This window comes from Prionailurus bengalensis, chromosome A1 (genome assembly GCF_016509475.1).
Source record: "Prionailurus bengalensis isolate Pbe53 chromosome A1, Fcat_Pben_1.1_paternal_pri, whole genome shotgun sequence".
Lineage (NCBI taxonomy): Eukaryota > Metazoa > Chordata > Mammalia > Carnivora > Felidae > Prionailurus > Prionailurus bengalensis.
In genome coordinates this window covers 221,309,891-221,454,069 of record NC_057343.1, presented here as the reverse complement: position 1 = coordinate 221,454,069, position 144,179 = coordinate 221,309,891, and positions in this window count along the sequence as shown.

The following is a 144,179-nucleotide window of genomic DNA, read 5'->3' as shown; positions in this document are numbered from 1 at the left end:
TAACCTGCTTGCTGCTGGCACTGACGTCACTGAGCACTGGTGGTAACGCGGCACAGAAAGCACTACAGAGACATCACAATGACAGCATCTACCTATAGACCTTCTGTTTCTCACTGCTTTATAATCTCCGTTCCTATTAGGTTATATTTTACTACTAAATTCTATATATTTGAAAGAGTCTTTAGGATGCCCATTGGGACAGATATTTTTGTGCTGCCATTGTTTTTTCAATGGTTATTGTCCACATGGTCATGATGCTCTTTGGTCTTGGAGGCATTTATGTTCCATGTAAACAACTGGAAAGTATATATTAAAAACAAGAAAAATTAAAATTCCCCGTAATTACACTACCCAGAAATAACTATTTTGTTTTATATTCTATGTCCAATATTGAAAATAGTTTCTTTTTTGAGAGAGAGAGAGAGAGAGAGACAGAGAGAGAGCGAGGGAGGAACAGAGAAAGAGGGAGACTCAGGATCCAAAGCAGGCTCCAGACTCTGAGCTGGCAGCACAGAGTCCAATGCGGAACTTGAACCCATGAACCGCGAGATCATGACCTGAGCCTAAGTCAGATGCTTAACCAACTAAATCCCCCAGGTGCCCTGAAAATCATTTCTTAATTTAATACATCTTGCTGTTTAAGTTAAAATTCTGCTGGTTTAATTTAACTGCTATTTGTAGCTTTGCAGATGAGTGATTGTTTGATTTAGTCATTTTCTAATAAAGTCTGTTTTATCTTTAATCTTTTAACTACTCACCCACATTCAAATATCTTATTATTGATAATCCTACAACAATGATCCAAGTTACTTAAGTGTTTGCTATTAACTACTCACCCACATTCAAATATCCTATTATTGATAACCCTACTTAAGTGTTTGCTATTACCCATATATTTGTTCAACCACACCATTTTTATGCTCTGCACCGGACTAAACACATGGAAAGATTGTTAGGTATAAAACTAAATAAAGATACTGTGTTTTTATTTGTTCAGAAAAATAAATTATTAGAGTGTGTGGTTATCTCAGGCCTGTTTTTACTCTTGCTTATGATTGTGTATCATCTACAATATAAACATCTTCTTTAAGTAGTTATACCAAATAGAACATGTTAAACAATTTTTGAGTTGGGTGTATTATGTAGATTTTTGGACAGTCCCATCTCTACATGTGCTAACATATTTTGAATTGTTGATCATTTAATTTATTTTTATATAATGCCACAGTTTTACTTGTATTTTTGGGACTTTATGCTCTATCTGTGAAATATTGACATCACAGTGTTAGATCATATTGTGGATTTTAGAGGTTTGCTGAGTAGAAAATGAAACGTGTACTTTTCTTCAAATATTTAAATTACGGATACATTCAAAAGCAATTGAAATTGCCATGAGGTAAAAAGTATCCACCTTATTCAAATATATGCACTACAATATTTTAAAGTTAGAATCAAATACTGGCATTTATATTTAAAATGATTGCAAAGTAGGCATGTTTTCAAACCACGTTCCCCCCCTAGGTTTTAACTGTTAACTCACTAGTCACTGCTATTTTTAATTATATTAAACAACATATGGTATTTGAAAAATAGATGTCTTAGCAAGGAATATATTAAATATTGTTTTAAAATACACTGAAGAGTATAATAGCCTTAATTAGGAATTGTAACCTGAAGTGTCTGTTACAAGCTGCTGGTTTTGCCCGATTTACTGTAAAAAACATAAAATTTTTATCATTAGATACATATATTAGAAGGAAGAAAAACTGATAACTAATGATCTATGCTCTACTTATTAAAAAGTTTGGGAGATAGAGACAATAAAATGCCTTAATATAATTGTAGAGGTAGGTGACTTTTGATGTTAATAGACACCTATTTTACTATCACCCATCTCAAGATATCTCTGCATATTTGAATTTTTTTGTTACATTTATTCATTTTTGAGATACAGAGACAGAACACAAGTGGTAAAGGGGCAGAAGGAGAAGGAGACACAGAATCTGAAGCAGGCTCTAGGCTCTGAGCTGTCAGAATAAAGCCCAACTAGGGGCTTGAATCCATGAACCTTGAGATCATGACCTGAGCTGAAGTCAGATGCTTAACCAACTGAGCCATCCAGACGCCCCAATATTTCCAGCATCTTTTAAGTTTTTCTCAGTCAATTGTCTCCCAACAAAGTAGGTTCTAACACTATGAATACATTTTGACTATTTTTTAATTTCTTATGAATGATATAGGGTATATATTATTTTGTGCTTACTTCTTTTTCAATGTTGTTTGTATAACAACAGTTCATTTTTTTGTTTCTTTGTTTTAGTGTCTTTGTAAGGTGTTGCATTGTATGAATCTATCATAATTTAATGACACATTATATCATTAATGGACAATTGGGTTGTTTTTGCTTTTTGACTATTATGAATAAGATACTATGAAAAAGTTTCACATTTGTTTTTGGTGGACACTGGCACTCATATTTTTGAGCACTTACCTACAAGTGTAAATGCTGGGTCATAAAATAGGCATATATTTAGTTTTAACAGAGTGTGTCAAAGAGTTTTCCAAAGCCATTGTATGAATTTTCACTTTCATCAAGAAAATTATAAGAGTTCCTGTGGCTTCATATTCTGTCCAATATGTGGTATTGCCACTGTTTAATTAGAATTCCAGTGTGTGTTTGTTCTTCTTTTTATCTGATATGTGCTTACTGAATAAGTACTGCTCTGGAATCACTTTTTCTTATTTTTGCATGCCATTTGACAACCTCATTGACTCATTTTATTTATATTAGGTTATTTGTTCAGTGTCTTATTAAGTTAGGAGATAAAATTCTAGATAAAAGATCTCACTCAGGTATTTGCATTGGAAACACTTTCTCTTTTTCTGCCTTGATCCTTGTCTTCATGCAATTTTTGCTCAACAAAAGTTACCCATTTTAGTGATGTGCTAAAATCCCATCTTTTCTTTTATGATTATTGCTTTCTTTTATAATTATTGCTTTCTATGTTCTGTTTAATAAATATTTGTCTACCCTGATTTCATAGTATTCTCCATTTTAAGAAATGCATTTTTAAGCTTTAATAATTGTTTCTTGAATATCAATCACCTCTGCTTGAAACACTCATACTTTGAAATACAGGGCACTACTCTCTTCTTTATCTATTCTCTTCCATCTCAGTTCAATCACTGTCTTTTCTGCATCTGCCTACTCTTCAGTGGAGGAAGAGTCCAGGATTTTTTCCTTAGTATTTCTTGTGTATTCCCTGTGTTTATTCTCTCAATATTCTCCTCTGTTACAGTGATTTTCCCAGGCACTTATATGTTGATGGCTCCTAAGTATGTTTCTTGAACTCATACCTTCCTTCCTAGATGCAAATAATATTTTCCACCGTTTAAAAGAAATACTTGTCCTATAGTCATCACTTGTAGCTTCACAGGGCATAGTGGTAAAAAGAAAAGTTGAAAAGTGAGGTAGTGATTGAGAAGAGATATTCAGAACTAGATAGCCTAGTTTAGATTCTAGCTAGAAAACTTACTAGCTGGATACGTTGGACAAGTCATTTAAGCGTTCTGCCCCTCAGACTTCTCTTGTGTAAAAGGAATAATAATAGGAAGAGGAGATACTGAGTTAGAAGGATGAGGAATGTTGTTTAGTCACCAGAGTGGAATATCCATTATGTGAACATACAATATTAGCAGGTTGAGAGAGTCATTAAATTGAGATACATACTGCTAAGAAGAGAAGGAGAATGGGAAAAAAGAGGCACTAAATTCATACTTCATACTTGTTTATCTATTCTTATAAAGCGTAGTCATAGAAGTCTAGTGGCAAGTCTCAGCTTTTCCATAAATAGCACTCACCTACTATGGTGCCTTTTATTGGTTTCTATTCCAATGCTGGACTCCACTCTTTTAATTGATTTTATATGAATAGAAACTACTATGGAAATATAGGTGAATCCTACTATTTCATTAGTTTACTCACTTATTCTCTGATCCATTCATTCTTACATTCACTCACGTATAAAACCTTCATTAGTTGTCTTCAATTTGGCAATCTTTAAATTTATGAGTAGGGAATTTTAAAAAATAGATTTGCATGATTAAGAAACAGAAGAATGAGGGGCACCTGGGTAGCTCAGCTGGTTAAGTGTGACTCTTGATTTCAGTTCAGGTCAGATCACATGGTTCATGAGTTCAAGCTCCATGTTGGGCCCTGTGCTGACAAGCCTGCCTGGGATTCTCTCTTCCTCTCTCTCTGCCCTTACCTGCCTCTCTCAAAATAAATAAATAAACTTAAAAAAAAAGGAAAAGAAGAATGAGAAATGTCATGGTAAATTGTCCACATATTCTGAATGAGCAGACGTAGTTAAGACATAGGCTAGGATCATTTGATATGAGAATAATAATAATATTTATGTTTTACTGACTTAAACAACATTTATATGTTCCTTCTAAGATCCATATACTTAGGGCACCAGTCCAATAACCATTAGTACTGGTTGCCTATAAATTCATTTTCAACAACAGTCACTGAATATTTTCTAGAGAGTCATGTTTTAATGTCTCATCTCATCCTTTGCAGCCACAGTGACTTTATGGCATAGTCCTGCAGAATAAAGCATAAGCCACATCTGCTAGAGATTTCTGAGAAATATGTTTGTTTTCTTGATACAGGTGTCATTGTGTGTTTTATCCCCCTCAATTCTTCTCCCCAATTCTCTCTGCCTCAAAAATGGATGCAGTATTTAGAGCTGCAGTATCCAACTAAAATCATGAGAAAAAAGCCACATGTTGAAATTTGAGACACTCTTAATCAGCTGTGCTGTTACATATGAACGAATACATTAAAAATTAATACAATTGATAGAGTAAAGAAATTATTCAGGGAATCTCAAATCTGAGCCTACCCTCACTATCTAGCATTTAAACAGAAGACTTTCACACTGAGGATCTAATTGCATAAAAACAATTATACGTAAAGAAAATGTGGGACAGCCATGACATCTTAGGTATGAAATAAAGTCTCAGTGGGATGGAGTTGGAAAGAAGGGAAAGAGTTAAAAAAGAAGAGAAGGAGGATGGAGAATAACAAATGTTGAACAAGGGGGTAAGAAATAGGATATGTCCCATTAATAGTCAGGAAAATATTGTATAACACCATTAGACAGAGGAATTCAACAATTTAAAGCACATATGACAGTAATTTAGGAAGGTAATAGTTTAAGTGAACCAGGAAAACTGAAGGGCACATGTACATAGAATGACATTTCCCCCAATATCTTGCTCACTGAGAGAGAGCATGAGGAATAAAAGTGATCAGACTGATCTCAGGAGCACAGAGTGTGAGACTCTGGAGACCGAATTGAGAATCTTGGATTTCATATTGTTTGATACAAACACGATGAGCATTTCTTGTATGCTTCCTTGAGCTCTTAAAGGACCTGTGACACGAAAGACATGCTTGAGTAAATTATTCATAGTGGTCATTTCAAGATGCAAATATTTTGTAAATAATGGAAAAGGAACACATAGATGCCCTGTTATCCAGGTTAACTGTTGTGCTGAAGCAATAAAAAGACTGAGTCCAATGTCATCCCCAGGTCAATTCTCATATGAACATTTTTATATTCTGGGTAAAGTGAAAGATCACAACGTTGTCTAGTGAACATTCAAGGTGATGACTCATTGGAGAAGAATATATCTTTCCCAGAGTGCCATATGTTCCAACAAGGTGCTGTTCCCATTACTAACATGACAGGAAAGCACTGAAAATAGAGAGACTTTTAGAGATAGACAATAAGAGGCCTACGAACATTAATGAAAACTAAACAATACCCTACAAAACAAACCAGTGTATCTCAAATAATCAGTTTTATGGCTCCTTGTTTTCCTGTGCTTATCTGTGGAAATATGATAGCATGCAGAAATTGCTTAACTAAAGAAATGCAACAGAATCTTAAACTAATGGGTATGTTGTGCTATGCTTTAACTTAATGATGTGGCACTTTTTGGACTATCCCACTTTATATGTAAATTTCTCTAACCCTTGTAAATGGAAAATCTCACATAGACTATGAAACATCATTGTGCTGCATAAAAATGATATCAAAATAGTTTTTCTTGATGACATGCATGCATTAGAAGGAGCCCATAAAAATGTTATAAACATATTTGGATATGCTAGGTGATGATTTTTCCTGACAAGCTAATGTGCTGTGCTATAAGTAGAAATGGAGTAATATTGTTGAAAAGAACAAAATGACTTTACTATCTTTTATGCCAAGAAAAATCTGAAGAAAAAAAAAAAACAGTACACTTCCCCCAATCCCTGCAGTTAAGATAGCCCTTGGAGAATCATGAATTTTCATGACTTTTTTGCACGTGCTATCTAGATTGATAGAAAGTATATTGATGGAGATAGAATTTTTTAATTTTCATTTAAGAAATACAAACTTGCCATGGTTGTCATGGCTTTTATGATAGACAATTTCCCTCTGAGTTTTCTGTAACTGGACTAATAGTTTTGCAGAACTAAAAAGAAAAATAAAATAAAATACATGTGTCAATTTTCTATGAATATCATCTTAACATTTCCTAAATTAACCTAATTTTTTAGAAGAAGACATATATGCAAGATTTAGTGTAGCATTTATAATTAAGGTAAGTTGTTTTAAGCATCCGACTTCAGCTCAGATCATGATCTCACAAGTCATGAATTGGAGTCCCATATCGGCTTCTAATCTTCTGTGTCCCTCTCTCTCTGTTCCTCCATCATGTGCACATGCTCTCTTGTCTCTCAAAAATAAATAAATATTTTCAAAAAAAGATAAATATTTGGAATCTTGACTAAATTCTTACACCCTGATAAAAAATTCAATAATCATTCATTTTTTGTCACTTAAAGATAATATTCAAATTTTAAGTATAGACTCAGCTATAACTGAAAACTGATAAGCTTTTAAACCAGACTGTGTAGAAAGTATTAAATACTTTTTAACAAAGAAACTTCCAATTCAGTTCAAAATTATGAACAGAAAAGTAAAAGACAAAAGTAATATCATATATAGCAAATTTAACCCACAGTATGGCAACGTTTAATTTACTGTTATTTTAGATTTTTAAAAAATATTTACATTGTAAAAATATACAGCAGTGTTTCCAATTTTGGAATAGTGAGAGTCTGAGCAAAATGATGTTCATTACCAATATGTAAAATATATAAATATACTAGCACATCAATTACTAACGTAATGATTAAATGCATTGCAAAATTAGTTTGGTGAAGAAGACAATATATCAAGAAACAGCAGGCCATGTTCCAATGTAGTGTGATGGTTTAGATTCTATTGGAATTTGAGATAGATAGGAAGTTAGGAGAATTTTCTTTAGCCCTGGGCAAGCTCAACGGTCAGGATTAAAACTAGAGTATAAAGTCAAGGCTCTGGAAGCTTTGTAGTAGTTGACAAAGAAACTGAAGATTAGTAAATAAATAAATAGATTAATTAGCATAGGTCTTTAAAAGCTAAAATAGTTGGTCATAACATTCAATAGACAGCAAAAAATTATCTCTCTCTCTCTTTCACATACACACACACACACACACACATATGTATTAAAAACTTGTTAAGAATTAACCAAAATATATATCACATATTGGCATGGAGTCCAAAAATATACTAAACCTAAAGATGAAGAATCCCAGGCTGAGTAATTATTTCAGCAGCAAGTTCAAGGTTGTTAAAACCTCAACTACACATAGCAGTTGGAAGAAAGAAAGAATGAGAAAATAAGAGAAAGAAAGAGAAATAAAATGAAAAGAAAATATCTTTATAAAAGTGTTTTAAATCTATTTTAATTCAGAATTGATTGTGTACCAATGTGTAGCAAAGTAAATTAAAAAGAGAAAGCAATCTGATATAAAATTAATTTCACACACAAAATACAGACCAAAAGAAATCGTTCTAACCTGTACAGAGTCAAAGGTACAAAAGGTAAGATTTGAAATTTTATAATCATTTTACATCAGTTCATTTAAAGCAGGTAACATATTTTGCTTCAATATGAAATAGTAAAACCTAAGATAGATATAGCCACATAACCAACTTAAAAATACTATTCAGCCAGTAGTCTAAGTGTTAATTAGCCATGTTGAAATGTCATTGGAAGTATATTTGAGGAAATCATTCAGAATACACCATGGAGATATAAATAGAATTTCTTTTCATGGTGAGATTATAGAGCATGATGATAAAATAAGAAAGTCCAATAAAGGTTGTTTAAGAGATTCAGGAAAAAAAATAAGAAAAATGGGAAGAAACAATATTTAAGTAGATAATGACTAAAATTTTCCTAAATAGACAAGTATCCTTGTTGAAACTTAACAATGAGAACAACAAAAATCCATGAAAATAAAATCACACATGCAAATAAATAGTGAAAATAGAAATCATTACTGACAAAGAGATAGCAAGATTTTAAAAGTAACCAAAGAGAGAGAAAAAGAAAAAACAAGATTACCTACAAAGGACAAAATATTAGAGTGAAAAAGCTTTTCATTAATAACAAAAAATCCAACACCAATAGAATTGTGTATTTTAAACATGAGATAAAATCAGTTTTGTATCTAGATCAACTATCTCCAATAGTATGGGGGAAAAATTTAAGACAGAGGAACTAAGAAAATTTGCTGACAGTTCCTCACCTGAAAAAAATAGCAAGGATAGATTTAAGAGAAAGAAATTAAAATGGAAACAAGAAATTATTGAGAAAATAAATGGTAAATAAATGGATAATCATTGAAAAATAACTGAATAATATATGTAGATGTTGGAAATGGTTGTTTTGGCAGCAACAATATGGCAAATGAAGATGAATGGAATTTAAGTTAAAATATTTATTTCTTAATATTCATTGTTGAGTAGATAGATATCGGCTTGAAAGTATGCTTAAGTTTTAAGGATACTGTTAAATGAATAAATTGAGATACAAATGTAGAAAATTAGATGAATAGCCATCAGGAATTGAGAAAAACATAAAAAATAAATGGAAAAAGGCATGCTATAAATAACTGAAAATAGTATTAAAAATAAACGTATTTATGTTAATAATGACAATTATATCAATAAATTAAACCAGTTAAATGATCCAGTGCATTCTGCAAATAGCATGTTTGTATGTGTTCCCTCTCAGCTGACTCTTGCTGTTTTGTGATGACAAACAAGAGTCAATGAAGCTCCATCTTTTGTCTGAAAAGTCTATTTACGTTGCTCTAACAACTATTAGGTTTTCCCCCCTTGAATTGAAGTTCATATTAAAAAAAAATTCATTGTGTGAAATTAGTCTGAAATTTGTAACTACAGGCTCTCTAAATTGTCTCTCTATACTTTGCCCCCCTTCTTGGAATTTGGCATTCCATCGTCATTGAATGCTGTTAGGAATTACAGATATCACTGTCATCAAAGTTGGGTTGCTTTCCATTCATATTTATTCTTTTTGCTTTGAATAGATGCTTGAGAAGAAAACAATGAAAGACAATTTACTTTGCATTCATAAAACTGGGTAGGTGTGAACAGTCTTAGGAACAGTGTATTCAATGCCATTAATATTTCAAAATTTTTTTAAAAATTTCTTTTAGTTCTTTATTGCTTTTATTAGAGCAATAAAAATTCAAATGCCTGGGTAGTTTCCCAAAGAAATTAATGTGCTGGAAAAGGAAGGCCACTATGTATAAATACAACTTGTTAATTAATACCTGTTTGTAGTTGGTTGGTTGATAAGAAAAGAAAAATAGGAACTATTTCAGAGTTTTCTGCCCTTCAGTATAATTAATTGCAATTCTGTGATATTAATCAGTTTTCCCGTGTTTACTATTAAGTCCTGATAGCATTGCTTCTTTATAGATTTGGATAATTAACATTTATTAACTTGAATTTCTTTTATATCATTGTCTTCTTACACTCTCTTTTCTCTGCTTGGTAGACAACCATCGTTAATATATCAATAAAATGTGTATTTTTTCAGATGCCAGCTCAAGTATCATATCTTTCTGAACACTTAGAGATGCACATTAAAAAAGTTTTCAAAGGAATTAATAAACCATTACTAACTGTTTAGGCTAACATCTACTTAGCTCCCACTTTCTAAGACACTTACAGTCTCTCTATGAAAAAATTTGATGGATGCAATCAGGAAGGGTATGCATTGTGTTAAAACATAAAAAAAAAGTTAGATAATAATACATATGGAAAATGTACCCTGTGAGAGCCTCTCTATATTGTCAGCAATGCTGGGGAATATTTTGTGTATGGCATATATACAGTGAAAAATAAGATGCTACAAACATGGGCATGCTGTATATAGCAGCACTATCGACAGTAGCCTAAGTATGGAAAGAGCCCAAATGTCCATCGGTGGATGAATGGATAAAGGAGATGTGGTGTGTGTATATATATATATATATATATATATATATATATGTGTGTGTGTGTGTGTGTGTACACACACACACAATGAAGTATTACTCAGCAATTAAAAAGAATAAAATCTTGCCAGTTGCAACTACATGGATGGAACTGGAGGGTATTATGCTGAGTGAAATTAGTCAGTCAGAGAAAGACAAATATCGTATGACTTCACTCATATGAGGACTTTAAGAGACAAAACAGATGAACATAAGGGAAGGGCAACAAAAATAATATAAAAACAAGGAGGGGGACAAAACAGAAGAGACTCATAAATATGGAGAACAAACAGAGGGTTACTGCAGGGGTTGTGGGAGAGGGGATGGGCTAAATGGGTAAGGGGCACTGAGGAATCTACTCCTGAAATCATTGTTGCACTATATACTAACAATGTGGATGTAAATTAAAAAAAAAAAAAAGAAATATGTAAAATAAAACTTATTAAAAAAATAAAATGATTCAGGGGTGTCTGGGTGGCTCAGTTGATAAAGTGTCTCTTGATTTCAGCTCAGGTCATGATCTCATGGTTCATGAGATGGAGGCCACACTGGGCTCTGTACTGACGCATGGAGCCTCCTTGGGATTCTCTCTCTCCCTCTCTCTGTCTTCTCTGCTCATGCTCCGTCTCCCTCTAAATAAATAAATAAATAAATAAATAAAAAGAATAAATAATAAAAATAAGATATATTTCCTATGGTCTACATGTTGGAAAATAAAATTTATTGAATATTACAGTTAATCAAAGCTTTAAAGCTTAAGAGATTATTTGGGAGCTGTATGGAAGAAAAAACTGTTTTCAACAAAAAGAGAAGCTGTTCATCAGCTTGAAGGGTCTTCTTTCAGGAAATGTAGCTGAGATCATACAGGAAAAGTTAAATTTATAGATGATATAGAATTTACACAGTCGTATACCTGAAATTGTGTCAGGCTTTGAACATGCCACATGCCTGGTCGTTTTCACATGAATGTGGCTTCAGTGGATATAAATAAAGTATGAAATTATCTCCTTTTTTGTCAGAGCAAATCATTAAATGGGAAGGAGCCTCTAGAGACAGTTGTCTACACTGCTGCCTTTGGGGTAATGGTGACTGAGCACTCAGAACCGTTACTGCTACCGCTCACCCAAAACATATTCCTGTTGCCATAATTCATGTAGGAATTAACACTCTACAATCCAATTCTGATCATGCCATTTTTCCACTGGGGATCTTTCTGTGGGTTCTTCTAGCCTTTAAAATAGAGGTCTATGTCCCTATATTAGCTTAACATGAACTGGCCTCTTACTAACTTTCCAAACTCATCCTAAGATTTTCTCCCCATTGCTTACCAATGTCCAAGTGAACTGATCAAATTTTGGATTGTGGAAGCAACTCAGCCCGCATACCTGTCCCAAAATACATATATTGTTATCACTGCTATAGACGTTCTTGTTATGGTCTAACTCCAGTTTGTCTCTCATACATCAAGTTGGAAATGAAGTCTTTTTGGACATACTAGGCTAGATTAGGTTCCTGTTAGATGCTTTCATGTCACTTTTACTTCTCCATCAGATAACTGACACGATCGTAATGAAATAATTAACCTTGTAAATTTTTAAATGCCTTTCCTCCTATAATAGGATATGAGCCATGATAAATATGATCATATTGCATTTGTTCGGTATTCAGCATAATCTCAGTCATAGGAAAAGTACAAATGCAATTTTATTTCTTTACTTTTCATAAAATAGCCTTAATGAGTTTTCACTCATGTAGAAGTTATGAGATTAAATAACAAAGTATAAACAGAACCCCCTAATAATTTGAATGAAACTTCAGATATGATCATGACATCATATAATTCAAGTCTCACAATAATTTAATAGGTCAGGCATTTACTCATTTTCTGCAGATCAAAAAAAATGTATCTCAGATGGTTTCAGAATTTTTTTCAAGGTCATAAAACAAGCATATTTCTATTTTAATCCGAAGTGTGTACTCTTTCTATCATTTATAATACATAGCACTGTGTCCATTCTTTCATTTTAGGAACATTTGTGATTTTTAAATATCATCCTCACTACTAGATTTTTTTTTCATCATAGTGACTATCAGAATTTAATTTTTCTCAATGACTAGCATAGTTGCTAAATGCTGGATTAATACGTTCTGTATTGTTGGCAAAGTAATTCATACAACTTTGCATAAATATCTCAAACTTGGAAAAATATAGCAAAGTAATAAAACAGTTCTCTTCCATGCCCTCCTTGTAACAATGGCACTAGATGTTTCTCCTTTTTACACTATCTGAGTATTATAACCTGAAACTTCATACTAATTGCATGAAGATATTTTGAACATATTAGTGTATTATGTATTACAGATCACTAGAGGTTTCAGTAAAATATTCAGCTTGGACTAGGTATAAAATAAGATGTCAGATTCATTAATGAGTCACACATACTTCTTTAGCTCAAGTCATGTATAATTAAAACAAAAATACTGCTTTCTTGCATGTCTGTCTTTATCAATTTTACTTTTTATTTTGCATCTTCTTTGTAGCTTACAGAGGTAGATTGAAAATTGCTTGACTATTTTTACAAAGTATTTATAAATATACAAATATATATTTATAATGGGAAAAATAACAAAGGCAAAGTTTTAGAAAAAAAATACCTTTAGTATTTAAATATTTTGGGACATCCGGGTGACTCAAAGCCTCAAAACTGTGAGATCATGTCCTGAGCTGAAACCAAGAATTGGGTAAAGCATCACAACTCTTGGTTTCAGCTCAGGGCATGATCTCACAGTTTATGAGTTCAAGCCCCACATTGGGCTCTGCAATCACAGTGTGGAACCTGCTTGGGATTCTCTTTCCCTCTCTGTTTGCCCCTCCCTTGCTTTCTCTCTCTCTCTCTCTCTCTGTCTCTCTCTCTCTCTCTCTCTGTCTCTCTCTCAAGAATAAATAAGTTGAAAAAATTAAAAAAAAATATTTAAAGATGATTAGCATGGCAAATAATTTTAGTCCATAATTTGAAAAAGAAACTCCAAAGATCAGAAACAACTCGGCTTTTAACTAAATACAAAAGAGAGTCAATATTCCTTAGGGATGAAAAGACTGAAAAATGGTTTCCATATTAAATGATGTATTGTTATTCTACCGACATAGTTATCTATGTTTACTACTAACTCAATGTGCTTTTCCATCACTTTATTGAATGAATGCAAGCCTCAAAATAATAAACAGGATAGAGAAACACATTTTGAAAAAAGTGGATTTATTAATATAAGTGAGTGGATGATGTAGAGGAAAGAATCTTGCACTTGGGAGCAAGAAGCTGGAGTCGTAAATTAGATGTATGATGCTGAAGAAAGCACTTACAACTTCTCTCTTAGTATGCACATTTATATTTATATGATGAGGTTCACGTGCCTAGTTTTTTTTTTTACAAAGTCTATTAAAACTGATGTTCTAGTATATAAATAAATCAAATTAACAAATATGTCTAAACACTCATTACAGAGTCTTCTTATATAATAGGGAGACTCAATAGTTTCAACTTAGTCTATTCAAATGTTGGAGTTAGAAGCATAACCTATTATGCTTGCAGTTCTACCTCAGACATGTAGAGAACCAGAAAGAGCATCTTTCCTGCCCTTACAACTAGGACCATAGGCTGGACAGCTGCAGATTTAAGGCTCTTGAACCCATCTAAGAGCTGATCTTATGTGATAAACAACTAAATCAAAATATAGAAGGAGATACACCTCTAGGCTTGTATGGCATATGCTCTAAAATAATAATAAGCTAGACACTTCAATGATTTGCTAAAGGCCAAGTATGAAATAGTGTGGGAGAAGGAGCCGCAGAGGGTTGCAGGCATATGCATGGCCCTCTTACAGGTTTTTCATCCAGGAAGTCATGCATTCTGATGAAGATTTTGGACAGGCTTTTTCGTGACTACAGGATCCTGAACTCCCTTTCCTTAGAACATTTACTTTAGAAAATTTGCAGGTATAATTTTTTTTTCTGTCCTTCAAGATATAAATTTTCTACAACCCAGGAATGTGTTTCTCAAGTAACTGGGAGCCGTATCATTGAAATATAATCATTAAAATAATAACAATGACAATAATAATAGTGCCCTTTCACTCCTTTTTTTTTCTAGTTTTTTTAAAATTTATTTTGAGAGGGAGAGAGAGGGAAAGAAAGAGAGAGAGAGACAGCATGCCTACAAACACTCATGCATGTGCACTAGTGGGGGGGGATGCAGAGAGAGAGGAAGAGAGACAGAATCCCAAGCGCAATGTGGAGCTCAGTGCAGGAGGGGGAGGGGGCTCCATGCAGAGCTCAAACTCACAAACCATGAGATCATGACCTGAGCTGAAGTTGGATGCTGAACCCACTGAGCTACTCAGGAGCGCCCCCCCCCCCACCTCCTTCACTCTTTATGGTAGCCTAGTTACCTAACTCTGATAGCAATTATTAGCAAACACCAATAACCTAATCAACTTGAGCATCCTTCCTCCTAATGTTCTTCAGTACTTTTTCTCTAGTCCAAATCAACATTTAAAATCTGCTTTTGTTTCAGTGAGGTTGAGTTTATCTTTTTCTCGTATTAAAATCGCATTGAATCAAATTTACTTTGCTGTTTCTAACAAATATCCGTTGAAATTTTTTCTTTAGCAACTCACAGGGAAGATCAGGGAGAATCCTTACAAAGCCTCCCCTAAGATACTGGCTGGAAATGGAACAGCTGCCACCACCAAAATGTCACCCACACTCAGCTGAAATTTCAGGGAGAAGTTCATTAATATCTACAGCTTTTGAGCACTGGTAGAAGTTACTGCAGGTTAGAGAGGAGGAGAAGTCACTATCAAAGCTCACAATTGCACATCTCCCTATCTCCCCTGAAGAACAAAAGCCTTGATCTTCAGATGAAAAGTGATCAAAATACCACCTGAAGTTATTGCAGCTGGAAATAGGGAAAATGTTCTACTCTCTTTTGTGGGCCAAGAATACATGCTATACCCATATTACCTCAGGATGAGTACTAATGAAGGCCATCCCTGAAACTCAGGTTATGAACATCAGAGAACATCCTTCTGTCCCAACTCTGTAAAATGAAAGAAGACAAGAAAGAAATGGGGAGAGGGAAGTAGGAAGGAAGGGGGGAAAGGAGGGAGGAAGGGGGTAAGGAAGAAAGAAAGAAGGAAGGAAGGAGGAAGTAAGGAAGGAAGGCAGGCAGGAAGGGGGAAGGAAAAAAGAAAGAAGGAATATAAAGACTGTGACTTAGTTGATAATTTGTGTTTCTCATAGGAATCTGGATTAACAATCATGAAACTACTTTATATGTATACTAGGGTTGAGCAAATAAATGAGTGAATTGTGGATAATGGCAGTCATATTTCCTACTTTCAAAAGAAGAGTTTATAAATAAGAGGGGCGGAGTATAATGAACTCTATGTACTGGATTCAAGTGGGAAATATCATTAGGAATTATTGTTTATTTTATATCAGGCACATAAATAAATACCAAAATCAGTATAGAATATATACTCTTCTGAAAGTAATTTAACTTTGTTTATTTTATATTTTTTATAAAATAATTTTATGCCATTTTTTTTTGAAAACAAAAGAAATATTGGAGGAGGGAAGGTTGAAAGAGCATGTATAGAGCTACTTTAAGAAACAAATCGTGGCGCACCTGTGTGGCTTGCGTAAGCATCTGACCCTGGATTTTGGCCCAGGTCGTGATCTCAAGGTTCCTGAGATAGAGATGTCGCGTCAGGCTCTGTACTGACAATGGGGAGCCTGCTTGTGTTCTCTCTCTCCCTCTCTCTCTGCCCCTCCTTTGCATGCTCACTCTCTCAAAATAAATAAATAAACATTAAAAAAAAGAAACAAATCTTCTTCTAGAAGAATTTTATTTTAATGTTTGGGAAAGAAAGAGAAGTCATTAAACAGAGTTTATCCACATCGAAATTCTTTACAACTTGTAAGAAGGAAAACAAAATACAGAGCGTAGGACTCTCTTTTTAAGAAACCTGGCATAAATTGTACACCTAAATGTTAGAGGTGCATTTAAGCTCGTTTGGAGGGTTAAATAAACTTACTAATGTTAATGAGGTAAGTTTTAAAGGTTTGGAATGCACTGCAATATATACTTACTTTGAAAACTGCTTTCCTACTCAGTGACTCTAGAGTAGTGACATAGAATAGATAGTAATAATCACTGCTATACTTGTAGCCCCTGAAAATTAAACCTATTATGGTATCTTGTTTGTATAAAACTTATACTTCCAAAAATTTTCTGCAATCAAAACTCCCTCTTAGGTAATTTGTTTTAAAATCATGGGGAAGGAAAAATCCAACATCTCTAACTATTCTGAAACATAATCTGATATCTTCATGTATGCCACTTGTTTGTTCCTGAAAACCATAGTTGATTTTGAGATGTTCATCCTGAAGTTTTTCAGGCATTTAATTTTTTAGAAAAAAAAGTAAACCCCATATTTCAAATATATTTTTGGCTTAGGGTGAAATTTACTGAACCTCATAATTATTTTTAAAGTTTAAAACTGGAATTATATTAAATCACATTAATACATTTAAAGGTCTCTGTGATATTCTCCTAGCCCATGAACAGAATGATTTCATCTTAACTATGCACTGTTAATTTCATTGCAGTGATTAATAAACCCTGTCACTATGCATTTATAAACCTGCTATTTCAGGGTTGCACATTTATTGCTTGCTTTTTTTTTTCAAAGTGCCGTTTCATAGGAGCAGTTTAACAAATGTTAAATTTCAAAGACAGATAATAGATAATTACAGGCATTTAAATGATGGATGTTAATTTGATCCTAATAAAACGTCAGGTAAATTAAGGTCATGTCTATAGAAGACAGTCATTTTAAACTAAATTTTATTGTTAGATAATAAATATGTCTCCCCTCTTACATCCTACCCATACAGTTATCTACCAGAATTTACTATAGTTTTTAAATAAGTGTTAGATATGACTAAATAGTTCTCATTACTCATCAACACAGATTGGAAACAAACCATTGAATAAACTGTTCTAAAGTAATAGAATGATATTGAATAACCTTACCACAACACACATAAGTAAATAAATCCTATTTTCTCCACTTTATTAACAATAAGAAAAGTTTGGCATAAACAAATTCAGCAATCCGGGGCACCTGGGTGGCTCAGTCACTTGAGCATCTGACTCATGATTTAGACTCAGGTCATGATCTCATGGTCATAAGATCAAGCTCCCTGCCAGGCTCTGCACTGAGTGTGGAGCCTCCTTGAGATTCTCTCTCTCTCTTTCCCTTTGTTCTTCTCCCCTGTTCACACACTCTCTCTCTAAAATAAAGAAAAAAGAAAAAAGAAAGAAATTCAGCAACTTGGTGGAAATGATGAAATAAGTCTTCTAACCAACTCCAAATTCTTCACACATAAACTGGAAAATTACACTACCGAAATAAGTTTGTATTAATTATATGTGAATATAATCTTACTGACATGCAAGTAAAGGAAGGTTTGTGGCTGTTTCTCAATAGAAGTTGTGTTTATAATTGCTCATCTGCCACCTCTGTGTAATGAATAATTTGTAACTACTCTCAGGTTTTCCATTCTCTTTTGGCTGAAATTAAAGCCAATAAAAATTGAAATATATGTTCCAGGACTAGGGACTAAAAATCTTACTAGCAAAATAAAATTTAAAAATATTTTGAAAATATTTAGGAAGAATAACTTCTAGTCATAGTCTGTAATACAGACATTTCATCTCAGTTCATATCAAAACAATTTTTTTTTTACATTATCAACAAAACAATTTTAGGCTGGAAGGAAAAAAAAGACATTATTAAAGAAAATGAATCAAACAATCATGGTACTAGATGAGAACACTCGTGTCTGGAGAAATTTCAAGAAAAAGGAGTGAACAGATGAAAGAAGAAATAAGTAACAGTAAGACCAAATTTCATTTAGTGACGATCTATGAATGTACTCCTAAGGAAAAATACAGTATTTTTCCTTAAATTATCCAAATAACAAATATTAAAAACATCTTGAGCTCTCTGCTCACTTTTATTACATGGTATTTAAAATATATACACTTTTGGGGCGCCTGGGTGGCGCAGTCAGTTAAGCGTCCGACTTCACTTCAGCCAGGTCATGATCTCGCGGTCCGTGAGTTCGAGCCCCGCATCAGGCTCTGGGCTGATGGCTCAGAGCCTGGAGCCTGTTTCCGATTGTGTGTCTCCCTCTCTCTCTGCCCCTCCCCCGTTCATGCTCTGTCTCTCTCTGTCCCAAAAAATAAATAAACGTTAATTTTTTTTTTTAAATATATACACTTTTGTAACTTAACAGGTCTTTGGATAACTTTTCTTCATATTAAAACCTAATGGGGAGGGGAGGTGCCTGGGTGGCTCAGTCAGTTGAGCGTCTGACTTCGGCTCAGGTCATGATCTCACATTGTGAGTTCGAGCCCCGCTTTGGGATCTATGCTGACAGCTGGAAGTCTGACAGCTTCGGATCCTGTGTCTCCCTCTCTCTCTCTGCCCCTCCCCCACTCATGCTCTGTTTCTCTTTCTGTCAAAAATAAACATTTAAAAAAAACACAAAAAACTAAAGAAATAATTTTATCATCACCTCCTAAATAGTACAAAAGCCAAAGCACTCACAAATGGATACTGTGGCTAATGCATGTGTTATGATTGCATGTTTGCACACATATTTTATCATGGGAAACTTGATTTTTTTAAATCATTGTGAGAAACTAAATCCATAAGGAAAATATAATTCTATAAATATGCTTTATGTTGTGTACTACACTTTCTGGAACACACTGATCACTAAAACTAGTTACTGTTTTTTCTGGTTAAGAAGCTATATTGCAAGGCTGAAAATTTATACTATTCATTGGAAATTCTAGTGTTTCAATATGCACGTTAAGAAGACTCTTATAAAACCACTTAAGTGGAATTTTGTTTGAATATAATCAATATGCCAAAACCAAGATATAATTTATAGTCAATAGAGTTAATTCATTAACTGTGTTTAAATTTAGAAAAAAGTATCATAATCAAATATAGTTTGTTCAATTTATCTCTCATCCATTTAGACCATCTAATAAGCCCATATTTTATTCTTAATTGTCAAATAGAATACCATAAGCATATTCTCAGTGTCAGGAAGCAGTATCCAAGGATATAACCATGCTCTTGGTTTAGGATGAGGCCTCATTCAGAGACAAAAATTGTTTTGCCTTATGCACTTGTCTCTCTGAATTTTTATTTATATTTACTTTATAGATGAATGCAACACACACTTCAAGTACTTGTAAAAAAGCTTTTATTGATATAAGTGATTGTTGTAATTTATTTTTAATGTTTCTTATGTATATATGGATATAATGTTCACATTAGTTGCTTTGTATAAATGGATCAATATCCTAATAGTCACAAGAGGTCTCATCTTCATTAAAATACTAGTATTGGAGCACCTGAGTGGCTCAGCTGGTTAAGAGTCCAACTCTTGATTTTGACTGAGGTCATGAGCTTATGAATTCTTGAGATCAAGTCCCATGTTGGGCTTTACGCTGACAGGGTGGAGCCTGCTTAGGATTCTCTCTCTCCCTCTCACTCTGTCCCTTCCCTGCTTACACACGCACACACACACACACACACGCACACACACACACACACACACACACTCTTTCTCTCTCCCTTTCAAAAGAAATAAACATTAAAAATATATTAATATCAAAATATTCACCAAAAATCAAAAAGCATTCTTTTCAAAAACTTATTTTTAAAATTTCTCTATATAAGTTACTCTTAAAATTTCTAAAAATAAAAACATAAAACAATAAAATAAAAAATATATTTTGACAATGAGCAAGTCTGACACAATGAGAGCCCTCATGGGAGACACTGAATATTTCATAATAAGCAGTGATTTTTTTCAGTTTTGATTTTATTTAAATATTTCATAAAATTCTTCTCATCTGATACATGGCTTTAAAAATGTAGGACATATGCACATTGTACATTAATTAAATGTCTCCTTTTGTTTGATTTATTTGATAAACCTTAGTGATTTTACCAAAACAGAATGTTAGTCATTTTTTTTTTTTAGCAGAGCCATAGGAATAAAACACTAATGGTGAATACCTAAGCACAGAGAATACTGTCACATTGACTAGTCATGTCCTTAAACTTAATACCTATTTGTTTTAGGGAAATTATCCTTAGGGGCCTTTTCTGTAACAGCAAAAACAAACAACTTCTCAAAAACTGAAGACCTGAGTCTTTTCATTATGAAATCTCTTAGATATTTGACTAACTTGTGTCACATTCATTAAAAAGGCTCCCTAATAATGGCTTATACATGATGCAGTATGTTTTTCCATCTTTAAAGATCAAAATAGTATATTTTGAAAACAGTGAGATGATTTTTTTTTAGTCTCAGTATAAACGAATATCAAGAGGGTAAAGGAGTTTCTTGCTGTGGTTGTTTTATCAAGTATTTTTGAGAACTAATGAATGGGGTTTTAGGAGGGGAATACATGGACAACATACTGAGTCAGAATTTTTATATTCAAACATTAGAAGCCAATGCAATTCACTTAGGAAAATAAAAGGAGTTCTAAAGCAGGCTAACTGATAGTTTCTAGAATCTAAGGGATGAATGGAGAACTGAATTCAGGTAGGAAACAAAGATTGGGAGAGTTGAGATCTAGGGGATGGAATGTTGTGCTTAGGATATTGCCACTGGCAAAGTCACTATGAACACTCTGCCTTTGTCTCTGGGAATGTCACTGTGGAATGTGATCTACAGATCTGTCACCCTGGGCCATGCCCACTCTCTCACTTCTGGGAATGGTCTTTAATCAATTTTGAGCCTTTGTGTGAATTTCTCAAAATGTAAAGTCTCATGCGAGAGGACTTGATGGTCTGTGTATAGACCACATTCTTATATTTTGAAAGAGGAGAGAGGGCAAGTATAACACCTTTTAAAAGGACTCTGTAGAAAAAAAAAAGTAGTTACTACCAGGCTACCACAATATCTTGGTGGTTATACTTTTTAAAATTGCTTTTATTGTCATGAGTCTTTTTCCTTAAAAAAAAAAGTTGTGTCTCTATTTTTGAGAGAAAATAAGTGGGGGAGAGGCAGAGAGAGAGGGAGACAGAGGATCTGAGGTATGCTCCAGGAGGTCAACACAGAGCCCCACATGGAGCTTGAACTCACAAACCGTGAGATCATGACCTGAGCTGAAATCAAGAGTCAGAGGCTTAACAGACTGAGCCACCCAGACACCCCTGCCATGTTTGTTTGTTTGTTTTAATTTTTTAGGGTTTATTCATTTTTCAGAGACAGAGAGAGACAGTGAGGTGGGCAGGGGCAGAGAGACAGGGAGACCCAGAATCTGAAGCAGGCTGCAGGCTCTGAGCTGTCAGTCCAGAGCCCAACATGGGGCTCGAACTCACAGACCCTGAGATCATGACCTGAGCTGAAGTCGACGCTTAACCAACTGAGCTACCCAGGCGCCCCTGCCATGTTTTTTATTATCAGCCACTTTCTAAATGATTGTGAAATAAGAGACTAAGCATAACCAAAAAATGTATAAGAATGTAATATTTTGGAAAATGTGAATTGCAGTGTTTAAAAGACTGGAAATAACATATGCTCTTTTATACTGGTTCTCTCACTTTTAAAAGTATATACAAACCTTTTTGCAAAAGAAGCTTTATTACAGAAAATAATATAGTAGATGGGTACATTCATAAATGTTCAGTTTAAAAACTGTCTAGGAATGAGAACCCTGGAATTGGTTAGTTGCCTGGAGTTGTACCCAAAGACACTTTGCCATATGGTTTTAAAAGTTACATATATATAGTTACAACCCATTTTAATTTCACCAATATATAAACTGTGGAAAGATTAATGGGTTACTCAAGGTAAAAGAATTAGAATGAGAACGATTAGCTTAATTAATATATTCTATCTACTTCATGTATTTGGACTGCATCTTAACATTTTTGGCTGTATTTCTAAGTATGAAAATCTTCATTCTTCAGGGAGACATATGGTATTAAATTTATGACAATTTCACCTTATAAAAATCTATGTTAAATTGAGTATATAGATATCAAATGAAAATAGTTATATACGTAGCTCCCTAGCTTTTTTCCAGAATAAGTATTTTTTTCAGCTTTATTAGGTATACTCAGTAAATAAAATTACAAGATATTTAAATTGTACAATTTGATATACCTATACATTGTAAAAAGGATTCTCATCATTGAGTATGGACACATCAATCACCTTACATATTTACGTCTTTTGTGTGTCTGAAAACCCTTTAAGGTCTTCTCTCTTAGCAAATTTCAATAATACAATACAGTGTCATCAAAGGTAGTCACATTGTTATAGATTAAATCCTCAGATTTTGCTCCTTTTATAATTGAAAGTTTATATCCTTTGATCAAATCTCTCCATTTCCTCTACTCCAGAGCAACCAGCAACCACAATTCTACTCTCTTTTCTATGAAGTTGACTTTTTTTTTCCCAGATGCCACATGTAAGTGGTACCATGCTGTATTTTCCTTTATCTGGCTTATTTCATTTAGCATAAAGCCTTCCAGTTCATCCATGTTGTTGCAAACCACAGGATTTCTTTTAAAGGCTGAATATTATTGCATTTCCTATATACCACAATTTTTTTACCTACCTCTCCATCGATGAACACTTAGGTTGTTTCTATACCTTGGATATTGTGAATAATACAGCCATGAACATAGCAGTACAGAGATCTTTTCTTTGACTTCCAGAGAATAATATAAATAACATTGGTGGGTTAATGTTAGGCTTTTTAGATAAAGAGAAAAATAAGAATGAGGAGGAAGTAGAATTATAACAGGGTATCCAGATTTTGAGATAAAATGTACTCTTGTAATTTACAGGGATAAATAATTGAATGTAACAACCAAGTGCATACTGCTTTAGAGGTGGAGAGAAGCCAGGACAAATAGTAATAATATGCTATTTGTGCAAAGTTTAATCTATGTAATCATTGTAGATTCCATATTATCTATTGAATACTTTTTTTTTCTTGAAATTTTTCTAACTATATGTGCGTTTTTTTGGGGGGGTCAGTTTTAACTTTGAATTGTCACAAGCAGGACTGGACAACAATTATATGTGAAAACCACAATGCCCCTTTTAACTTTACCCACCTTTTCAAATAATTCATTTTTCTTCATGAATTCATGAAGCATAAATGTAGCATACATATACAGATGATATAGCCAGCTGTATGAACATTTATGTATTTCTCTATTCCAACTTCAAATGAACTATCTACCCTATGTGCCAAAATCTCAGAAAGAAACTAATTTTTTGAAAAATGAATATTCCCTGCAACATAATGCAAGTGATCACATTACTGAAATGATCATTTTTACTAATGAACTTTGTGTACATTTAAAGACTTAAATATGTAAAAGTAGATTTAGTCAATTTAAAGTATATTTTTAAAACAACTATCCATTATTAAAAATAATAATATTTATGAAAATCTTTCAAGTTTATATGACCTTTTATATATATAAATCACTGAGAAGAAAATATGCATTAAATTATTAATGAATTATATCATCCAAATCCACACATAAAACATGCTCATCACCTCAAATACTTTTATAATTTATTTTTTTAATATTATACATGTTTCAGTTACTCAAACTTTTTTATTTCTTGAGTCCCTTAGTAAAACTAATTTGAGTAGAGTAGCAGGGATTTATATACATATTTTAAGTGCAAGAAATTTTTACCTCAAGGGCAAATGCCAGAAAATTGAGACTTTGAAACTTACACCTCTGTTTTTCTTTCCAATTTGTGGCTCTATGTCATTGAACAAGTTGAATTTTCAGAATGAAATTCATAGATTTTTTCCAATTCTAAAATTAGTTGTCAGCCATTTGGAATTGTTCTTTACTTGTATATTTTCTGTTTCTATAACTTTAGCCAACTTCTAAGTCTTTGCAGCAGAGCAGCAGTCAACTAGATATCAAATAAAAATGTAAATAGGGGCGCCTGGGTGGCTCAGTCAGTTAAGTGTCCAACTTTGGCTCAGGTCATGATCTCACAATTTGTGGGTTCCAGCCCTGCATCAGGCTCTGTGTGGACAGCTCAGAGCCTGGAGCCCGCTTAAGATTCTGTGTCTCCCTTTCTCTCTGTTCCTGCCCTGCTTGCACTTTCTCTCTCTGTCTCTCAAAAATGAATAAACGTTAAAATAAATAAATAATATAAATGATATAAATAATATAAATAAATAAATATGTAAATAGCATACAGTAAAAATGATTATAAATATCTATTGAATTCAATCTATGCAATCATTATGTAATTATAAAATACATTATAATATAAAATCTATAATAATAGAAATACAAATACTCAAGTGAATATTGCAAAAATATATATATTTCCCTGGATGCCAAATTAAACTATGTAGTTATAAATATGCATATTAAAGTTTATTTTGTGGTTATCTACCCTTTATAGTATAATTGGGATCACTAATTAGAGTTGTAAGGGCATTATTTAAACATATAATCAGAGTATTTATTAGTGTGATTATTATTTAGAACTTAATAATATTGGATTTGAGATTATTATTGAAGTTTGATTATTATCTAAATAACGAATTATTAGATTATTTAGATTATTTACCAAGAAAGTTTTGTGATAAAATCTATTATGAGTAAGATAAAATACAATGGTCAATAATTCCAACTAGTAAATACTCATTTAATTATTAAACTGATCCCCTAAAATAAAATAGTAATTCAAAAGAAAAAAAGAACGAAAGACAGAAATGTCTCTACTCTGTATCTTGAGCAGAAACAATTCTAAAAAAGAAAGTCTAGGGGTACCTGGCTGTCTCAGTCAGTAGAGTATGTGACTCTTGATCTTGTGTCAGGAATTTGAGCCCCACATTGGGTACAGAGATTACGTAAATAAATAAATAAATAAATAAATAAATAAAATTTTATTAAAAAGAGAAAATCTATCAATCTCTGCTATCTGCATCTCCTTCCAAACACCTTCATGGCACAACTTGCATGTACAACCCTCAAAGGAAACAATCTATTGAGAAGCTGGCTTTGAAAAACCATGGGTTCAAAATTTTCCAGAGTATACACACTGGGCAGAAATTGAATAGATTCTTCCTTATTAACTTATACAATGTTTATATATAAACATTCAACAGAAATGTTTGCCAGTTTACCCATATAAACTACCACTATCCCAGTCAAAAAGGAACTTTTTTCCACACTATTGATATAAAATAGTTTTCCTAAATCAAAGCTATTTTCAAGATGTTGTAGTTAACTCCTACCTGACTGCAAAGAAGGATTTAACTTCTTAGATCTACTTAAAAATAATTAGGGCACCTAGGTAGCTCAGTCCCTTAAGTCTCTGACTCTTGATTTCGGCTCAGGTCATGACCTCACAGTTTGGGAGATCGAGCCCCACATTGGGCTCTGTGCTGACAGTGCAGAGCCTGAGATTTTCTTTCTCTCCCTCTCTCTCTGCCCCTTCTCCACTTCTCTCTTTTTCTTTCTCTCTCTCAAAATAATTAAACATTAAAAATGTATTATAAAAATAATTAGAACAGATAATTTCCAGCTCATTTTATGCATGTCTTATTTCACTTGTAAATTATGATGAAAAACAAATCTTGAGTAAAGTATTATATAATTGAAACACAATGTATTTTTTAATGGCCAAAATGACCTCTGCTTTATATTTCAAGAATGCAAAGGTGGCTTATCATCAAAATATCTATAAATATAAATCAAAACACCAATAAATTAATGGGAGAAAACTTTGATTTTTTTCAATAGATAAAGGTGATGAATCTAAACCATTTAAAAAATTACTTGCCAGACTAGGATAGAAGTGAATTCTCTGCATTACATAAAAAATAATATACCAAAAAAGTCCATAAGGTATAAAGAAAAAAATAAATATTACACACACCCATACACACACATATATACATACATACATATATATGTATACATATATATTATATAAAGAAGGTGTTTCAGTTACCTATTATATAGTATCATAAATCAAGAACTATTTTTTAATTTTTATAAGTCTATGAATCACTTGAGTAAGTACTACTGATCTGGGTCAGGCTTGGCTGATCTCAATTGCACTCCTTATATTCCAGTAGTTAGCTGTATGTGTGGCTGGAGAGTGTCTATGCCAGGAACACCTCTGACACACAACTGGCAGTCGGCTGTCTGTCTGATGGGTTAACAGGAGAAAACACACAATGTGTTTCTCAGGATCCAGCAGGTTAGCCAAAACCTTTTCACATGGCAGCAGCAGGTTTCCAAGAGAGTAAGAAAAGGCATGCCAGGTTTTTTGAAGTATGTATTTGGAAGTGGTACAACACTTCTACTACATGCTGCAGGCACAAGTAAATCATAAGGCCAATGCAAAATTTAGGAATGCGGATATAAACTCCATCTCATCTTGTGAGCAGTGGCAAAGTAACATTGTTAAAAATGGAGATACAGAGTGGGCTCAGAAGTTAGGAACATTTTTGTAATCAATCTAATAAAGAGAGAAGAAATGGAATGGTCATAATCGGTAATTAATATAAGCACCTACAAAACTAAACTGTTACTATGTAATATAGAGAATTATTTTATGAAAGACACAAGTATGAATGATGATAATGTGGGGTACATTCAACAAATGCACCTGAAGTCGGCAGTAAGTACATATATACATAACCACCACCTACATATATACAAGAACCTGTAAGTCTTTTTAGTTAAACTTATATTTTGAAATAACAGAAGTTACAAAGTTAATATAGAGATTCTTTTGAATACCTATCACCGTGTCACTCACGTTGTTAACACCTTACAAATAGTATATTTGTTAAAACTAAGAAACTGACATTGGTGTATGTAGTAGGAGTGCTGATAAAAAGGACTCCATCTCTGGCCCTTCATTTTGTTCACGAAGACCTCCTTTGGGCCCTTGTGCTCCGGCCCCTTGGGAGTTAATATATGCCCTGGCCAGAATGTGGGAAGGCTTGTTCTGACCTCTCTTCTGGAGCACAGAAGGCACCAGTTTAGATAAATACCCTTTGACCTCATCACAATGATCCCTTCACTCTATAAATTCTGTGGATCAAGGTGCCGACTTTGAGGAGAATAGCTGGGTAGTGTCTGGATTGTCATTCTCTCAATTACCCCCATCAGTAGATTACCCTGAATAAAACTCTATGTAAATTGTTTTGAGTGGCTTGCTTCATTTATCAGTCTCTAAGTGCCTCCTCAGTCTGGAAGGTAATACCATCTTGCCCCCATCTTCTAACAGCATATTAGTTTGAACTCTTAGGCTCCAGATTTTATTTGGATTTCACCTGTTTTCTGTTAGTGTCTTCTTTCTGTTTCAGGATCCCACCCAAGATATCACACTGCATTTCATTATCATGTGACCCTAGCCTCCTCTGGCCAGTGATGTTTTCCCTTTCTTTTCTTGTTTTTCATAATCTTTACAATCTTGATGTTTGTAGATCAGGTATAAACGTCATCATAACTAGGGCTATTTTTTTCATGTTTTTATACTAGAATTTTAGATTTTTGGAAAAAGTAAAACAAAGATTAAATGCCCTGATTACATTTGTATGGGGGCTACATGATATATACATTACATATTAGTGAAGTTAACAATTATTACCCGTAGAAATGTTTGCTGTGTTTCTCTACTATAGATACTATTTTTAAATAATAAATTAACCCATATTAGAGGTAAAATAGGATGTGCAACTTTCTAATATATTATTGCCTAAAACTCTATTAATATAACCAAAATGTAAAATAAGTCGGTATACAAATATATTTAAATATACAAGATTTTAGATGTACAAAGACATATAAGTTCTTCAAATAAATCTAATCTGCCTTAACCCATATATTAGAAAACAATTACTTTCCTTTTTTTTTTAATTTTTTTTCTCAACGTTTATTTATCTCTGACAGAGCATGAACGGGGGAGGGGCAGAGAGAGGGGGAGACACAGAATCGGAAACAGGCTCCAGGCTCTGAGCTGTCAGCACAGAGCCCAACGCGGGGCTCGAACTCACGGACCACGAGATCGTGACCTGAGCCAAAGTCGGCCGCCTAACCAACTGTGCCACCCAGGCGCCCCTAGAAAACAATTACTTTCTAGGTGACTTTAAAATGGATTACTTGGGGCACCTGGGTGGCTCAGTCGGTTGGGTGTCCAACTTCAGCTCAGGTCATGATCTCACAGTCTGTGAGTTCAAGCCCCGTGTCGGGCTCTGTGCTGGCAGCTCGGAGCCTGAAGCCTGCTTCGGATTCTGTGCCTCCCTCTCTCTCTGCCCCTCTCCTGCTCATGCTTTGTCTCTCTCTGTCTCAAAATAAATAAAAACATTAAAAATTTTTTAAATGATTACTTAATTTTATATTATGTTCAGTTGACATATCAGGAAGATAGTTTTAATTTATTGATACAGATTTAGAAGCAAATTCAAAAATCTATATCTACCTATGAACAAATGACACAATTTATTTAATAGATAATGCAAATTCTTTGAGTTTTGCTTATATGTGTTTTAAGATAAAAACTGCTTTAGAAAACAGTGTAACTTAAGTGGTAAGATCATGAGCCAAATTAAACTGAATTGAAGATTTTGAAAATAGAACTAGTTCATGTACTTTTTCTAATGAAGGGAGAGTTTAGTATTAGATATAGAAAAAAAATTGGGGACAAAGAAGTTGAATTTTATCTGATGTAAAGTTACTTAATCTTTGAAATTAACCAGAACATAACATATCGAAATGCAGATGTGAAAGATCTGGTGGGGAGGGTGATTTAGAAATTATATATGGAAAAAGACAATCCGTAGTGAAGATTTCCGTGTTGCCTGGGTTGCTTAGTTGGTTAAGCATCTGACTGTTGACTTTGGCCCAGGTCATGATCTCACAGTTCATGAGATTGAGCCTTCTACTGGGCTCTATGCTGACAGTATGGAGCCTGCTTGGAATTCTCTCTCTCTCTCTCTCTCTCTCTCTCTCTCTCTGTCTGTCTCTCACTCTCCTTCTCTCTGTCAATAAATAAATAAATAAATGTTTAAAAAATAGTGAATATTTCCTTAGAATTTGGAAGTAATGAAATTCATTGCACAGAAAAAATTGATTCAGATAGAAATAAAACACTCATCCACTTAAAAAAACATTTGAGGATGTCTGTTACTTTGGTGGTGGACAGTTGAGGAAATTGCTGTTTAAAAATTCCTCTTTTCTCTGAAAAATAGGAGGCATTAACTAAAAGATTTATACTCTGTTATTTAACGTATAAAAGTTTACAGTGCTTTGCAATTTATCACTATAAAGTACATACACTTAAAAATAAATTAAATAAAATATACTTCTTTGTCATAATTAATATTTTTGACATTTTATTCCATTTTATTAATAATATAAGCCACTATTTTCTGAATCATAAATTTTCCTTATGTTAGTTTCTCTTTTCTGGAACTCATTATTGATTAATTTACTTAAAAAAGTGTATATGAGTGTTGTTTGTTAGTGTGCATGCACAGGTACAAGGACATGCATTGTTTTCATACTTGATAAATAATTTGTACTCAAAACTTGATGGCATCCCTCTATTGTCTTATAGCACACAATATTATTTTGCTGAAAATACGATGATGATTATTTTATGTATGCTGCGCATACATTGTATCTATTCAGATACAACAGGGACTGTTAAGGTTTAGAAATTTTACCAAATAACTAGATACTATATCTTTATATTTATTACAGGTCATTGTCTTAAATGTCCATGTGCTGGCAATTAAAGCAATTTAATATTTAAAAATTACTGGAGCTCCTGGGTTTCTCAGTCAGTTAAGTGTCCGACTTTGGCTCAGGTCATGATTTCATGGTTCATGGGTTTGAGCCCTGCATTGGACTCTGTGCTGACAGCTCGAAGCCTGGAGCCTGATTCAGATTCTGTCTCCCTGTCTCTGCCCCTCTCTGGATCATGCTCTGTCTTTCTCTCTTTCTCTCTCAAAAAATAAAACTTTAAAAAAATTTTTTAAGAATATTTAAAAATTACTCCTTTATGTATATGATAACCTAAACCACTGAGTACTTTGTTAAATTAATGTACATTTTTCTAATAATTTTAAAAATAAATATAAATATATTTACATTGTTTTAATTAATATAAGTATATATATATATTTTCAATTTTTAACTTTTTATTTCTGTTTTTAGTTTTAATTGGATAGACAATTTTATGCATCTATTTTGTAAAACAGGCATATATGTTCTAGTGAGCAAATTGTGAAATTATTTTGGTATCATCATCCAGCTAATTCACTGGCAATCTTAACTGAACACTGAATAAATAAGGCAGTTAAAGGAATATCTACAGGGGATGATGTTTAGGGTTCACATTTAATAAGTCTTACTACACAGAGTTGTAAAAAATGTAAGCGTAATGAACCTAGTAAATTAGTGATGAAAGAAAGTAAAAGAAACTAATGGATTCAAAAAATATTACAGATCATGACATGTTATTTCCAGACTATTAAACATGACTGTGCTGAGCAATTGCAGGTGCTTAAAATCCCCATGACTTCATAAAGCATTAATTAAATACTGAATGTCAGAAGAAAATCACTAACATTGTTTTTCAAAGAAAGGTGCATGACTGCCTTTATCTCTATTCCCCCTGGGGGACTGCAAAAATTGTAAATTCATGTCCATTACCTGAGGTTTAATGAAGTAGAATACTAAACAGAAGTGTCTAGAATTCTATCTATATAAGTGATATCCCAGATGATCCTATGTACATTACTGTATGAGTCATACTGCATTAGGGAAGAGAGACTGGCAAGAAAAATCTTCACATCTATTCTGAGGGTTAATTTTATGTATCAGATTTGGCTGGGCCATGGTGTCCACATATGTGGTCAAACATTAGTCTAGATGTTTCTTTTGGGATGTTTTGGGTGAGATTAATATTGAAATTATGAATTTTGAATAAAGCAGACTGCCCACGATGATTTCAGTGGGCCTCATCCAATCAATTGAATATCTGAATAGAATAAAAGATTGACCTCCCCCAAACAAGAAAGATAAATCTGCCAGCAGATGGTTTTCAGCTTTCAACTGGAACATCAACTCTTCCCTGGTTCTCCAGCCTGCTGGCCCACTCGGCTGATTTTGGACTTTGCTAGCCTCCATAACCACATGGGACCATTCTGTAAAATAAATCTATTTCTCTCTATATACTTCTTCATGTTTTGTTTCTCTAGAGAACCTTTAGTAACACATGCAAGATGCACTGATTGGCCTTCAGAATTTATATTTACCTCACTTTTATATTCTGTACATAAGGATGCAAAAGATACTGAACATAAGCCAATCTTTAGCCCTAGGCAGAATTGCAAGGCAGAGCTGCCCTACCAAGTATCAACAGGCCATCAGAAAATATTTCCTGTCCCAATCCCTGAACTTGGTTCTTTATACCCTTGCTTTATCCCCAATATAAGAGAAAAGTGCTTCTTTGCCTGATGTTTAATATGCTTGCAGATCTTTTGGTTTGAGCATTCTTCTTGTTAAAATAAAATCTCTTCTTATTAATTCCAGGTTTGGTTTGATTTGGCAGTTTTCTAGTCCTGTAACTGTGATCAAGATTGGACCTCACCTACAAACCTCTACCATCTGTAAGTCATTTGAACTTTTCTCCTGTTCAGTAAATCAGGGATCCTTTGGTGAGTTAAACTCACAAACCATTGCTATAGACGTCTTGTTGGTTGAAATGTGGAAGGAATTATTTTGATTCCTTCAGGCAAAGAGACTTTTCCTTGGCCTTTTTGTGCCTCTTCTGCTTTTCGTAATCTCTCCAGGCTAAGAATTGTCTGGGTGAATGTTCTTGGCTCCTTGGCTCCCTGGTGATGGGATTGTACTAGGGAATTAATGGAATGGGATTGGCTCATGTCTCCTTAAGGACTTGGACTTAATTATCTGTGGGAAATTCTCCGTGCACCTTCTCTCCCCTTCTGCCACTGACTGTATGTTCTACAATTATAGTACTAATGATGTTAATATCTGTAAAAATATCAACTTCACTAAAGATAATTTAGAAGTAAAATGGCTTCTTTAGCATTGTTAGGACCTCACTTCTAATCAATGTTTTGCTTATTTCTCATGGTATATGGAGGCTGAAAAGTAACCTTATCTGTCTAAACTTAATCAGCCAATGCAGTAATTTCAATATATTTATCTGAGCTTATTGAAAGTCTCAGGGCTAATTTGTCTTCTCAACTATTGCTTTCTTACATACTCCAACCTCAGATGCACTCCCAGCTTCCTTGTTCCCTTTTCTTATCCCTCAAATCCTTCAAATCCATTTCCAGACCTTCAACCTTCCCTTGACCTCCCTACATTTTCAGTCCCTACATGGACTGGTATAGCCCTAGATATTGCAAGGAAACAGTAAATTTAGCTAAAGTTTGTCCAGAAAGAAAATGAATCCAACAAACTTTAAAGTCTCAATGATCTCTCTGAAGGATCTGCTTCCATAGGCCTCCAAGACCTTTAAACACACTGGGTGAAGTAATAATCCTAGTTGATGAGCACTCTATGACCTTTCCGATGGACCCTTAAACAACTTGCACCACCCTTAACACCACACATTATCCCACCGTAATCCCTCAGAGTAGACAAACAATCTCTGATGGGATCAGAAAACTTACAATTTGATTTCACTCTTTCTAAACTATTTTCTGTATCTCTTCAACCTCACAAAGCCCAACATAGGTTTTTAAGGCCTGTTAATCTATGAGGAAGAGATTTACTTAATAATTGGAGTGTGATATTTAATGTTCACCCTAAAGGAATAATCCTAGAAATCCTGGACTCCCCCATCCCTGCCACTGTTCCCCAAAACAGTTCTGATAGATACCCCAGTTTTCTGGCCCTTTTCACAGCTCTCCAAGTCCTAGACAGTTTCCACATTCAGAATACACAAATTCGTAGTTCTGAGTCCCTTTGGGTTTCATAAAATATATTGAGAAGAAGAGCACTTGAAAAAGAAATAGTCCCCACTGCACCCCTCCAGACCCTTAAACTTTGAGAGCAGAAGCACTTGAAGGCCTCAGACCTATTTTTTAAAGACTCTTGAAAAAAGAACTTTTGTGTACAATTCCAGCCCCGATTTTCCACCCCTATTTTCCCAGTTTAAATAAAAGCCTATTATCTCTCCTTATCAAGTGTAGATTTGTTGGTTTCTATTTCCAGCTTTATTGAGATGTAATTTACATCTAACACCATGTAATTTAAAGAATACAACATGATGATTATATATATATGTATATATATCATATACAACATGATGATATACACCATGTAATTTAAAGTATACAACATGATGTATATAAAGTATACAACATGATGATTATATTTATTTATATATAAAATAAAATGAAGGGTAGTTAATACAGCCATCACGTCACATACATTATAATATCGTTTATGTGTTGAGAACTTTTAAGACTTACTCTCTTAGTGACTTTCAAGTAAACAATATGATATTGTTGACTGTAGTTACAATGCTGTACATTAGATTCCCCAGAATTTATTCAGCATTATGTAAGTGAAATAAATCAGACAGAGAATAACAAATACTGTATGATCTCATGTATAAGTGGAATAAAAAAAATCTTCAGAAACAGAGTAGATTGGCAGTTTCTAGGGGTAGGAGATGAAGGAAATGGGTGAAGATAGCATGAAGGGAATATGCAAACAAACCATATGAACTCTGTGCCTATTTTTCTAATCAGAGACACTTACAGACACCATCCAGAGGAGAAAATCTCAGTGAATTGAGGAGCTAGAGATTGGGAATACTGAGGCAGCTCAAATTGGAGGACAGAGAGGTTCCAGAAAGGAGAGATTAAACAAAGAAGAGCCCCAGAAGCCTGCCCACAGAACCTCTTGAGTATTTGGCTAAATTCTAAGCTGTGTGCACGTTTAGAATAAAGCTCCAGACGCCAGCAAAAGTATGATTAACAGGGATCTTCAGGTGGAATAAAAACTGAACTTCTGAGACGTAGAAGTTTTGACTAATCAGGGAAGATAGACTGCATTAAACACCTGTGGTATTAAGTACTGACCCTCCAGAAAGATTATGCTTTAGGGATAGTGCTAAAGGAAAGCTACAATAAAGGATATTCTAAGAGTCATCTGTATAGTCATAATAGCAATATTCTAAAAATTCAACCATATCCAAAGTAACTGATGTATTTGCAAGAAACAAACAAAAAATCAGCACTATTTAAAGCAGGTAATAAAATCTAATCCTGAGTTTGGCCTTATAAAATGAGCTGGAGAAAGGATCAGTGATTTCTAGGGTTGGGGATTGGGAGATGAATAGGTAGAGCACAGAGGATTTTTAGGGCAGTGAAATCACTCTATGCATTATAATGGTGGCTACATTCAATTCTACATTTGTCCAAACCCATAGAATGTACACCAGCAATAGTGAACCTTAATGTAAACTATGGGCTTTGGGTAATTATGATATTTCAGTGTAAATTCATCAGTTGTAACAAATGTACCACTTGTTGGGGGATGTGGATGATGGGGGGTGCTATGCATGTGTGGAGTCAAGGGTTTAAGGAAATCTTGGTATCTTCCCCTTAGTTTTGCTGTGACCTTAAAACTGTCCTTAACAAAATCTTAAAGGGGCTCCTAGGTGGTGCAGTCAGTCGGGCGTCCCACTTCGGCTCGGGTCATAATCTCACTGTTCGTGAGTTCGGGCCCCACATTGGGCTCTGTGCTGACAGCTTAGAGCCTGGAGCTTGCTTTGAATTCTGTGTCTCCCTCTCTCTCTGCTCATCCCCCGCTCATGCTCTGTCTTTCTCTCTCCTTCAAAAATAAATAGGAACATTAAAAAATTAAAAAAAAAAAGAATGTAAAATACCACCCAATATGATATCAAACAGTGAATTGTAGAGGGTGTTTGGAGTAACAGAAAGAAAAGGATGCTAATATTATTGTCTGGTGAGCAGTTAGTTCCACGTATTAGTGATTAATGCATTCATATTTCTATGTTAGACATTTAGTGATAACTATTATAAGAGAGTTATAATGTGTGGTTTCCAAAAAAGCAATAGTAATAAAATGTACAACTTTAGCCAAATGAATTATAAGAGTTGGTTAAGAAATCTTAACATTGCCTTGCAATTTGTTTCAAAAGTAAGTAGAAAACTTTAATACGTTAAGACCAACACAGTATCAAGATATTCCTGACATATGCATGAAAGATCAAACAGGATTTAATAAATTTGTATTTCTCATGCTTATAAGTAATTTAAGAGGAACAACAACAGCAACAACAAATACTAGATATTTCAAAATTCAGTTTATAAACTAGCATCAACCAGGGAATGTGAATGCAAAAAAATAAAAAATGGGCTGCTCTCACTTATCAACGTTTTAGGCTGAATCATATGAAATTGCAAATAAATGAATGCCAACCATTTCAAATGTTTTTCCTTCTTTAGGTACAGATTTAATTAAATATAATGAGAAACACATTGGCATCATATTTTCAAGTTTATAGAAACAAATCAATGTGTGCCAACTTTAGAAAATATATGAGCACACTTTATTAATATATTAAAAGATACAAACAAAGGATAGAATAATCTTTATAGATGTTGGTAACAATAGCAAACAATCATACAATAACCAAGATAAATCATGACTCAGATAAGTAGAGACTTTATTTCTAAATGCTGTTACAATGGGGAGAACACTATGACTTCAGGATTGCAAGTGTCTTAAAATTAAACAGAGAAAAGGCTTTTCTTTTATAGGCAGAGGGAAGCAAAACCAGCAGGAACTTTGTAGGGAGTAGAGCAAGCAGTCTGGGTGAGCGGGAGGCAAAATCAGATGCTTCCGCAGGAAATGTTTCTTTCTTTCTGTGGTCAGTAGATTCTGGGAATGAGCTGTTAAGGGGCATGGCTGAAACTTAGGATGAGCCAGTTTAGGGCCTGAGGAAGACAGAAGCCTGACTAAAGTTAGTCAAGCCAAGCGAGTGGTTAAGTAACGGGGAATTGTGAGCACTTGGTCAGGTACTTCCTATGTACCAGGTATTGTCCTGTATTCTTTTTTCTTTTCTTTCTTTTTTTTTTTAGGTTTACTCGTTTATTTTTGTTTATTTTTTAAGTTTATTTATTTATTTTGACAGAGAGAGAGAGAAAGAGAGTGGCAGAGAGAGAGGGAAAGAGAGAGAGAATTCCAAGCAGGCTATTCGCTGTCAGCATAGAGCCCACATGGAGCTTGAAGTCACGAAACCGTGATATCATGACCTGAGCTGAAATCAAGAGTTGGGGCATAACCGACTGAGCCACTGAGGCACCCTATTTATTTATTATGAGAGAGAGAGAGAGAGAGAGAGAGAGCATAAGCAGGAGACGGACAGAGAGAGGGAGAGAGGGGATCCCAAGCAGGCTCTAAGCTGTCAGTGTGCAGCCTGACACAGGGCTCAAATTCACAAACTGACATCATGATCGGAGCTGAAACCAAGAGGTGGACGTTTAACTAACTGAGCTACCCAGGTGCCCCTGTCCTATATTCTTAATAAATATTCAACCAATAAAGTTCAAATCCTGCAGGGGAAAAAAAAATTATGGTGACTCCTATACTGATTCATAAATCTTCACAAAGTATTGAGTCAAAACCAGGTCATGGGACCACACTTCGGAAGAGAAGCAGGAAGTGTGATTCTACAGAAGAGCTGGTAGGCGTAACACTGGAACAAATTTCTGAGCATCACAATCAGTAACCTTGTCTATACTTTCAGTGTAAATCTTAGGTGATCTATAAAATGGCCCATTAGGGAAATGAGGAGGTTCACCTCATGAATTAATTATCCTAAAAAATGGGAATATATATAAAAAAGGAAGTTAAAAAAACACAAAGTTTTATTATAAAAACAATCATGATTACTGCACACAGCACAAAGAATAATTGTCATTATTTCAGGCCATGGAGGAGACAGGATATTTTTGTGGCACTGATCACACAATATAGAATATTTGGTTGTGCAAGAGGTTGTTCTATATTTCACACATTATTTTGATTTTACACTGGGGTCCTCTTAGACTCGTCACATGTATTCATGAAATATTCATAGCTGACACAAAGTCTATAATTACATACATGTACATATATATGTATGTGTATATATATATATATATACTATCCTTTATACAGATATATGTATCTAATAACATTGTATTATTGACACTAAAGAAATGACAGATATCTTATTTGACTTAATTCTAGCAATGCATTTATAAGCATTAATATAATGATAATATTTTCTCATAGACCGATATGGATTATATGAATACAGAATTTTAGAAGTGGATATGCTGCATTGAAAGAAAAAAAAAGATGCATATACAGTATGCATATATTCTACATGAAGTATTAGGTACATACAGGCAAGAAAGCTTTGAAACATGTGTGTATAGAACTTAATGAAAAAGAAAAAAATGAAGTATTATATCCTTTTCGTTGTCTGTGCTTGAATAAGTTCTGGTAATTGTAGAGAAGTGTAGGCTAATTGAGATAAACTTTATATAGACATTTACTCATATTAAAATAATTTATAATATTACACAATAATTCACCTGGTCAGTTAAAGAGTGGTTATTGAGAAAATACATATAGATGTTTCCTCAATTTTGATTACTCCTGTCACACCATCTACTGGTAGCTTTTGAGAATGCTATTCATCTCTTGAAAAATCAATTCACTCTTTCTGAAATATATTAAACTGTTTTCATTGATAAAACACACTTCAAAATCTGCTCTTTATTTACTTAATCATTAACTCCCCCAAGAATATCTCTAAAATTATGTTGTTGTCTCTGATCTTTAAATACTAGTAGCTGTGGCGATTGCAGTGTGCATTGAAAAGGTAATAGTTGAAATCAACCTCTCTCCATTCAGGAATCATGCAGGTAAACTTAATGATGCTAAACTTAATGATAATTAATTGATTTGCAATATTTCTTTAATGAAAACTCTGCTATGAGCACACACACATACATACACACACATATAGTGTGTGATACTATATGTTCTCACAGATATTATAGTTGTTTATTTTAACCTGTTTTTTCACTCTCTCTCTGTGTTTCTCTCTCTTAATAATTGAATCAGGATCAGGTAGCTATGTGGGAGAATGAAAATCTTAATTTGTTAATGAGTGTATTTGTCTTCTCAACCTGCCATAACAAAACATCATAGCCTGGGTGACTGAAACACACAACTGATTTTCTCACAGTTGTGGAGACTAGAAGTCCAAGATCAAGGTACCAGCAGGGTTGGTTTCTAGAGACCTTTCTTTCTGGTTTGCAGACCTCCTTCTCACTGTATCCACACACGGCCTTTCCTCTTTGCATGTACACTCCTGTTGTCTCTTCCTCTTCCTATAAAGAAACCAGTTCCTTGGGAATAGGGCCCACCATTATGTCATCATATAACCTTAATTGCCTCCTCAAAGGCCCTGTCTCCAAATACAGTCATGTTGGGCTTTAGGGCTTCACAATAAGAATTTTGGGGGAATACACTTCAGCCTATAACAGTGGGGGCATGAATTGACACAACTTAAAAACAAAAACAAAAAGTCTTGTAATTTGTGCCATTTACTTGAAAACTTTTATATCTTTATCCACTTACTCTGTGAAGTTTGATTTAATAAGGCGTGTGAAACACTGAGTATCTTTTGCTCACAAATACGTTCATCTGTGAAAAATTGACATGACTGGAGCCATTTTGAAATAGAGCCGGAAGAGCCACTGCAGAAAAACTGACTGATCCATCTTTGAACTGGGCCACAAACTTTGGGTTGGGTAATATGGCAATTGTGTTAAGCAATTGCTTGAGAAGTCAGTGGGAGAATGGTATTCCTGATATCAAGACTGATGGTTGTGGATTTTCTGAGGGTAGACTCAGTACTCAATCAATGTATAATCCAGAATAGCTTATCCTGTTAACACCATAGAAAAATAAGTATTTCCTGGAATAAATAAGAGTACTATTTTCAGCAAGAGGTCCAATATTCCCAGAGCTTACCCAGAAGCTCAAGTACAGAGTGGATCTGTACTTTGGGTCACATGGGACCCATCTGTGGTAACTATTGGTGCTGGGTACACTGAGGGGCTCTGACATAAAGAGAATATGGGAATAGTTACTGGGAAGAACCTGATATATTGCATTAATGTATCCTTGACTTGTGGGAAAACAAGATATGGACTAGACTGAAGAAAGATGAAAAATGTATGTATTGTCATTTAGGTCTGTTACCCCCCCAAAAATATTTTTTAATCATGCATTCATTGATTATATTTTAAAGCTTTTAAAATAATGTTTTGGTAAAGTTTTTTATGATAAAAATATTGCTGTAGTGTAGAATCAACATTTACAGAACTCTGACCATAATGACACTTGCCATAACTGAGCATTTGCCCCTGTGAATAGGAATGTAGGTAATTGTGTTCTTATTACTTTGCCATTGCTTCCTGTCTCCACCAAAATAAACAAGATTTATCTAATAATAAATATACCTCAATTTTAACATGGGATTTTTGCATGTTACCTTTGCTATGAACTGAATTGTATCCCCCCAAAGTGTATATGTTGAAGCCCTAACAACCCAGGTGACTTTATTGGAGATAAGGTGTGTAAGGAGATGATCAAGGTTAAGTGAGATCATAAGGGGGAGCCCTGATCTGGTAAATTGGGAGCTCTTATAAGAAAAAGGAAAGATACCAGAGCACTTTCTGCCATGTGAAGACATGGCTAGATGGAGGCTATCAAAGCCAGGAAGAGTACCTCACCAGAACCGCACCATGCTGGCACCCTGATCTCAGACTTCTCACCTCCAGAACTGTGAGAAAACAAATTTCTGTTGTTTAAGCCACTCAGTCTGTCGTATTTTGTTATGGCAGCCTGAGTTGACTAATACAACCTTATCACTTCATAAATATCTCATAGCTCTTTATAATACACACACACATACACACACAACATGCACACACACAGAAACACATATATACACTTGTACATAATGGAAAATATTAGTATTCTAGGAGGTATTTTACTCAAAGAAAATATGTGTTTCAAGCTCCAAGAAACCTAAAAATATCACTAATTTTCTTGTACATTTTGAAATCTTTCAGTGGTAATTTATGGTAATTACTGCAGCTTTATCAGAAGTTGACACAAAAGGTTATGCCATTGTGACACTGTCACATTGTCAAAGCTCTGCATTTGCCTCCCATGGTTCTGGAATTGCTTTTTCTCCTGAACCATGTGTTCCCATGACTGAAGCCGACATTTTCAGGCCAAGATTGATCTTAATCAATGCACTTGGGATAACCCTGAGATGAACCTAATTCTCACCATGTGAAGAATGGACATGGATTTTGATGGGAGACACTCTGTCTATTGTTTCCACTTATACCTCTTCCTCAGCCTTCATGGCTGAACTCTCCTCTTGGTTGTTTGTTTTCTTACTTGGTAATGGGTTTTGTTTCTGGTCCTTTATCATCCCTTGTTTATATTATTTTATGATTGACTAGTCCTTTTTCTGATTTAATTCCAAGTTTACTACACCTGAATTTTCAAAGGCTCTCATTGGCCCCTAGCATATTTAGTCACCTACATATTTAGATTAAAACATCTCTCTATTCCAGGATTTGATACCTAATTTCTAAAGTCTAAGTTTAAAACCTGTAAAATTGTGCTGTTTGGCTTAATACTCTTGACCGCAGTATTATAACAAAACTAAACCTAAACATACCCTTGGAGAATAACCTCCTCAATGGAGTCATTTTACATTTACACAAGAAAGGTATTAGTTTCCTATCGTTGCTGTAACAAATTACCTACCAAAAATTCAGTGGCTTATAATAATACAAATTTATTATGTTACTGTTCTGTAGACCAAGATAAATCTCACTGGGCTTTCGTCAAGTGTCAGCTGGTCTGCTTCCTTCTGGAGCCTCTAGGAGAGAATCCACTTTTTACCTTGTCCAGCTTCTAGAGGTGGCTTGCATTTCCTGATTGTTTTGCTTTGTGTGATTGTGATGATTACAAGGGCATCATATCAACCTCTGCCTCTGTCATCCTGTCTTCTCTCTAACTTGAACTCCACTGTCTCCCTCCTACAAGGATCCTTGTGATTACATTGACCTGCCAAAATAGAAACAAGTCCAGGGGTAGGTAAGGAGAAACTTGCTTTGAAATATTATTGCAATAGGGAGAAAGCTCTGAACTCAAAATCTGTGTTATCAGAAAATAGGCAAAACAAGATTTTTCTTTTGTAGTGAGGAGCAAACAAGCAGGATGAACCCTATGTAGGGAAGTGAGATAAAAGGGTAGCCTGACTGGATAGTAGATCAGAGGATGTTTTACCCTGAGGCCAGACTGTTTAAGCTGGGGGCCTCTAAGGAGGGATTGTGTGCTGGCTCAGGCTGAGGGTAGCCAAATTTCAGGACCTGGGGCAGGAGAGAATCTCCACTGAAGTTTGGTAAAAAGCATTTGTTGTAATTGATGAGTAAAGACAAAACAGTTTAATTAATCATTTATGAGGTAAATAATGGAAATACAGAAGGTGTGTCTGGTCCTAGTGTAGGTAAACAAGGGCGATGTTGGGGTATGGGAGTGGGGGTGGAGGGGATTTGGGGGTGGGCATCTATGAGTCTTAGTTAAGTCACATAGGGAAAAGTGATTCTTTTGGAGTAGCCGTTTACCAGAACACAGAAGGGTGGAAGGTTTCTTTAACCACCACTCTTCTCAAGGATCACAGGTAAAGTTCAAGGTCATCAGAGTCCACCTTGATAAGCCAGGATAACCTTCTCACTTCAAGATGAATTAATCTCAAATTAAGAATACAAATACGGGATTTAACTTAATCATTCCTGCAAATACAGGGTTGAGGCCAATATTTATTCTACCACAAGTGGTTCGTGGAGAATCTTGGACAGATATTTGGGTTTCTTATTTCTAAACAGCCATTTCCTGTCATAAGCTTTAGAAGAACTGGTGCTGTCACAGGTGCCTGCCTGTGCCCATGTTGCCCCAGATATCAGGGGTATCTCCCAAAGCAGGTTCTGATGAGGGAGCAAGGGGAAAGCTGAGGGCAAAATACAGGCTGGCACACACATCACCCCCACACACTCCAGTGGAATATGTATGATATTCCTCAGACATTCCTGGCTACCCAAGAACAAAGGAAGGAGGTTTAAGTGCTTGCCATGGTAATGTGGGAAACTAAAGCAAATGAAAAATTAAATTCCCTTACTGCCTACAGCCCATTGACAAGTCCTTGTAACTGGTAGTATAACTTCCCTCTAGGGGCTCGCACAGCTGTCTCGATGATGACACTTTGCTAGGGGCAAAAGAGATCCTTAGTTTAGCATATCCCAACCTGGAGGATTCTATAGTCTACTTCCTTTATCTCAACTGCTCCAAGATATATGCGGGCAATCATGCTCCAAGCTTATGGCCCCCTGATATACATCTGAAGGGTCTCATGACTGAGGTTTTATTAAATAGTAATAAATGGTGTTTCCCTGGCAACAGATAGCCCCTCAAGGTCCTGGAAACCTTGGTTCCAAAGTTCCTTAGAAACATACTCTATCCCTGACCCCCTCTCAACCTATATACCTATATATAGGGTATATAATGAGTTACCCATCACGACCCCAGTGCAGCTCTTTCTGCCCATGGGTTCTGTCTCCATGCTATAATAAAATAACCTTTTTTGCACCAAAGATGTCTTCAAGAATTCTTTCTTGGTCGTTGGTTCCAGACCACCCCACCATTACCCCAAAACTTCATCAGTTTCTCCTCAAGCAAGAAAACTGGTAAAGTTTTAAGCTAATAGTTCACACATATTCATGAAGAGGCCTGTCCAATGGTGGATTCAGCTTAGAATTGGAGCAAAAGTCACTTTAAGGTTCAGATCTCCGTTGATCAAGGCCATGAGGGCTGGCAAGAGTCAGCATCAACAATCACTGGCTCCACCTGGCCTGGAATTTGAATGCTCAAAGGGGTTTAAATCCTGCAAGGATAACTCAAGGATGTGCATCAAGTCAATCTTTACTTTTGAATCAGTATTGGAAGTTTTATCACTGATTTATTGTCCCTAATATGATTAGGCTATCTCCTGGCCTGATCATGGATGTTTATTCTTACATTCTTTTGTTCCCTTAAAATCATTAACGACTGAGGTCTATTCTTCTGCAATTTCAACATAACCTAATAAATTATACAAGAAGTGTACTTTGGGCAAGTAATGCTGGTAAGGCATAAACTACCAGATGGCCAGGGTCTAAAATGACTTTGCTTATTTCAAAAAACCTATGCCTTGTCTTTCTTTTTCTGTGATTTCCTAATTCTTTCTGATCACACCTATCCGGTCCAAGAAACAATCTCTTCAATTTCAACAAAATTCATGATTTTTTTCATCTGTTCTGAGTTTTTGCCTTCATTGCTGTCTCTGACATCAAACCCTAACCCACATTTTATGATCATCACATGTACTGCCACTATTGATAGCTTTAAAAGTTCAGATGCTTGGTGTAGCCATTAACTGTCTATCAAGCCTTGATAAGACAACCATGTTTTCCCAGCCTTCCTTGCTCCATTGCCATTCTGGCCCTACAATAATATAAACTTTTCCCATTGATGTGAGGGATGGCATGTACTTTCTGCCATTTTGGTTTGTGTGCAGATGGGTATAGGCTTCCTATCAAATTAGCTCTTCCCTATATAAAACACATGCATACTTTTTTAGACTAACTTCTCTAGTGGTAACTATCCTTACCATAATCATTTTTACATTTTAACTCTAATCCCATTATCTAGGACATTATACTTCTTTGATGGCATTCTAAATATTCAATATTTACCAGTTTCTAACAATAATCACAAAATAATATTATAGTCAGTTTAATGTGTTTTCATATAGAGCTTGTCACTTATATCTCATCTTAGATAGTACTTACAGTAGTGCATATTCTTCTTCATCTCTGGCCATCCATTTTCACTTGGATTCCTACAGTGGACTAATGGATTCCTAATTGGCTATCCAATTTCTGCTCATACATCCCACAAATCAATCATGTACAGAATGACTAGAGAAAAAAAACTTGTATCTAAATATCTCTATTTCTATCATATCCTTATCTATTTCCACAATAAATACAATAATATGCAATAAACGCAATATATATGCATTTACATACACATACAAATCTCTTCAAACTTAAATCATGGTAAAGATATAAAAGTGCTGTGTTATTCTTGGAATGAAGTCCAACATTATAAACCAAACTTGTCATTCTATGTGTTTTTTTTTAACATTTTTTAAAATGTTTATTTTTGAGGGAGATAGAGCATGCAAGAGTGGGAGGGCAAAGAGAGAGGGGTACAGAGGATCCAAAACAGACTCTGAACTGATAGCAGTGAGCCCAATGCAAGGCTTGAACTCATGAGCCATGAGATCATGACCTGAGCTGAAGTAGGACGCTTAACCGACTGAGCCACCCAGGCACCCTTGCTATATGCTTGTTAAATGAACTTTTACCAAACTCTCAGTCTAAAATCTGGTAATGACTTACTGTGTAGTACATAATTTGACCTTGCCAATAAGGTCTGATACTTGCCCTCAGCTTTTGCAAGGTAGTTTGGATTACATCTGATAAGAGTGTTTTTGTTTAGGAGGGGGCTTATCACAAGCCTACATTCTTACAGTCAGGGTTGTTCATGCCAGAAGGACTCACAGTGGGACACAAGGTGGAGGCTTTGGGTCATGCAGTATCAATCAACTTGAAGACTGAGATTAACCATATGAGGAAACAATAAATCAATCATGAATACCCAATAGAGCCCTAATGGAAAACTCTGACCCTGGGCTCGGGTAAACCTCATTGTTTGGTAATACTCTGTTTGCATTTTTACATACTGATACTCCCAAAGTAAGGTGCCCTAACTCTACAGTGAGAGAAAAGACAAAAGACTGCCTGTGTGTCTCTTTCTTTGGCTGACTTTAATTTGAATCCTTTTCCTGGATGTTAAATGTTAACTATGAGAATAATAGCTTTCAGTAAATTCTGAGAGAATTATCAAGGCTGAGGGGGTTTTTTGAAATTCCTCAAATTTGAGTTGGTGTTAGAAGTGAAGACAGTCTTGTGGAGGACTGTGTGCCCTCAAACTCTGCAGTTTGGGTAACTGGACATTTGGCCTGAGAAGTGGAATTTGCTAAAATGACCCTGATTCATGGAAGGATGTGGTTTATGAAAAAAGATGAAATGGTGGGGAATGACAAACCCGTGATTCTTGGATGGCCATGGGGGAGAAGGCTCACCATTTTATGGAATTGCAGCTGTATTGCAATTAGTTACTGGAGGTGAAAGGTACCAAGTAAATTTAGGAACCATATGTCTAACTTCTGAGGCGTTGATGCATAAGGAAATGCAAATGATGAGAAACAACTAATAAATGTAATCCCTAGTTATTATTATCTCTAATAGTTACAATGAAAATAAGACAGAGTGTTGGGACTGATCCTGATGGCGGGTCATTCTTGGATCTTAGGCATTCACAGTATCAGCCTCTGGCGTCAGGGCCACTACCAAAGGGAAAAATTGAACTAAAATAACATATAGTGAAGAAAACTAGAATAATTTTCAAAAGAATGGGGAAAAAAAGGTTCTAGAGTTTCATCACAATGAGATGAAGATTTTTAAACATTTATTAAGAAATAAGATACAGTGGATGCTGATAGGATTTTAATATAGTACTCTGGGAAGCTGGATGGACTGATGGTGCCCCAACATTGATGGATACTAAATAAATCTGCTTAGTAATCTTAGTTTGAAGAAATTTAGAAAACCATAGTCAAAGGGACAATGACAAACTCAATGCCCAAATGCTGGGACACTGGTCCAGTAATCTAATCAAGGTAAGTGCTGAGAGGTAAGCCTAGGTCCTTTGGCCTGAAGCCTAGCTGTGGACCCTAGGTCATACACATGAGTGGGTAAATAAATGGTCAGGGAGATAAAGAAGTTTGGGGATTCCTTGAAACGGGAGCCTCATGCATTACGGTTCCAAAATCTGTTGGTGGACTTCCAATGAGAGAGACAGTTAAGAGAATACAAGAATATAAGTGTTGATGGGATTAAGGTGAAAGTTTAGATGGAAATTTATGTATTTGAACAGATTCTAGGAAGTGTGTGTGTGTGTGTGTGTGTGTGTGTGTGTGTGTTGTTTCTTTTTAACTCCTTTACCTGAATGTATTATGGGGATAGACTTAGTATTCTAAAACCGAATCCATGAAAACCTACTCTTCCCCCAATATTAATTGGACATACTAAATGAAAACCCATGAGTGCCTGAACTCTCACAGGTTGTTAACTTGCTAAACAATGCCCTTGCTAAACAATACTGTGCAGATTGGACCTTATGGCAAAAGCTTGTGAGTGCCATCCAACAACAGCACTGAGGTTTGAACTGGAATTTCCAATTTGGGCAACATTTACCAGGTTGCTGTTAGAAATAATTAAAACTGTCTCTGTGGCTGAGGGACATAAAATAATCTTTAAACCTATAAAACCTATACTTTCTTGGGTGATGTCAAAGAAATTCTAATGGAGAAGACAGTGCCTGTAAGTGTTCCATAATGAAATGGAAATGGTTTATGCCAGAACATGCTACCAGGGAAATAAGAAGATCTGCACAAGCAGATAACCTCTTTTCCCCCATTGGTGACTTGGAACCTCCTGAGGAGGTGTTAGATGCTATGGTCATACCATGGTCGCTTGGACCACTTGAGCAATGCTCTTTGTTCACCAGTAAAAAGTTTCTTGGCCTATGGATGGCAGTTCCCAGGTGAATGGACAGCATCCTGTTCAGAAGCCTGTCATTTTGATTAGAGAAACTAAAAACAAATCAGTTCAATGGGTTAAATTAAATGCTGTTTGCCCTTATGTTTGGGTTTTACTAACTCAAGTGTGGTGGCCAGTGGATTAGTCAGATGGTCAGGGAGAAGGGCAACAGAAAATTGCATAGCACAGGGATGTCCATATGGGATACTGCCCTGTGGGAACCATTATGGATAGTTAAGCAATACATTAAAGTAGGACCTGCTAATGTTTATCAGAATAATACCCTCCCACAGCCCTGATTCTGCAGGGAGGGGGCAGTGAAATCTCTATTTTGGATTCCTTCTGAACTCTCTCCTATGTGTCTTTTCCTTTGGATGATTTTTAATCTGTGTCCTTTCCCTGTAATAAACTGTAACTATGAGAGAAAGAGCCTTCTGTGAATTCTGAGTCCTTCTGGCAAATGGTTGAATTTAACTGTGGTTTGAGGAACCTCCTGAATTTGCCGTTACTATCAGAAGTAAGAGCTGTCTCATGGAGCGCTATGTGCCCTCTAACTTTGTAGTTGGGCTGAAACTCCTCATGCTTATTTCAGAGTTCTCAACATTTTTTTTCTTTTTAATTTTATTTTTTTCAATCCATCTGTATTACAGCTTAATTTCATACAGTAAAACTCTACTGAACCTTTTGAACTTTCAACAATGTAAACAGATTGAAATCTCAAATTTATTAAAATGACATCTTTCTGTGAATTTATGGCACCTAGACTTCAAAAAATGTAAATGTAATATGTGTCAGTTTGTAAGTTAATTTTGTTATCATATCTATTCATTTGCATGTAGATATCTAAGAAAAAAATTAGTCCTATAGCTAAAAATATACTTTTATTTTTTGATATGTGTAGATTTTCCTTCCTTCCTTCCTTCCTTCCTTCCTTCCTTCCTTCCTCCCTCCCTCCCTCCCTCCTTCCTCCCTCCCTCACTCCCACTGTTTCCTTTCTTTTCTTTTCTTTTCTTTTCTTTTCTTTTCTTTTCTTTCTTTCTTTCTTTCTTTCTTTCTTTCTTTCTTTCTTTCTTCCTTCCTTCCTTCCTTCCTTCCTCCCCTTCCTTCCTTCCTTCCTTCCTTCCTTCCTTCCTTCATTCCTTTGCTCATAATATCCAAATGGCACAGATAGTCTTCATCTTCTGTGGGTTTTTATTTATTTGAGACATTTTGAGATTTTTAACCTTATTAGGATATTTACACTTGTTATTTCCATAACCACTAGAACAACATTCATATTAAATATTTTTTATTGCTAAATAATTTGCAAGGCATCTTTTATTTGTTGAGTTTGTATTTTCTAACCAAACAGTCTTGAATTTGTGTTCTTGCTTAGGGTCTTACTAAACTTGAGTTCTTGGCCAGCCTTTAGTTTTTCTCATGTGGATTTTTAAGACAACTGAAGCAGTATCTTCCCAAACAAATTGTCGTTTCTGTAATTATTATTGTTATACTTAGTGGAAACTCCATTACTCTGTTACAAGACAGTTTGCCAAATGCTTGTTTCTGTATATTATACAGCAGTCTCACACCTTCATGCCCCCTCCACCATCTTGGGTCTTGATTCAGAGTTTTGCAGCATTACTTGTGCTCTGAATTGATGTGAGGGGGTTAAGCTCCAGTCTCTCTAACCTTCAGGGTTCTAGAATTTAGGTATGTCTTCAGTAAACAGAAATGTGGTCAGAAGCATAGTTCTGACAGATATACATTGTCCCCTGTTTGTTACAGCTCAGGTGGTTTACCATCCAATCTCATATACATTATACTAATGACATGGGCTCTTTTTTTGATATTTACTGACTCTGGCCATAACCTCCTTCCTCCTTATAATCTTATTCCTGCTTTTTGTTCCCCTCACCTGTTTTAACCCCCTTCCTCTCACAGCCTGCTGCTTACCTCCTGTTTTACCACTAGATGGTACTCATATTTTTGGTATCTTTCAAATACACAACTTTGTTGTTATGGTAAGGAGAATTTAAATAACTCAGAAATATGAAGAACTCTAAATATCAAGTCTAAATTATAATTTTAGAGGCTTTTATTATCTTTTGTTATAACTATATACATTTCATGTTAAATTCAAATGCTGTCTACAGATTCTTTTTTTGCCTGAATTCCCTGTAATATATTTTTCAGCATATATTTAGGAATGTGAAAATAAATATAAGAATGACAATGATTTATTTTACATTAAATATATATGCATAATTATGGTTCTTCCAAATTCTAATACTTCGGGGTTTTTGTAGCCCTTATTTCCCTGCATTTCTTCTCAATTTGGTGTACACATTTTGTCTTTCTGTTTATCTGGTACTTAATCCTCCCATGGAACTATTTACTTTTATTTGGAGAATAAATTTGAATGTTGTCTTATATACATTACAACTTTATACATTAACTTTATACATTATGTATACATATACATATGTATACATAATGTATACTTTATACATTAACACTTATATACAGTACAACTTATATACATTACAACTTATATACATTACAACAATAGTAACTGGATACTATTCTAAATATTGTACATTTCTTAAACAGTTTATCACTGCATCAATCAAATGACACAAGAACTGTTTCAGTTCTCATTTTACATATGAAGAAATTCAGAATTAAAGAAGTTAAGTAACTTCCTCATAGCCACACAGCTAGCTATTACTAGAGCTTGGAAGATGTCATCTCTAAATCCTACAATCTTAATTGTTATGTAATATCTTCTAACCCAATAGCAATGCTTTTGTTATTACAAAGTATTCTGCTCTTTGGCACCAATGGAAAAAAAACTAACTGGGGCTTACATATGTATTTAAATAAAGAAAATAAAATTTCTAGCTTTGTGGTCTTTGTAGAAAGAATGAAAATTAATACATATACTCTTGATGGGATCACAAGTTGAATATTAAGCATCAGTGGCAAATTAAGAGGTTTTATTATCATCGTTTATTTATTTTTGGGACAGAGAGAGACAGAGCATGAACGGGGGAGGGGCAGAGAGAGAGGGAGACACAGAATCGGAAACAGGCTCCAGGCTCTGAGCCATCAGCCCAGAGCCCGACGCGGGGCTCGAACTCCCGGACCGTGAGATCGTGACCTGGCTGAAGTCGGACACTTAACCGACTGCGCCACCCAGGCGCCCCAGAGGTTTTATTATCATAACCATAGCATCAGAATTTAGTTTTCACCTCATTATTTCTCTACTGCTCTTTAACATTAATCTAGTGTTTCCTTTTCAACTTTTTTCTATGTAGCTGAAAGAGAAATAAATTATATACAGGAACTTGTTTAAAGCAAGAACCAAAAAACTGACTGTATCCATAGCCTATTTGTTTTTCTAAATTTTTTAAAATGTTTATTTATTTTTGAGAGAGAGACACACACAGAATGCAAGCGGGGAAGGAACACAGAGAGAGAGGGAGACATGGAATCTTAAGCAGGCTCTAGACTCTGAGCTGTCAGCATAGAGGATGATGTGGGGCTGGAACCCATGAAGGTCACGAAGGCTGTAACCCACCAGGTCAGATCATGACCTGAGATGGTCTGATGCTCAACCACTGAGCCACCCAGGCACCTCTCCATAGCCTATTTCTAAGCAGGAAGTTGGTTATAAAAGTTGTATTTTGAGAGATTACATAAACATTTCCATATTGTATGACTTCAATTTGCTTATGGACTCTAAAAGGGAGAAATTATGCCTAACGATTTGATTTACTAAAACATGTTTCTTTATTTCAAGTTTAGTAGTGGTTAGTTTTTGCTGGTGGAGGCTGGAATTCAAAAGTCAATGGCATTTGCCTTAGAAGATTACCTTGTAGTCTTTTTATGTAGGCGATATAGTCCTAGGATGAAGAAGGAATAAGAAAGGGCCAACCTCATCAGTACATAGAAGAGAGAGAGGTTTAATTTCAGGTCATCATAGTACAGAGGAGTGAGGAAATGAGATACAGAGAATAATAAGGAGAATGAGAAGAAAAGAAAGGAATAAGACAAATAGGAAAAAAAAGCATAGAAAGAATGATGTGTTCAGTGAAAAATTGGGAAATTGAAAGCTTTGGGAAGAGATGATTGATGAAAACTATCAAGGTCCATAAAATAATAAAGACATATTAATATAATTTTAAAGTAACTTTCAGTGTGGTACTTTGGTGTAAAGCTTCTCAATTTACACTTTCTCACCCTAAAGACATTCATTAAAGTCTGCTTCACACAGGTTTGGTTGACATCTTACAGAATAAGAGTCAAGATTTGGACACCTAGGCACAACTTCAACTACAAATAGAACAGGAAGTGAGCTCCGGAACACAGATAACAAACAGAGAGGAAACAATATGTCAGAGTTAGAATTGTTTAGGGTTAAAAATATAACTGTGTCCTAAAAATCTCTTAAGGTAAAGAAGGGGTTTCCAACTTAAATGGAATAGGACAAAAGGTATTTATTCCAGGAGTTGGCCACTTTCAAACACAGGTGATATTTTGGGGGCAGACATTCTAAATATCTATATATTTCAATTCTGATTCTGTAGTTGCACTATTATAATTTTTGTCAATTATGTTACTATAACTGAGTGTATCTCAGTTTCACCTATTAAAATGTCTCCCAAAATCTTATTAGAGGGCAGTTGAAGAAGTATATATAAGATGGGCAATCACACTATTGTGTGTAAGGGCAATACACACAAAGTAAATTTTACTAGTATAAGATTGGAAAAAAAAAAAGCATCTAATTTGAAGCTCTATGTAAGTGAAACACAATGACAGTGAATAATTGTAAGAAAAAAAAACATGTTGCAAAAAAAATCTATCATTATACCATTAAAAAAAACATGGATAAATGGATAAACTTGGATTTAAAAAACATAAACACAAATATCTTTGCTTTTCCCCCCACACATTCAGAGTTCTATCCATATACCCCTCTCCAGACTTCCTTGTCATTAATTCATGACCTCAGTTCATGAGTCAGTATATATTGGCCGTTCTTCCTTCCAAGCAAAACAAGCATCCAGCTATGCTTCTCTAAGCTCTGCTTCCCAGGAAAATTCCCCTTCATTACTGCCTTCAGGGGTGTCCCAGAAAGGGCCTGTATTGATGCAGCTGCATCTCATACGGAACTACTGTAAACCAGACCAGAGCTTTTTGTCAAAGGGAACTCCTCCTGAGGTCACAGTTGAAGGCTCCGAGAAAGAAGGTAGTGGAGCCAGAGTGGGAATTATGGGCATTTGGGTTACTTCTTCATGTAATTTACTTGTGCCTTCAGGTCCTGCTCAGGCTGATATTGTATATACCACTTCCGTTTGATGATGGAGTACTGCTGTGCATGCCCAACATAAGTCTGTGTGAGCCAGATAACACCTAGCTCATGACTGGCAGCTTAGGTTGCATGGTAACTTGTTGTCTCAGGATTAATCAATTATTCAGTCTCTGTTCAGGCCTGTTTCTCTAAAGTAGAGTAGTTATTCACAGAAGATAGCAGGGCTTTGCTTTTAAACCTGGAGGGATTGCACTGTAATTCGCCTACAGGGGGCTGCCGCAAGCTCCAAACAGCATTCCTATCAGCCCCTGACATCTCAAGCACCATTGGATCTGGCTGGATCCTGTGGTCAAAGCAGTAGAGCAGCTTACACAGCAGTCTGGACTTGTTGTAGAGCCTTCTTTTGTTTTGGGTCTCATGCCAGATTAGCAGCTCCTGGGTCACTCAATAAATGGACTAGAGTTAACATACCCAAATAAGGACCATGTCGTCTCTAAAATCCAAAGAAACCCATTAGGTATTGTGCCTCTTTTTTGGTTGTAGAAGGGCCCAGGTGCACCTACTTATTCTTAGCCTTGGAAGGGTCATCTCAACATGCCCCACACCTTGGGCATTTGGAAATTTCACTGACTAGAAGGCCCCGAATTTTTGATGGAGTCACTTTCCACCTTTTAACACACCTATATTCAATCAATAAGTCTAGAGTAGTTACCGCTTCTTGCTTACCAAGTCTCATAAGGATAATGTCATCAGTGTAATGGATTAATGTGATATCTTGCTGGAGGGAAAGGTGATCAAGATCCCTGCGAGTTAAATTATGACTTAGTGTTGGAGAGTTGATATATGCCCGAGGTGGGGTAATTAGGATGTATTGCTGAAAGCAAACTAATTCAGATGCTCCTTATCAACAGGCATGTAGAAAAAAAGCATTTGCCAGCTCAGTGGCTGCATACCTTCCATCAGGGAGTATGTTAATTTGCTCAAGCAAAGAAATCATATTTGGTAAAGTAGCTATAATTAGAGTCACCACTTCGTTATGCTTGTGATAATCTACTGTCAGTCTCCAAGATCCATCTGTTCTCTGTGCAAAAAAAAAAAAAAAAAAGATAAGTTGAATGGAGATGTGGTGGGGATCACCTACAGAGAAGAGCAATCACAAAGCAATTAATTTCTCACAGTAATGTTGAGTGTTGCATCTTCTGCAACCTCCCAGGGTAGGTAAGTGGTTCTTAAATGATAAATTCTCTGTAACTTTCCAATCCCCCTAAGCCTTTGAGTCTTTTCCTGTACCATAAACCAAAGCAGGTCTGGAATTTCAAGTACACTTAATGTGGGCCACCTTTCCATCTACGTTTTAGCCAGCCAAGCAAACAATCTGTTAGAGCACTTTCTAACTCCCCAAGTTGCAATACTAAATGCAGAGACCCCTGCCTAGTGGGTCCATATCCATGATTTTGTCCTGACACAGTTTTGTGGTTTTTTTCATCATTATCCCACACCCTTAAAATGTATTACCACACATATTCCCCAGATTTCTGTCTGCATAAATTAGACAAGTCAAGCAGCTCTTTTTGAGTGTAGCACACTTCCTTATGGGTCACATTTTGTACCTCACCTTTAGGACCCTCCTGAGACTTGAGTCTAGTCATAGGTCAAGAACCTAAAAGGGGTTGTGGAAGTGGACAGCAGTGTGTTGCAGGACAACTTCCTCAGGGTAGGCTGTTACACTGTCCTCAGAAAATGCAGGGTTAGTCTCCTCAGACATGGATGGAAAGGCTGCTGGTCCTGGCAAGGAAGACTCATCAGAATTTAGAAGCTCAGCGAGTCCAGCTTCATTTAGGTCTTTCCACACATCCATATTCCAACTTTCAATATCCAGTCCCTTCCCAATCAATGCTATCACTTTAACAGTAGACACTCTGTGATGCTAGGGTTTCAATTGGCATTGTTATTCAGCCACTGACAGAATAAGATTTGGGGTTTAGTTTTAATAATCTCTTTTTAATGTTTTTTTATTGAAATTTTAGTTAGTTACATTTTGCACATATGGTGCAATATTGGTTTCAGGAGTGGAATTCAGTGATTCATCAGTTACATAAGACACCCAATGCTCATCACAAGTGCCCTCCTTAGTAACCATCACCCACTTATCCCATCCCCCACCCACTTCCCTCCATCAACCCTCAGTTTGTTCTCTATCATTGAGTCTCTTGTGGTTTCTTTTTCTCCTCTTTATACCTCCCTTCTCATATGTTCATCTATTTTCTTTCTTAAATTCCATATATGGGTGAAATCATATGTACTTGTCTTTCTCTGACTGACTTATTTTGCTTAGCATATTACATTCTAGCTTCCTTCACATATTGAAAATGGCAAAATTTCATTCTTTATGATGGCTTAGTAATATTCCATTATATATATATATATATATATATATATATATATATATATATATAATTTGTTCTTTAGCCATTCATCAGTCCATAGACAATAGGGCTCTCTCCATAGCTTGGCTATTTTTGATAATGCTGCTATAAACATTGGGGTGCATGTACCCCTTTGAATCGGTATTTTTGTATCCTTTGTATCTTTTGGCTAAATACCTAGCAGTGCAATTACTGGATCATAAGGTAGTTCCATTTATAGTTTTTTGAGGAAACTTCATGCTGTTCTCCAGAGTGGCTGCATCAGTTTGCATTCCTACCAACAGTGTAAGAGGGTTCCCCTTTCTCCACATCCTTGCCAGCACCTGTTATTTCTTGGGTTGTTAATTTTTAGCCTTTCTGACAAGTGTCAGGTGGTATCTCATCATGGTTTTGTTTTATATTTCCCTTATTATGAGTAATGTTGAGCATCTTTTTATTTTATTTATTTATTTTGAGAGGGAGAGAGAGAGAGAGAGAGAGAGAGAGAGAGAGAGAGAGACCATGAACCAGGAAGGGGCAGAGAGAGAGGAGGAAAGAATCCCAAGCAGGCTCAACACTGTTAGTGCAGAGCCCCAAGAAGGACTCAAACTCATGACCTGAGCTGAATCAAGAGTTGGAGGCTCAACTGATTGAACCACCCAGGCACCCCAAGCATCTTTCAATATGTCTGTTGGCCATCTGGATGTCTTCTGTGAAAATGTTGATTCCTGTCTTCTGCCCATTTCTTAACTTGGTTATTTGTTTTTGGGGTGTTGTCAAATTTGGTAAGTTCTTTATAGATTTTAGATCCTAACCCTTTATCATATGTCATTTTCAAATATCTTCTCCAATTCTGTAGGTTGCCTTTTAGTATTATTGATTGTTTCCTTTGCAATGCAGAAGCTTTTTACCTTGATGAAGTCCCAATAGTTAATTTCTGCTTTTGCCATGTGACTATAGGAGATAAGTATCTTTTTCAGGGCAGACATAGAAACTCTCAGGCCATTTATATAGCCCTTCAGCTGGAAATTCAAATCCCTGAGCTCATTCTTTGCTTTCTCTACTTTGTGCAGAAACATTAGGAGCAACCAGTTTATCTTATTTTATTCATTGGTTTCATTAAAATATTCAAAAGTATCATATACCTGGTTTATAAAATCCTTGCTTTATAAGTACCTTATTATGAGTATCCAGTGTTAATAATTTGTGTATCTCTAGAGCCACATCACAAGATGGACTACAAGTGCTCTCTTTCTTCCTGAAAATAGAGTTCTTAGGATCTGAAATCTAATCAGAATAGAAAGCCAGTTTTAGAAATTGCAAAACCATTTCAAAAACTTTTTCTTAAGATTCTATTCCTCACTACCAGTAACATATCTGTTTTAATCAGGGTTCTCCAAAGAAACAGAAACAACAGAGTGTGTGTGTCTGTGTGTTTGTGTGTGTGCGTGTGTGTAAACAGAAAGAGATATTTATTTTGGTAAATGGTCTCACATGATTATAGAGCCTTCCAAGTTCAAAATATGAAGAGTGGGGAAGCAAGCTGGAGAAGATTTGATGTTGCAGTTCAAGTTCAAAGGTAATCAGACATGTTGCAGCTCATGTCTGATCAGTTCAAGTTTGAAGATCATCTTCTGGAAGATCATCTTCCCCTCTTTGCACCTGGGGAAGTCAGTCTTATTCTTTGTTCAGACCCTTAAGTGATTGGATGAAATCTAACACTATGGAAGACAATCTGCTTTACTCAAAGTCCATTGATTTAAATTTAATCTCATCCAAAACACCTTTGCAGAAACATCCAAAATGATGTTTGACCAAATATTTAGGTATCACCCAGAGAAACTGACACATAAAATTAACCATCCTCCCGTACACAGTTGCAGTGTAATTGTGTATTTGCCATTATATACCAAATGCCTTTTTATTTCAATAGGTTTTACTACTTCTGGCACTTTTTCAGGGAAAAACACATTTTAATTAGTATTTCAATTCATCTTTCATTCTTTTTTTCATTTCTCAATGAAGTAGTGAAATGAGCATATATGTCCTCTTTTCATATAAATGCCCTTATTGCACATATTAATCAGCTTCTCCTGTGGTGATGAATAATCCCTAATCTCAGTGGCTTACAAAAACAAATTTTTATTTCTTCCTCTGGTTCTGCCTCTGTTGGGCTCAGCTGGACTTCACAAGCTTTTCATTCTAGGATTCAGGGTGAAGAAATATCTCCTCTATGGATATGATATTGCTATTGGAGAGAACTCGAGAGCTGCAAGCATAAGGTGATGAATCTTAAAGCCTCTACTTGGACTGAGCACACTGTTCTTCTTCAAAGAGTCTATTGATCGAAGCCATTCATGTGGGCAAGACCAGAGCTGGTGCAGTGAGAATGCACATTGTCTCTAGTCTCCTAGAATGTACCAAGGAGTCACATAGCAAAAGGCAAGGAGGTATAATACCATTACTGATAAGTAATTAAGAATTGTGAATTGTGGTCATCATCATCATCATCATCATCATCTAGGAGACTGTTTCTAAAGAAATGCAGTGTTCGCACATGCATAACATTTTAATAAGTAGGGAGCAAAACTTTTCCAGCCCAACCTGGTTCCTCTGCTAAACAAATATTTTTTGCATTAATTCATATTGGAAACATAAACATGATTAACATGGCAAACTTTCAAAACACCCCAAAATAATTTTATGTGGAGGAGGATTATGGAAATCTGAAGAAAAGGCATGTAATGGTAAAAACTTAGTAGTAATACTTCTGTTTGTTATGTATTTGTTTTGTTTCAGGCTCTTCTACATGCTTAATTGGCATGATATTATTTAATTTTCATAAAATTCATAGGAAGTGATTACTTTCATCATCCCCATTTTAAGATGAGAAAAGTGAGGCAATAAAATTTAACCCAATTACCTATGAATGAGAAGGAAATAGCAGAATCAGAATTCAACTTTAAGCATGTAAGAGCCACAGTATCACACTGTTATAGCTATAATAAAGAACAGTTATAAATACCACCTTATTTTAGTATAATAAATGCACTGTATACTTTTTCATTAAAATGCCTAATAAAAGTTTATAACATATATATTTAATATTTACATTGTTTCTTCTTAAAAGTATATGAAAATATAGATGCATATGTTCTCAAAATAACTTTTTCTGAGGATCTTTGAGAGCATTTACACAATTTGGAAAGATGTGCTTCACATGAGGATACATGGTTGAAGTGATGGATTCCACATTCACAGATTTAAAGTGAGGCAATAGATAATTTGACTTAATCAGAATCCGCAGGAGTTATTTTTAAAGATATTCCTATCGTTCATGTCATCAGTTTCTGTCAGACATTCATGCTCTGAATTTCTCTGTCATGTGTATACATTAAGAGACAAAGCATCAGTTGTATACATGTTTTCAAGCAGACTATCTTCAGAAAGTTAACTTTTAGCATGTGTGCTAATGATACAATGTTTTTTAAAGCACTAGTTTTCAAAAAAAAAAAGCTCACAGCTATATTTAATTATAGAAATCAAATTAAGAATCTTATGTGACAACATATGCTGCATGAATCTAAATCTGCTAAATTGTATAGAACATGCAACTTGAGTCATATATTGCTGGCAGTGGGAATATAATGGCCTAAGTATTTTTTAGTTAGAATAAGAAAATACTAAGAGACTTGGGATGTTTAAAAGTACACATAGATTTGAATTATGTATATATCTAAGCCCATAAACCCTTTATTATAACCTATTGGGATAATTACAAGAAACCTCTTATTTGACATGCTTAGCGTATCTGTTTGACACACCTGGATCCTCATAACAAACAAACAGGTGTATTTGCAATAGTTACTCAGTTCCCTACTAGGCAGTACACAAGCAAAAAATTTAAAAGCCCATAAAATAGACATAAACGTATATTTAGAGATTAGAAGTGACTTACATGATGTCCCAAAGTGATGGTAGTGATGGGTACAGAAAATGGGTATGTTGAATACACAGATTATGTGTGATAGTACCTGTGTATAATACAAAGAAGAATGTTTACTTAATTTTGAACGCTTCTAAAAATACTTTTGATGATAAGGTTAATTTTAGTGTATACGCATACATGTTACAATTACTATCGTACAATTTAAATGGGTTTAGGCAATTGCATGAACTCCATAAAACACTGATCACATATGCATCTGTTCAAAATTATGCATCATTGTACCACTCCTATAAAGGAAAAAAAAATAGTGGGTTTATTTGACTGACTGCCAAACATTGTATACAAAGGCAGCATTTGAGGGAAAACTTGCTTTATTGTTATGGCAAGTGAAGTAAGTGTCTGGAGAAAGAGTGCAAATGGAAATTATAAAAGCATGAAAGTTTCTTTTATATAATACAGAAGCCAATTTCCTGTTCACTTACTTACCAGGATTCAGCATTACTTGTCCAGACTCAGTGATGACTCTTTTGAGTTTAAATCCTCACCGTCCTTGCTGGCAGAGAAGCTGGACACAAGAGGATTCTAGAATAACAGTTGGGAATTTGAAAAGGCAAAACACTATGCCTCTGACACTTGCATTTCTGCATATATCTTGGCCTTTAGTGCTGTTAATATGATGACATATATATACATATCATAATATCATATATATAGTGGGAAGAAAAGATATATAAGATCTACCCTCTACAATTTCTAAGTAGAGTAAAGTTTGCCAACTATAAACACAGTGTTTTACAGCAGATCTCTAGAACTTATCTAGTATAACTGAAACACTAGACCCTTTGAACAGCAACTCCCCATTTCCCTCTTGCCCCAGCTCCTGGCAACCATCATTCTACTTTCTGCTTCTGTGAAATGGACCATTTTAGACATCTAATATAAGTGAGTATCCAGATATTGCTAATATTTACTCCATCTCTGAAAATTTATCTACTGGAAGCAAGACCTAAAATTTGTAACCTAATGCTTATGTAATATTTTTCAAAATGTTTTTCTCCCATTTTGTTTGTCCTAATAGAAGGCATGGGGACAGTTCTTCAGAAGCAAAATCACATTGAAACTACATTTCTTTATAATTAGGCGTATTCATTAAAAATTAGTATTCTATTATACATTTTAAACAATTATTTTATTGTTTTATTGACTGTAGATTGCATTAGTTTTCTAGGATTACCTAATTAAGCAGCACAGACTGAGTAGAACAACAGAAATTTATTTCCTCACATTTATGGAAGCTAGAGCTCCAAGATCAAGGTGTAAGCAGTGTCAATTTCTTGTAAGGGTCTCTCTTTCTGGTTTGTAGATGCATGGCTTCTTCCAATATCTTTACATGCTCTTACCTCTGTGTGTATTTGTGTACATGATAACAATCTCCTCTGCTTAAAAGAACACTGGTTGTGTTCTTGGATTAATATCCATTTCCTTTGAAGTCATTTAACCTTATTTACTTCTTTAAATACCTTAATTCCAGGGGCACCTGGGTGGCTCAATTGGTTAAACATCTGACTTTTGATTTCAGCTCAGGTCATGATCCCAGAGTCATGGAATCAAGCCCCGCATCGGGCTCTGTGCTGATCATGGAACCTGCTTAAGATTCTCTCTCTGTCTCTCTCCCCTGCTCACATGCTCACTCTGTCTCTAAAATAAATTAAAACAAAATTAAAGACCATAATTCTAAATACAGTCACATTCTGAGGTATTGGGGTCAGGACTTTAACAAATGAATTTGGAGGAGGGGCACAACTCAGCTTTTAATGTTAATATTATTAGAATATATTGATTCGTTTATGTTGAATACAATACAAAAGTTGAAATTTATGAAATAATGTTTAATATAATCCACTTTCTTAATAATTGTTTGATATAAAAGATGGGTCACAGATGAACATTTTCTATCAAAAATAACACAAAAATTGTAAGAATTAAAAGAAGGGGGATATTATATTCTTTAGGTAGTGAAGGTGTCAAAATAATGTCTCTATTCCTGATTACAGTAAGCTCAACTCTTTGTTTCCTGTCCATTTCTCTCTTTGGGGATTTTTTTCCCTTCTCTTTTTACCTTTCTGTATCAACTTCTATATTATGACCTCAGTCCTAACAATGGTAATATACATTCCCTCAGTTTCAACTTTAACTATTATTATTTTAAGACTCTTTTCATATATCGTTTCTTAAGTTACCCTTCTAATATCTCAAAGATAATACTGAAAAAGTGAATACATCTTATTCTCCTTCCAAATCTTTCTCCTGACAAATCAATTCCGTTTCCTTTTATTTCATTCTCCTTAAAAAAAATCCAAATCTGAAAGCAGATTTTCAAGTACAGTTTCATAATTTGTATCATATCCTTCTTTTTTCCTATTTATACAATCTCTAAAATGTACTATAGCAACTTATTTCTTGTTTATTTTTATTGTTGCCTCTAGACTAACACAGGCTATCATACTTTGTCTTTAAATCCCTTTAGAAGCTTCTTTAGCAATTTCTTTTTTTTTAAGTTTATTTATTTTTAAGAGAGAGGGAGAGAGCAGGGGAGGGGCTGAGAGAGAAAGGGAGAGAGAGAATCCCAAGCTCCATGCTGTCAGTGCAGAGCTCGATGGAGGGCTTGAACTCATGAACTGTGAGATTGTGACCTGAGCTGAAACCAAGTCAGTCACTTAATCAACTGAGCCACCCAGGGGGCCCCTATTTAGCATTTTCTTAAATTCTGGTTTCTTTGTCATATTCATGCTGAAACTGTTTCCAGTTATTTTATCGGACTCCCATTTTTAACATAATATTTAATGGCCGTGCTACTCACCTCCTTGACTCACACTGCTTACAGGAAAATGTTTAAAAATACTGGTATTTACAGTCCTCCACATTTTAAGAGCATTCTATGTTGCAGTCAATCATTTTTTCTCATGTTTCTACCATAAGCTTTCCATTTAAAAGGTTCAAATCTTTAGTTACTGTATTTGTCATCAGTTGCTGTGTGAAAATACTGCCATAGACTTAGTAGCTTAAAATAACCAATACTTGTTTACCTCACAGTTTCAGTGAGTCCACAGTTAGCGCATAGCTTAATTTAGGTCCTCTGCTTCAAGGTCTAACAAGGCTGAACTCCAAATGTTGACTAGGGTAGCAGTCTTACATGAGACTTGACTAAGGAATATCTTCCAAGCTCATGTGGTTGTTGGCAACATTCAGTTCCTTTCAGGATACTGGGATGAAGACCTGTTTGTTTCTAGTTATTGGCTGGAAGCCACCCCCAACTTCTTGCCTTGTGGTCCTTTCCATAGGCAGTACAAACATAAAAGCTTGAGAGTTAAGAGCCAGCAGGGAAAGGGAAATAGTATCTTCTAACAATACGATTGACACTTTTATGCAAAATAATTATGTTAATCAATACGTGCATCCTATCACATTTGCTGTATGCTATTGAGTAGAAGCAAGTCTCAGGTTCCACCCACACCCAAAGGGACAGGATATCACAAGGACATGAATACCAGGACTTGGGTCTCATGGGAACCATTTGGGGTTTGTCTACCACAGCCACCTTTATATAAACCGAGACCTTCCTTGGCTATAAGGCCTAATGAATAATGTTTACTCTGATACTTTGTTTTTTTTACTCTTCCATGTATGTTAACACAACCTCACCTTTCTTTTCAGAAAGCATCCTCAGATCAGTATAATCAGAGAACTATTAATAAAGTTATTGTTGCAAGAAATCATTTGACAATTTGACATTTAAATAAAAATAAGAATTTTATTTATATTTGAACCTATCTACTATTTGTCTAGTCCCGCTAAGAGAAGAAAAGCTGCATACATTCTAGGAGAAAAATGTCTCCCTGCATCTACATTTTTAAGATACTATTTATAACCTTTCCTCAGCGCCTAATAGTGTAAGTTCATGTGTTTATAATTATAAAAAATTTGAGAGCAGAAACCATGTTTTATATATAAACTTCACAGAGGCACATAATCCAATATGTAGCAATAATTCAAAAATATTTTAATTAATTGATTGAGTCAAGACTAACAAGTGATTGGATACAGAAGGCAAAATTACTTTTAACCAAGCAATTTAATGTGATTTTGTAATATAATCTGCATAAACAACCATGTTGGGAAGATGAATATTTCAAGTGTAGCTTAATGGCTGCTAATCCAACATGATAAAGATTACTTTTGACATAAAAAAATGCACTTCTCGGTAAATATTTCTTGCTGATGAAATGGATTCTTTAAATTAAATTCAGCATCAAATGGCACTGTGGCTTTCCTTTTTTTCTTTAATACTAATTTGCTCCTGAGTTTATTAGTTATTTTAAATTGCTGTTGAAACTTAATCTAAGATGAGAGAATCATGTTATCAGAATATAAAATAATGACACATAATATAAACTTGGTAATAAAAAACCAAATCCTTTCAGCTCAAAAAACATCACATTTAATAGCATGCAATCTAAAGGAAGAGTATGGCTGCCAGACAAATTACTAGCACTTCTATATTGAGCAGTGATATGCATTTGTTAGTGGTTGCTAACAGATACTTATGTTAATGTACTGTCTTGCACCTCTTACTATCTAAAACTGTATATTTTTGATCACTCAGCATATATTTGCTAACAATTATTTGTCTGCTCTAACACATGAGTCAAACATCAGACATTTAAAATTGTTAATAGATTAAAGATAATGTGGTTGCTAGATATATGAAAAGTAGACTCTATGATTAAAATGATTTTTTACACGGTTAGATACCAAAATGAAATTCTTACAATAGTAATACTTCATTTGAATTGGTTTATAAATGTCATGTTAGCTATAAGGCAATGAATTGTGTAATGGTTTTTAGAAATCTTTTTTTCCAAGTCATGTAAAGCACTCCAGAGGTGAAGTTTCAAAGTCATGTAAACTTTCCATCAGAATAATATTAACAAAGCTCATTATTTAAATAAGTTTTCAATATTGATTTTTTCAACATTAAGTAAAATTTATACAAAAATAGTGTAATTTTTTGTAAGGAATATTTTTAATCTATTCAAAGCACCTAAATTTGAAGAGTTGAAACAAATTAATAGTTTAAGAACAAAAATATTATTGACTTATTAACTGGTGTCACTTAATAACTAAATTCAGTATATTGAATACCATAATGGAAAAGATTATATGCAATGCTCTTAGGTGATACAATGATGGTTATGATTGCTTTCTTAACAACTTGAAATAAGTGCTGAATTTGAAGACATTAATATGGATGATGATAGTACAAAGCCCTAAAGAATACATTCATATTATGAATGAAATTATATATATACATTTTATCTTACTATATATATATACAAAAATTACATTTTATCTTACTAAATGTATATATCATGTATCTTACTAAATGTATATATAAATTTATATAAATTTATATAAATTCTGTAAATATTAGTAAGATAAAATATAATTTTTAAATGGGAAAGTCAGAAAATCTTCATTGAAAATAAAAGAATGTATATTGCATCTAAAAAAATTCTGATGTTAATGCTAAGTTACAATAGAATATAGAGAAACATAAAGTCCAAGCAGGGATACTTGTTTGAGCATTATTTTAGAGAAAAGAAAACTCAAGAGAGTTATGTAAATCTGTGTTCAGTAGATTGTGATTTTGTTTCATTGCTCATCTGTCCTTGCATCTATACGTATGACTTTGAAGTTCTTTGCACTAAAGATGTTCAGTATTTTCTTTTTTTTAAGCTTTATTTATTTTTGAGAGAAAGAGAGAGACATAGCGTGAGCGAGGGAGGAACAGAGAGAGAGGGAGACACAGAATCTGAAGCAGGCTCTAGGCTCTGAGCTGTCAGCAACAGAGCCTGACGTGGGGCTTGAACCCACGAACCGCGAGATCATGACCTGAGCCAAAGTCAGATGCTGAATGGATTGAGCCACCCAGGCGCTCTAATGTTCAGTATTTTCTTGACTTTTGCTTCCAACACTTGAGTTGTTTTGACTTGACTTGTACTTATTTATATCATGCCATTGGGACTACCCACTTGGGCAATGCTGCTGATCTCAGGAGGAGAATAAGATACATAGAACAAAGAAGCCTCAGTTAAGCCACCTCAGCCATGACAGAGAACAGCTTTCTTCAAGTTAAAGGACAGATATGTGTGTGAATATACCTCTGAGTGGAGTTGTCCACCTGACCCCAGTCTCCATCATTGACTTCGTGCTGAACTATGACTGCATAAGTACAAATACATGCTGTAATTTTCAGCCACTTAATTTAGGGGTTATTTGATACACAACAGTTGTTGACATCTAAGATATGATACTCAAAGCTGGGGTACAGCTATAACAAAAAGTCTGTAACATGTCATTGTCATTAGAAGCACATAATGAATGGATGCTGGAGAAGTGGTGAAGAAAGTATTTAAGGAGACTAAAAGAAATGTTGTTCTTTATTATTTACTTGTGAAACATTTGGTAATATTAAACCTACAATAACTTGAAAGACTGAACATGTATGTAATATAACGTCAACAGAGACATGGCTTTCAGGTAAGATATGTGAGAATGAATTGTTTCTCTTTAGCCTCATGTGATATGATACAAAAAGAACAGTATTATTTTCAGAAAAGAAAATTAAACTACTTCTCATATCTAGACTATTTACTGAGTAAAGGGCCTTCAAATTCAATTACAGTGTGCGACCCTAGACCAAATCTAAGGTGCTACCCAGTATTATATGCTTTTCAGGTAAAAATCTGTGACTCCTATAAAGGAGTCTCTATTGGTCTCTTTAACTGGAAAAAAAGAAAATACTGTAAAAAGCATAGGGCATCATTCTAGAGTAGCATAACTTTTTAAGGTTATGTCTAGAAAGAGGCATATGTCTAAAAGAATATTAGATATGGTTTTTGTGTAATGCACTAACTAGCATCAAATACATAGAAAACTCATACTGCTTTTAAAAAATATTGCTTAAAAAATACTGCTCTGAGAAACCTTTATTGGCTAAGTTATCTGCATTTGACCTAATAGATAATTGATTTTTTTTTTAGATGTGACATGTTCTCTGGAATCTCAATGCTCAACAGGCAGAAAGCAGGCTTAAAATATTTATCTGCCATCAAAGAGGCAATATTGTTCAATGTTCTCTTTGTAGGTGACCAAAGATAATAGCAGAAAAACCCTTAGAGAATGGACAGAGAGACAATGGAGCAGAACCAGAACCTAATTAAGAAACATCTCTTACACTCTTGTAGGGGAACCTGTCAATCTTTACTCAGAATGATTTCAAAATTGCTAAGAATCAGTGAGTGTTATATATGTCTATCATTCTTCTTGTTGTTGAATAAGAGATTTTTGGCAGTTTTCCTGCCCATATTTTAACATTTTTTGTGAGATGTGTGATAAGGGAAGGCAGATAACATTCTTATCCATGGTTACATCTGATTAAGAAGAGTCATATTTGTTCTGATATAGTTGGGAACATGTTGGACTCTGAGTCTCATGACTTGACTATTGAGTAGGCTGAGAGTCCTGAGGGTGAGCACATTCTGCATGTGAAAGGGCCGTAATTCCTAGTGACTAAAAGGGTATGCGGTGTGAGGCTAAGATATTGCCTCTATTTTTTTTTTTTTACGTACCTTTATGGTGGAAAATGCAAGCCATATGTCCAACCCTGTCTCCACTACATAGAGATCATCCTTGCTCTGTCTCTTTCTTTTTTTTTTCTTATAAAGAGAAAATCAGAATGTTACACTGTTAAATATCTCTTCATTTATGATGCTGTCTTTCACCCCTAGTCCCAGGTCCATTGTGGCTGCCATTCACTGTAGTGCTGTCCTCTTCTTTAAATATAGAGTATCTTGAAGATGGAGTGAAGTTTGCTGGCTTTCCATCTCTATAATATTTTCACTTTTGAGTCTTTGAGATAGTTTCTAAAGGACATATAATTTAGAATTTGAATTTTGAAGGCTGTTACTAAAATAAGAATTACCCAGGTTCTCATAACTTTGAAAGTCATTATAATGTCCTCTTGTAGATTCTCCTCATTTTCATTTTCTAAATAGTTCTTCTTCTTTCTCTTTAACAAATTATCTTCAATTTCTTCACCCTTAGTCACAGGACAATATCCCGATTTCTCAATCCATCTCTATTTTTTTCATAGTTGTCTTCCTGATTGTGTTATTTTCTGTAATAGCCCTGGGAATCAGTATTAGGATCGTATTAATTATCTAATTCCACCCCAGAAACCATGGTCAAGACTGAATACAGTCAGATTGTCTTTATAGTTCACACACAAAAGAATGCCAAATGGAAGCATGGTAGTTTCCTTAATATTACATTTTATTTGTCAAACACTTATTTATCTTTTAAGCACAGACATTTATTTTGAGATCCAGTCTAGTGTCAAGAAGAAACTAGATAACTCTATTTTCCTTACCAATCCAAGAATTGTATTATTGTGTAAAGTACTCATTGGTTTCTTTAATACTTCAACTTGGAGCCTACAACCATAATAAATAATATACATCACATTTTTATGATCACTTTCCAGAGGAGAGTAAGGGATCAAATTAGTTTTCCTTCATTTTCTCTTGGCAAAGAGAGGGAGATAGTAAATTGTTCCAGTTATATTGAGATCACCAACATCTGTTTACAAAGAAAAATATCTAGGTATGTAAGCTAAATAAATCACAACCTGAAAGTATTTAATCATGCCAAAGACTAGATAATTATATTTAGTCATGATTTATTTTCATTTGATCTGCCCAAATCAATGGCAGTCTTATTTAAAAAGTATGCTTGAATGTCCTGTAGCTACAACTAAGTTGTATTTCTGATAAATGTTCTTTTTATCTACTTCAAATAGAAAAGCACAATTTATCCCACATTTAGATAAGTTAAAATATGCTTTGCTGTTTTGTATTTCCAACATCTATTTTTTACAAAGAAAATGGTGATTTACAAAAGATGACAAGTTGCAAAGTGGTTTTCACTAGGATTTATGAATTGCAAAATGCTCTCTCGATAGTAATCAATGGTACAGTCACTGTTTAAATTTTCCCATTTATTTGCAATTCATACATTACAGAGCTGGAAATAGAAGCAGCCCCTTTCAAACTTTCCATATTATAAAAGATTGTATCTTTATTACAAAAAAATTGAGTTAAAGGCTTAAAGTTATAAAATTTTATATTTGGGTCCATCCATTATTTTCTGATGATGTTTGAAGATATTTTTCTGTCCTTATATTTTGAATCTCAAGAGCATGGTCACTGTAGGAACAGTCTGTGATTTCATCACACATAGTTGACAATGGATTTTGGTTTAACATCAATGGCTTTAGGGAGAAGCAAAGTTATACTTAATAATAATGAAAATGGTACAGTGCCAAATACTCATTTAATATATTTTTAATAATATGTAACCATGTAATAGTAGGCATGCAGAATATAAATGGTTAAATCTCCAAATTAGGATTCAGGAGCCTAAAACATTGAGTATCTTAATAATATTTATAAACTAATTATATTTGTATATTCGTATGCTATACCTTACCAAATATTTATTAGCCCTGTCACCTTTATATATTCCCTTTATGACTCACCCAGTTCTTCTGAGCTCTGTCCTTTTTGTCTGTACTCATCCCTCATAGTGGTATTCAAACTTATCTTGACTTCACCTTGGATTCTTTGTTCAAGTTTGATTCCACCCTAAATAGTTTCTTTAATTTTGTTTTTCATAAAGAGATCTTCCATTGACATTTCTAAGATCACTGATAACTGGTCCGCTGCAGTAAGTTCTTGCATTTCTCCTGCCCTCTGCCATTTCTCAGTAAAAGGAATTTTAGACTCTCCTTAGTTTTGACTGTGCCATCAATATATTTGCTCATTGCTCCATGCTGGTTAGGTAACCATCCTTTTGGAGGAAATGAATAGTAGCTGGTAATTTCTAGGTTTCAAGCTCGTAAGTTCCCAGGTTTGTTTTCTTTGTTTTCTCACTCCTAGTTCATACTGCTTTAGTCCCACTGATACCAGTAATTTAACCCCATGAAATTACATTCTGTGATTCATGACAATACATCCAGTTGGTTTTGTGTCAAATTGAATATCCATCCTTCTGTTGCTAAATTGAATAGTCAAATTTTCAGTCTTTATCTGACATGCCTTGTTAGCAGTGTTTGACACAGCCGGTCTCTGTTCTCAGGGAGTCTTTTTTTTTTTTTTTTTTTTCCTTTTCACCTGGACTTTAGATTGCACCTCTCACTGGGCATTCCTGTTTAGCTTCATTTGCTGGATTCTCCTCTTTCCCAAACCTTTAAATTTTGCTATATTATGAACCTCAGTCTTCTTTTCTCTTCCCTGAATGCATCCACTATTTGTGCTATTTTATTTGTCCAATGATTTTAAACACATCTATACACCAATCACTTCCAAATTATGCACTCAAAACTCCAGACTGAAGTGTTATATTTAGTCAATGTGCTTCCATATTTAATAAAATTCTCAATTTATCATATGTAAACTAAAATAGTTGTCTTTTTTGGAGACTGCTTAATTTAATTTATTTTTTAAATTTACATCCAAATTAATTAGCATATAGTGCAACAATGACTTCAAGAGTAGATTCCTTAATGCCTCCTACCCATTTAGCCCATCTCCTCTCCCATAACCCCTCCAGTAACCCTCTGTTTGTTCTCCATATTCAAGAGTCCCTTATGTTTTGTCCCCCTCCCGGTTTTTATATTATTTTTGTTTACCTTCCCTTATGTTCACCTGTTTTTGTCTCTTAAAGTCCTCATATGAGTGAAGTCATATGATGTTTGTCTTTCTCTGACTAATTTCACTTAACATAATACCCTCTAGTTCCATCCACATAGTTGCAAATGGCAAGATTTCATTCTTTTTGATTGCCGAGTAATCCTCTATTGTATATGTATATATATACACCACATCTTCTTTATCCATTCATCCATCGATGGACATTTGGGCTCTTTCTATACTTTAGCTATTGTTGATAGTGCTGCTATAAACATGGGGGTGCATGTGTCCCTTCGAAATAGCACACCTGTATCCTTTGGATAAATACCTAGTAGTGCAATTGCTGGGTCATAGGGTAGTTCTATTTTTAGTTTTTTGAGGAACATCCATACTGTTTTCCAGAGTGGAATGGTTGTCTTCTTCTTAATGTGCTCTGTTCACAGTCTTCCCCATCCATATTAATGGCAAGTCAATCTTTTGGTGCTGAGGCAAAACAATATTCTTTTACTCCACCTTTCCCCTTATACTCCATATCCAGTGCACCTACAGACCCTTTCGGTATTTCCAGAATTTGACTACTTCTGTCATTGCCATTCTGAAACAGACTGCCATTATCTTTGTTCCTTATTAATGAAGAAACTTTCTAACTGGCTTCACTGATTCTTCACTCATGTTGTCTAATCTACTGTTATAACAGCAAATAGACTGAGCATTTTAGAATTTAGATTACTTAGAATTCAGAACTCATCTGCTATAGACAGGATGTTTGTATCCTTCCAAAATTCCTGTGTGGAAACCTAATTCACAGTGTGATGGTATTTGGAAGTGGGACCTTTGGGAGGTGATCAGGTCATGAGGGTGGAGCTGTCATGAATGGGATTAGTGTACTTATAAAAGAGACCTCAGAGAAGTCCTTCATTCTTTCCACCATGGGAGGACACAGTGAGAAGATGGACATTAATGAAATAGGAACTTGTTTCTCACTAAATACCAAATCTTCCAGTGCCTTAATTTCAAACTTTTCAGTCTCCAGAAATGTGGGATATACATTTCTGTTGCTTATAAGCCACCCATTCTATGGAATTCTATTATTGTAGCAGCCCAAACAGACTAAGACATCATCTGCTGAAAACATGCAATGCCTCTCTGCACCATATTATCCTTCTGTCCATATATGCTTTCCCTTCTACTGCAAAGACTGAAATCCCTGAACCTTTATTTTTTAGACTCCCTTAAAAATCAAGCTTGGGTTAATGTTGCTAACAAAAATAAATGTTGCTAAACAAAAGTGCTCATATAAAATCTTGAAAGTAACATGGAATTAAAAACTATTTGTCTTTTGGCTACTGTGGACAGGCAATAAAGAAAATGTGGCTTTTAGGCATCTTTCTAATAATCATCTACTTTGGTGGTGAAAGTAACTGTCATCATTAATCATTGTTTCCCTGTGATGCCTAAAAGTATCCAAATGCTGAGGTTAGAAATCGCCTCTCTGACCATTCTTCCCAGTAGTTTGAATCATATCAATTCTCTATTGAATATTTCTTATTTGAAATACATAGCATAAACTTATGTTTTCTTATTTGAGCCTTTCCTGATAGAGGCTTAGGTGTTTGAAATGTTTTCACAAAACAGAGCATCATAAATGGAAATTTAGAATTCCATACAACCATATAACTTGGTTTGATTTCAAGTTAGTAAGAGTCTTACTACATCTAGGGCTTGGATAGGCAAAAAGAAGGCAGTAGTGAAATATCTGTAACTTTCAGTTGGCTGCAATGACATTCTTATGAAAGGCAAGGAGTTAGGAAAGAAGAAACATTCCTTATTTCTATATTAAATCTCATTATCCCATTGTGCCTACCTTCCCAACCAATACCATCCTCTTTTCTTTAGAGGAGACCAGATTCCCTTTCCCTGTAGAAACTGTAAAATTCCAAAAAGGAACATTTGACTTGCACACAGATGCCAACTTTTGTTAAGACCCATCCCACTACCTCTCCTTGCACTTAGACTCACCTAGATCTGGATAACTAGAGTGAAATAACTAAATCATCCGATTAGAGAGCAAAACCTTTCTTGGAAGGAGATAGCATAGCTATTAAAGGAGCTGTAAGGTTTTTGCTATTTATGTTGGCAGAACCTAAGTAATAATGTGAGAAAAAAAAACTAAGAGGTTATCTCATGGAAGAAGGTATATAGTTTTGGCAAAGCTTGACTTCTCAGAGTGTTTAAATTCACTGAGTTTGTTCCTGCCACAGAAGTCTTTCTAATCATCAGGCTGATTGAATGGCATGAACTTAGATTGAAAATAGCTTGTAATAAATATAGCTTTAGAATTACTTCTTTATAGCAAGAAAGATTAACTCTTGGAGAGAGAAATGTTTGAATGGATTTATAATAGTCAAAACTTTTGAACAATGCCTTCCACCTGCAATATCCCTCCAGTGCCCTTTCCTGAGAGGGCTTAACACTGTGCTCCCTGTAAAGGGGGAGTGATCCTTAAAAAAACTTCAATTCATTATTGCAGAGCATGTATCGACAGGCGAATTTGGATCTGAGAGAAAATGAATTAATAAATAGCACAGGTGATCGAATTACAAGTGAAGAGGTTTACCTGAATCTACCTCAATGTGCCCACAAATATACATTATACTATTTCTCTGTTCTTCAATACATAGTTGGGAACAGTTTTTATACCAGTCCCCCTAACCAGAGATAGGGGTTTATTACAGCAAAAAGGGGAAAGTGTAAGATCTTGGAGCTTTTCTGTGCTAACAAAATCATAAACCAAAAGCAATATAACATAATTGATTACAAATATCATTACTACAGTCAAAGACATGAAAATGTAAAAATGTCCTTCCTTTCACTTTATCTTAATTTTTCTATTTGACTTTTAAAGAAAAAACAGATATTGATAAATGAGCATGTTTTGTTGGTATTCTTATCAGGTGTCGACTTCAACTCCACTTGCTGTGCTGGTTATTTGATCTTTAGTGGACTTGATCAACCAAACCTTTGTCTCCTGGTATACAAATGCCCTTTTCCCCCTTATCAAATAGAAAATCCCAGCAGAAGCTATGTATTCTTCCATTATAAAGACATCAGTACAACTTTATTGTTTATGCTCAGGGCTATTATGGTTCTACAACTCCCTGTCACAATTCGGCTCACCGTTCTTTTTATCTTTTGTTATTGCACAGTAGATGCTGCTGCATTCAGTCGGTGATGTCATGCTGGTTGGGGCTTGTAAGGAAGAAGTAGCAAACGCCTATGTAACTTGTTAAGACAATAAGTCTGCCAGAAGGTGGGGGAAAAATCCCAGAGAAAATTTAGAAAGCCAGTACCTCAGAAAGAAGCTCAATAATTGTCCAGCCTCTTAAGATTTATAGAGGCAACATTTATGACGTGTGTGTGTTGCTTTGAACCAATTCTCAGAAAGCCCGTAGGCTACCGCTTTTGAGTGGGAATCAGACCCATAAGTACTGGTGATGATACAGTCTGCCGCGCAAGTCCCTTCACCAATTGTGCCTTATTGGGCCTCTCTGATCCTATTGCGCTCGGTTTGGCCAGTGACAAATGTAGTATAGGAGCTCTGGTAAGCCAATAGGAAAATCATAATCTGGTCTCTAAGGATTGAAAGAAAAATGGTTTTACATTGTGTCCTTATACAGTGTAAATACCTGATGATGGGGAACCACGTAAGTAGGCGTTTCCTCTCAATTCTCCTTAATGAACTGGGTATTATCTGATCCAGTAAATCATCAAATTAAGTTGTGCCACAGGACTCCATAATCAGCTGGAAATGGTATGTATGAAATCAGGCTCTAGCAGGTCCTAAGACTCCACCAAATTGCACAAACTCCCCTGGCACTTGCTTGTACTTCATTGTCACCTGGCCTTCAGCCCACATCTATGGCCTCATGGGACGCACCCTCTGTATGACCCCTGGGCCTAAAACAAACAAACAAAAAAGTTTGGGCTTGGTTTATGAATCATTATATATAAGATGCAAATACCGAATGTAGTCTGAAGCATTATCGTCTTTCTAAAGGTGAGTCAATTACCCCAGTCAAGAATATTCACTAACTCATTTTGTACTTTTTTTTTTTTAGATATTGGATTTGTTTAGTATTCCTTATTATCAGATACTAGATATATCAGTATATCAGATGCTAGAAGATAAAGTGATTTTCTTTGTATAATTTGTTAGTTATGGTTTGACATTTGTTTTAGAACTAAGAAGTAGATCATGTGTTTTTACAACAGTGTATTTCATCATACTGTCATTATGTTTGTTTTTAATAAGCCTTATTTTGAAATGTAACTATGAACAGAAAACAATGTTCTTTTATCATTAAAATAATGCATGCTATATTAAACTGATGTATACATTTCTCCCTCAATTTGGAATTGTAATCACTTATGGAAAGTCTTAACTTTAATGGAGGTAAGCAAAAGGTGTGAATACTAAGATTTACACTCTACCTTTTGAGTGAACAGTTAACTTTATGTTATTTTCTTGTTTATAAAAAAAGCTGTTACTGTGTTACCCTGTGGCATAAATAACATACAAAATATCTTTGTGGTAAAAAGAAAATTTACTTATTTATACTTTTATAACCTGAGGTAAAATGATGTTTTGGATTGTGTGTTTGTGTAAATGTATGATTACTCTGGTTTATAAGCACATATTGCTTATAGCTTATTTTCCAAATTATGGAATACTAGTGGTCACCCAAATTTTAATCATTTACAGTTTGTCCAAAATTAAAATGAAATAAGCTAAGTGAAAAAAGCCATACCGAGAAAGACAGATACCATATGGTTTCACTCTTATGTGGATCCTGAGAAACTTAACAGGAACCCATGGGGGAGGGGAAGGAAAAAAAAAAAAGAGGTTAGAATGGGAGAGAGACAAAGCATAAGAGACTGTTAAAAACTGAGAACAAACTGACGGTTGATGGGGGGTGGGAGGGAGGAGAGGGTGGGTGATGGGTATTGAGGAGGGCACCTTTTGGGATGAGCACTGGGTGTTGTATGGAAACCAATTTGTCAATAAATTTCATAAAAAAAAATAAAATGAAATAAGCAAATATATATGTCAAATTTATTCCATTTAGAATTTAAAAGTACATTAATTTTTACTAGAGTATATTCTAAGGTTCTACTTTTCGAGGTTTGTTAAAGAAAACTGTAAGATCTATAGGAATGTCAAACAATAGTATTTGACCCTAGGTATTTGAAAATAAAGTTTTAAATCTACATATGACCTTTTTACCTGTTTTCTCAATAAGTTTTAGAGACATCTGAAATGTTATACTAGGTAATGTCTGAAATATATACATTTAATTCACATTTCCTAACTGAAAATCAAAACAAAACAAAGCAAAACAAAAAAAGGTACTCTATTGATATACAGCCTTGAAAGCTATTTTTCACAGATCATAATGGCACTGATCCTAAAAATGTTACTATGAAATAAAACAGGGAGGCAATTGACAGGAAGTACATGAAGATGAAATAAAAGGTTGATATTTTTATATGAAATATGATGTAAAATGAAAAGTTCTGTACTAATATAAATTAAGCCAAGTACCTGGGAGAGAAAGATGAATATTCCTCCTCCTGACAAATAGTGTGGCTGAAGTGCACAGAAAAGTAAATGACTTCTCCAATTTCTTCTAGGAATTCAGAAATACAGCCTAGGGAAAATTCTTAAATTTACTTTCTCAATAAATTAAGGACAACGAAATGCTGTTATATTTCTTGATGAAAATGGAGGTATGAACATAGTTTCAAGAATAAGATACTGGTTTTTGTTTCATAGGGGTTATAACCTGAACAATGTTAGGACAGGAGTGTCTACCACTAGCCCCAAACTTTTGCGATAGAACTTTCAATATGATCAACAACGCGCTCTTGTTCTATTCTTGATGGATGGGAGCCGTTGGAAAAATGCCATCATGGTGGATTCCAGACACTCATTTTTTCTTGGAAAAAAAATCCCATTGACTTTTGCAAGCAGTCTTTACCTTGTTTGTTCCTTAGATCACATTGCTTAACCATTGACAATAAGGCTCCAGAGTAAAATGAATAAATAAAATCATGAATTACCACTTAGTTTCATCCCTTAACCCTTCAATTTCATAGTCTTCACTTAACGCACACACATTCACACATATGTACACACACCCCCTCATAGAGCTAATTCTCCACCCCCAACCAAGATATATATATTATATGTATGTATATAATATATATGTATATATATATGTGTATATATGATATATATACACAGTATATAATATACATATAATATATATACATGGTATATATATATATATTATATATATACACAGTATATAATATATACTATATATAATATAAAATAAAATTATATAATATATAATATATTATATATATATATGTGTATGTATACATATATATATAATATACATGGCTGAGAATACACTTTATATGGACTACAGTTAATGTTCAGTGGCCAGATTTTCTACTGTCTGCTATTTATCTGTGAAGTTCTCCTTAAGACTGACACAAGACCACCACATATTTATACCAGTCTAATTCAAATGCTGTTAGTGCAATCTAAATTCATTATGTTATTTACAATTAAAATATCTTAAAAATCTAGATGCAAGTCCATGGGAATTGTTCAATATCTTATCAATACTAATAACTAACCTGCCTTTTATTAAAATAGTTTTTCCCCCACCATATTCTGGAATCAATACTGTACATTTCATGACTTAAAAATAAACAGATCGGGGTGTCTGGGTGGCTCAGTCCAATAAGTTTCTGAATCTTGATTTTGGTTCAGGTCATGATCTCACATTTTGTGAGATCGAGCCCCATGTGAGGCTCTGTGCTGACAGCGTGGAGCCTGCTTGGGATCCTCTCTCTCCCTCTATCTCTGCCCCTATCCTGCTCATACGCCCTCTCTCTATATCTCAGAATACTAAATAAACATTAAAAAAGTAAAACAAATTAACTTTAATAATTTTTAAAGCTTTATTTTGTGAAACAGGGCACATATTTTCCTACTTAATTAACATTTTATTTCTTGTAGTACATTAGGCATATGATACTTAAAAACAGATTAAAACTCTTGATGACTAAAACTTGGAGCTTTAAATTGTTAATACAAATGAATATATTAATTTTATTTTACTTCATGTTTGTCGCATGTGCAGTTTTTGTTTTGTGTCCCTAATCATTGTGCATGATCTTACGCCTCTTGCCTTAGTAATAAGAAGCAAATTACTTTAAATACCTTATATGAATTCTGTGGAAGAAATGCCTTACTGTAAGTAATACAAATCTAGAAAACAAGAAAAGACAAGTAAACAAAATAAAGAAACGAAACAAAAGAAAAATAACCTCCTAATATTAATTTGTAAATTTATTGCAATTATAAATAAATATTTATAATTTATAAACAATTATTGAAGTCTATCACTATCCCATGACAAAAGCAAAATTTCTATGTTTGGAGGGCTACTGTATGTATCACTAACGTATAATAGTGTCAGGTGCAAAGGGGCCCTCAATTTGTTGAATGTATATGTGAAATAAAGGCTGACTCAGAGACGAACATTACAAAACACATGTGATAACTCTTTGTTAGTCGAATATATGAATCTTTTTGGGTAGGACAGACTCAGTTCTCATTTGACCTGGAATAATTATGAATACCATCACCAATCTCTCTCAAGGGATCCTTGTCTGGATACAATCGGATAATCTCCCTTCTCTGTCTCTAAGACATTCTGTGTCTTTTGTGTTTCTATGTTTACCAAATCGATTTTTAACAGATCCTTTAGTGGTAGGGACTATTGGTATCCCTGGTTAAAAGATGAGCAAGTTGAATTAAAGAAGTAAGCTCATTTATGCTTTTGGAACATGGAGGATGTAGGATTCAAAGTCAGGCTGTGTGACACCAGAGCCCTTGCTCTTAAATCACTACCCAATGATGATCATAGCATTTAATGGATGTTCTCCAGGATGTCAATATAGAATGCTAATGCAATCAAGAGTAATCTTGAGTTATTTTATTTTATTTATTTTACCTTTTTTTTAATATATGAAATTTATTATCAAATTGGTTTCCATACAACACCCAGTGCTCATCCCAAAAGATGCCCTCTTCAATGCCCATCACCTACCTTCCCTTCCCTCCCACCCCCATCAACCCTCAGTTTGTTTTCAGTTTTTAAGAGTCTCTTATGCTTTGCTCTCTCCCATGCTAACCTCTTTTTTTTTTCCTTCCCCTCCCCCATGGGTTTCTGTAAAGTTTCTCAGGATCCACATGAGAGTGAAAACATATGGTATCTATCTTTCTCTGTATGGCTTATTTCACTTAGCATCACACTCTCTAGTTCCATCCACGTTGCTACAAAGGGCCATATTTCATTCTTTCTCATTGCCACATAGTACTCCATTGTGTATATAAACCACAATTTCTTTATCCATTCATCAGTTGATGGACATTTAGGCTTTTTCCACAATTTGGCTATTGTTGAGAGTGCTGCTATAAACATTGGGGTACACGTGCCCCTATGCATCAGCACTCCTGTATCCCTTGGGTAAATTCCTAGCAGTGCTACTGCTGGGTCATAGGGTAGGTCTATTTTTAATTTTTTAAGGAACCTCCACATTGTTTTCCAGAGTGGCTGCACCAATTTGCATTCCCACCAACAGTGCAAGAAGGTTCCCATTTCTCCACATCCTCTCCAGCATCTAAGGTCTCCTGATTTGTTCATTTTGGCCACTCTGGCGTGAGGTGATCTGAGTGTGGTTTTGATTTGTATTTACCTGATGAGGAGCGATGAGGAGCATCTTTTCATGTGCCTGTTGGCCATCTGGATGTCTTCTTTAGAGAAGTGTCTATTCATGTTTTCTGCCCATTTCTTCACTGGATTGTTTGTTTTTCAGGTGTGGAGTTTGGTGAGCTCTTTATAGATTTTGGATACTAGCCCTTTGTCTGATATGTCATTTGCAAATATCTTTTCCCATTCCGTTGGTTGTCTTTTAGTTTTGTTGATTGTTTCCTTTGCAGTGCAGAAGCTTTTTATCTTCATATCGCAATAGTTCATTTTTGCTTTAAATTTCCTTGCCTTTGGGGATGTGTCAAGTAAGAAATTGCTACGGCTGAGGTCAGAGAGGTCTTTTCCTGCTTTCTTCTCTAGGGTTTTGATGGTTTCCTGTTTCACATTCAGGTCCTTTATCCATTTTGAGTTTATTTTTGTGAATGGTGTGAGAAAGTGGTCTAGTTTCATTCTTCCGCATGTTGCTGTCCAGTTCTCCCAGCACCATTTTTTAAAGAGACTGTCTTTTTTCCATTGGATGTTCTTTCCTGCTTTGTCAAAGAAGAGTTGGCCATACTTTTGTGGGTCTAATTCTGGGGTTTCTATTCCATTCCATTGGTCTATGTGTCTGTTTTTGTGCCAATACCATGCTGTCTTGATGATTACAGCTTTGTAGTAGAAGCTAAAGTCTGGGATTGTGATGCCTCCTGCTTTGGTCTTCTTCTTCAAAATTACTTTGGCTATTCAGGGCCTTTTGTGGTTCCCTATGAATTTTAGGATTGCTTGTTCTAGCTTCGAGAAGAATGCTGGTGCAATTTTGATTGGGATTGCATTGAATGTGTAGATAGCTTTGGGTAGTATTGACATTTTGACAATATTTATTCTTCCAACCCATGAGCATGGAATGTTTTTCCATTTCTTTATATCTTCATCAATTTCCTTCATACGCTTTCTATAGTTTTCAGCATACAGATCTTGTACATCTTTGGTTAGATTTATTCCTAGGTATTTTATGCTTCTTGGTGCAATTGTGAATGGGATCAGTTTCTTTATTTGTCTTCTGTTGCTTCATTATTAGTGTATAAGAATGCAACTGATTTCTGTACATTGATTTTGTATCCTGCAACTTTGCTAAATTCATGTATCAGTTCTAGCAGACTTCTGGTGGAGTCTATCGGATTTTCCATGTATAATATCATGTCATCTGCAAAAAGTGAAAGTTTGACTTCATCTTTGCCAATTTTGATGCCTTTGATTTCCTTTTGTTGTCTGATTGCTGATGCTAGAACTTCTAACACTATGTAAAACAACAGCAGTGAGAGTGGACATCCCTGTCGTGTTCCTAATCTAAGGGGAAAGCTCTCAGTTTTTCCCCATTGAGGATGATGTTAGCTGTGAAGTTGTCATAAATGACTTTTATGCTGTTTAAGTATGTTATTTCTATCCCAACTTTATTGAGGGTTTTTATTAAGAAAGGATGCTGAATTTTGTCAAATGCTTTTTCTGCATTGATTGACAGGATCATATGGTTCTTATCTTTTCTTTTATTAATGTCATGTATCACGTTGTTTGATTTGCGAATGTTGAACCAGCCCTGCATCCCAAGAATGAATCCCACTTGATCATGGTGAATAATTCTTTTTATATGCTGTTGAATTCGATTTGCTAGTATCTTATTGAGAATTTTTGCATCCATATTCATCAGGAATATTGGCCTGTAGTTCTCTTTTTTTACTGGGTCTCTGTCTGGTTTAGGAATCAAAGTAATACTGGCTTCATAGAATGAGTCTGGAAGTTTTCCTTCCCTTTCTATTTTTTGGAACAGCTTGAGAAGGATAGGTATTATCTCTGCTTTAAATGTCTGGTAGAATTCCCCAGGGAAGCCATCTGGTCCTGGACTCTTATTTGTTGGGAGATATTTGATAACTGATTCAATTTCCTCATTGGTTATGGGTCTGTTCAAGCTTTCTATTTCCTCCTGTTTGAGTTTTGGAGGCGTGTGGGTGTTTAGGAATTTATCCATTTCTTCCAGGTTATTCAGTTTGTTGGCATATAATTTTTCATAGTATTCCCTGATAATTACTTGTATTTCTGATGGATTGGTTGTAAGAATTCCATTTTCATTCATGATTTTAATCTGTTTGGGTCATCTCCCTTTTCTTTTTGAGAAGACTGGCTAGAGGTTTGTCAATTTTGTTTATTTTTTCAAAAAACCAACTCTTGGTTTCATTGATCTACTCTACAGTTTTTTTAGATTCTATGTTGTTTATTTCTGCTCTGATCTTTATTATTTCTCTTCTTCTGCTGGGTTTGGAGTGTCTTTGCTGCTCTGCTTCTATTTCCTTTAGGTATGCTGTTAGGTTTTGTATTTGGGATTTTGCTTGTTTCTTGAGATAGGCCTGGATTGCAATGTATTTTCCTCTCAGGACTGCCGTCGCTGCATCCCAAAGCATTTGGATTGTTGTATTTTCATTTTCGTTTGTTTCCATATATTTTTAAATTTCTTCTCTAATTGCCTGGTTGACCCATTCATTCTTTAGTAGGGTGTTCTTTAACCTCCATGCTTGGAGGTTTTCCAGATTTTTTCCTGTGGTTGATTTCAAGATTCATAGCATTGTGGTCCGAAAGTATGCATGGTATGATCTCAATTCTTGTATACTTATGAAGGGCAGTTTTGTGACCCAGTATGTGATCTATATTGGAGAATGTTCCATGTGCACTCGAGAAGAAAGTATATTCTGTTGTTTTGGGATGCAGAGTTCTAAATATATCTTTCAAGTCCATCTGATCCAATGTATCACTCAGGGCCCTTGGTTCTTTATTGACCGTGTGTCTAGATGATCTATCCATTGTTGTAAGTGGGGTATTAAAGTCCCCTGCAATTACCACATTCTTGTCAATAAGGTTGCTTATGTTTGTGAGTAATTGTTTTATATATTTGGGGGCTTCCGTATTCGGTGCGTAGACATTTATAATTGTTAATTCTTGTTGATGGATAGACCCTGTAATTATTATATAATGCCCTTCTTCATCTCTTGTTACAGCCTTTAATTTAAAGTCTAGTTTGTCTGATATAAGTATGGCTACTCCAGCTTTCTTTTGGCTTCCAGTAGCATGATAAATAGTTCTCCATCCCCTCACTCTCAATCAGAAGGTGTCCTCAGGTCTAAAATGAGTCTCTTGCAGACAGCAAATAGATGGGTCTTGTTTTTGTTTTTTTTTATCCATTTTATACCCTATGTCTTTTGGTTGGCACATTTAGTCCATTTACATTCAGTATTATAGAAAGATATGGGTTTAAAGTCATTGTGATGTCTGTAGGTTTCATGCTTGTAGCGATGTCTGTGGTACTTTGTCTCACAGGATCCCCCTTAGGATCTCTTGTAGGGCTGGTTTAGTGGTGACGAATTCCTTCAGTTTTTGTTTGTTTGGGAAGATCTTTATCTCTCCTTCTATTCTAAATGACAGATTTGCTGGATAGAAGATTCTTGGCTGCATATTTGTTCTGTTCATCACATTGAAGATTTCCTGCCATTCTTTTCTGGCCTGCCAAGTTTCAGTAGAGAGATCCATCACTAGTCTTATAGGTCTCCCTTTATATGTTAGAGCATGTTTATCCCTAGCTGCTTTCAGAATTTTCTCTTTATCCTTGTATTTTGCCAGTTTCACTATGATCTGTCGTGCAGAAGATCAATTCAAGTTACATCTGAAGGGAGTTCTCTGTGCCTCTTGGATTTCAATGCCTTTTTCCTTCCCCAGATCAGGGAAGTTCTCAGCTATTATTTCTTCAATTACACCTTCAGCACCTTTCCCTTTCTCTTCCTCCTCTGGAATACCAATTATGAGTAGATTATTTCTCTTTAGTGCATCACTTAGTTCTCTAATTTTCTCCTCATACACCTGGATTTTTTTCATCTCTCTTTTTCTCAGCTGCTTCTTTTTCCATAATTTTATCTTCTAGTTCACCTATTCTCTCCTCTGCCTCTTCAATCCGAGCTGTGGTCGTCTGCATTTTATTTTGCAGCTCATTAATAGCATTTTCTACCTCTTCCTGGCTGTTCCTTAGTCCCTTGATCTCTGTAGCAATAGATTCTCTGCTGTCCTCTATACTGTTTTCAAGCCCAGCGACTAATTTTATGACTATTATTCTAAATCCATTTTCTGTTTTATTGTTTAAATAGTTTTTGATCTTTTCATTAGCTGTCATTATTTCCTGGAGGTTTTTTTTTGAGGGGAATTCTTCCGTTTCATCATTTTGGATAGTCCCTGGAGTGGTGTGGGACTGTGGGGCACTTTTCCTGTGCTGTGGTGTATAACTGGAGTTGGTGGGTGGGGCTGCAGTCAGACCTGATGTCTGCCCCCAGCCCACCGCTGGGGCTGCAGCCAGACTGGTGTGTGCCTTCTCTTCCCCTCTCCTAGGGGCGGGATTCATTGTGGGGTGGCATGGCCCATCTGGGCTACTTGCACACTGCCAGGCTTGTGGTGCTGGGGATCTGGCGTATTAGCTGGGGTGGGTAGGGAAGGTGCACGGGGGCAGGAGGGACAGGCTTAGATCGCTTCTCCTTCAGTGATCCACTTCAGGAGGGGCCCTGTGGCAGCGAGAGGGAGTCAAACCCGCTTCTGGAGGGGTGGCTCCGCAGAAGCACAGTGTTGGGTGTTTGTGTGGTGCAAGCAAGTTCCCTGACAGGAACCGGTTCCCTTTGGGATTTTGGCTGGGGGATGGGCGAGGGAGATGGCGCTGGCGAGCACCTTTATTCCCCACCAAGCTGCACTCTATTGTCTGGGGCTCAACAACTCTCCCTCCTGTTGTTCTCCAGCCCTTCCGCTCTCCTAGCAGAGCTGTTAGCTTATAACCTTCCAGATATCAAGTCCTGCTTGCTGTGGGAACACACTCCGTCCGGCCCCTCCGCTTTTGCAAGCCAGACTCAGGGGCTCTGCTTGGCCAGCGGGCCGCCCCTCCGCCCTGGCTCCCTCCCGCCAGTCCGTGGAGCGCGCAACGCCTCTCTGCCCTTCCTACCCTCTTCCATGGACCTCTCGTCTGCACTTGGCTCTGGAGAAATCGTCCTGTTAGTCTTCTGGCAATTTCCTGGGTTATTTAGGCAGGTGGGATGGAATCTATGAGATCCGCAGGACGTGGTGAGCCCAGCATCCTCCTACACTGCCATCTTCCCAGATGCCTCTATTTATTTATTTTTAAGTAATCTCTACACCCATTGTGGGACTCAAATTCACAACCCCAAGATCAAGTTGCATGTTCTACCGACTGACCCATCTGGGCGCTCCTTGAATTATTTTAGAAGAAGGAGAAGACTAACCACATAAAGATGGAGAAGATACAGGTGTTTAATTTTACCTACTGCCTTCTGTATTTTTTTCTGATCTCTAGTCTGATATCTGAGACAGGGTCAGCTGGTGAAATCTACTTTTATGCTTTATATTCTTGGCTTAAAAGGACAGAGGTAATTCCTCTTTAGTTCTTGACCATGTACTGTGTAAAGGAGTTTAACATTCCCCTTGGGTAGACTATTTTTCACTGGTTTATACATGATCACGATATAGTCCATCCAGGAGGATTTCAGGATTACTCTTTCCTTCTTTCTCTATGATTTTAGTTTTCTACTTCAGTATAACCTATTGCCACAGTGTAGTGGCTTAAAGCAACATAGGTTTATTGCCCTGTGTTTTCTGTAAGTCAGGAGCCTGGGCAAAGCCTAGTTGGGTCCACTGCTCAGAGCCTCACAAGCTTCCATCAAGGTTTCAGCTGGAATTGATTCATATGTGGTGGCTCAACTTGGGAATTATCCTCTTCAAGCTCATCTAAGTTGTTGGCAGAATTCATTTTCTTGGGCCTATGAGGGAAAACCTCAGCTTCTGGCTAGCTTTTGGTTGGAAACCACCTTCAGATGTCAGAGTGACATTCCTAGAGGCTTCTTGCAATCTTTACCACATAGGCTTTGTCAACATGGCCACTTAAGGCTGCAAGGGAAGTCTCTAAAATGAGTTGCCAGCTACTCATGTGTGGTAACACAATCACAAGAATGATATCTCACCATCTTTGCCATATTCCACTGATTAGAAGAAAATCACAAATCCTATCCGAACTCAGTGGGGGCATTATACAAGTTTGTGACTCTCAAGAAGTGGAGGCTGTTAGGTCACCTCAAAAACTGTCACATGCTCTGTCCTTATGTTTTTCCAACGTCATCGCACTAAGAAACAAAATGAACTTACCATATTTGGCTTGAGGAAGACTTTTTCCCTTTTTGAAAACAAAATTATTTTTAAACGTTTATTCATTTTTGAGAGACAGAGAGAGACAGAGCATGAGCAGGGAAGTGGCTGACAGAGGGAGACACAAAATCTGAAGCAGGCTCCAGGCTCTGAGCTGTCAGCACAGAGCCCAAAGCAGGGCTCAAACTCACAAACTGCAAGATCATGACCTGAGCTGAAGTCGGACACTCAACCGACTGAACCACCCAGGCGCCCCAAGACTTTTTTCCTTTTTATAAAACTGCTCCCTAATCATGACTTGTAATATATCTCACTAATCCAGTGAGCTAGGCTTTGAGTATTGATTGGAAATTGGACTCATTTTTCCTGTCTGAATCCTTAATGTCAGGCCTATGATCTGCATATATATTCAGAAATTCTACTTTACCACATGGTAGACATTGATTCTATCATTTTCTTTGGTATCTCACAGTAATACAGTATGGTAAATGTTTATGTGATGTTTTTTCTTCTCTTTAATTCTAGTAAAACACAGTATTATAAGCAATCTTTGTAGAAGCACTTTTACATTGACTTGCTTTCGTTAAGCATGGTAACTATTTCAGTGATTTTGTTTATGTACACACACCTCTAGTACATTTGAAATATTAAAAAATAACAACTATAATCTTTTTATATACTTTTTGAAACATTAAACATTTGTGGATATATGACCTATATATGGCTTATACTATAGTTTGCGTTAGGTGAGTATTTGATGAATATTTAATTAAATAAAATGATCAATTTCCTGTCCAACTCAAAAAGCAAAACCATTCTGTTATATTTAAACAATGAAATTAGGGCACTTGGGTGGCTGAGTCGGTGAAGCATCCAATTTTGGCTCAGGTCTTGATCTCACAGTTTGTGAGTTTGAGCCCTGCATCGGGCTCTGTGCTGACAGCTCAGAGCCTGAAGCCTACCTCAGTTTCTGTGTCTCCCTCTCTCTCTGCCCTCCCCTGTGCTCTCTCTCTCTCTCAAAAATAAACATTTTTTCTTACATAAAATAAACAATGAAATTAGTGCAATCAAGAAAAAAATGATGAGAATATTGTCAAAAATTTACTGATAATCTCAGTTGATTGCTCTTTTCTATATATCACTGCCAATTTAATAATCTCAAATATATTGAAAGACCAGAAAAAGAAAAATTTCTGGATAGGATACTGTTCTGTTTTCTGAAAATGGGTCTTTTCTATTCGTGCACAACCATAACTCACCATAACATTAACACATATGCATATCTACTGAGAGAGAGGGAGAGAGAGAGAGACAGAGAGAGAGTCTTAGACTTTGCCTTAATCTGATATTCGTGTGCCCTTTGTTTCACTTGTTGACAAACCTTCCATCGTGAAGGGCAGCAAAACCACTGAAGAGACATCTGAATGGTGTTAGAGGCCAAGCTTTACTCAGGATGGCTGCTTGGGCATCAATCTTGCCTAAGCAAATACAATAACCTTGTGGAATAACAATGAGTTCTATTCTCAAACCAGTTGTCACAAAGCTACTAAACACTTTTTACCACCAGCATCTGAACTAGGACTTCCATATGTTCAACTTTTATTGTCATCATTCATGTCATTTTTCATTAACTTTGATATACCTTCATTAAAAAGAAAAAGAAAAAGAAAAAGAAAAGCAAGAATATCCCTGCTTGCTCAACACAGTCCTCTTTTCCAAATAGAGAAGGTAAGTATCAACACATTTTGATAAGAGTTGATTCCTAATTTGATTTCTTAATTTTACTGACAATATTTTCATCAGAGACCTTTTCTATTTTGTATTTGACTGATATGGGAGTATTATTGTTGTTTCTAAACTGTTCAATGGTTGACAAAATAATTTTCTGAGGAAGTGACGTGTAATCTAAACCTTAAAATTGAGTGAAGTTTTCTGGGCATAGATCGATGGTACAGAAGTTCATTTCAGGTAGAGAGAAGAGTACATGCGAATGTCCTGAGGTAGAAATGGAATTGCCCCATTTGAGCAAATGAATTAAGGCCATGAAGCTGGAGTGATAAATAAAGAGATTGAAGTCAGAAAGTTAAAGCCAGAGAGTAAGGTCTTGACTTTTTTTGGTAAGGATTTGGGATCTATTCTAAGAAATGAGGAGGTCATTGCAGAATTAAAACAACTTAGAAACAAGAAAAAATTTACATTGACAATATTATGTGTGGAGTAGTGATCACTTAGGGAGACTTTAGTAATTCAGATAAGAAATTGTAGATGTTCAGGAATGTGAATATGAATAGCTGGAGAGAAATGGATCAATATATTTATATCAAGACAGTAGAAAAGAAAGTATTTGGTGGATTTCTTTTGGATAAGGAAAGATGACCAAAGGAGAGTTCTGTAGGATAATTCCTGTATATAATACAAGTTCTAGGTTTCAGGTTCTAGGTTAAGCAATAGTGCAGATAAAGATTGAGTGCCATGATTTCACTTTTAAGTAGGGGAATTTAGATATAAAAAGTCTATGATACACATGTCAAATTTATTAGAGAAACCCTGAAAATTACAACCCGACATAATTATAGCTATGGGTTCTAAGCTAACAATTTTATTATTATAAGTTTTCTGATATCTGTTCCTTGCTGCCCATTCTTGTCATTTTAGCTTTTCTCCAAGCTACTGTATACTTTCTCTTATAGACTGTAAAGAAGCATGTGTACCTGTGCACAACCACAATAAGGGAAGGTTTAAATTTCCTTATATCTAATACTCAAAAACATCAAGTTAAAACAAATAAACAAATTAGAATCACCTTACCTCCTATAGAGAATGTTTGCCATAAGAGAATAGTGTGGAACCATCAGACTTTCTAATGTCTTACGTTGCCTTCTATATGATAGTCCTTAAAACACACTATTCTGATCTCATCTTACATAGTTCATCTGAGACAAACTTTCCAGAATATTTGTATCCTATTACAACTTTTTGCTAAAATTATTATATTTGACTTTTCAGAAATTAGCTTTGATAAAAAAAACTATTTTATTGTTGAATTATCTCAAATATTAAGTTAGTAAAAAGTCTTTTCAAGAAACTTGGATTTTTATTCTCTGATCAAGAACAGCTGGAATTTGCTTTCCTTTTTATTTTTTTTTAAGCTGGAATTTTCTAATGCCATCATTCATTAAATTGAAAGTTACCTTAAAACTAAATTATTTTAAAGGTGATAAGATAATATCAATACTAATGGTTTGGTAATTATGTCTGTCTAATTATTCATTCTAGATTATTGATAAATAAAATTCTATTAGTCCATCCTTAAAGCTATCATTTTATTTTCCCTTTTTCTAATAATATTGAAAATGGTTATAGCTTCCTCATTGTTCTTTTATGACTCTGTATATACTTACTCCAATACATTTCTTATGTTTATATAGTTATGATTCTGAAATGCCAATCTGATTTTATATTTTCATGCTTGAATTGTACATAGCCTGAGGATAAAGTTAAAAATGCTTAGCTCACCAGAAAATCCTTCTATATCCTCCATTAAATTTCAATAGCTTTTTCTCTGTGTATTCTTTTAGCCTTAAGTGTATCCTTGAGGGTGACCACATTCTGGATTGCCCAGGGTGCTCCTCCTGTTGTCCAAGCTTCTTGTCTGGCTTTGCATTTCCCCAAATTTGTTCTTGTTTTTAATAAGTATTATTATTTTTTAATTTTTTTTAATGTTTATTTATTTTTGACAGAGAGAGAGAGAGAGAGAGAGAGAGAGAGAGAGCATGAGTCGGGGAGGGGCAGAGAGAGAGGGAGACACAGAATCTGAAAGAGGCTCCAGGCTCTGAGCTGTCAGCACAGAGCCCAAAGTGGGGATTGAACTCACGGACCGCGAGATCATGACCTGAGCCAAAGTCGGACTCCCAACCGACTGAGCCACCCAGGTGCCCCAATAAGTATTATTTTGATATTTGTATTAAAATAGTGCGTATGGGTTTAAAAAAAATTTAACTTTTTTTAAAATTTTTTTTAACGTTTATTTATTTTTGGGACAGAGAGAGACACAGCATGAACAGGGGAGGGGCAGAGAGAGAGGGAGACACAGAATCAGAAGCAGGCACCAGGCTCTGAGCTGTCAGCAACAGAGCCCGACGCGGGGCTCGAACTCACGGACCGTGAGATCATGACCTGAGCCGAAGTCGGACGCTCAACCGACTGAACCACCCAGTCGCCCCGTAAAAAAAAAAAAACATTTAACTTTTATTTTCAGTTTCTTCCATGTATTCGTTTAGTAGTGACTGAAATGCATGTTCAATAAATAATTACTAGAAAATGACTAGTGACAGCACTTTTGCTTTCTGGATCCCTTCTAAAAGCAACATAACCAGCATTGCTCTTTCAAGTTCAGTATGTAGAGCATGACACGAAAGCAAAATGCTCAGTTACGAACGGTTTAAGACATCTTATGCCTTGCAGTAAGAGACAATGTGTCTTGTTTTGGGCCACTTGGCATACCACTAGCCTGCATTTCTGTGGCCCTTGACACGTCCGACAAGATCCAAGGAACCACTAAGCCAGTAGATGGCAAGGGCAGCAAGAAACATGAGAAATTAGAAGTTAAGTGTAAAACTAGAAATATGTGGAAAACTGTGCCATATTTTCTTACCAAAAGTAACCTCATTTAGATAATGCATTATATGATTAATGGAGCAGATTTCACTTTAAAGGTAGATATTTCTTTATCCTCCTGAATCTGGGCAGTTCATGTCACCACTTTGACCTGAAGTTTTTGCTTCCTGATTCTTGGAAAGCTCACTCTCAGAATGCAGCATCCCTGCTGTCAGAAGGCCAAGTGACAGAGAGTCTGCACATTTGTGTGGTTGTCAACAGCTCCAAGGAATTCACCCAACTGCCATTCAGACATTTTGGTCCTACAGGCCAGGTGGGCCTTCAGATGACTCAACCCCAGCAACAGCTGATGGCAACTGCATGAGAGAACCAGTCACTTGAGCCAAGTCCAACAAACAAGCAAATAATAAAACAACAATACTTTAACCACTAAACTTGAGAGAAGTTTGTTATGCAGCAACAAATAACCATATCAGCCACTATCTACACAACAGTGCTTCTGTATTTTACACACATTTTTAAATAAGCTCTTCCATCATTGGACTACAGCTTTTATAAGAATAATCCATGGTCACTGCATTCATTACTTGACCCCTCCCCCAAACCTGTTCTAATTCCTGGCTCAGAGTTGGTACTCAATGAGTACTTGTTGAACAAGTGAGTGAAGGAATGATATGAAAACTACATGCAATTCCAAGTTTGTTTTTTTCAAACATTTCTAACCGTTGGCTCAATGCATCATCAGTAGTATACTTTTAAAGCTCTCTAAACACACAGTACAGTTTCAAGCATGTGTCTCTGCCACACTAACTGCCATTACCCAGGATGTCCTTTCTTTTCTCACTAACTGGTGAATTCATCACCCTTGGAAACAATAGTGCAAAACTCTCTGAACCCCAGTCAGAGTAACCTCCTTCTTCATAAGTATTCAACTGAATGGTGTACATACCTCCATTGTTTTACTCATCACGTTTTATTTTAAGTGTGTAAAAAACATTAGTTTTCAAGTTTTCTGTCAAGAATATGTTTTCTCTTAAATTTCACATATAACTGAAGTCACATGGTATTTTTATTTCTCTGACTGACTGATTTCATTTAGCGTAATACTTTCTAGCTCCAGTTACATCATTTGCAAATGGCAAGATTTTTTTTCTTTTTTATGGCTGAGTAAAATTCCATTGCATATATAAACCACATCTTCTTTATTCATTCACCAGTCAATGGACATTTGGACTCTTTCCAATATTTAGGTATTGTATACAATGCTGCTATAAACATCGGGGTGCATGTATCCCATCAGCTCAGTATTTTTTTTATTGTTTGGGTAAATACCTAGTAGTACCTTTGCTGAACTGTAGGGTAGTTTTATTTTTAACTTTTTGAGAAACCTCCATACTGTTTTCCAAAGTGGTGATACCAGGTTGAATTCCCACCAATAGTGTAAGAAATTTTAGAAACAAAGTAAATAAGCAAGGGAGAGAGAGAGAGAGAGAGGAACCAAGAAACAGACTCTTAACAATAGAGGACAAAGTAATGGTTGTCAGAGGGGAGGTGGATGGGGGTGGGTGAAATAAGTCATGGGGATTAAGGAATGCCCTTGCTGTGAGGAGCAAGGTGATGTATGGAGGTGTTGAATTATAAATTGTACACCTGAAACTGGTATTACACTGTATGTTAACTAACTGGAATCTAACAAAAACTTAAAAAGGGAATATGCTTTGAAGGAAAGAAAGAAAAAAAAGAAGAAAGGAGGAAAGGAAAGGAAAGGAAAGGAAAGGAAAGGAAAGGAAAGGAAAAGAAATAAAGAAAAAAGAAAGAAAGAGAAAGGAAGGAAGGAAGGAAGGAAGGAAGGAAAAACAGAAGGGGGAGGGAGGGAAAGGAAGGAGGGAAAAAAAGAAAGAAAAACAAATTAGCAACATGTCAAAAATTCTATTTTATTAAATGATAGGTTATGTTAGGAGGGACAACTAAAAGGCACTGATACAAGCATCAATGAACTGGCTAAAAACATTATGTAAAAAGGAATTATTCTTTCTATGAGGAATAGTTATTGAAATGTAATATCTTAAACTTTTTTTCTATTTCTTATGTACATAATTTCTGAATACCAAGTATTTTATTGCTTATAAAATAACCCCTGTTAAAAAAAATTGCAGCTCAATTTTGAGTAATACGTATAGGTGGAGTTTGAGTAGAATCTTCAGGGACATCTGCCTCTATTTTGCTTACATCTTAGTAGCTGAGACTGAGAGTAATAGTTTATTGTCAATGGGGGTGCTGCACTGTAGGACATTATACCAGGAATTCTGGCCAGAAACTCCCAGAATATTAAAGAAAAAATGGGACACTTTTATCAACAAATATGAATGATAAAGACAACCAAATTATGAACAAAAATTTAGGGAAAGTATATTCTAAATAAAAAACACATGTATGCTAAAATAAAATATACGATAATAATCCTTGAAGTGTGTTGTTTGGATATTCTCTTGTGTTTTAGGATAACATTCTGGAAGTTCATAGAAAGGAGATCATGTATAGATTACTCTCTCCACTGAAGATATTTAGATGAAAATAAACAAAAGGAAATTAAGGAAAAAATCCCTGAAAACTCAAAATAGTTTCTTTCATCTAACATTTCTCTTAATCTTAGGGGAACTGTGTCATTCTTTAGGTAAACTCCAGAATTTTTTTTTTTTTAATTTTTTTCAACGTTTTTTATTTATTTTGGGACAGAGAGAGACAGAGCATGAACGGGGGAGGGGCAGAGAGAGAGGGAGACACAGAATCGGAAGCAGGCTCCAGGCTCTGAGCCATCAGCCCAGAGCCTGATGCGGGGCTCGAACTCACGGACCACGAGATCGTGACCTGGCTGAAGTCGGACGCTTAACCGACTGCGCCACCCAGGCGCCCCCAGAATTTTTAAATCAGTTGAGGATATCCAATGATGTAAATGGAATTTTCTTTTATCAAAACAAGAACAGAAATAATCAACTTTATTACCTTACAGTTTTTGAGTTCAGAAGTACAAAATCAACACCCATCGGCTAAAATCAAGGTGTTGGCAGAGCTCAGATCTTTTTGGAAGCTCTGGGGGAGAATTTGTTTTCGGGTCATTCCTTAGCTTCTACAAGCTACCTGCATTCTCAGGCCTTTGGCCCTACATCCCTCCAATGTCTGCTCTGTTTGTCACATCTCCTTTTCTCTCTCAGCTTCTGTTGTCACATCTCCTGCTCTTCCAAGCTCCCATTGTATGACTGAATACGCTGACATTCTGATATTTCTGGGACACTAGCAAAAGGCTGGCTTTCTTTACTGACCATACATCTTTTCATTTTAGTGTCCTTTGCAATCTGGATAAGCTTAAAATTTCCCAAATCAGAAAGCTGTGGGTGTTTTGTTTGTTTGTTTGTTTGTTTTTCGCTTACCAGTTCTTCTCTCAACCTATCTCTTTCCTCTGGAGCTTTACTATAAGCAGTAAGGAGAAACCAGACCCTATCTTCAACATTGGAAATCTCCTCATGTAAACACTAAGTTCATTGCTTAAATGATCCCACGTCTTTTTACGATGCAATTTAACTAAGTGTTCTGCCAGCGTGTAACAAGGATCACCTTCTCTCAGGTCTATAATGATGTGTTCCTCATTTCCTTTGTTCTCTCACTTCCTAAAGTATTTTTACGATGATTTAGATAGTCTCTAAGATAAAATCGTTTTTCTCTACCATGCTTCTCACATATTTCTGAGCCCTTAGCCACCCCTAATGTCTGTGTTTCTACTAACAGTCCCATCAAGTAAATTTAGGTTTTTTTTCTCCCCAAATACCATGGTCATCAAAATTCTTCTATCCTCTATCAACTTCTAAATTTTGAAGCCACATCCATATTTTCAAGTATTTATTATAATAGTACTCTACTTTAGTTCTCACAATCTATATCAGTCAGTGCGCAGCCAGGAAAAAAGAACCACTGGGAGACATATCTTCAGAGATGTATTTCAGAAAACTGGCTACTTTCTCTATAGGCCAAATGGTTAAGTTAAATGGGGATGTGGTGGTATTGCCACCACTGAATCTTTCACGTTCTTGATGGTGGTACTAACCTCTTTAGTCCTGGCTGGAGTTCAGTATTGCTTTTGATTTACTGCTTTGTAGGGAGAGGCTGTTTCAAGTGGTTTGCACTTGGCCTTTGCCACCATAAAAGCCCTCGTGTCAGAGGTCAGGACATTCTGTCAGTTGCTATGTATGTTATCTCAATTATACATTTTACAATGTAGGGAATAGCACAGGATAGGTTCAGGGACCCCCTGAACTCACACTGAGATGGACTTGACCTAAAATTCTCTTCATCATTGGACTCTATAAGACACTTCTCTGACTGGGGGACCACAGTGAGTTCTCAGGTGTCCTGGAATTAGTGCCAGTGTTCAAGAATTTCCCAACAGTCTGATTTGCTAATGTAAAATTACCCTGGTAAATTGTCATGTATCTTTAGAAAATGCTGGGAGAAATATTAGCAGTATCAATATTTATCAGTGCTGGAAATTTTTTGGTTTTTGGCTTTCTTAAGTAGACCTAGTTTCCCCTTCACTTAAGGGGTTCTCAGTATGTAAACTGGCCCAAGTCTGAGAACTGAATGAGGGGCTATGACTCTCTGTTTTGGTGAATCAAGTTAGGTTTCTATTCATGAAAACTAAAACTCTTCCACTTAATTGTGTGGATCAAATAAGAAATTAGCAGACTGCCAAGTCTATTTATTTTTAGGGATAGCATGATCAATTAGCTGTCTCTTTAAATCTATTCCTATCCCCACACTGGCTACTCCGTATGTTAAGCATCTTATATCTATCATCTATCATCTATCTATCTATCTATCTATCATCTATCTAACATCTATTGACTATAAGAGAGCGCTCATCAAAGCCCAGGGTTTCGCCTATATAGAAAAGCATTTGGCTTGCCAAATAGAAAGCCTGGTCCCTATACAGAAAACTGCCCAGTTTTAGAGAATGACTGGATTATCATAAACTCAACCAGGTGGTGACTTCAATTGCAGCTGTTGTTTCAGATTTGTGTCAGTTCTTGAGCAAATTTACGCATACTCTGCCTTTGGTATGTAACTAGTGATCTAGCAAGGTTTCTTTTCTTGATTATGCCTTATAAATACCATTTGTAGCAGTTTGCTTTCACCTGGCAAGGCCAATAATAATCCTTCACTCCTTTCACTCTTTCTCTTGAAAGTTGAGAGTCATCAACTTTCAAGCCCTATTCATAATTTAGTCCACAAGGAACTTGACCACCAGACCTTTCCTCAAGACATCACACCTGTCTGTTCCAATGATATGGTGAGTGGATATAGTGAGCTAGAAGTAGCAACTACTATAGACATGTTTGTGACATCTGTGTGTAGGAGTATGTAAAATAAATTTGACCCAAATTCAGGGACCTTCCACTTGAATGAAATTTTTAGAGATCCAGTAATATGGAATATTTCAAACTATTCCTTGTAGGTTCAAGGATAAGCTGTCACATGTGACCTCTACTACAACTGAGGCAGAGGCACAAATAGTCTAGTGGGATGCTTTGGGTTTGGAAGCAAGTTATTCCTCATTTAGGTGTGCTATGATGGCCCATCCATCCAGTGAGCTGAAAGACTGATAATTTTGGGTGGGAACCAAACATAAGAAAGCTGTGTGACAGGTCCATGCTGCCACGCATGTTGCTCTTCTACATGGGCCACGTGGTCTGCCAGATCTGATGGTGCTTAACGGTCAGTGGCAGAGATGCTGTTTCAGGTCCTTGGCAGGTTTTTATTGGAGTGTCACAGAGAACACCCTTAGGATTTTGGAGCAAAGTCCTGCCATCCTTGCAGATAGTACTGCCCTTTAAGAAGCAGGTTTTGGCTTGCTACCGGGCCTTAGTAAAGATTGACCACTTAACTATTGGCCACCCAGCTACCATATATCCTGAGTTGTCTAAATGTTACAGATATCACAATCCTCAGGTTTATTTATGCAAAATAATGAGATATAACAAGTTCACACAAGTATCTAACAGGAAAATGAGAGATTTTTTAAAATGTCTCTTTTGAAAAAGCGTGAGAACAATATCAGCAATTTGTGTTCTTTCGCACAAACAGAAAATTTAAGAATCACACATGGGTTTAGCCAATTATGTAATCTAAATATAAGTTTAGGGGCGCCAGGGTGGCTTAGTCGGTTAAGCGGCCGACTTCGGCTCAGGTCATGATCTCGCGGTTCGTGAGTTCGAGCCCCGCGTCGGGCTCTGGGCTGACAGCTCAGAGCCTGGAGCCTGTTTCAGATTCCGTGTCTCCCTCTCTCTCTCTGACCCTCCCCTGTTCATGCTCTGTCTCTCTCTGTCTCAAAAATAAATAAACAAAAAAAAATAAATAAAATAAATAAATATAAGTTTAAATTAACAATGCAACACATCCTTGTTTGTTTTGAGTTGTACATTTTTTGCATGTCCATATTTAGGAGTCAACAATCTCTCCAAGGGTATTACCTGAAGAGAATATTGAGCCCTTGAGCTGCATCTCATTGCCTCTCATTGAGCTGGCACCTTGAAGATGTCTTGGAAGATTAATCATATATATATATATACATATATATACACACACACACACACACACATATATATGTATATATATGATTATGTATCATATACATACGATTATATGTATTATATATACTATATTATATATAGTATATATCATATATATGATTATATATATATATTTTTTTTTTCTTTACAAGGCCATTTAGGACAAAAATTGTACTTTAGCCTGTTTTGTCTCCTGCTTCAATTTCATTATGTTAGTCTGTCCCTCAAAATCCACTAAAACCAAACAGGGTAGTTTTCTTTTAGTTAGACACAGTGTGAGTAATATCAAGCATACACATCAAACAATCAGACAATCACAGAAAGTATTTTTCAATTCTATAATTGGAGAAATGAATAATCATGTAGTAAATGGAAATATACTGTTGAACATTTTATTTCTGATATAGATTTGGTATCACCTCCAATGAAAGGTTTATGGAAGATTTACAAGATGAATTAACTTCTGTTAAGCTCTGTGCGCCCAAATAGCAAATAAAACAGTTTAAAATTTTCATGAAAGATTATATTACACAGTGATTAGCAATTATTAATATGAAATTCATGGCAAAGTGCCATGGCCAAAATATTTAACCTAAGGTACAGTACAATTTGGTGGTTTTGTTTTTGCTTTAAATTGTATATTGACTTACTTATGGTACATAAAATATTTGTGTAATCAGACGTTATTGGATTTTTTACTGCTTTATTACCACAGTTTATTGTTCAATCAAAAAAACATATATTTTAGGGCCCCAGTTGACAGGAAGTAATTCCAAATCCTTCATGGTGAAATTCCTCTTCATATTTTTTCCTACTGCCCATAGTGAAAGAGAGAGGAGCTAGTCAGCTGTTTTTATATTTTCTCAATTCATTTTCTCTTTTCACTTTATCTAAGCTGGTTCACTGTTCTGCATTTGCATAAAGTTTTTGCCTATTCTTACTATTATGACACAATTATTCAGTAAATGTAAACGTTGCAGAGTTTTCTGTGAAATACATATTTTGAAATATGCTGAATACATTTATTCATTAAGGGTGAGAAAATATAAAGAAACTAGAATGGAGAGACATATGAAGCTATGAAGACTTTGTATCATTGAGTTATTTTTTTTAATAACATAAAGAGAAGCAAGGTTAACTCTGCTTTAAAATATTTCAGTTAATCAAGGAGATTGATGCCAGAAATTTATATTTGTTTGCTAAAAACGTATACACTATGCTTTGCTGGTCAAATTTACTTAAACATTAAAATCTATAATTTAGTTGTTGGAGAAAATACTTTTGAAGGACAAAGAGAGTTATTTTTTTTTTATTTTTGTTAACGTTTATTCATTTTTGAGAGACAGAGAGAGACAGAGCATGAGCGGGGAAGGGGCAGAGAGAAAGAGAGGGAGACACAGAATCTGAAGCAGGCTCCAGGCTCTGAGCTGTCAGCACAGAGCCTGACGCAGGTCTCGAGCCCACAGACTGTGAGATGATGATCCAAGTCTGAATCTAAAGTAGGACATTCAACCGACTGAGCCACTTAGGTGCCCCAAAGTGACTTATTCTTTAAGAAATAAGGTATTTTTGGGGCGCCTGGGTGCCTAGCTGGTTGAGTGTCCGACTTTTGATTCAGACTTGTATCATGATCTCACAGTCGTGAGATTGAGCCCGCATGGGGCTCCACTCTGCGATGAGTCTGCTTAAAATTCTTTCTATCTCTCTCTCTCCTTCTGCCCCTGCCCCACTCGTGTGTGTGCTCTCTCTCGAAAGAAAGGAAAAAGGAAAGAAAGAAAAAAAGACTTGTTTATCCATTTCCTCATTTTATGAACTAAGAAGTTTTTGTGTGTGTGTGTGTGTGTGTTTAAGGTTATCATATTATCTGGTAAATTCTGCTACATATTCATTAAATAAGCAATAGTCACTTATTAAGCACTGGGGATTTGGAGGCATATAATGTCTTGGTGGGTATGGTCAGTTCACTGTTGCAACTGCAATAATTAAATCTTGGTGCTATACCACACATGCACGCACAAAACTTTATTTTTTTCATGTACTAATGCAATACAGAGCAACTGTGAGACGTTATCATGTACCCAGTTGTTCAGGGACCTAAGCTACTCTTATCTTCTGACTGGCAGGCTGAGGAAAGAGAAGAAACATGGAGGGTCACTCAAGATGTATGCCTGAATGCGTGTGGAAATGCCTTGATCACTACCATTCCCACTTCTTTAATTGACATTCATTCTCATGACCTTGCTCCTCCAAGGGAAGCTGGGAAATGTATCTGGGAGAGAAAAAAAGAGGAGAAAATGGGATTGGAGAGTACATAGTGAGTCTTTTAAAAAGGGTACAAAACTTTCATCTCCTTCATTTTATTAGAGCAGGTAGAACAGATGGTCAAGAAGGGGTCCTTTGTTCTAGAGCATTGGGACATCAGGCCAGAAATGACAGAGCGAGATCACTTAAATAGCAAGCTCCAGATATAATATCTCTCAGTGTCACTGTAGATTTATTGAAAATTCTGGAAGAAAGGAAAGAGGAAATGAAAGAGCAGTGTTAAGAAGATAAAGTGAAAGAAAAACATTGACTAATAATATGGCTCACATGTATTGTGTCCTCACTATATCTCAGACTGTCTTCTAAATATTTTCAGTCATTAACTCCTGTAAGGCTCAAAATAACTGTCTGAATTAAGTACTATTTTTAATCCCATTTTATTGATGAAAAATAAAGAACAATATTTTTAAAGAGAGGTTAAATAATTTGTTCATGATCACACAAAATAGTAGACCATAGAAATTAAATATTAGGCAATTAAACAATTCTCTTAGAAGCTAATCTAAGTTTCATATAAAATAGGAAGCTTGGGAGAAGACACTAGAATAAAATTATGCCCATGTATTTAACACAGGTATATCCATTAATGCATATGAAATTACTCACAGTGCAGTAAGTATTGGCTAAACTGTACAATTAAATCAAATAAAAAATAACCTAATTAGATTTTTACATCTGTAATTATGTGTCATCACAGGTAAGAATATACCAAAGGGTAAACCTGAAGAGTAATCATTCAGTTCCTCATTCATACCCTTAACTATATTTATTCAGATAATATCTCTTCTCTAAACACTAAAATTAATTGAATATTATGACACATTACCAGACTCACAAGAACATTTTTTTAAATTTATGTTTTATTAACAGGAATTCAGATACCTCTGTGGGGAAAACGATATGATTTGCAAGTTTTTCAGTTCAAAACAACATTTACAATCTTTTAAAATGTCACTGTTAACCTCAAACTAGTATGCTCTTTCATTCTTAATGAATATGATTTTGAGAATCAGTCTCCTTCCCTGAAGGATGAATAAGAAGTTGGTGGTAATTCCTTTTGTAATTGTGCTGTGTGGTCAGTGGTTTAGTGAAGAGGTGGATGAAACACAACGATATGGTTATAAAGAAGACAACTGGATAGTGGCAGATAATTTGCAATTTGCCAATAAGTGGGGCAGTGCTAGAAGATATAAATAAAATTTTAATTATTTCCAAATTAAAACACACATACATCTTTCAACATACAGATTGGCTTTAAAACTCAAATCAAATTTTAACGGCTCCTGAAGCCACTGGAAAGCAGTATATAAATGTCTACCTTCTTTGAAATCCTATACTCATTGACAACTGGTCCCAGAGACTACGAATTATTATTTCTTCTATGTGTAATTCAACTTGGTCTCCTAAAATAGCCTCAAAAATAAAAGACAGAAAAGATAATTTTGCTCTCTACCTTGGTGTCCTGCCAATGGTGAGAATTGCACAAAACATATTGTAAGGTATCCTGAAATACATATTTGATGAATAATTAAAATTAACCATAAAATGTTACAAGTCATTATATTATATTCAGTATAAGTCAATAACACATTTAATTACAAGTCTTAATTTTATTTATTGCTATTTTAATAGATTGTTATTATATTAAAAGTGATGTAACACAACTCTTAAAAATGAGTTTTGATTTTGAAAATTTGTGTGAAATTTTCATATCATTCTTTATTAGTTTTTGTCTTCCCAGATTTTGAACTCATTTTGTAATTTGTTTAGAAGGACAAATTAAACATTAAACAATTAAACATTAAAGTATTAAGCAATCAGATAAATGGAAAGTTAGTTAATTATAGTACAATTATGATCAAACTTACAAATAAGCATGGGGTACTATGATTAAAGGGGTCCTAGCAAAGTCTAGGGCATCTGTAAGATCTGCAATGAGGAAATACATTTGAAATAGGTCTGAAATGTGAATAGGAGTTAATTAGGTAATGGGGTCAGAGGTGGTAGAAAGTCCTTCAGGGAGAGCTAGGGTGTAATTTGGGAGGAATTTGTTGGAGAGTACTATAACGTAAAACATACATGATAGAAGACAAGATGGAACTATAAAACAATGAAAAACATGTATAAAAATGATATAAAAATTGAATTAATCAGAATACAGACTCAAATAACCCATGGGTTTAACTTCATTGGTCCAATTACATGTGTTTTTTTTTTTTTATATAAATACAGTACAACACTGTAAATATATTTTCTCTTCCTTATGATGTTTGCAATAACATTTTCTTTTTTCTATCTTACTTTATTGTAAGAATACTGTATATATTACATATAACACACAGAATTTGTGTTTGTTGACTGTTCATGTTATTGGAAAGCTCCCTATCAAGAGTAAGCGAATTAATAATTACATTTTGGAGGAGTCAAAAATTATACGCAGATTTTCGACTAGGTGGAGAGTTGGCATCCCAACCCCCATGTTGTTAAAGGGTCAACTGTATTCATTTAATATAAGACTCTGCAGTGTGAAAGATTGAATGGAGAGAAAGCTAACACATGTGTGTCTGAGTCAAGATTTGGCTGTTATGATAGTCTTGATGAAAGGTAAATGGAACTAGGGGAAAATGAGATATAAATGTAGAGAGATAAATGCATGAATGTCAGAAATAATTGTAAGTAAAAGCAGTAAATTGTGCTGATTTATTGGACATTTGGGTTGACTGTGGTGAATTAAGTTTCTTCTAACTTCTCTTACTGGGTGAATTGTGAATGTACTTGGTAAAACAATAGGTTGAAGGATTTGGTTCTTAGAGGAACTGTCATGAGTTCAATTTGGGCATGTCCAGTTTGGTCTGAGTGACATCCATTAAGTGCCATCTATTAAGCTATGGAATGTAGCCTAAAGATCAGAAGAGGGACATGAGCTGAAAGTTTGTATTTTAGAATTATAAGCCGATAGATGTTATTTAATCCCAGGAGTGTGGGTAAGATCATACAACAAGGGACTATAGAGTGGCAATAGAAGAAAGCCTACAAGTGAATTTTGAATAATGCCAATTCTTACTGGCCAGTGTATGATAATCCAGCAAAGAAAATTATAAGAGTAATAGCAATATATTTGGAAGAAAATGAAATAGTTTCATGAAATCGACTGAAAAGAGTGTTCCAGAAGGTGTGCATTTGCAACAGTGTCAACATGCTGACAAGATGCCAATGAAAACTAGACAAAAATATCAATTTGAATTATTTATAAAGACTTTACTGTAACTTTCTTATGGATGGAGGTATAATGGAAGGAGAACATCAGGAGAGTTAATATATGTGGGTTCAGCTCTCAGCTTTGTCCAGCAAAGCCGAAGACAGCAGAAAGAATTACTCAAGACTCTGCAAGTCAAGAGGGGTGGGAGGGAGGCTAAGGGAAGTCTCCCCGAGCTGCTCTCAAGCTCCCGTATTTATTAAAGATACATTTAGGGAAACATCGTGCATTACATCAGTGGGCTACACTCCAGTAAGAACGTATAGAAAGTGTGCAGAAAAACAAGCTCAAGCATTCCCAAAACTACAAAAGAGCAGATGTAGAGGCAGGGTGGAAAACAAGATAAAATATTCCATAGATAACATGGCCTAAGGAATTCATGAGCACAGACTGGACCCAACCCCTAGATATATGTTAACTGGATAAATGAAGTGTGTCCCACTGTTTTCAGCAAGACGAGAAAACAGTATTCTGCTTTGCAATGCATCCCCTGTAATCTCCTAACCTAGGACATAGCTATTTGATTTTCCACAAACGTAGACTATGATTTTGAAGACTGGAAAAAAGCAGAGCTGTCCAGGTTTCAGTACTTACAAGGTGTATTTCTTTAGATGTGTTGTTTCAGTCATCTGAGCCTGTTTCATGATCCTTAAGGCAGTGAAAAAAAAAAAGTCTAATCACTATAAATGTTATATCTAGTAAATTAACATATGTAGACTGTCCATTCCTATCATTTCCTTTCTTCGTTTATTTGCCGAGGGAAGAAATGCAACAATGTCAGCTCTTCCTTTATTTTCCACTGTGTTTCTTCTTCTGGACTTTCTCACTGATTGTGCAAATCTGTCCCATTTTGGGGAAAGAAGCTCAAGCAATTACTAGAATTGCTTCTGCCAGTGCCTAGCAATGTATCATAATTGATCAACACTGTGCTTTGGAGTTTGGATTAAATCTACTTGATCTCAAGCACAATCACACAGTGCCTGTTATTGCTACTCACCTTCTTTGGGTTGTACTTGACATTGATGAAACCCAGGATTTACTGTAACAAAGAAGGCCCAGTGTGCTTGTGTAGCCCTGTAAGTTCATGTCATAGATGACATAGCAGATTCCTTAGAAATTGTCCTTACAGTAGTCATTTTCCCAAATTGTACCTTAGGTCCCAACAACCACCCAGCCAATTTCATTTTTGCCTGAGGTCCTAGTTTACAGTATGTTTTCCTGGATTATGGTTTGGCTCATATAAATAGCCTCCTAAGACTAACTTGAAACCTCTTATTTAATACAAACTTTCTGTGTCTTACTGAGTTTTCTGAGAAAGAGTTTTCTGAGCTGGCCAGCACTAATACCTGCGCCAATGTCACAGAACCTCAACATCTATGACCATGGCGGAGAAAAGCAGAAACAGATCACTTTGTAATCAGGTTAAGGAGATACACAAACAAAAGCACTGCCAAAACACAAAAGTATCCAGACTATCTCCTTTTCGGGTTATCTCTGATTAATTGATGCCTCTTTGCCAATTGCAAACTAGCTTCACTTTGTTCCTCCCATCATATAGATTAAAATAAATATATTAAATTATATTAAATGTTTTAATATATTTAAACATATATCACAAAATCATTCCTGCTTCTGATAGTTTCCTATCCCAAACAAACTTTTGATGTCTTGAACCCTTTTTAAGATCACCTAATATTGTGTAAGCACAATCATAAGACACTCCTAACACACTCTCTTCAACACTCCATGATTCCACATGCTTTGTGGTTTCTGTTTTTCTTTTGCAACAAGAATTGATAAACTCAACTTTCTCCAACTACAAGTGTTTCCCTGGTGGTTTTTTCTTAATGGGTATTTACAATCCTTGCTCAGTCTCTTTTTTTTAACATTTATTGAGGCATAATTGGCAAATAAAATTGTATGTGTTTAAAGTATACAATGTGGGAACGTCTGGGTGGCTCAGTTGGCTAAGTGTCCAACTCTTGGTATTGTCTTGGGTCATGAGAGTGAGCTCCCATTTTGGGCTCTGGGCTGAATGTGGAGGCTGCTTGAGATTCTCCCACTCCCTCTCTCTCTGCCACTCCCCCACTTTCTCTCTCTGTGTCTTTCAAAATAAATAAACATAAAAGAAAGATTCTCTCTCTCAAAAAAATAAAATAAAGTGTAGAGTGTGACAATCTGACATACATATACTTTGTGAAATGATTTCCACTATCCCAATAATGAACACAAGTATCACCTTACAGAGTTATCTTTTTGTGGGTGGTGACAATGCTTAAGGTCTGCTCTTCTAGCAAATTTAAAGTACACAGCACAGTATTATTAACTGTAGTCACTGTGCTGTACATCAGATCCCCAGAACTTACCAATCTTATAACTGAAGACCTTTAACCAACATCTGTCTGTCTCCCACTCTGCTCAGCCCCAAATAACCAATACTCTACTCGCTGTTGCTAGGAGTTTAACTTTAGCAATTATAATTGAGAACATAAAATAAGAGAGAATCATGTTCCCAATTTAGTAGAGGTCTGACAGTTTGATAAAAAGATTTATCCCAGAGAAAGAAATTCCAAGGAAAGAGGGAATGTTGAAATATCTTTCTCAGTAGCTCCTTGTAATGAAGTATTTATGAAGACTAATTTCTTCATGCTTTAAATATTACCTAAATCACCTTATCTTTGCAGGAAGATTGGAACAGAGTTACCAGATATAGAATATATTGTAAATACTTTCTATAATGATATGTAATAGATTAGAACAGAAATTTTTAAATGTTTTAGATGAACAAACATAATTTGTTATTCAAAATTTCAGAAGTCATTGTTTGCTAAATTCTGGTGCTGGCGCACACACAAAAAAAACTGTAAAGACTAGATATCTAAGAAGATATAATGATGGAGATCATAAAGCATTCTAATATTTAAAGAAAGAATGGTCCAAGGAGATTGATTCATTGATTCAAGGGTACCAACTGATCTGTTGAAGCCAAGGGAGTCAAGGAATTGACCCCTAAACATTTCACTGTGAGAGAAATCTTACATAGGATAACCTTAATTGTGGTTCTTAACCAGATGTGCATATCTGATTTGCCTGCTGAGCTTTTCATAAAAGAAACATACCCAGGCTCCCCTCCCAAAGATTCAAATTCATATAGAATCAGGGCTGTGTTGAAAGGTATGGTTGGGAGTTGTGGAGTCTTGGAACACATCGTGATTCTTTATACACTTGGCAAACTTTTAAAAAGATATTCTCTGGCTACTGTTCTATTGTATTCATATACAAAATAAACAAAAAAATTGTAGAAAAATAACAAGAGGATGAAAAACAGATTAAAATAGACTATAAACCTTTTTTGTATTAAATGGAAAAATGCAATATGACAAATCTCTGTAGGATGACTTGGAAAGCACTAGTTTCTCTGTGCCAGACACACTTACGTAATGACATTTTTTGTTCCTGCTAACAATCCTATGAAACAGTTTTTTTTTAAGTTATTGTTATTTTATCCCCCATTTTCCAGATAAGAGAACTGGTGTACAAATAGATTGCTTAGGTAATTTATCCAAATGTATATTTCCAGTAATTGGAGGAGTAGAGATTTGAACTCATGACATCTGCCTTGAGACCAGTATGCACACTACTCCACAGAGCAGCTTAAATTTCCACCCGGTATTTTATAATCTGATATATGAAATAAAGAAACAGAAGTATATAATTGGTTGATAACCCCAATTTTGGACCTAAACATATTTTAAATGTAGGATATGGAATCTTTAATAATGGTAAATGTCACATATTAGATATGCTTTTTTATCTTCTTTATTTTTATTAACTCCACACATGTAGCTGGTTAATATAACATAAGACTATGCTTTGCCATGAGCAAACTAGTCAAATGAATTAGAATCAGATTGTAAAAATATAAAAATCTGCTAAAACTGCCACTGCCAGTAAAGCTAAATTTAAGATAGTAAAAATCAACAATGTGATAAAACACATCACAGTTGAAATTAAATATAGCATATAGTTAAAATCACTTTATGATCAGAATTAATTCACCATTTTACAGCCATAATTATTTCTCCTCATTAAATCTTTGCAAACAGATTAGATAATAAAACATAAAACATTAATCAGAGGAAAAAATCAGAACACCTTTTAAATTTTCATTATTCTGACCAGCATTTATTAGTCAATATTGGAAAGTGAAATAACCCTTTAGACATACCATTTATTCCTTATGATGCAAACACTCCACTAACCCTTTCAAGCATTTTTTAGCAACTCTATAAATTCACTATTTTTCAAATCAAAATCCAATATCTTCAGACATGTTACACATTCTCTGTAATGTTTGTTAGAATCTCCCATTTTATTCCATTTGAATTAGAAATTGTGTAGTGTAAAAATATGTCTGTCATGCATCACTGTGTCGTTGATGACATTGATTTGACTACCCTCATTTCCTTAACTCTGGTGGTTATTGCCTACCCATGCTCTCTTTGGTGTCACTCAGGCCTTTCCCACTGTCCTGCAATAGTTGATTTACTGCTTTTTACCATTCCACTAACTTAATCAAATTTTAAGAGTTGCATTAATTCTTCCCTTTCTTTCAGATGAAGGATACAGTGTATATGCACAAGCTCAGAGAACTTATTTAAAAAAAAATAAAGCTTGCTGTCTACAATTTGAAGTTATGAATGATTAAAACAAGTGAAATCAGTGAAATGCTACAGCATATACTTTATGATAAGGACTTTTGTTAAATGATTGGGGTGGAGATTCACAAGACAGTTCTATGTAACAAGATCTGTATCTGATATAAACTGTAAACTGATACAAAAATTTAGATATGACAAATATCACCGTATCTAAGCCCTAGTTCCTATGATTACATTATTCCAAATGGGAATATGGATCACTATATTTATTTAAGGCTCATAAAAAAATAATGCATTTTTTTACTTGATAGTTTTTAATGCATCTGTCTTCCTATCTCAATAGAATGGTCGATTTAACATAAAGACTAAATATAGGAAAGTTTTAATAACACATAAATTACGTATTAAGTTACCAGACAACTGCATGTCATATTTAGAATACATATTGCATAGTATGCAACATCAGGAACAAGCAAACATTCACGTTCCTGAATTCGAGTACTGGCAGCTTCAGCCCTAACTTCCCTCTATTTGACAGGATGCTTTTTCCCTAACTTACCTCTTTGACAGGGATAGCCGTCAAGATAGTCTAAGAAGGTGTGTTTTAATAAACTTGACAGGAAATTCACAGGTTCAAAATATTTTTATATCAAACTTTTAAAAACATAATTTACATGAATTAAAACATACACATTTTAGGTCTACAATTCACCAGTGATCGACAGATGGGTCATTACCATCAAGCTTTGATGAACATCAGTTTATATGTTTTTGTGTAGACATATCTTTTCATGTATTTTGGTTCAATAACTATCCCTGTTAATATCATTACAATGGAGGTTAGCATTTAAACATATAAAATTTGGGAGGACACAAATATTCATTTCATAACATATTCATACCTTTTTGTAACTTTAATTTGAATTCAACTGACAACTAATGATGTTGAACTTCTGTTCATGCATTTTATTATCTTTTTTTGGAAAGGTTCTCTTTTCTTTTATTTTCTGGAAGAGTCTGTGTAGAATTAGTATTATTTCTTCTTTACATATTTCATGGAATTCACCACTGAAGCCATTTTGGCCTGATTTTTGGGGGGGGAAAGGGGTGCTTTTAATTATAAATTCAACTTATTTGATGAATTGAGAATGTCTATTTTTCTTGGATTAATTTTATTTTTTTAAGGAGCTGTCGAATCTCCTCAGAGTACTCAAGTTAATCAGCATGAAGCTTCATAATGCTCCACAATATTTCCATTTGAACATCACTAGTATTTTTATTGATATACCTTTTTCATTACTGATCTTGATAATTAATCTTTCTTCTTTTTTCCCATCACTCTAGGCAGATTGGTCACTTTTATTAACATTTTCAAATAATTGACTTTTATTTTAATGCTTTTCTCTATGCTTATTTTCCCCCCTCACATGTTCCGTTTCACTGTCTTCCCCTCTTGCATTTAATATGTCCTTTATCAGGGTGCCTGAGTGGCTCAGTCAGTCAAGTGCCACCTTCAGCTCAGGTCATGATCTTGCAGTTCATGGGTTCAAGCCCTGCATCAGGCTCTGTGCTGACATCGTGGAGCCTGTAGCCTGCTTCAGCTTCTGTGTCTCCCTCTCTCTGCCCCTCCCCACTCTCTCTCTCAAAAATAAATAAACATTAAATTCTTTTTAAAATGTCCTTTCTCTCTGCACCCTCATACTTCTGAAAATTTCAGTACACTGATGTTTATACTGCTTGAAATTTCGCACATCTCTGAGTTTCTTTTGACGGGTGTTCTACTTTTCTTCTCTATGTGATTCTGGTGGAATGGTTTTTCTTCCCTTAAATTCAAGTTTACTGATCTTTTATTCTGCAATGTTTTATCTGCTAGTAACACCATCTTTTGAAATTTTGTGTCACATTTAAATATCTACCTGTCAGGGGTGCCTGGGTGGCTCAGTTGTTGGAGCATTTGACTTGATTTTGGCTCAGGTCATAACTCCATAGTTGTGGGTTTGAGCCTCACCTCAAGCTCTGTGCTAACAGTGTGAAGTTTGTCTAGGATTCTTTCTCTCCCTCTCCCTCTCTCCGTCCCCTGCTTGTGCTCGCTCGCTCACTCTCTCTCAAATAAATAAACTTTAAAATAAAAAAAATACACTAATTAATTAATTAAATATCTACCTGTAAGAGACCAGTTTTCTAAAATTTTGTGGTTTTCATTTTCTCACTATTATGTTCATATTTTTTTTCAATTTGGAAACACATTTATAATAGCTGTTTTAGCAGTTTTGTCTACTCATTCCATCATCTCTGTCATTTATGTTCCTACTGATTGATTTTCCCCCTGGCAATGTGCCACCTTTTTTATTGTGTGTTAGCAATTGTGTATGTTACATTGGTTGTTGGATTTATTGTCTTCCTTTAAACAAGTTTGATGTTCTTATGGCAGGCATTGCTTTACTTGTAGATAAAGTACATTTTTATGTGACTAGAGTAGGCATTACTTTAGGGCTCATTTACCTGTTGACCTAAGAAATGGTCTTTCTAAAATATCTACTGAAATCCCCAGGGGCTCAGTAAAGTCAATCCACTCTACGTGTTTGGATATTGGACATTCCTCTGTATTTTGAAAGCTGTTGCCATTGCTTAGTTTCAGAGCTGCCTGAAGGTCTTTATTCCTTGCTAGTTGTTCACTCAGCTTTGTGAAGTCTCAGCCTGCATATGAAAGCTGAGTATTCAGCCAAGGATTCAGGTGGTTCCTTATGGAGATTTCTGGAACTCTTTTTCTACATGGTGTTAAAATGTAAAGTTATGACACATTAAAAAAATATTTTAAAGATTTTTGTTTGAGCAAATAAGTATTTGAATCAGGAAACACAAAGCCAAAGGTGGTTGCCAGCCTTTTGTGAGTGAGGGCTAGAGCAGAGACGTGTCTAGAGAAGACAGGGAAGCAAAGCAATTATTCAGTTGGCTGTAACTTAAATGTTTGCTTTCTTTGGGAAAATTTAGTTATTTGGTTGCCATGATGACTGTTCTTGAGTTTCATTTTCTTAGAATCAAGAGAATCTGGTTAACTACCCACGATTAATGATTCTTGAGCTTCATTGTCTCAGATTGAAGCAAAACCTAGCTAACTGGTTTTAGTCTGTTTACCTTAAGCTACCAAAGGCTCTAGCATTCCCCCTGTCTAATGCTTCCCTTGCTGAATGACTTTAACCACAGGCAGCTCCTCTCAAGTATTGTCCCCCAAATTTCATCTGTCTCAGTTCCCCAAGTACTGACCTATGTCTTAGCTCAATATGACCATCATGCTCTACTTGAATTTTGCCTCTCTAAAGACAGAAAGTGCCTTTAGTCAGGCTCACAGTGCTGTGTGTCGTGTCATCTAATATCTGAAAATAGCCTTTTCTAATATCTTGCACTGTTGTCTGGTTGTTAACAGGGGGAGGGCTATGGTGGTTCCATCACTTCCTTTATCACTGAGAACAGAAGGTCCTGTTCACTGAACTTTGATAACCACTCCTATTCATAACCTCTCCCCACCGACCCCCCCCCAAAAAAAAATCACCAGTAACAAATTTGGTATTTTTATCACAATTTTTTCAATAACTCTGTCTTCGCAATTTCATTTAATATTCTTAACTGCACTTTCCCTTTCTTTCACTTTCTCTGTTATTTGCCATAATTTAACAAAAGGGCATGCATGCTACAAATCTAGGTTAAATAATATCTTGAATCTCGGTCCCCTGGATGGCTCAGTTGGTAGAGTGTCCAACTCTTGATCTTGGCTCAGGTTGTGATCTCACGGTTTGTGAGTTCGAGCCCAGCATCTGTCTCTGTAATGACAGTGAGGAGCCTGTTTGGGATTCTCTCTCTCTCTGCCCCTCCCCCACTCACTCACACACACACACGCGCGCACTCTCTCTCTCTCTCTCTCAAAATAAATAAACTTAAAAACAATAATATCGTGGGGTGCCTGGGTGGCTCAAACAGTGAAGCATCCAACTTCAGCCCAGGTCATGATCTCCCAGTTTGTGAGTTCTAGCCCTGCATTGAGCTCGGTGAGAATAGCTTCGAGACTGGAGCCTGCTTCTGATTCTATGTCTCCCATTCTCTCTTTGCCCCTCCCCAGCTCATGCTTTCTCTCTCTCTCTCTCTCTCTCTCTCTCTCTCTCTCTCAAGTAAATAAATAAACTATAAAAAATTCATTTTCTAGATTGATTATTCTTAAATGTATTTTGATCCTCTGATCAGAGTTTCAAATGGTTTTATATTTCTAATTTTAACAAATTATATTTCTCTAACATTTAATGCTCTTCAGATCTGTACTTCTGTGAGTCTAAGATGACATTCTCTGTTTATAATATATCCCTTTTCCCAATATTTACGTGGTATGTTTATTACATCTTACTTTACCCTGTGGTTTCCCTTGTTGGCTGCTATCTTCTTTTAATCTGGGGTTGCCAAATATAAGCTATTCAGTTATATTTGACTTTTAGATAAAAAGTGGATACATTTTATTATAAGTATACACCAAATATTGTGTGGGACATATTTGCGATAAATTATCCATTGTTAATCTGAAATTCAAATTTAACTTTTTTCCCCCTAAATCTAGCAAAGCTTCTTAAATTGCTACCTATTTTTGAGTCCAGGCTTATGTTATAGATCATATGAAAACTTCTACCCCTTCCCTAATAATCACTTATTTATCTTTTCTGAATGTCTACCTACATTGTGTCTCATCTGATTTTATAATTAATTGTGTACAAAATAGAGGCACAAACAACTTTAACCAAACATTTGTCATTTGCATTAATTTCATTTCTACCTACAGGCAGAATTTTCAAGTTATATTTATTATGTATTCTTTCAGCAGTTGTAATATAAATCTCAGCTACTACCAATTGCTTATTCATATTATTACAGTGTGTTAATACATTATCTTACATATTGTTTTTAATTCTACTTCAAATAAGTACTTTCTAGAAGGAACGTTGTCTGTGATCTAATGCTTCAATTTTGAAGAAGTGGCAAATGTTCCACTTAAAGCAAAACATGGAAACAGAATATATGCCCTTTGTATAGAACATATTTCCAAATCTCCTTTCTGAATACTTTATGTCCTACTTTACTCCCTTCTAAATGACCTTTTAACTGTAGTTTTTCATAACTTAAATCTATTTTTATAGAGAAACCAATAGCATCTGTCTAAAAGTATACCTTATCATTTCAATATGCTAGTTAAAATTTCAGTGGTTTGGTACAGCTTCCATGATGGTTAAAATCTGCACAGTATCATATGTGATAGGATAGGATAGGATAGGATATTACCACCACCTGCTGCTCCAGCCACATCATTCATTATTCCTTGCATTATAATTTACCTTTTGTAACTGATATGAATCAGACACTGCACTGAAACCATCTTCTGTCTGTAAAAAAAAATCCATTTCAAGTAATATGAAGAAATGAAATAAAGAGAAAGAGTGGAGTTTTATATCCATGTAGATATCACACTTTCTCTGGGTGTCACTTTCACTAGAAACAGTATCTCAATAGAATATTATGGGTAGAAAGGTTGTAGACATTATAAATAGAAAACAGTCTTAATTTTAATGGGTAATATATAAAAAACATTGTAATAAATAATTTAATTCTTAGTTACTTAATGCAAGGTGCTTCTTGAGAATAAGTAAAACCTTGAATTGTAAGTAACTTGTTCTTTGAGTGTTTCACAAGATGAGCAAACATTACTGTTAAATTTTAACTTGATAAATGAGTGACGTCTTGGAATATGAGTAGTACCTGACGCCCAATGTCACATGATCACAACTGAGTCAATGGATCTTGAAACTTGCTTTGATATACAAGTGCTTTGGATTACAAGTATGTTTCTGGAATGAATTATGCTTGGAAACCAAGGTTTTACTGTATATTCATGTTTATTAGAATTTGAATTTCCTGCAAATAAGTGATAAAAAATGTATACTGTTTCCTATTTTTCAACAATCTAAATGAAGTAGTTATATTTTGAAATATAAAATTGTTGTTTCAAAAGAAAGTAACATATTTGATGAATAAAACTTTTCCTGATGATGAATCATTTTAAATGATCCAATCCGTAAATTCAAATAAAAATAAAGTCAATAAACTAAATAATTGCTTAATGATCTTACAAGGTTTTCAGTTTTGTTACCTCAACTTGATCAATGTTAAATATATTTTTTCTTAGATAGGAAGAGATTGTAGATATATTTGTGAATATTGCTCTCATGTTTACTAAATTATACATGTTTGAAAAATACATGGAATTTTACAAATTCGTCTTAGAATGTAAAAAAATAAATAACTAAATTGTGGTTTCTATCTTGTCAAAAATACTCTAGGAGCCCATATACAGGGTACATTTTCTGCCCCAGATATCTTCAAACACTGTTTTATTCCATCTGTACCAATCATTTTTGTCTTACTGAACTAGTGATTGACAGCTGTATTTGCAGCTTCATCTAGTGGCAGAGATAGGCTTATGCCCTTGACATGTAACCCATCCGAAACTCACAGATTGTATTCAAAAAAAGGAAACACCTGGAGTTTCTTGTTAGGCATCTAGATAAATACCAGACTTTTAAATTCAACATGATGTAAAATAAATTTTTTTCTGCTACCTGTTAGTATCAACTAAAAAACTCTTTTGAATCTTCTCTTATGCTTTTTCAGCGTTTTTCTGATATAAAGAAATCTCTTTTCACCCAAACTTTATTCCATTTTAGAATGATCAAGTCTAGGAAATAAATGTTGTTTATATAACTCAGGCCTCCATTATGATGAATTCCCATCAGCAATTTTCAAAAGCTATCTTCATTTACTCTTCCAAGTGCTTCTAAAACCTCTAAAATGGTCATTTATTTCCCTAGTCACTAACCGTAATCTAGGCAATGTATCTTTTCCAACTGCCAATAATACTGATTTATATGTTCTGTTTGGAGTTTTCCTTGTTACAATCAAATGGCAATTTTATTTCACTGAACGGTAACTTGCTGAAAATTAATAGAATTTGTTTACACTTAGCCATGTAGCATATTACATACTTGAGGCAACAATGTGTTTGGAAGGAGAAAAACATATTCTACTTACAAACATGCATTGAGACAGAGTCAGTTTGTGAGACTAATACTATCCCCCCAATTAAGTGGAAAATCAATTGGCCTCATTACTATGGAAGCAAGACTGATTAGTGTGACAAACAGATCATCCATGTGGATGTCCAAGCATTTTTAAAAACGTGAAATACTGTGTCTATATCAAGCCACACATCATAATATCTTGCAATAATATGTGTGAATTGATACAACTAGAAAAGACGTGCAAGGTTCCATATTTATAACTACTAAGAATTTTGTATATCTGTTTTCAGTACTTGTAAGTAGGTACTTCCCACAAGGAATTGAACAAATTTAGAAACAATTTGATGAGAAAGAAGTTCCTCCAAATAATTTCTAAATGCAGTAAAATTTAATGTGACAGAACATGTATACATTTTGGCCTCAAGGCCTGATGAAATGTTAATGGCAGTTGAGAAGGATCTTTATTGCAATTTAGTTAAATTTTGGTACTTAAAGTAATTCTCCTTCACAGTGAAATATGTGTGGAGTAGAAAAGAAGTATAGTTCTTAAAAAAACACATAGCGGACACAGTATACATGTACCACATCTTGTTTGTCTGTTCATCAGCTGATGCACATTTGCAACAATGTGAATGGAACCAGAGGGTGATATGCTAAGCAAAATAAGTCAGAGAAAGACAGATATCATATGATTTCACTCATCCATGAAATTTGGGAAACTCAACAGATGAACGTAGGGGAAGAGAAGTAAAAATAAGATAAAAACAGAGAGGGAGGCAAACCATTAGAGACTTTATTTTCAATTTTTTAATGTTTATTTACTTTTGAGGGCAGAAAGAGAGGAAGACAGAATCCAAAGCAAACCATGAGACTCTTTTCTTTTTTTTTTTAATTAACAAAAAAATTTTTTTTTTACATTTATGTATTTATTTTTGAGAGACAGAGAGAGACAGAGCACAAGCAGGGGAGGGGCAGAGAGACAAGGAGACACAGAATCCGAAGCAGGCTCCAGGCTCCAAGCTGTCAGCACAGAGCCTGATGTGGGGCTCGAACCCACAAACTGCGAGATCATGACCTGAGCGGAAGTTGGATGCCCAACCGACTGAGCCATCCAGGTGCCCCTTAATAAAAATTTTTTAGTGTTTATTCATTTTTGAGACAGAGAGAGACAGCATGAGCAGAGGAGGGGTGGAGAAAGAGGGAGACACAGACTCTAAAGCAGGTTCCAGGCTCCGAGCTGTCAGCACAGAGCTGGACGTGGGGCTTGAACTCATGAACCACGAGATCATGACCTGAGTTGAAGTTGGACGCTCAACCAACTGAGCCACCCAGGCGCCCCAACCATGAGACTCTTAAATATGGAGAATAAACTGAGGATTGCTGGAGGCAGGGTGGGTGGGGGATGGGTTAAATGGGTGATGGATACTAAGGAGGACACTTGTTGGGATGAGCACTGCATGTCACATGCAGAGGTGGATCACTGGGTTCTACTGCTGGAGCCAAGACTACACTGTATGTTAACTAACTTGAATATAAATAAACAGGAAAAAATAAAAATAAAGAATAAAGAAAAAAATCAGAGAGTGAAAGTGTCCATAAAGTAAAAGAAATATTTATCTTTTTAGTGAGGGATTACTTTACAATTGTGGAAAATGAGTTAGGTTTTCAGTCATTAATTGCTTCTTATAGAATACCAGTAAAGTCAAGTATACAGAAGTCCAGTGTTCATTTATAACTAACAAGCCAATTTTTGTGTTGACTGATTTGTATCATCAGTTTTCTTAAGGGCTCGATTCATTTTTTATTTAGCTCCATTAAAAGTTTTTTTTTTCCTAGTAAGACATAATTTCATAAGACTCCAATATGATTTTGTTGTTGTTGTATTTGCCTTATCAGGGCTCACCTTGTGTGAATTTGCAATCAGAGAATAAATAATGGGAAAGAGGTCACCAAAAGCAAATCACCTGTCATCCTCTGCAACTTTGTCATCTTATCAGGCAAACGACTTCTTGCCCCTTGCATCTGAATTCCGTGAGGCATGTGCTGTATTGGATTTCACGTCAGGTCACGCAGGGCTGGGAATGAACCCTGAGCAGTACACTCCTTCCACGACAAAGAACGTAGCTTTGAATCATTAAATTAGTTTTCTGCCATCTAAACCCACACCAAATGACACTTGTTTTTTCAAAGTCTTTAAATGATTGATAGCCTGGTGTTTTAAAATACCCCAAAGGATCTTAACTATCACTCCTCTAGCTGACTACATGCACGAAAATAACACATTTTCAGGGCACCTGGGTGGCTCAGTTGGTTGCGCCAGTCGTGATCTCAGTTGGCTCAGGTCGTGATCTCACAGATCGTGAGTTCGAGCCCCACGTCGGGCTCTGTGCTGACAGCTCAGAGCCTGGAGCCAACTTCCGATTTTGTGTCTCCCTCTCTCTCTGACCCTCCCCCGCTCGTGCTCTGTCTCTCTGTCTCTTTCTTTCTCTCAAGAATAAATAAAACATAAAAAAATATTTAAGATAACACATTTTCTCTCTCTTAATAACCACTGAATATAGAACACTGGAAAATTATATGTCACATATATGTCAGAACTCTGGATTGAAGACGCTCGCTACTATGAAAACAGCTATATATTCTATGTATTAAATATGGATATTTTTACTAGACATGTTCTATTTTGTAGGCGTATCATGAAACAGTCTGAGAAGCTTTAATTTTTTATAATAAAACTAATAAAAACATAAAGAATAATACATCAAACATTCAGGTATGCCAATGCCTAGATTCTGTAATTTTGCTATATTTGCTTCATCAGCATATCTGCAAAAACAAATATTGAAGAACTAATACCTAAAGTTATTTACTGATATTGTACACTTTATCCTTAAAATCTTGAACGTATATGCTCAGTATATACATTCAACAAATAAAAATTATATTTAACCACATTTCAATTATCATGCTAATGAAATTAATACTACCTCATATACATTTCATTTGTACTTTCCCTAATGTTTCCTCAACATGCCTTTAGTAACTGTTTTTCCCCAAACAAAAAAATATAACTAGTGCCCCTACATTTCATTTTCTTTCTATGTCTCTTCAATCTGTTTAATTTAGTATATAGTTGCTGCTTCATCCTTTTCTCCCCCCCCCCCCCCCCCCATATTGGCAGTGAGAAAGATGAGAACACATGCTCTGGAGAATGTTCTTTATTCTAGATTTCCTTCATCGTTTCCAAATTGTCATTTAATATATTCCTTTATCTTTCTTGTTCCTGAAACTGGGAATTATCTCCTGAGGAGAGAAGTTAGATTCAAAGAATATTTTAACTTCAAGAGACACATAGTGTTATTTTGTTTCCCTGTTGCATTGTTACCTATTTTGTTGGCAAATAATATGTCATGATACTTTGCAACTGTGAATGTTCAATTAACCAACAACATTTCACTTACTGAGTTTAGCGCTGATCTATGCCTCTTTTCTGAATTAGTGATTTCATTAGATGTCATTGGCCATTTTAAATGCTATGATTCCTTTTACTTTTATTAAACTAACGTTACTATCATGAGGCTGTGATTTCCTAACCATCTGGAGTTAGCTGTTGAATGAAATAGACTTTCTAATGAAATAGCATGAGTTTGTCTCTTTTTTTTTTTAATGTTTTAATGTTTAGTATTTATTTTTGAGAGAGAGAGAGAGAGAGAGAGCGAGCACGAGCGGGGGAGGGACAGAGAGAGAGGGAGACACAGCCTGAAGCAGGCTCCAGGCTCTGAGCTGTCAGCACATACCCCAACACAGGGCTTCAACCCACGAACTGTGAGATCATGACCTGAGCAGAAGTCGGACACTTAACCGACTGAGCCACCCAGGAGTCTCTGCCTATTTATTTACTATCAATTTTCAGAGTAAGAAGCTGATATATAAGAAATATCTAAGTGTGATATATTTTTTTTTAATTTAGATTTTGGTCTTTTGTTTGAGACTGTCTATGGAGTCATATATTTTTATTTGTTCAATCTGTTCCAATCAATTAAAATCATGAATATTTTGATGCACCAGTTTTCACAAATTTGATTAAGTACTAGAATCTCTAAGCTGACTTCTGTAACCATATGAGTGAATCTATTTGTCTTAGAATTCTTTGCTTCCGGTGCATCATAAAATTATGCTCACCTTGTACAGTGCTTCAGCCAGGTCTAGCATCATTTATTATCCATACATTTTTGTAGGAAACCCAACGCTTGTGGTTACATCATTGTTACTGGGACGTCAACGCTTTTAACTATTTTTAGGAGAGAGATTAAAATAAGTATTAATAAAATTGTGACCATTCTAATATTTCACATTTCCAATATATATTTAGTATTGCAGATATTTTATGTAACTAATAACTATATTTATTTTTTAAATTACCTATTTCACTAAACATATTGGTTTCTAAAACTTGAACATTAATTTTTTACCTGAACAAATAGCAGAAAATTATTTCTAAAACATTAGAATCACTGAATAAAGTTTAAGATATTATTTGACAAATAGTAGCATAATAGTTCTTTTGAAAGATAGATAGATAGATAGATAGACACATACACAAATATAAATACACAGCACTGTGTATATATACACACACACACACACATATATATATAATATTTAAAAATACATTTGTAGAAATATTCATTGCTCTAAATACATGGGAAGTAATTATAAGCTGGATTCTACTAAATGTTAAGGATACTGTTTTGAGGGATGCCTGGGTGGCTCAGTCAGTTAAGTGTGCCAACTCTTGATCTTGGCTCAGGTCATGATTTCACAGTTCTTGAGTTCAAGCCCATCATTGGGCTCCCTGGTGACAGTGTGGAGCCTGCTTGAGATTCTGTCTCTCCCTCTGTCTGGCCCTACCCTCCCCTCCCTTCCCTTTCTCTCTCTCTCTCTCTCTCTCTCTCTCTCTCTACCAAAGCAAATAAATAAAATTAAAAAAAATTAAAGAGAATGCTGTTTTGACCATTGTCTTTGTTGGTAGGACAACCATAAGAAAGTGTTGCAGATTGGGTGGCTTAAACAACAGAAATTTATTTTTTCACAGTTCTGGAAACTGGAAATCTAAGATTCAGGGGTTGGCAAGTTTGATTTCAGGCTACTCTGTCTCTTTGGCTTGCGAATGGCAGTCTCTGGCTGTGTCCTTACATGGACTTTCCTCTGAAAGTATGTATCCCTTTCTCGTCTTATGAGGACACCAGTCATATTAGAGAGGGCTCTAACACATATGATCTCATTTAACATCAATTACTTCTATAAAGGCCTTCTCTTCAAATACAGTTATATTCTGAGGTAATGGGTTTTGGGACCTCAATATATGAATTTGGGAATAGCGCAATTCACCCCATAACAAGAATACTGGATTATGTAGTGAAAATTTCACTGTGTGTGTTTCAAAAGTCTGTAGTTCATGTCCTGGGTCTGGATTTGTTGATCTATGATAAGTAATTTAATTCTTCAATCCAGATTTTTCTCATGTCTAATGGGAAGGGGTAGGATTGAGTTAAATGTATTGTTCTGAGTTATTTTTGATGTGCCAGACACATAATAGGTCAATAAATATGTCTCATGTTGCAAAAAATTAATGTTCCTCTTGTTTCATGGAAAAAGCAAATTCAACAATATGTATTATTTTTTGCATCTTTTTGAGGAAACGTGTCTAATTTTATTAAAAACTTTTGAAAAATTTTATTAACATTTTAATGTTTGTGTGTTTATGTCTAACACTGAATCTCCACTGGTATGTTATGAGGGACTTCCGGTTTTCTGACATGTCGATCCCCTCAATTCTAGGCTTTCAATGGCCACTTCCTTCTCCCCAAGTTTGTCAGGCTAATATTACATTCTCTGTGTTTGCTTTATTATAAAACACTTGAAAAGCTCCATGTTGATAAGAACATACACATATTTAGGTATGCCTGGGTGGCTCAGTCGGTTGAATGTCCAACTTCGGCGCAGGGCATGATCTCACAGTTTGTGGGTTTGAGCCCCATGCCAGGCTCTGTGCTGACAGCTTCGTATTCTGTCTCCCTCTGTCTCTGCCCCTCCCCTGCTTTGGCTCTGTCTCTCTCTCAAAAATAAACATTAAGAAAAAAAAACATTTAAAAGGACACATCATAGTAAATCAGTGGTTTATTTCACCAGCATATACAAATGACAAGCAGTAAGATATTTTTTAAAAGTGTAATTTTTTTACAATAATTTTAAAAAGCTCTTATGCTTGGTTTAAACTTTTTAAAATAATAATGAACCTAAGATAATCTTTAATTTTGATGGTTGGAATTATTTTCTCATTGAAATAAACTTGTGACAGCATTTTATACAAGTAGAATTAAATATGTTTTCTGAGTTATTAACATAAAACTATTTGCATGGGGGCAAGTATCATAAATAAAAAGCAAAAAAGATAGCTTTTAGTAGCTAACATCTACACTTCAAATTTAGTGAAGGCAGAACAACAGTTTTTAATTTTATAACAGTCAACAAACTATAAATAGCATGATGCAAAATTGGTTTATTCACATAATCTTCTGAATAAAAGCCTATATTTAACTTTCTCTAGCTGTAATCCGTTCATTTTTAAATTTATGACAGGTCTCAGGGAAATAGACCAGCAACTGTATTAGCCTTGTGGGCTTCTGATTACACAGGAATGCCATCTAGTGTCAAAACAGTAGCTGCATTCACCCTCCCGGTACTTTGGAATACTCTTAATTGCTTATAGTGGGGGGATAATACATTTCACACCACTTTTCTATAAAATGTACTTTAAAGAAATATATCATAATGAATATATGGGGAGTGTCTGTTTATAAGTCAATAATATGAAGAATGTAGCCCAAGTTGGCTTTAGGTAGTTTTGGTTTTACTTTTTACAGAGTGAAAAATAGATTTAATTTAATATAATAAAAAAAATTCCTTAAGCCATTTTAATAAGACATTGTATTAAGGAAAAAATTCAAAAAGTTAATTACTACCCAGTTAGCTCAATGTTAACATCAATTTATGATTTAATTTTGTTAAACAACAATTCAAAAATGCATAGAAAATGCATTTTTGTTATTGTTCATAATTCATCTGCTATGATTAATATCTGTTGAATATGAGAAAAAGACTAAATGCAAATATACTTGAAATATTATCTGAAATTATGGTAATTTTATCGATTACCATTTATTAAATTTATTACTAAAATGATCATTTGTGTGTTTTTAATATAAACTTCTCAGGTTTTGCCACTTTGCTATTGGAAATTTTTCTGAATTTCACTTAAATTGAGTGCTGAGATAATCCAAATGAAAATGGAAAACAAGTTTGTTAAACTGGTTTATTAGTTTTTGCTTTTGTAGCTGGCTTTTATTAGAAGTAAAAGAATTTGCAGACACTTCATTTTCCTCTCCGGGAAACCAGTTTCCTTTTACAAGTGCAATGAAGTATTGCTTCATTAATTAATTTTCTATCATGTAGAACCGTGTTTTACAAATGGTAGAAGGTACTGGAGTGAATTTGGTAATAAATAGCAGGAGATAAAGGTATAGATGTGGGGGGACTTGGATGAACAGGGGAAATTGTGTAAGAGAAGGAAAAGCGGCAGTAGAGAGTGGGGTGATTCAATTCCCGCAGCCAAAGTGGCTTATTTTTCAGGATCTGAAAGGCACACTTGCATATACCATTAGCACAGGCCTCAACAAAGACTTCCTACCCCAGCTTTAACATTGGGCTCCTGCAAAAAGTAACAGCCCCCAGTTCAGGCACTTATGAGACCCTGGCACACAGCTAAGGTCAGTTCGAGCCTGTGTAGCACCATGCATCCTGAGACTGACATTCAGGCACAGCCCCCAATTCTGTCTTAACTCTATCTGAGATAGTGGAAGGCAAAGTGAAACCTAGTTGTGAGGTCAAGCATACCTGTTTGTCATTTGTGGCTTTCCTATACACCATGTATAATACGATGTAATCATCAGATATGTTGCAAAAAACAAAGTGCCATTACGGGTCTGACTGGTGTTAAAAGCTACATTTTTGTTGCTATCATACAAAGCATCTCTAAGCCAACTTCTGTTGTTAACTACATACATTTGAGAAAACCACTTTAATTGTTGTCCTTGTTAATAATATAAGACAGTGATATTATCTGTGTGGGTTTTTTTTTGTAACCTATTAAAGATTATGGTCGACACAAAACAGAAATATTCAGTGTGATTTATTTCTTCAAATTGCTAAAAGTTAAGCATGGAGGTGAATGATTAAAAAAAATGTTACTGGGGCGCCTGGGTGGCTCAGTCGGTTGAGCATCCGACTTCGGCTCAGGTCATGATCTCATAGTTCATGGGTTCGAGCCCCGCATCAGGCTCTGTGCTGACGGCTCAGAGCCTGCAGCCTGCTTCGGATTCTGTGTCTCCTTCTCTCTCTGCCCCTCCCTCGCTCACACTTTGTCTCACGCTGTTTCTCAAAAATAAATAAATGTAAAAAAAAAAATTAAAAAAAAGATGTTACTGAAATATAGAGTATTTATGACAGAAATATCTGAGATTAATGGTGGATAAGTTAACACTAACACCTGAAGTGTCAGTAGAAAGAATGTATTAACGGGGAAGATAATAAATGAATGAAGTCGTGGAAGACCAGTAGGTGTTCATATGGGAGATAAGAGGAAGGAAAGGTCGTTGCCTGTGGAGGAAGCAATATGAAATTGAGGCATACATTAGCTTGATATATTCAGGGTATTGCAAATAGTTTATTAAGCTTGTAAAGTTGTAAGGATTACATGAAATAATTTATGTAAAGCAGTTTGAACAGTTTTTGTCCTGGTAAATAGCAAATATGCTACAAATGCTAATTATGCTCTATAATAATAGCCTCTTGTGGAAAAATAATATAGTAGGAGACAAGCCAGCAACTTAAGCAAGAGAATGATCGCCCAGTACCTATTACAAAGCATGCCGATGCTTTTAGTTTTCCTGTACATAATGGAAAGTCACAAAAGCATTATAAGTTTGGGAGTGTCGAGATGAATTTTGAACATTAGAATGACCAATTACAGTGTTTTCAAAAGTGCCAACTTTTGCAGGTTAACCTCTCATGAAAGTAGACTCCGTGACAGAGACCAACAATGGTGGAATTCCATTAGGGAGCATGCTTGGGATTTGTGGAAGAACAGGAAAGGAGGAGCATTTGAACAGAGACCAGAGTCTATGCTGCAGTTTTATTTTATTTTTTTTCAACGTTTATTTATTTTTGGGACAGAGAGAGACAGAGCATGAACAGGGGAGGGGCAGAGAGAGAGGGAGACACAGAATCGGAAACAGGCTCCAGGCTCTGAGCCATCAGCCCAGAGCCTGACGCGGGGCTCGAGCTCACGGACCGCGAGATCGTGACCTGGCTGAAGTCGGTCGCTTAACCCACTGCGCCACCCAGGCGCCCCTATGCTGCAGTTTTAAACCATTGCCCTATGTGGATCTCTGAAGCCAAGAAAACTCTTCAGGTTTTAACTCATTCTGGCAATTCTATGATCCTTTCATCATTATATTTATTGGGCAATAGATTTGGACTGTACCAGAAAGGTCCATGTGCACACACAAGGTAGTTTCTTTAGCCCTGGCACCTCCCTGAGAGAATTTACAGGGGAAGGATGTTGGCTGCCAGCATTCCCAGAACGTGGGGGAAAAATTCCTTCATTCCTGAAGGCGGATCTGTGTGGTGCCTGACAACATCTCTTAGAACACTGTTATTCAATCTTGCATGTTTAAAATTGCAAAAATCATTCTGACTCATCATTTTCCTTTGTTACTTATAATCGCTTACTATTTAATTTCAGTCAGTTTTTCTCTTACTTGCCACATTTCTCTCCCCCACCTTCCAACCCTATCCTATTAATTAGGAACTCTCCCTATCTGCTCCACTTAAAGTACATTCCCTCTTCAACTTTTGAACACCACCTTAAAATGTGTCTTTACTTCAAGAAGAAAGCTTACTTCCTATAAATGGTGTTACTGCCTCTTAATATTTGTCTTATATCCTTGTGGTTCTTCATTGCTTTTGAATGTGATTCTTGAACAAAAATGTATCTCAACTTAAAACCGTGCAGTTCTTTCAATCTGTTCATTTTGCTTTAAATATAACTATGTTTAAGAAGCTCACAACAATTTTTAAGGCTTCTCTAACCTACGTTGGTTTTAAATTCTGTGAGACTTACACTAGGTTCCATCGAGGGGCTAACTATGATAGAGGCAGTTAAGCATCCTTGTACCGATGCCTACTTTTAAGGATTGGCTCTTTTGTTACTAGTGATCTCAAATTGATTTTCTACTCGCTATGCCTTAGTTTGCCTATTTTCAAAATAAAGATAAAATTAGTACCTACTTCATAGGCTTGCTGTACGAATTTAGAACAGTGTTGCCTCTTAGCAAGTACTCAGTAAGTTTTAATTATTTTTATATTACTCTTACCAAATAGATGGATCAGGTTTACCTTTTTCACACTTATAGCCCCCAAAAGTAGCATGGTTTTTTACTTTATTACCATGACCAGGAAATTGACACTGAGGCAGTCCACTGACCTTATTAAGATTTCACCAGTGTTACATGCACTCATGTGTGTGAACACATGAATTTATTTCTGTGTCATTTTATCACATGTGTAGATTCATGTGACCACAAAGACAGGCCAGACACAGAGTAGGTTCATCATGAGGGTCCATCATACTAGCCGTTGATAGACACAGCCATCTGCCTTTCTCCCTCACAACAACTAATATGTTCTCTATTTCTATAATTTTCCCATTCCACAAGACTGTTATATAAATTGATTCATATAGAATATAAACTTTTGAAATTATTTTTCCCATTCAAAATAATTTCCTTAAGAACCATTCAGTCATTGGGGCGCCTGGGTGGCTCAGTCGGTTAAGCGGCTGACTTTGGCTCAGGTCATGATCTCGCGGTCCATGAGTTCGAGCCCCGCGTCAGGCTCTGTGCTGACAGCTCAGAGCCTGGAGCCTGTTTCAGATTCTTCGTCTTCCTCTCTCTGCCCCTCCCCCGTTCATGTTCTGTCTCTCTCTGTCTCAAAAATAAATAAACGTTAAAAAAATTTAAAAAAAAGAACCATTCAGTCATTTAATGTATCAACAGTCTGTTTCTTATTATGGCTGATTGGTATGTATGGGCCAGTTTCTTAATCCATCATTTATTAGCTATTAAAGACAAAGCTGTTATGAACATTCATGTACAGTTTTTTTTTACATTTACAAGGTTTTGTGTGAACATATATTTTCATTTCTTTCTTACATAAATTTCTAAATTCAATTGCTGAATCATATAAACATATGTGTAGTTTTGTTCCAAACTACCAAACTGCCAAAATACCTCTCAAAGTGTACCATTTTACATCTTCACTACCAATATATGAGTGATTTAGTATCTCTGTATGTTTTCCAGTTTATGGTATTTTTATTCTTACTTTTCATTTTAGCCACTCCAATAGGTGTGTAGAGAGAGCCTATGATTTGCACTTGCATTCTTCTGATAGCTAATGATGTTGTAATAAATAGTTCTTAACTATTTCATTTGAAAAAAAAATAATGTTTATTTATTTCTGAAACAGAGAGAGAGCATGAGTGGGGGAGGGTCAGAGAGAGAGGGAGACACAGAATCCGAAGCAGGCTCCAGGCTCCGAGCTGTCAGCACAGAGCCCGACGCGGGCCTCGAACTCACAAAGCGTGAGATCATGACCTGAGCCAAAATTGGTTGCTCAACCGACTGAGCCACCCAGGCGCCCCTTAACTATTTCATTTTAAACTGGTTTTGCAAATCTTATTAGCTTGAAAGCATTGTAGATAATTGTGTCACTATGCTTATATCTGTATCTATGTACCTAACGAATAAACAGGTTTTTGAGGGAAACTATTGCATGGCAGCAGTGTCTACAATAACCAAAAGAGTTTTCAAAGTCAACTAGTAGTAACCATATATCACAAGTAAAACACAATCATTTATTTAAGAAAAAAAAATCTAGGGGCGCCTGGGTGGCGCAGTCGGTTAAGCGTCCGACTTCAGCCAGGTCACGATCTCGAGGTCCGTGAGTTCGAGCCCCGTGTCGGGCTCTGGGCTGATGGCTCAGAGCCTGGAGCCTGTTTCCGATTCTGTGTCTCCCTCTCTCTCTGCCCTTCCCCCATTCATGCTCTGTCTCTCTCTGTCCCCAAAAAAAAAAAGAAAAAAAAAAAAGAAAAAATCTAAATAACACAATAATTTTAGAAGGTTTATATGACCTGATTTCAAAATTTGTTATGAAGTCACAGTATATAAGATAATGTGGTAAAAACACAGTAACATGTAGATCTATGGGATAGAATATAGAAATAGATATACACATATAGTTGATTGATTTTAAATAGAATAGCAAAGTAAGTCAATGGTGAATGGATGGTCTTTTCAACAAATAGTGCTTGCACAATTGGATACTTGTATGTAAAATAAAACAAAACCAGAATCTCATTATCTAGCTAGTATCATTGTAAAAATTAACTCAAAATGGATATACAATTGTAAATGTTAAGTCTATAAAACCTCTAAAAGAAAACCTTAGTAAAAAAATCATTGTAATCTTGGGGTCTTTGAAATGAAAGTAAAATAAATCTACTCTTCATAAAAATGTCAAACTTTTGCTCTTCAAAATATATCATTAAAGAAATGAAAAAGCAAGTTACAGACAAGAGGAAAACATTTTCTGAAAATGTATTGATAAAGGAGTTCTATACAGAATATATAAACATTTCTAAATTCAATTAGAAAGACAAACACCCCATAAAAATAAAATTGCACAAAAATTTGAATAGATGCTTTTCCAAAGAATATCAACTAAACACATGAATCTAATGTACAAAATGGTGATTATAACTACTGATACCATATTATGTACTTATAAATTGCTAAGAAATTAGATCATAATGTTCTATCTACAAAATAAAAAATGGTAATTATGTAAGGTGATGGAGATGTTGGCTAACACTTTGGTAGTAATCATTTTCTAATATATCAGTGTATGAAATCAACACTTAAACTCACAAAATGTAATGTTTTAGTCATCTCTCAATAAAGCTTAAAAACAACAAGGATGCTCAACATTCTTAATTACTAGAGAAATTCAAACAAATCAGTGGAAAGTCATCCACTACAATGACTAAGATTTTCAAAATATTAACAATACTGAATGTTAGCATAGATGTGGGAAACTGAAATTCTCTTATCATACATTGCTGGTGGGAATGTAAAATGTTATAGTAATATTGGAAAACTTTTGGACAGTTTCTTAATAAGTTAAATATACATTTATCTTGAAACACTGATTCCACTCCTAGACATCTATTCAAGGAAATTAAAACATGTCTAAACAAAGACACAAATAAGCGTAGCTGTAGTATTCATAATAGGAAGCAACTGGAAACAAATCAAATATCCATCAACTGGCTAAAGGTTATACAAAGTGTAGTATATCCATGCAATGGAATAGCACTCAGAGACAGAAAAGAATGACCAACCAATACATGAAACATCATGGGTGCATCTCAAAAATATCATTCTAAGTGAAAGGAGTCAAGCAAAAAAAAAAAAAAAACCCAAAAACCAAAAACCAAACCAAAAAAACCCACGTGATTCCACATATATGGAATTCTTAAAAATTCTCCATATATGGAATTCTTAAAAAGGCAAAGATAATGTAAAAAAGATTCAGATCAATTGTCTGTGGTCAAGAAAAGGACAGAGATCAAATGCAAGTGGGCATGAATAACCTTTCGGGGGTGGAGATGTTCTAGAACCAGACTGTGTTGGTAGTTGCTCAATAGTGTCAGTTTGCCAAATCTAATCAGTTCCTACTCTTAAATAAGTGTGCTTTGTAATATTAGAAGTAGTTTAAAAAAAAAGAATGAATGAATGTGTAGTTGGTAATTAAGACAAGAAAGGAGAATTGCAGCAATAATCATGATTATAGAAAGATGGGTTGAAGCCAGTCAGAGAAACAGAACATTTTGAGAAAAGTGTTTGTTCTTCGCTTATTTTGTTGAGGGGAAGCATATTCTTATAGTTGTTTGGAGACAGCCCTATGCTTATCTCTAGGAATGCTTCAAACCTGGTCCTGAACCGTAGTTAATGTAAGGACAAGATGGATAGCTAAGGATTTACAATATGCTCTTTAAATATTGAAACGTTTCTGGAACAGCTGGCATATACAAGTATAGATTGATGCCTTAAACCTACTCTGACTAGTTGCACAGACTGCTGTGGCTACATGACCCCTGGGCATAAAAGACCCTCTTAGAAACTTTTGCCTGAGGGTTCCTGGAACCAAGATTTCTCTCTCAGACTAGGAATTCATAATCCAGGGACAAACCACATTCACTTAGATACCTGGGATGCTGCACATGGAAGTCCCTTTGTCCCCTGAGGTTTGCCTGGCTGTCTTTCTCCTATTGCATCATATACTATATCTTAAAGACTTTGTGGAGGCACTCTGAAGAGTCTTGTGAGCCTTTCAAGTATTTGATCCTATGCAATCAATGCATTGGAAAAATAATCGAGTTTGAGAAACTGCACTTATTATAAATTGAAATCATGTAATTTCAATGTTTTCTTTTAATCTTTTGTATGGACTAAATCACTTTATAGCAGTGGTTCTTTTTTTTTTTTTATTTGCTTTTTTTTAACGTTTATTTATTTTTGAGACAGAGAGAGACAGAGCATGAACGGGGGAGGAGCAGAGAGACAGGGAGACACAGAATCGGAAGCAGGCTCCAGGCTCTGGGCCATCAGCCCAGGGCCTGATGCAGGGCTCGAACTCACGGGCTGTGAGATCGTGACCTGAGCCGAAGTCGGACGCTCAACCGACTGAGCCACCCAGGTGCCCTTATAGCAGTGGTTGTTAACAGGCCTAAGTCTGTCCCCAGAAGACATTTGGCTACATCTGGGGGTATTTTTCATTATCACAAGTGAGAATGGGTGCTACTGGCATCTAATGAAAATAAGCCAGAGGTGCTTCTGAATATCCCACATTGCACAGGACAGCTACTAACAAAAATGAATTATCTGGCCCAAAATGTCAATAATGCCAAGGTTGATAAAACCTGCTTTAAAGAAAGTAAGTGTCCAATAACCAAATGTTTAATACAATTGAAGCAGAAAGCTTAGTAATCTGTATTTTAGCAGTGTATGAATAAGAAGTAGAGTGTAGCTAATGTAATTCAAAATGGCCAAAGCTTTATTTCAAAACAATTCAAGTACTTTCCTTGTGTTTCTCTAGCACTGACTCACAGAAACACTACGTCAAATTGCCTTTCTTTTCACAGCTCCTTACATCACAACTCACAGCTACTGCTGTGCTTCTCTCCAGAAGTATTTTTTCAATTTACATGAGAAGTAAAGAAGAAACTGATTAAAAAAATATATTTTCAGGGGCCCCTGGGTGGCTCAATGGGTTGAGCATCAGACTTCGGCTCAGGTCATGATCTCGCGGTTTGTGAGTTCGAACCCCGCGTGGGGCTCTGTTCTGACAGCTCCCAGCCTGGGGCCTGCTTCGGATTCTGTGTCTCCCTCTCTCTCTCTGTCCTCACTGTTTGTGCTTTGTTTCTCTCTGTCTCTCAAGAATAAATAAACATTAAAAATATTTTTAAAATATATTTTCAGAAAATCCACAAATTTTCTTATTAAACAACATAATTCTAAGTAGCTTGTGTGTCAAAAAGGAAGACTTAAAGGGAAGTAAAAATATGTCAACTGAATAAAAAGAAAATACAAGATATCAAAATTAATGGGTTCTTTCAAAGGACAGGAGTTAAGATGGTGGAGCAGTAGGAAAACCGTAGGCTTGCCTCGTCCCTCCAACAGCTAGATAAATATCAAGTCAGTCTGAAAATCCAAGAAATATGAGAACTAACAGAACAAAATGCACAACTAGAGGGACAGAAGAGGCCACATTGTGCAAGGTAGGAGGAGTGGGTACCTGATACAGGGGAGAAAAAGGTTGTGAGTGCTGCAGAGGGGAGGGAGCTTAATCAAAGAGAGAGAGAGAGGTGATAGGTGACAGAGAGAGAGGGAGAGGGGTAGGGAAAGGCAGAGAGACAGAGAGAGAGAGAGAGAGAGAGAGAGAGAGAGAGAGGGAGAGAGACAGGAGCACACAGGGGATCGCACAAGGATAACACTTCCCCAAAGATGTTGGGAAATGAGAAAGGCTGATTTTCATCAGTTTTTACAAGGGGAGCTTAAAGATAGGAGGTATAGATGTCGGAGCTTGGCTCATATGGAGCCTGGCAGACATTGCAGGGCTTCTGTGGGGAAGGAGGGGAGGTAACCCTGGGGCAGACAGTGTGATCTGAGGATCCCCTGGAAGGCACTGGGAGAGATGGCTCCCCCTTCTTGGAGTGCATCTCCAAGGGATAGGTGATATTGCCTCTCCAGGGACTAAAATGCCAAGAAATTGGGCAATCTGGAAGACATGAATAAATTCCTAGAAACATACCAACTATCAGAAGTGAAATAGGAAGAAGTAGAAAACTTGAACAGACCAGTAACCAACAAATAAATGGAATCAGTAATGGAAGATCTTCTAACAAACAAAAGTCCAGGGCCAGATGGCTTCCCAGGGAAATTCTGCCAAATATTTAAAGAGGAATTAATACCAGGGCGACTGGATGGCTAAGTCGGTTAAGCGACTCAGGTCATGATATCATGGTTCAGGAGATCAAGCCCCGTGTTGGGCTCTGTGCTGACAGCTCAGAGCCTAGAGCCTGCTTCAGATTTGATGTCTCCCTCTCTCTCTACCCCTACCCCGCTCATGCTCTGTCTCTCTCTGTCTCTCAAAAATGAATAAGCATTAAAAAAATGAAAAAAAGAATAAAGAGGAGTTAACACCTATTCTCAAACTGTTCCAAAAAATAGAAATGAAAGGAAAACTTCCAAACTCATTCTATGAGGCTGGTGTTACCTTGATTCCAAAACAAGACAAGGACCATGCTAAAAAAGAGAATTCCAAGAAAATATCCCTAATGAACATGGATGCAAAAATTCTCGACAAAATACTAGCATATTGAATCCAATAGTACATTAAAAGAATCATTTGCCATGATCAAGTGGGCTGTGTGATTCAATATTCTTAAATCAATCAACATGGTACAATACATTAATAAAACAAAGGATAAGAACCATAAGATCCTCTCAATAGATGCAGAAAAAAGCAATTAATGAAGTACTACATCCATTCTTTTTTTTTTATGTTTATTTTTGAGCGAGAGAGTGAGAGAGAGAGAAAGAGAAAGAGTGAGCAGGGAGGGGCAGAGAGAGAGGGAGACACAGAATCCAAAGCAGGCTCCAAGCGCTCAGCTATCAGCACAGAGCCCGAAATGGGGCTCAAACCCATGAACCAAGATCATGACCTGAGCTGAAGTTGGACACTTAACTGACTGAGCCACCCAGGTGCCCCATACAACATCTATTCTTGATAAAAAAAAAGCCTCAACAAATTAGGGATAGAGGGAGCATACCTCAATATAAAGGCCATATTCGAAAGGCCCAAACAAAGCTAATGTCATCCTCAATGGGAAAGAACTGAGGGATTTTTCTCTGTAGTCAGGAACAAGACAGAGATCCCCACTCTCACTCTTGTTTTTTAACATAGTACTCGAAGTCCTAGCCTCGTCAATAAGACGAGGAAAAGAAATAAAAGGCATCCAGATCCACAAGGAAGAAGTCAAACTTTCACTATACTCTATTTAGAAAACCCAAAACACTCCAGCAAAAAATTGCTAGAACTGATAACACAAATTCAGGAAAGTCGCAGGATACAAAAAATTAATGTACAGAAATCTGTTGCATCTCTATACAACAATAATGAAGCAGCAGAAACAGAAATCAGGGAATCTATCCCATTCACAAATGCACCGAAAACTGTAAGATACTGAGGAATAAATCTAACAAAGAGGAGAAAGACCCATACTCTGAAAACTATAGAACACTGATGAAAGAAATTGAAGAGGACACAAAGAAATGGAAAAACATTCCATGCTCATGGATTGGAGGAAAAAATATTGGTAAAATGTCTATACCATCCAAAGCAATCTACATATTTAACACTATCCTTTCAAAATAACACCAGTATTTTTTACAGAGCTAGAACAAACAATCCCAAAATTAGTATGGAACGACAAAAGATCTTTAATAGCCAAAGCAATCTTGAAAAAGAAAAGCAAAACTGGAAGCCTCACAATTCCAGACCTCAATCTATATTACAAAATTTTAGTCATCAATACAGTATGTTACTGGCACAAAAACAGACACATAGATCAATGGAACAGAATAGAAAACCCAGAAATGGACCAGAACTCTATGGTCAACTAATCTTCAATGAAGCAAGAAAGAATAGCCAATGGAAACAAGACAATCTCTTCAACAAATGGTGTTGGGAAAACTAAACAGCAGCATGCAGAAGAATGAAACTGGACCACTTTCTTATACTATACACAAAAATAAATTCAAGATGGATGAATGACCTAATGTGGGACAGGAAACCATTAAAATGTTAGAGGAGAACATAGCCAGCAACGTCTTTGGCTTCAACCATTGCAACTTCTTACTAGACACATTTCTAGAGGCAATGGAAACAAAAACAAAAATGAACTATTGGGATGTCATCAAGCTAAAAAGCTTTACAGTGAAGGAAACAACCAATAGAACAAAAAGGCAGCTTACAGAAAGGAGAATATATTTACAAATGACATTGGGGCGCCTGGGTGGCTCAGTCGGTTGAGCATCCGACTTCAGCTCAGGTCATGATCTCACGGTCCGTGAGTTCTAGCCCCGCGTCAGGCTCCATACTGTCAGTTCAGAGCCTGGAGCCTGCTTCAGATTCTGCATCTCCCTCTCTCTCTGGCCCTCCCCTGCTCACGCTCTGTCTCTCTATATCAAAAAATGAATAAACATTAAAAAAATAAAAAAAAAATGACATATTTAGGTTTAAAGGGTTAGTATCCAAAATCTATAAAAAACTTATCCAACTCAACACCCCAAAACCAAATAATTCAGTTAAGAAATGGGCAGAAGACATGAATAGACATTTTTCCAAAGAAGACATCCAGCTGGCCAACAGACATATTAAAAGGTTCTCAACATCACTCATTATCAGGGAAGTAGAAATCAAAACCACAATGAGATACCTCTTCACATCTGTCAGAATGGCTAAAAATAACAACATAGGAAACAACAGATGTTGACCAGGATGCGGCATAAGGGAAACCCTCTTACACTGTTGGTGGGAATGAAAACTGGTGCAGCCACCCTGGAAAGCAGTATGGAGGGTTCTGAAAAAGTTACAAATAGAACTACCCTATGGTCCAGCAATTGCATGATTAGGTATTTACCCAAAAGATACAAAATAATGATTGGATGTTTATACTGTAAATACTGATGTTTATATCAGCATGATCAACAATATCAAAATTGTGAAAAAAGCCCATATGTCCTTTGACTGATTAATGGATAAAGATTTATTACTCAGTCATCAAAAAGAGTGAAATCTTGTCATTTGCAATGACTTGGATGGACCTAGAGTGTATTATGCTGAGCCAAATATGTTAGTTAGAGAAAGACAAATACCATATGATTTCACTCATATGTACAATCTAAAAAACAGAACAGATGAACATAGGGGAAGAGGGAAAAAAGAGAGGGAAGCAAACCATAAGAGACTCTTAACTGGAGAACAAACTGAGGGTTGATGGAAGGAAGGTGCGGGAGCGGTAAATGGGTGATGGGTATTAAGGAGGGCCCCTGTAGTGTTGAGCACTGGGCATTATATTTAAGTGATGAATCACTAAATTCTACTCCTGACACTGATATTACACTTTATGTTAACTAACTGGAATTTAAATAAAAATTTGAAAAAAAAAAGAAAACATGCAGTCTTGAATAATTATATGTTAGTGTTTAAATACTCATAATTCAAAATGCTCGTCTAAATTTGTTGCCTGAATTTGCCCCAAAACATTAATTAAATGCTTTAATGAAAATTTAAATAATATGAGTGGGCCACCCCAACAGATTTCGTTACTACTTAAAAAAATAGGATAATAAAATAGATAAATATACATTTAACAAGAATTATTATTGAGCTTATCTTTTTCATGTGTTCTTAGTTTCCTTTAAATGTCCTTCTAAGAGTTTTCTCAGTTCTGCTTCCTTCTGATTTCCCTTGTGATTCAATTTTATTTGATTAAGCAATAGTACTCATTTACCAAAAGATGCTAAAGAAGCATAATTTTCTTTTTCGTCCTCTCTTCCTTAGGCAATGTTTTAAGTTCTACAATCTCATTAACTGGAGTACCAAAACACATGAAACTTTTCAAGTAACTCCTTTAATAGTTATTAGAGGACATCATTTACCAAACAAATATGTGGACTGTTATTTTCAACAGCATATCAGATCTATTTATTTTGTTGTTGCAATTTAGTTTTGCAATTTGGTCTCTGGTTTATTGTCCCTGCCAAGCCCTATCCCTCTATTCTGTTCTGTTTCGTTAAGGCCCTCTTCTGTTAATGTTTCTTACAAGCCCAATTTATGAAACATACTTTAACTTCCAAGCAATGGATGACTCAATTCAATACCTTTCAAAATGTGAGTCAAACACAGGCCATAGAATTTGAATTATTTAATAAAAAATGATTAGATTGCTCTGTATCCCAGGGCATGATTGAGCATGTCTGTGATGAGTTTCAGTGCATGTAAAAACACCGTCAGTGCTTGTCATTTCTCTGATCTCTTGCAAAATGAACAATCCGCATCTGTGCCGATGGCTCTTTTCATTAGCCTCTCAGTGATCTGACTCTAATCACTCTTTTCGGCTGTGTAAATTATATTTACTATAGATAAAAGCTGACATTTTATAATGTCTGCCAATTATACTTCTGTAATTGCACTAAAGCAGCTTATGAAATCATTTCCCATATTTTTTCTGTATCTTCAATTCGCTTTTAAATCCCATTCTTTGGGCTTAAGCAGGAAAAAGTGGAAAAATATGCAAGTGTATGATTATTTTCATGGAAAAATAAAGCCCTATAATTTTGTTAAAGCTATGTAATATTCAATATACGTATTCACTGGGTCATGAAATTTGTTATGTCATGATAATATGAAAATTGCATCTGACGATATATATGAGGACTCAATGGCTTTGATATTTGCATCTACTTGTACCTTTTCCTAGGCAACACATGTTTTAAGATCAAAGGTACCTGATTATTTGTAATAATGTTGGACATATGTGAAACCCAAGAACATTTTGGAAAAGTAAGGGGGAATGTGGAAATTTTATTTTAAGTGTGTTAAGACTCAAACTCCCAAAGTAGTTTCACTGGTAAAGTTTTCAGTCATATTCTCATGGTCAAATATTATAATAACCCTCAATTGTATTCTCTCTTTCTCATCCAACATAATAGTTTTACTTTGGTATCAATAATGTTAATCCTAAATGTTCTATCATCAACCATAAGTTTCTCAGTCTGATCTCTTACACAAAACATCACTAACAGTAGTATTTTCAATCTATAACAGAAATAGTTCTTTAAAAATACTGTTAAGAGATTCAAATACTCTTTGTTAATGAAAGCATAGCATTCAGTATTTCCTTTTGAGCTAGATTTATATCAGTTTATCACTTTTCAAAACAATACTCAAATGCAGTGCATCTCTATTCTCTAAATTAATTATTACACTTCTCTTGACCAATAGAGTTCAAGAATCCTCCACCAATAAATTGCCTTTGGTCCAAGCACTGAGATGTACAATATGCCAGGTTTTTCAAAGGATAACGTTAAAAGTAATATTCTGCTAAAAAATGGATATTCTGCTAAAAAATGGAGAGTAAATGGTTTTGGGTAGCCAAGGAGTGACAAAAATGGGTCAGAAAATGAAACTATTGATGAAAATGTGCAGATTAACAAAATCATTCATTTCAGTTAAGTATGTCTCTTTGTATGCGAATGAGGACAGATTAACACCATAAAGTCAATACACTTCTATTGAAGTCTATACAAATTCTATAGAATTTGTAGCTATTGCTTCAGATTTTGTGTATATACTATGAGGCTTAGTGGCACCAGAGGATATATAAAAGCTATTATTTCAGGGGCGCCTGGGTGGCTCAGTCGGTTGAGCGTCCGACTTCAGCTCAGGTCACGATCTCATGGTCCGGGAGTTCGAGCCCCGCGTCGGGCTCTGGGCTGATGGCTGGGAGCCTGGAGCCTGATTTGGATTCTGTGTCTCCCTCTCTCTCTGCCCCTCCCCCGTTCATGCTCTGTCTCTCTCTGTCTCAAAAATAAATAAACGTAAAAAAAAATTAAAAACTATTATTTCAGAAAGATACAAAGCAGAAACATATTTTTTTAATTTTTTTTTCAACGTTTATTTATTTTTGGGACAGAGAGAGACAGAGCATGAACGGGGGAGGGGCAGAGAGAGAGGGAGACACAGAATTGGAAACAGGCTCCAGGCTCTGAGCCATCAGCCCAGAGCCCGATGCGGGGCTCGAACTCACGGACTGCGAGATCGTGACCTGGCTGAAGTGGGACGCTTAACCGACTGCGCCACCCAGGCGCCCCAAAGCAGAAACATATTTAACAAGCTTCAAAAAAAGAAGAAAGCAGAAAAAAAGTAAATACGGAAAAAATTACATTAGTATGGCAAAGATGACGTAGATAACACATACATTGATCATAAGGAAACATTTATGCCATAAATTTGGAATGTATTTTGGGAAATCTTAAAGAAAAAAATAATACTGCCAAATAATCTTAATATAAAATAAAACTTTAATAAACCAATAATTATAAATTGTATATGGTAGACAATAAAGGAAAAGCATTCAGTCTTTCACTGTAAAATGTGATATTAACTGTGAGTTTTTCATAGATATCCTTTATTGGGGAATTTATTTTCCATACCTAGTTTGTTGAGTATTTTTATGATGAGGATGTGCTACATTTTTGTAATTCTTTTTTCTACATTTATTGAGATATCATGTAGTTTTGTCCTTTATTCTATTGATTATGGTGCATTGCATTCACTGATTTTCAATCCTTAAACTAACCTCAATTCTAGACATAATTCCCTCTTAGTCACCATTCATAATCTCTTATATATTGCTGGATTGCTGGATTTGGCTAGTATTCTTGTGTGTATTTTGTCCCTATTTATAAGACATATTGGTTCCTAGTTTAATTTTTTGGGCATGGCTTTCTCTGTGTATAGAATGTGTTGGGAAGTTTTTTTGTTTGTTTGTTTTTTGTTTTGTTTTGTTTTGTTTTGTTTTGTTTTCCACTATATTCGTTGGAAGCATTTATGAAGAATTGGTATTATTTCTTCCTTAAATGTTTGGTAGAAATCACCAGGGAAATCATATAGGACTGAATATTCTTTGTGTTTTGTTTCTCTATCGTTAATCTAATACCAATTAAATCCAGGATATTTTGCAGGAGTTGTTCTTAAGGCAAGTCTCTGAGGTTTTGTTTGTTTGTTTGCTGAGCCCCAGAAGGGTTTCGCTGTCTCCCCAGGGTTCTTTTTGGCGAACTGTCTCACCGACATGCGGCTACTCTTCCTTGTTACATCCCACCAAATTCTCCATTATTTTTGAGAGCATCCTTACGTTTGAGCTTCCCACACTCTGTGTAAAATAAAGCCGATTTCTTTGGAAAACTTTCAAAGCATTTTATGACCCGAGATATTCCCTGAGAAAAATCTCTGAGCCGTAGTTCTGGGGCCGAAGGCAGGGACAATGGCGTGCTTCTCTCTGAGTGGTCCTTCTGCTTTAAGACAAGAACACTGTGCTTTGTTCAACTTCTGTTTCCCAGCATAGATACTCCACCTTACAGACAAGAAGTCCCCCGGATTCTTTACTCTCAACAGCTGTGTCAGAAGAATGTGCACATGTATGTTTGTATATATTTTATCAAGACAGATAATAGATAGATTAGATAGATAGGTAGATAGATGATAGATAGATGACAGACAGATGTTTTTACAGCTAAAAAAAAGTTGTTGTTTTTTTTTAACAGCTAAACATTTTATATAGGAATCCCACTTCCAAAATAGTAATGCGAGGTGCTTTGTGGAATGAAAAGCATAAATGATCAAATTTCAATAAACAACCATTTAAAGTCTGAACATTGTCCTAAGGTCATATAGCAAATGAAGAATCATACGTTTTAGAAAATCCACTAAAACTTGGTAGGAATAGCAAGAGTTGGTGTCGTTTGAACCATGCCTCCCTCGCTCCCTGATCCACCCTCCCAAATTTAGCCTGACATTGAACCTCCACTCAGGCAGCTCAAGCCAGGAACACACTGCTCTCTCTCCTCCTAATTGGATTTCTTATTAGATCTTTCTCCAAAATTCTTTTTGCTTATATTTTTTTTATTTAAAAATAATTTTATATTTATTTATTTTGGGGGGAGAGCACAAGTGGGGGTGGGGCAGGGAGAAGGAGACAGAGGATCTGAAGGAGGCTCTGTGCTGACAGGTTGATGGCAGTGACTCCCATGTGGGGCTTGAACTCATGAACCATGAGATCATGATCTGAGCCAAAATTGGACGCTCAACCGACTGAGCCACCCAGATGCCCACTTTTTGCTTCTATTTTGATTAAAAATTAAATGTATTTTTTATGTTTTCTATATTTTAACATCTTTTTTTTATATTTCACTTTGTGTGTTTTAAATTGCATATATATATATACATATATATATATATATATACTTATAATACTGCATGTGTATGTACAATATTACCCTTTATATATTAAACTGCCTTTTCCAAGATCCCAGTTTTAAGAAGTATTTTTATATTAGTAATTAATACATACAAAACTGTTTTCCATTAAGTCTGGCAAAAGATGGTCAATATTCAGAAGTGAGTTTTGGCTATAATGATATATTATACCATCTTTAATACAATCCAATTAGATGTTATTTCACAACCTTTTCTGAAACTGACTTTCTATCACCTCCTATTCACTAAAATCACAGGTGATGAGTATGAAGTTCAACCTTTAGCAATGACTCTATGTTTGAATTGAACTAAGGTAATAGTGATATTTGCAAGTGCTATTCACTGAAAGTGCTATTAAATCTCCAAAATGTTCTTATTGATTTACCCATTACTGGCATTGTTGTTTCGAAAAGTCAATTCTTTGCTTGAAAAAGAGAAGAAAATTTTAGTCCAATATTTGATATATTTCTCTCCCTCTTTTTTCCTAAAGTGTTGAGTGTTTTCAAATGCTATTCATTTGCATAAATAATTATTTTGAAAATATAGACATCAATTGTAAATAAAATTCTATTTGAAGCACTATATATTATACCATACAAAAAGGTTTTCAGACAAGACTTCTTTTCTGATGGATTTAAGGCTTTCACTACATTCATGTTATCAGACTATTTATAGATAAATGTCCCATAGTTGACAATTTTGAAAGGAAGAGAGGGCCAGCACATAGAATATTGTTGCTAATAATTATCTACTGTCTGCATCCTACTTTCAACAATATCCTCCCTCATCTCCTCTTGTCAAACTTCTATATTTGTTTGAAGGACAGTGCTATTGGCTGAATGTTTATGACCCCATAAAATTCCTATGTTGCATCTATAATATCCAGTATGAGGATATTCGGAGGTGGGGCTTTGTTTTAAAATTTTTCTTTTAATGTTTATCTATTTTTGAGACAGAGAGAGAAAGAGAGAGAGAGAGAAAGAGAGAGAGAGAGAGCGAGCAGGGGAGGAGCAGAGAGAGAGGAAGACACAGAATCCCAAGCAGGCTCCAGATTCCAAGCTGTCAGCACAGAGCCAGATGCGGGGCTCGAACCCATGAGCTCTGAGATCATGACCTGAGAGGAAGTCAGAAGTCCAACCAACAGAGCCACCCAGGCATCCCTTGGAGGTGGGGCTTTTAGGAATTAGTTAGATCATGAGGATGGCACCCTACCGATGGAATTAAGGCCTTTATAATAATACACAGGAGAAAGACGATCTCACTCCCTGTCAGGATATAGCAACAAGATGCCCTCTGCAAGCCAGGAAAAGAGCTCTTATCGGATATGGAAGAGGTCAGCACTTCATTTGTGGACTCCCCCAGCTTTAAGAACTATGAAAAAAAAAACATCTATTTTTTTTTGGCCATCCAGGTTATGGGCATTATATTCTAGCAGTAAGAGCAGATTAAGACAATTTAAATATAATATCACAAGAAGTCTTAACTTTCTCTTTCTCAAATCAATGATTATAATCTTTCTTCTTCGATATTTATTTGTAAACACGTCTCATTTCTCTTACTAGGTGGCAAATTATTTTATGTCAGGCAACTTTTTACTAATTTTCATTTCACTAGAGTCCTAAAATAATGTTGTCCACATATTATAGGCAATAAGTATTTGTTTAATTTAATTAGAATTAACTAATTCAATATGAACTGTTAACAGACAATATAACAAGCTTAGATTCCAGTTAGCCTTATTCTCTTTTTTATTCATTTTATTCTTCTTTTTCCTTTCCAGCTAATTTTTTATATTTATGGAAAGTGGCATGGAAGAGATTAATAAAGAAATTATGTACATGGATTTGCTGCTATAAGCCTTCAAACATTTAAAGAGATACATGTTGAGGAAAATGTATGCCATACATATGAAAAATAAAGGTTATGGATTATATATCAGTATTAAATACATATGCATATGTGGAAGTAAAAATGCAAAATTTTAGATTCCTGGTCAGTGAATCATCTCAAACTAGGAATAAATGTATGGGCAAGCAAAATGAAATGATGGAGTTATTTGGAAAGGATTTAATTGGAACAATGAATATTAGTATGGTGATCTTATTGGTCAATGTCAAAAATCACAGTACATGCATGCATTTTCCTTTTTCTTCCAGAAATCTACTCTACAGAAATATTCAAATTTATGCTTATATAACACCTCCTTCTATACATGTCCTTGGATAATCCTCTTCCAACTTGACTTTGGGCTTGGCCGTATGACCTTGCTTATTTAACAGGTAAGGAAGGCAGAGAGATGTAAAATAATTAGATATTGGGACATTTTCTGTCTTTCTGATGGAATGTCTCACCATATGAACTAGTCAAAGGCAGAATGGCTGAACAATGCAAGACCTGGAAAGTGGTTTCAGACATTCTAGTTAGCCCATCTTTTTTCAGCTGAGAACCCACATAGATGAGTCAGCCTGTACTAGGTCAACCAGTCCCAGCCTGGCCAACTCAGACTGGAAGAATGCCCAGCTAACACATAGAATTATGAGAACAAATGATTATTTTTGCTGGGGTGGAGGAGGCACTAAATTTTGCAGTGGTTTGTTAAAACTGATATTTATATCCCTCATCATTCTTCATTTTATTTTTCCCAACTTTATTCCATCCTGGTTGTTATTTTAGATGATGTGACACAGGCAGAATAAAGATTAAGCCTGAATTCCAAGATCAGGCATTCCTGATATATGTTGGCTGGTGCCTAAATTAGTCACTTGGACTTGCTGACATAATTTAACTTAAACTGTTAGACCACTATTTCTTTATCTGTGAAAATACACTTAGCTATGAAACCCTTCACACCATGCCAAATTAAAAACATATATATATATATGATATATATAATCAGATATATATATATCTGATTATTTAAAATGTACTACATGTTGAAAGTAGTACTAGGAGTGAATATAAAAGACAGGAAGTATTTCAGCAGCAACAATCCTTAGGTGATAACAGGTATTGGTATTATTAATTCATATAGGATTGCTTCCATATATGGAAGCAATATATATATAAGATATATATATATATATATCTGTCAACCAATAGGAAGCAACCATATAGGATTGCTTCCATATATGGAAGCAATATATATATATATATATATATATATATATATATATATATATATCTGTCAACCAATAGTTTTATATGTGTGCCATTATTCTAATGTATGGAGTTATAGTATCATATTTAAGGAGATAGCCATAACAGTGTATTAAAAAAACTCATTAAAAAATATGATTTAGACATCTTTAAATTTTATGTTGAGACATCAAATGACGGTTCCTTTGTAGAGTCTCCATTCCCAGGAAGATATTTTTATCAATGGCAACATTAGTTAGTACATGAGTATTACTAACAAAAACACTATTGCTAAAATTTTCTGGAGGAATAAATCCTTTATGTATCAGAAAAAGTTAAGCTACAAAAAACAAATGCCACTTTAGTTATTTTGAACAGAAAGAGATTTGATACAGGGAATTGAGTATTTATAAAAGTTGTTTTCATTTCTAGATATGTTATTTAGCTCTTTACTAAATGATTTGTGCTTTTAAAGCTGCTATCACATTTTATCTTTAGGAGAAAATACTATTTTACAATTTTTAACTATATGTATTTATGCTATAACGTGCTCTTTTGTCTTTTTACTTGGGGGGCGAAGTTTTTCTGTTATGTCTGTAACTTTTCATCACAATGGTGCTTTTTTTTCCTCTTGATATGTGTTCTTTTTTATTGTAAGCTTGGTTTACATGGAGTATTTTTTTGTTGCCTGTTGTTTGTTTTGATGGGGTCTTCTACATAGATTAGACAGCAATTTTTTCTATACAGTATATTTAAATTTTATTTTTGCCCTTATAGAAGCATTTAACAACTCTGGACCATTTTATGTTAATTTCTCATCTTTTGCCTTTTGTACATGTGGGTGGAATAAATTTTGATTCACTACCTTTTTGCACTGATATTCACTATATACGGATGGACAATACTCATTGTAAGCTGCTCTCTGGATAAATAAGGAATGAGTCTTTCCTTTCCCATGTAAAAATTGTTTAATATTTGGATAAAACTCACCTCATTCCAAATACTTACTTTCCTAACCCTCTAATCATTTCTGGGGCAACATTGCTTCCAAATAGTCACTGTGAAAGAGCAGGTTTCAGAGAACAGAATGGGGAGCTGCTCTGTGCACCATCTGCAGAATGCCTTTTGATTGGGATGTTTACACTTCTTTTAAAAAATTAATTATCCTTCTCAACAAATTAGTTTATAGCAAGGACCCTTAGTCACTTCTAGGAGGATATTGATAGTGGACCGGCATTTCAGTTTTATTAATTATAATCGTTAAAACCTATGTGTACCTGGCCTAAAATGCATTTTCCTGATCAAACATAATTTCATATTTAATCAACATAGGTTATTAATGAGTTTATGGATTCATTTCATTGGGGACAGAGTTAAATTTAACTTTAGAATATCTCCTGAGAGAAAAGCATATGACTGTCTCTGACTAGAAGCAAAACTTGGAAACTATAAGCCAATTTGGTCATAAGTTATTTTCTCTGGCAAACTTGAAAGCCTAAGATGTTTTAGGAAGACTTTCTGCCTCTTCAAGACTAGATATATGTGACATTATTTTTATATTACATATTTTATAAATTCTAGTAATGATTTCAAAACATTAAATAATAAATTTTTATAAACACAAACAATTGTATTATAAATTACTACCTATAAAAATAAATTGGCTATCAACATAAAAATTAACAAGCATACTTGGCATATAGTCACTGGATGTTTGGGTATTTATTATCTACATAAGAGGTCAAGACCATATACACTAACAGGTAGGAAAATACACTGTATCACCCCCTGCTGGCTCTGAATGATTTCAGTCAAGGGTGCCATCCCACCTGAGTGAATCATAGGTGGGGGGGTGTTATGATGAGAGATTAGTCAGTATGTCCAAAAAAGTCAAGGGGTCCTATATTCACATTCTTTCTGGGATTATGGAAGTTTGCAGTGGTGGTACCAATTCTGTCCTTCCATTAGCTCAATTACTATTTAATAAATACTTTCTATGTGGTATGAATCATACATGGAATAAGAGACATAGTAATGAATAGGACAGCTTCAGCATGAAGCTTATATTCTTATGAAAGATATTTTGATTCTTTAACTGGGAGCACACTTCAGTGAGGATCAGGAAGGAGGTTGTGGATGCTGCTACAATTATAGCCAAATTCTTCAAGAGGTGATGGTGGGACACTTGAAAGGACTCATAGGAAATCTACCTTTGCCCCTCAGGGCAGTTCTTTCCTCTCCATGGGACTGGTCACTAAGGAAAACAATCTCCTCCTTGAATTAAGCCACTCAGGACCTGTGTATCTACGTTCATCTTATCTGTCCTCAGAGCCCCCAACAGATTTTCATCTTCACCTGTGAGATTGTAGAATGCTGTAGCCACAGCTATAGCTGTCTCTTGTTTCCATGTATTTGTCTAGCGAAGGCTAGATGGTGTTGCATATTTGAGTTAATTAGTCATAGGCAATGTTTCAGTCTGCATTCAGTTTGAGCTATGCCACTTAATGCCTAAAGTGACACTGGGAAAGTCATTTGAAAAGCATCTAGACAATAATGCCCATTGCAGGTTG